General features: G+C 42.4%; 5 protein-coding genes and 2 long non-coding RNA genes across 9 annotated transcripts in view; 3 read left to right on the forward strand and 4 right to left on the reverse strand.

Annotated features, from left to right (window-relative positions):
* Positions 1–1,803: 1,803 nt before the first annotated feature.
* Positions 1,804–7,664, reverse strand: LOC311115441 (transformer-2 protein homolog beta-like). Of its 2 annotated transcripts, none has more exons than XM_084190618.1 (8): positions 7,484–7,664; positions 4,448–4,593; positions 3,793–3,952; positions 3,517–3,705; positions 3,254–3,369; positions 2,960–3,148; positions 2,795–2,868; positions 1,804–2,684 (listed from the first exon to the last, which is right to left on the reverse strand). In XM_084190618.1, the coding sequence occupies exons 1-8, from the start codon at positions 7,514–7,516 to the stop codon at positions 2,674–2,676; spliced, it is 918 nt and encodes a 305-aa protein (XP_084046744.1). In that variant the 5' UTR covers positions 7,517–7,664; the 3' UTR covers positions 1,804–2,673. The 2 variants fall into 2 exon arrangements, with proteins under 2 accessions (XP_084046744.1, XP_084046745.1); XM_084190619.1 differs by having other exon boundaries at positions 4,448–5,516; positions 7,484–7,642.
* A 17,301-nt stretch (positions 7,665–24,965) lies between these two features.
* On the reverse strand, positions 24,966–36,297 carry LOC311115436 (transcription factor Sp3-like). 2 transcript variants are annotated; one of them, XM_084190614.1, is made up of 9 exons: positions 35,865–36,297; positions 35,502–35,666; positions 33,702–33,935; positions 28,934–29,506; positions 28,529–28,690; positions 28,219–28,420; positions 27,902–28,091; positions 27,495–27,691; positions 24,966–27,380 (listed from the first exon to the last, which is right to left on the reverse strand). In XM_084190614.1, the coding sequence occupies exons 2-9, from the start codon at positions 35,604–35,606 to the stop codon at positions 27,124–27,126; spliced, it is 1,920 nt and encodes a 639-aa protein (XP_084046740.1). In that variant the 5' UTR covers positions 35,607–35,666; positions 35,865–36,297; the 3' UTR covers positions 24,966–27,123. The 2 variants fall into 2 exon arrangements, with proteins under 2 accessions (XP_084046740.1, XP_084046739.1); XM_084190613.1 differs by having other exon boundaries at positions 28,529–28,723.
* A 473-nt stretch (positions 36,298–36,770) lies between these two features.
* LOC311115437 (obg-like ATPase 1) lies at positions 36,771–45,315 on the reverse strand. Its single transcript, XM_084190615.1, has 11 exons — positions 45,190–45,315; positions 44,298–44,398; positions 43,908–44,051; positions 43,634–43,761; positions 43,184–43,359; positions 42,860–42,940; positions 42,656–42,753; positions 42,215–42,355; positions 42,022–42,118; positions 41,807–41,929; positions 36,771–38,750 (listed from the first exon to the last, which is right to left on the reverse strand). Exons 2-11 carry the CDS (start codon positions 44,396–44,398, stop codon positions 38,643–38,645), a joined length of 1,197 nt encoding a protein of 398 aa, XP_084046741.1. The 5' UTR covers positions 45,190–45,315; the 3' UTR covers positions 36,771–38,642.
* A 23,451-nt stretch (positions 45,316–68,766) lies between these two features.
* LOC311115430 lies at positions 68,767–74,590 on the forward strand. The gene is made up of 2 exons (XR_014611258.1): positions 68,767–69,036; positions 71,964–74,590. It is a non-coding gene; the product is annotated as an uncharacterized lncRNA (long non-coding RNA).
* On the reverse strand, positions 74,515–85,094 carry LOC311115428 (uncharacterized protein). The gene is made up of 5 exons (XM_084190608.1): positions 84,621–85,094; positions 80,304–80,529; positions 80,036–80,118; positions 79,854–79,941; positions 74,515–76,623 (listed from the first exon to the last, which is right to left on the reverse strand). The coding sequence occupies exons 1-5, from the start codon at positions 84,792–84,794 to the stop codon at positions 74,999–75,001; spliced, it is 2,196 nt and encodes a 731-aa protein (XP_084046734.1). The 5' UTR covers positions 84,795–85,094; the 3' UTR covers positions 74,515–74,998.
* A 16,441-nt stretch (positions 85,095–101,535) lies between these two features.
* LOC311115393 (uncharacterized protein) lies at positions 101,536–108,296 on the forward strand (the record flags this gene model as incomplete). The annotated part of the gene is made up of 3 exons (XM_084190569.1): positions 101,536–101,840; positions 106,454–107,870; positions 108,289–108,296. The coding sequence occupies exons 1-3, from the start codon at positions 101,760–101,762 to the stop codon at positions 108,294–108,296; spliced, it is 1,506 nt and encodes a 501-aa protein (XP_084046695.1). The 5' UTR covers positions 101,536–101,759.
* Positions 108,297–135,429: 27,133 nt separating this feature from the next.
* Positions 135,430–144,179, forward strand: part of LOC311115394 — a 13,069-nt gene continuing 4,319 nt past the window's right edge. The window contains exon 1 of the long non-coding RNA XR_014611255.1: positions 135,430–135,803. This is a non-coding gene — a long non-coding RNA (uncharacterized lncRNA). The remainder of the gene's footprint in view (positions 135,804–144,179) is intronic.

A 144,179-nucleotide genomic window follows, 5' to 3' on the forward strand; every position in this document is an offset into this window, starting at 1 on the left:
GTGAATTGTGAATTTATGTTGCACACATTCAGTAAAAATGTTTGACTGCAGATTTTATTAAGCAGCATTAATGCAATGATGCTGTCGGTCTGATCGAGGCGTCACCTGTTGCTCTAACACCTCGATCACACCAACTGTGTTTTTACGCAAATTCACCTTCTGATACTATTTCTGTCAAGCAGTCTACGCATACAGCATACGTTCGATAAATCCAACGTATGTCGTCCCACACAGAATGCACTGGTGCACCAAAATGCAATGAGGCTGAGCTCCATCCCACTGATAGTTGTGCTAGAAAACAGATCGGCCGGGATTCAATCCAAGGCGTGTTACACAGAAGAGCAGCACACAGGACAGCCAACAATGCACCTTTTACAGGCATTTTTCCTGCTGTTTGCGGAGATTGCATTCAGGGTAAACACTGCCCATGTTGGGTCAAGCGTAAATTACCTAAAAGTCTGTTCTAATGTGCTGCTCTATAATGGCAGGGGTTCAATCCAAATGAGTGCTATAGAGCAACTAGTCGAAGTTGACTTTAAGGTATTTTATGATTGATTAGACGTGTGCTGTGTTTACACTGAATGCAATATATGCAAATATTGGGGGAAATGCCTGTAAAAGCTGCATTGTTGGCTGTCCAGTGTGCTGCACTATGAATTGAATCCAGGCCTTAGAACACCCTCCCCACCAGGATTTGAACCAGGGACCTACCACATGGAAAGGCGTATGTCCTCCATCCACCTTCAACCTACTTCCACTAAGGCGTTTCTTGATTTCACTCATCTGTACACCAGTCACTAAGCTTTGCCCACTGATTGTTAGGAAGAAATCGCCAACGTGATTTGAACCAGTAACCTGCTGCATGGCAACCTGATTCTGGGTGTACACATTTTGCATCTGGGGGCAGCTCGGTTCTTGCCTGAATTTGCACTCAAGTGGCATACCCTAAATGGCCCTGTCAGTACAGATGTAGGATTTAAATGTTAGCCAGTTTGCTACAGCAGGAAAATAATCCAGCAGCAACAGGAAATGTGAATTATATGGATTATAATTAATGGACATTTTGGTAGGGGTTGATAGATTTTTCATAAGGGAAAATCAAGTCTGAAATTTCAAAGTGTAAATTACAAACTTCAGAAGCCTTTTTAAACCTCAAATACACCAAGTTTTAAATTTCCTGCAACAGGGTGATCAAATTAAGAACCCACATCTGTACAGCGATTAGATCTTAAAACTCCACCATTGCTGTTTAAGTAGTTTAGACATCTTGGACCCAGTCACTGTAAGCACCCATTGAGAAAACTTTCATCCAACCAATTACATTGGAACAACGGCAGCTCTTCCTCGAGGAAGGTGATATCTAGTCAGTTGCACATCTGAATGCATTCAACCAAAATGTGTCTTCAGCATTTAACCCAACCCCTCTGAATCAGAGGTGCGGGTGGCTGCCTTAAATCGACGTCCGGGGAGCAGTTGTTGTTGGGGGTTAACTGCCTGTCATACCACTTTTTATAATAATGGGATGCAATGCAAACATGGTCATTCTTGAATAAAAATAATAATATATGATCTCAATAACTCCCTTTTTCCTTTGCTGGGGTCCTGTGGATGTGTGGGCCATAAATATAGTGCCATCATTCTAAACATTTATCTTAGCCTTTTGTTTATGTTTGTAACAAGACCTTTCTCTGTAGTAAGAGGTTTACTAATTCCTATAGCCTTACATATTTTTCACTGAATGTGCAACAGTTTGCCACACACAAAGTACAGGAGACATGAAAAAAGTATTGACGGACAAAAAACTTGAAAATATGCAGTTTTATTATTGCTTGGAATACTGCAGACTTAAAATCAAGGTACACCCATACACACAGCACTGAACTAGGGTAGAGCTTCTAGCTCTTGGCTCTTCTTCCCAACATACAGCAGGAAGAAGTTACCCCTAACCACTGATAAAGGGTGAGTTATTTTTTTTAAATCAACCTAATGGTTAAGGTTAGGTTTGGGGGTAAGGTAATCAGATCCTAGATCTGGATTTACCTAGAGCCCTCTCCCCTAGAGCCTATCATGCACTAAATATCACTGTACTTCAACACATCTACCCATTAAAAAGGAGCCTGGTGATACAAAATAGAGATCAGATGGATTAAACAGGGTTCTCCCCAAAGAATGTAAGAGGAGTGCTGCGCCACCTTGTGGACTCGCTGCCCACTATGTAAAAAAAAGACATATGTTGTTACTTTATTTGTTATAATTTAAGGCCATTTTGCTGTAGATTGCAGGAAATGGCAGTTACAGGTGTTCGCTGTACTCAGCAGCACCACCTTGAAAAATCCCGGGGAGAACCCTGGATTAACAAATCGACAGCTTCTCTAAACACAACGGGCAAGGTTGACAGAAAGAAGCTCATGTACAGAAATCCACCCACTGAACAAATGTTACTAAAAGAAACAAAAAATATGACTTTATCAAGTTCACAATTACATCCTTTACCATTTCCCTAACTTCCCCCTACCCCAGATATGCACCCCACCCCTGGCCCTAACCCAACACCCACCCCACCCTCCATCCACCCCACCCCTGGCCCTAACCCCACATCCACCCCCCCTGGCCCTAACCCTGTCCTACATTCACCCCACAAAAAGTATCATATTGTTCCTCTTCTCCCTCTGCTCAGTAGTGGCCTGTGGAGACAGGAGGGAGACATTTAGACATTCAGGTCCAACCGCTGCGTCACTAGTAGATTAGCCGTGAAGTGAACCATGTTAAGCGGTGCTAAGTCTGGTTGACTTACGTGGGGAGTAAGATCGCGACCGTGAGCGAGACCGGTAGGCCCCTCGGCTGTAGTACGGGGACGGAGACCTGCGTCTGGAGAGAACACACAATAAGCCTCCACCAACCAACCGCCACGGTTCTGCTTAGCAACCACTAACTATAAGATCCAGGCCAGGTGTCTCACCTGTAGGACCTGTAGCACTCTCGGTCTTCATAGCGATCGTAGCCGCGGTCGTAGCCTCTGTCGTAACCACGGTCACCGCCGCGGTCGCAATCCCTCGAGCTACGGCGAGATGAGCTTGAGCTGGGGCCGCCACTTCCTCCTCCACCACCACCACCACCGCCTCCGCTGCTGCTGCCGCCACCACCGCCACTTGAAAACACACACGGTCAGAGGTTAGAGGATTCACTGAATGTAGAACGTGTGTGCATCACGTGGGCCATCCCAGATCTGTGAGTCTAAGAGAGTGTCACTCACTATGTGGGCCGTCCCATGTATATCCCAGGGGTAGGAGTGTGTGGTCGTTTGGTGATGGAGAAATCCACCCTGATCCTCCGTCCATCCAACTCCATTCCATTAGCTCTCTCCTTAGCCTGAAACCAAGAAAGGGAGGGTGGAGGAGAGGGAAATAGACGTTTAGAGAAGAGTATTTCCCCTTCAACACCATGCTCACTCAAAAGTTCTGATTCTTCTCTGTTCTTCCCCTGCAATATAACCATCCTCCTTCCCTGTATTCCTACCTCATTGGCGTCCTCTCGGACTTCGAAGTAGACGAAGGCGAAGCCGCGGGAGCGTCGTGACTGCTGGTCGTAGACGATGCTGACATCAGCCAGGGGGCCGTACTTGGAGAACACATCTCTCAGGTCTCTCTCTGTGGTGTACAGGCTCAGACCAAACACACCCAGGCAGCAGTTAGGGTCCGGGTTGGCCTATAGAGGAGGATTGTGAGAAGGATAGAAGTTATGTGTGGGGTTTGCCGAAGAGAGTCTCGTCTCCAGAGGTGTGTGTGTACGTACCCGGTTGCCAATGTGCCTGCGGCGGTTGGACATGGGGGAGTGGCTGTGGCTCCGACGGCGGCGGTATTCCCCGCTTCGGGAACGGCTACGGGAACGACGGCGGTGGGAACGGGAGCGAGAGCGGGAATAATGCCTGCGGGAGCTTCTGTGGGAACGAGACCTGGGGAAAATAAAATAAAAGACATGTTAAAAACATTTAAAGCAGGGTTACCAACTGGTGGCTGATTTTATTTGCCCCCCCCAAGTAAAAATAAAGTGTTTTTTTATTATTGTAATGTTTTATTGTTGAACATAAGACTGTAAAAACACCAGCACATCAGCTCCAAGTGATTTTTATTTTGGAAATCTGTTCCAAAGTATTCCCACACATAATAGAGGTATACGTGATCGTATAGAAATGTATACAAATTATTTGTAATTATGTTCCGGCCCCCTGACCATCCGCTCAAGAAAGAAAAATCAGCCCACGGCAGAATCTAGCGGATGATCCCTGATTTAAAGAGTTTAGAAACAAAAATAACATGAATAAACCCATTACACACAAAAAATACGAGCTCTTTATGTGGACCTGAACAAAAATACACACTACACTACCCAGCAGCTCCTAAAGGAGTCACCACAAAACTCAAAGCCTCCTTGGAGTAGGGGTTCTTACCTGGACTTGGAGCGGGATCGGGAGTGGGACTTAGACCGGGAGTGTCTGGAGCCATCTTTGGAGCGGGCTGGGGAATGGGCCGGAGAGCGGCTGGCAGACTTCCCAGAACCCCTTGGGCTCACACTCCTGGAAGCGGACCGCGAGTCCTGAACGGGCCAGATACACATAAACACAGGTCAGAATCAAAACACAAACGGTCAGGATAGAGAGAGAGGAGGTACAGAAGGAACCTCGCTCAAACCTGCTACAGGCCCCTCATATTTGAGCCCCAGTAGTTTAAGAAAAAAATAACATTTCATTAAAGACAGGTATTTGTGGTAACTAGATCTGCCTGTTACAGGCGACCAGAGGAAATCATATAGGCTTAAAGTAGAGGTGTTAATCTAGTTTAATCTTAACACAGTTCTATGATGAGCGGATTGTTCTCTTACACTCTAGGCAGCGTAGCAGAGTTTAACCTTGCGTGTTGAGGACTAGGTAATGTGTCTGAGATGGAGGAACAGTTGGCATGCATGCTTAAGAAGTGTTTCTCACTCCATCCCTCAGGGGGACCCCAACTGTTGCACATTTCCGTTTTAGTACACCTGATTCAATTTGAGAAAGAGCTAGAGAATTTGTTGAATCAGGTGTACTAGTGGTGGAATAGAACAACCCGGTGTAATGACTGGGGATCCTTGAGGGATGGCTTGGGAAACACTGCTTTAGAAAACAGAAGGAGAGAGAAATAGGATTGTAGTAATAATAACATAGCAGGCTATAGGGAATTAACCATACCCCCGAACACTTCTCATAACTTCATCACTTCTTTAACTTCATAACTTCAAAACAACCATTTCTTTTCTTCTTTCTTCCGTTTCACACCATTTCTGACTTCATTTTTCTCTCCTCTTCCCCCACTTCCTTCCTCCCATTACATCACTACCAGTGGACAGCGCGGCCGCTCGCTTCTGCCAGCTTCATTTTACATTAGCATGCATCAACACCATCAGCTTCATCAAATATGCCCTTTAACAACTTCAAACTTCATATCTGAAACTTCTTCCGCCTTTTTGCTTCTTCCCAACTCAACCTTAACGAAAAACAGACAAGGATGATAAAAAGTGTTGGTTTTTTATAAGAGCTACAGAGGTCAAAATGTGCAAAAACCAGGCTCGTAACACTCAAATCAGACTAAATAAGTTGTCTCACCTGAAAAGCATTAAATCAAAGCAAGGTTAAGGAAATATATATATATATTGATTTCTCTGAAATGCACAACATCAGAATATGATGAATGAAGACTAGAAAAGTTATAAAATCATGGTGTTCTTTAATCCTAGCCCGAGGGTCACACAAGGAGTGCAGGCTTTTGTTCCAGCCCAGTACTAGCACACCTGGTTCATCAAGCCCTTGGACCAAGATTGAAGAACTGCTATAGTAAATAAGAGTAAGGGTTTAAAGTAAGTTAGTTACTTCTTTCAATGCCCCACTCAGTATAACATTTGTTAATGTGTGATATATAAAAAAAATGCTTTTGCAGAAGGATCATTTCAGTGCAACTACATATAGGACTAACAACTTTAGAAAAGACACAGTACTCTTACATGGGTTGTGCCATGTTGAAGAGCTTGATACATTCTAACTGGCTAATGAATAGCTACAGACTGTACGCCAGATAATGTGATATAACCCAAGATTATTGGTGTCCATTACTGGTCATGAGAGAAAAGCCCCATACAAACCACCACCATAGATTTTTCAACTAACCAGTTCTTGTGATACTTTCTTCGTTCTCGAGTCAGTGGAAAAAGTATCGCCAAGAACAGGTTAATTGACCATGGCCATAATGGCATTCTATTCACTCCAATCATGCTAAATTCTCTGAGTAAATAGTCTAAGTTGTGAACGATATATAGTAGAAACATAGGGTTTGGACTATTGATGCAATTCTCTATTGAATTAATATATTTTTATAAACATTGAATGAAATAATTGTATGTGTGTACACCCTAAATAATGAATAAAAATGTGCTTTATTTAAAGACATTGTCAGCTATGATATGGTCATTATTTGAACTGGCTAGCCAGCTAGCTAACATGCTAGAAACTAACAAAAACCTTGTTTAGACAGTTGCTTATAGTTGCCTGGTTTGCTAGATTGAAATATAATGTATACATTTTTATACAGATGGGTTTACTGGTGTTGAAATACAGCAGTTATGATTTTTTGGACCACCAGGCAGCTGATGTCATGCAGCCTGTCATTTTTGTGTTTATACTTTTTCATAATGACAACAAGTTTGATGTCAGACTACAATAGGATGTTCATGATGTCACTACAACAACTGTCTACAGATATGTCGATAGACACATTTTACACCATAGTTGCGCACGCGTCAGTTTTGTCGCTAAACAACCAACCCGTCTATTGGTGTCTATGGGAGACACCCATTTAAGTAGACCAGAACTGACATTTTTGCCTGTGGTAAACGGCCCGAGTGAACCATCATTTATCCACCACTTTTTGTTATATCACATTATCTGGCGTACAATCTGTAGTTAACTAAGTGAGACTGCGGCAGTAAGTGAGGACGAAGTTAAACGTTCTAGTTATTTATAGATTACATTCACCTGCAATGATGAGATCATTACATTGTTAGTAAATGTACATTGGCATAGGTTTCTCGCCAGCAGTCTCAGTAGACTCGTAAAATCTAAATGTTCTTGACGTGAACTACTAGCTACAACAGCTGCAAACCACTTGGCCTGATTGGGCTAACAAATATGCTAGCTTTAAGTTGCAAAATATACTGAATAAAAAGACGCCAATGTTAACATAAATGGGTAAATGGACATTACATTTGAAAATATAAACGGTACAAATTAATACTGGCTGCCTGAATAAATCCATACAGTCGATGCAAATCAATGTTCTTAGCTACAGCATGGTTGTGCTAACTAACGTTAGCCGCCTAGTCTAGGGAAAATGGCGTCGTTGAGTCTGCTCATTTTAGAGCAAGAATAGATCTTCGGTAGTTCGTAGTTGATTATACGCACCCGCTCGCCAAAATCCTTCCCGTTGTCGCTCATATCTTGTTGATAGAAACTTAAAGGATAGATAATTAACAAATGTATTTAGTTAGCTAGCTAATAATATGTTCTCAAGTGAAGCGAAACACTGCTACTCGCCTCCTTTTCTTTAGCGCCGCATTCACTGACGCATGAGCGCTTCAAAAGCGGATGTGACGCATGTACAACCACAGTGAGTAGAATGAAAAGTCCAAACCAGAGAGGAAGCACCTGTTGGAAGAGAGTGGCCCAATTTTGCGGAAAACCGGTCTCCCTCCAGCATGTGGCGTTTTTTTCGTTGTTTCGCCCACCAAGCAAGGAGTTTTTGTATGGAGGTCAATGAGTGTCGAATGTGGTCAACAAAAAAATGAATGGCTTATTTGTTACCTGAGGTCTATTTGATCGAATATAAGTTTGGTAATGATTAAGTTGTTACGAGTGTACTGATATAAGTAGGACACGTGACATTCCAGCAACTTTGAGAAAAAACACTTTATATCGGAGATGGCTATCCATATTCATGTTATGAGGCTTGTAGCATATATCTGTCCATTGAATACCGGCGGTTGACGTCAACAACCCTCATCAAATTTTCAAAAAATGGATTACACAATAATGAGATGTCTCCACCAATCCAAAGAAAGACGGGAGCTAGACAGACCGCCGTGCCGCTTTGTGGACAACGACTCCCATTGTCATGGCAGAGAGACGTGTATATCCATTATCTTGTATATCCATAATCTTTGGTAGGGACGGCCCAAGGCTCCCGGATAGCACTAAACGTGTTGATCCAGTGATAAACTATACACAATAAATAATTCAACAACAAAAATATTTACAATGTTTTTATACAAAATGTTTAGTTTTTCAGGTTTTCAGTCCCAAGTCCTTGCATTTACCAGGGGGTCAAACTAAGAAAATACGTTTGAATACACTTAAAACTGATACCAACGTACCACAACTGACCATGGTCTTAACCAGTAGAGAACAACCTCTGTTTGAGATACTGTATGTCTACATTTGTTTTCTATTAAAAAGTATCTATGTACAACTCTTGATTCTGAAATCTAACTTTGTTTCATGAAACATTCACCAACATAAGTTTTCAAAAGAAAAACAACAAATAAAGAGAAACCATACTGAGTCCATAATACGTATATAGGTTATAGGTTAAGAACTTTTGTGAAAGAGCACAGTTTGAAAGATATGGCATATAGAAGCAAACCGAATGGACATCATAAAAATGATCGGAGAGGTTGAGGGTAGAGGAAGTTCAGGAGTAAAAACAAACAAAATAGAACTATTGTAAAATTGACTGTGTCCATAAAATGTATATAGTATGTATGAGCTGGAAGTAGAGGCCTAAGCGTTGTTGTTCACTAGTTTGCTCCAATTAGGGGAGGGGTAGTAGTGTTAGAAAGTAATAAAGGTAAATATATTTTTTTAAAGGATATGTATATACAATTGAAGTCAGAAGTTTACATACACTTAGGCTGGAGTCATTAAAACTTGTTTTTCAACCACTCCACAAATTTCTCGTTAACAAACTATAGTTTTGACAAGTCGGTTAGGACATCTACTTTGTGCATGACACAAGTAATTTTTCCAACAATTGTTTACAGACAGATTATTTCACTTATAATTCACTGTATCACAATTACAGTGGGTCAGGGTTTACATACACTAAGTTGACTGTGCATTTAAACAGCTTGGAAAATTCCAGAAAATGATGTCATGGCTTTAGAAGCTTCTGATAGGCTAATTGACATCATTTGAGTCAATTGAAGGTGTACCTGTGGATGTATTTCAAGGCCTACCTTCAAACTCAGTGCCTCTTTGCTTGACATCATGGGAAAATCTAAATAAATCAGCCAAGACCTCAGAAAAAACATTGTAGACCACCACAAGTCTGGTTCATCCTTGGGAGCAATTTCCAAACGCCTGAAGGTACCACGTTCATCTGTACAAACAATAGTACGCAAGTATAAACACCATGGGACCACGCAGCCGTCATACCGCTCAGGAAGGAGACGCGTTCTGTCTCCTAGAGATGAATGTACTTTGGTGCGAAAAGTGCAAATCAATCCCAGAACAACAGCAAAGGACCTTGTGAAGATGCTGGAGGAAACAGGTACAAATGTATCTATATCCACAGTAAAACGAGTCCTATATTGACATAACCTGAAAGGCCGCTCAGCAAAGAAGAAGCCACTGCTCAAAAAACGCCCATAAAAAAGTCAGACTACGGTTTGCAACTGCACATGGGGACATAGATTGTACTTTTTGGAGAAATGTCCTCTGGTCTGATGAAATAATGACCATCGTTATGTTTGAAGGAAAAAAGGGGTTCGCTTGCAAGCTGAAGAACACCATCCCAACCGTGAAGTAAGGGGGTGGCAGCATCATGCTGTGGGGGTGCTTTGCTGCAGGAGGGACTGGTGCACTTCACAAAATAGATGGCATCATGAGGAAGGAAAATGATGTGGATATATTGAAGCAACATCTCAAGACATCAATCAGGAAGTTAAAGCTTGGTCGCAAATGGGTCTTCCAAATAGACAATGACCCCAAGCATACTTCCAAAGTTGTGGCAAAATGGCTTAAGGACAACAAAGTCAAGGTATTGGAGTGGCCATCACAAAGCCCTGACCTCAATCCTATAGAAAATTTGTGGGCAGAACTGAAAAAGCGTGTGCGCGCAAGGAGGCCTACAAACCTGACTCAGTTACACCAGTTCTGTCAGGAGGAATGGGCCAAAATTCACCCAATTTATTGTGGGAAGCTTGTGGAAGGCTACCCAAAACGTATGACCCAAGTTAAACAATTTAAAGGCAATGCTACCAAATACTAATTGAGTGTATGTAAACTTCTGACCCACTGGGAATGTGATGAAAGAAATAAAAGCTTAAATAAATCATTCTCTCTACTATTATTCTGACATGTCACATTTTTAAAATAAAGTGGTGATCCTAACTGACATAAGACAGGGAATTTTTACTAGGATTAAATGTCAGGAATTGTGAAAAACAGAGTTTAATTGTATTAGGCTAAGGTGTATGTAAACTTCCGACTTCAACTGTATATGTATATATATGCATGCATGCATGTATGTATGTATGTATATATGTACAGTACCAGTCAAAAGTTTGGACACACCTACTCATTCCAGGGTTTTTCTTTATTTTTTTAACTATTTTCTACATTGTAGAATAATAGTGAAGACATCAAAACTATGAAATAACACATATGGAATCATGTAGTAACCAAAAGAGTGCTAAACAAATCAAAATATATTTCATATTTTATATTCTTCAAATAGCTTTGCCTTGATGACAGCTTTGCAAACACTTAAATTAGTAGGTGTGTCCAAACTTTTGACTGGTAGTGTAGGTATTTATATGTGTATGTATGTACGTACGTATTTGCAAAAAATATATATGGGGGATTGGAAGTGATGCAGACAATTACATTGATGGAAGTTACAATCTATCTGCAATATTAAAGCTGATTTACCCCCTAATAAAAAAATTGAAAAATAAAAAAATAATATATATATAAATATACAGTTGTGTGAAAAAGTGTTTGCCTCCTTCCTGATTTCTTATTTGTTTGAATGTTTGTCACACTTAAATGTTTCAGATCATCAAACAAATTTAAATATTACTCAAAGATAACTGTCACGCTCTGGTTCCGGGACTTGGTATTTTAGCCAGAGTGTGTTAAGTATTGTTGTGTTTGGGTTGGTTGGGTGGTTATTGGTTGTTTCTGTGTTTGGTTGAGTGACTCCCAATCAGTGGTAACGAGTGTCAGCTGTCGGCTCGTTATCTCTGATTGGGAGCCATATTTAAACTGTCATTGTTCACCTTGGGGTTGTGGGTTTTTGTTCATTGTTCAGTAGTTGTCACTGAGGACTTCACGATCGTGGTTTGTTTTGTATTCTCGTGTTGAATTATTAAAGTCAAGATGTTCACTCCCAACGCTGCGCTTTGGTCATACTTCTTAGGCGATCGTGACAGAAAAACCCACCACAACGAGACCAAGCAGCGTTTCCAGGAGTTGGATGACGAGTGGTGGAGACAGAAGAGCGAAGGTTGGGAGAGGACTATAGAGGCCTGGTCCACGGAGAGGAGAGACCCCCAGAAAATTTTTAGGGGGGGGCTCACGACGTCGGGGCAGCAGGAGTACGGGGTAGAGGAGTGCAGTAGGTTGACAGAAAAGGCCGCCAGGTTAAGGGGGCCACTGGTCACGAAGGGGAAGGAATGTGTGGAGGCACGGCGAGAGGTACTGGGGTGTGTTCCCAGTCCGGTCCGGCCCGTTCCTGATCCCTGCGTGGGGCCAGTGGTGTGTGTCCCCAGTACGGTCCGGCCTGTTCCTGCCATTCCCACCAAGTCAGTGGTGTGCGTCGCCAGCCCAGCCCGGCCTGTTCCTGCGCCCCGCACCAAGTCTGTGGTGCGTTTCGCCAGCCCAGCCCGGCCTGTCCCTGCTATACGCACCAAGCCTACGGGGTGCGTCGCCAGCCCAGCCCGGCCTGTTCCTGCGCCCCGCACCAAGTCTGTGGTGCGTTTCGCCAGCCCAGCCCGGCCTGTCCCTGCTCTACGCACCAAGCCTACGGGGTGCGTCGCCAGCCCAGCCCGGCCTGTCTCTGCTCTACGCACCAAGACTACGGTGTGCGTCGTCGGCCCAACTCGGACTGTTCCTGCCACTCGCACCAGGCTAAGGGGGCGAGTCGTCAACCTGGTTCAGCCTATTCCTGCTACTCGCACCAAGCCAGGGAGGCGAGTCGTCAACCTGAGGAGGTCCGTTCCGGCTCCACGTACCAAGCCGAGGGTGCGTATCGTCGGCCAGGTCCGGTCCGTTCCTGTCTCACGCGCCAAGCTAGGGGTGCGCGTCATCAGTTTGGATCCAGCCAGCTGGGTTGGATTGGACCGGGGCCATTACGGGGGGAGTTATGTAGGGTGGTGGTCAAGCCCGGAGCCGCCTCCGAGGAGCAACACCCACCCAGCCCTCCCCTATTTGGGTTTTTGAGGCGCGGTCGCAGTCCGCGCCTTTAGGGGGGGGTACTGTCACGCTCTGGTTCCGGGACTTGGTATTTTAGCCAGAGTGTGTTAAGTATTGTTGTGTTTGGGTTGGTTGGGTGGTTATTGGTTGTTTCTGTGTTTGGTTGAGTGACTCCCAATCAGTGGTAACGAGTGTCAGCTGTCGGCTCGTTATCTCTGATTGGGAGCCATATTTAAACTGTCATTGTTCACCTTGGGGTTGTGGGTTTTTGTTCATTGTTCAGTAGTTGTCACTGAGGACTTCACGATCGTGGTTTGTTTTGTATTCTCGTGTTGAATTATTAAAGTCAAGATGTTCACTCCCAACGCTGCGCTTTGGTCATACTTCTTAGGCGATCGTGACAATAACACAAGTAAACACAAAATGCAGTTTTGAAATGAAGATTGTTATTATCAAGGGAAAACAAAATCCAAACCCACATGGCCCTGTGTGAAAAAGTGATTGCCCCCTACAACCTAATAACTGGTTGGGCCACACTTAACAGCAACAACTGCAATCAAGTGTTTGCGATAACTTGCAATGAGTCTTTTACAGCGCTGTGGAGGAATTTTGGCCCACTCATCCTTGCATAATTGTTGTAATTCAGCCACATTGGAGGGTTTTCGAGCATGAACTGCCTTTTTAAGGTCATGCCACAGCATCTCAATAGGATTCAGGTCAGGACTTTGACTAGGCCACTCCAAAGTCTTCATTTTGTTTTTCTTCAGCCATTCAGAGGTGGACTTGCTGGTGTGTTTTGGATCATTGTCCTGCTGCAGAACCCAAGTTCGCTTCAGCTTGAGGTCACGAACTGATGGCCGGACATTCTCCTTCAGGATTTTTTGGTAGACAGCAGAATTCATGGTTCCATTTATCACAGCAAGTCTTCCAGGTCCTGAAGCAGCAAAACAGGCCCAGACCATCACACTACCACCACCATATTTTACTGTTGGTATGATGTTATTTTTCTGAAATGCGGTGTTACTTTTACGCCAGATGTAATGGGACACACCTTCCAAAAAGTTCAACTTTTGTCTCGTCAGTCCACAGAGTATTTCCCCAAAGGTCTTGGGGATCATCAAGATGTTTTCTGGCAAAAATGAGACGAGCCTTAATGTTATTTTTGCTCAGCAGTGGTTTTTGTCTTGGAACTCTGCCATGCAGGCCATTTTTGCCCAGTCTCTTTCTTATGGTGGAGTCATGAACACTGACCTTAACTGAGGCAAGTGAGGCCTGCAGCTCTTTGGATGTTGTTATGGGGTCTTTTGTGACCTCTTGGATGAGTCGTCGCTGCGCTCTTGGGGTAATTTTGGTCGGCCGGCCACTCCTGGGAAGGTTCACCACTGTTCCATGTTTTCGCTATTTGTGGATAATGGCTCTCACTGTGGTTCGCTGGAGTCCCAAAGCTTTAGAAATGGCTTTATAACCTTTTCCAGACTGATGGATCTCATTTGTTCCTGAATTTCTTTGGATCTCGGCACAATGTCTAGCTTTTGAGGATCTTTTGGTCTACTTCACTTTGTCAGGCAGGTCCTATTTAAGTGATTCCTTGATTGAGAACAGGTGTGGCAGTAATCAGGCCTGGGTGTGGCTAGAGGAATTGAACTCAGGTGTGATAAACCACAGTTGAGTTGTGTTATAACAGGGGGGGGCAAACACTTTTCACACAGGGCCATGTAGGTTTGGATTTTGTTTTCCCTTAATAATAACAACCTTCATATCAAAACTGCATTTTGTGTTTACTTGTGTTATCTTTGACTAATATTTAAATTTGTTTAAGTGTGACAAACATGCAAACAAATAACAAATCAGGAAGGGGGAAAACACTTTTTCACACCACTGTATATAAATCAATAAAGAGAAACAATTTCTTCAGCAACATTTCTGGTAAAAAAAAAGATTGAAACAGGAGTCTTTGTGTACTGCGCACTGGTGTGTGTGTGTGTAAGTAAGCGAGAGAGAACCCATTGGATGTCATAGAATCTTGTAGGTCAGAATGTCCGCTGCGTCCCATGTTTCAGTAGCCTCCATGTCCACTTCCCTTATTGGGAGAATTTGAGAGACGTCTTCGTTTGTGTCTGGTATTTGAGCAAATTCTTTGTTTGTGTCTGTATTTTGGGGAGTTTTGGCAGCTTTGTTTATCCTCCTCTTCTTGGGCTTGCGACTACAGTGTGGTTTCTTTGCCTGTTGTGTTTTGTGCTTCTGAGATGGTTCGTTGTTTGTTCTTTTTTGGGATGTTTGAGCAGGTTTCTTTTTTGTCTTCCCTTTTGGAGGCTTTGGTTGGTCTTCAGCAGGTGTTTTCCAATGGGCCAGCAAAGTCCTGAGGAGACATGGGGGAACAGTGAGACATGGGCAGACGTTTTTCCTGGTCAAGTCATGTGGTCAAGGAAAGACTCTGGGCACTACTCATGAGCAGGAACAACTCTGGGCCCTGCAAATGAGGAGGAGAGCAAAACATATTTGTTAGCTTATAAGAAGATGTCCAAAGACATCTGGAGGACTAGAGGATTACTAAACACCAAACACTGACTCACGTCTGTCCTCTGCAGTAGCCTCTGTCTTTGCACATCTTGTGGTATGCCCTTGAGGCATTGGTCAGATGCAGAACGTCATATGTCTTGGAGCCGTTTCTGCTGAATGGACACATGAGAGATTAGGGAAGGGATATCTGCTGCTACCTCGCTTACCAACTGAGGTGCATGAGGACAATGGAACTAAATACAATTGTTACATTTATTGTTAAAAGTAGAACCAACGCATTTCGGCTTTTGGCTTTCAGGGTTTTTACAGAATTAAAACTTTTATACATTTCATGAGAGGTTAGGAAAATGTTGGGTCATTCTAAACTCATATAGTTCATTTTTGCATTATACAGGCAAGGTTTTATATTGTTTAAAAGACACTCACGGCTTTGGTTGGTCAGAGGAGGTCCCGGGGTGGGGTCTGTGTCTGGTTGAGGGGGTTGTGGACTGGAGGTCTCAGGGGTTGGGGTTGGGGTCTGGTCTGTGTCTGGTTGAGGGGGTTGGGGTTGGGATCTGGTCTGTGTCTGATGGTTCAGTGGTGGAGGAAACTGCTCGTTTCCTTCCTCTGTCTGATTCCACTCTGCTCTCCACACCCTGGAACACACACACCATCACATCAACTACACTCATAACATTTAGTGTGTTTGTGTGTGCGCGTGTGTGTACACATACCCTGTTGCCGATGTGCCTGTTGCGGTTGGGGGAATGGCTGTGGCTCCGACGCAGACGGTTTGTGGGAACGGCGCCAAGAACGCCAGTGGTGGGAACGGGAGCGAGAGTGGGAGTAGTGCCTGCGGGAGCTTCTGTGGGAAAGAGTTCTGGGGCCTCATTTATCAAAGGTGCGTACGCACAAAAAACACTAAACCTTGTGCGCGCCAGTTTTCCCGCAAAGGTTGGTATTTATCACATTTGAACTTCACGGGAAAGTGTGTGTATCTCCACGCACAGCTCAGACCATGTGTACGCTCAACTTCTAGTGTTTGAAGAATGGTATTGCCAGCAAACATTGTTATTTGGGTTAAATGGAATCATTCATCATAATGTGAATGAAAACATAATGATAAAATTGCTGTGCAACAGGTGCACAACGTCATAGCCTATTTAATCCCAGAGCCTATACCAAGCCAGGAGCTAAAAACATAATCATCTGTCGATAAACAAAATATTGAACAGCAGTTTGTCTTTTGCATAGACTTGTGGGCTGTAGCATTTACTTTTAAATTGCTTGAATAGACAATCAATCTTGCAGAATGTGCAGCCAGTGTTTGGCACTCACATGCATGTTGAGTATGAAAAAGTCATTGCAAAAGATTGAAACATTCTGCCGACACCTACACAGAGTGTGATAACATTTGCCATTGCTCTTTCTTTAAGGAACTGTCATGGCCCAGTTCCAACATTTCCAAATCATTCAGCAAATGAGGTTGTTTTTGTTACCATAAAAGGTGAATGGAGGGCGTTTTCAAGGTGGGGTTTTAATGCTCATTCATGACCGCACAAATATAGTATGGCTCTGATTTATCAATGAAAACATGAGTATATGTTGCATGCAACAGTTTGATAAATCCCAATCATTTGTTATTTACGCACGGTTGATAAATGAGGCCCCTGGAGATGGACAACAAAAATTCAAATGTGTTGCGTTCACTCTGGTGGATTAATAGAAAATATCCAGTTTTTCTACCAATCAATGTTGGAAACATAGCTGACTCAAAACTCCAGAGAGCACTTCTCACCTGGAGTGGGGTCGAGAACGCTGGTGGTGGGAACGGGAATAGTGCCTGCGGGAACCAGACCTGAGGGGAAAGAAAACTATCACACACGCTAATCTGATCTAACATAACACGGAGATCAGTGCACCAGAGAACTGTTCTTACTTGGAGTGGGATCGGGAACGAGAACGGGAACGAGACCAGGACCTGAGGGCATAAAGAGAGAGAGAGAGAAAACGCACACCACACACTGATCTACAGTCATTCATTGTACATGGACTCAATCAGCATTGAGCTTTAGGGTAGCACGTTCAGCAGGGATGAAATAGAAGCAGGTGTTTTCACTACGCAGAATCTCCTGTTACCACAACTCCAGGAAGTGGTTCTCACCTCTTTATGGAGCTGGGGAGTGGGATTGGTCCAGGCCAGAGAGTGGGTCGGGGAAGAACTGTGAGACTCTTCAGAAGCACTCAGACTCTCCTCAGATCCACAAGAGGAGTCCTGCAGGGACAGACCACAGACTTATTAGAACCACAACCAGCAGGAATCTACTGTTGGTGACATGAAAACTTTGGAGTGAATTGTCCCTTTCATTTAGAATGGAAAGGGGCCCTGGTTTGACCTTACCTCATCTTCATCCTCTCCACTCTCCTCCATAATCCTCCCAGACTGGAGTCTCTCTGCTGCAGCTCTGGCAACATTTATGGAACTTGTCACCCCCAGGGCGTAGAGGGTTTTAAACATGCTTTTAGGACAGCCATGTCTCAAACTCCCATCCCAGAAAGGACAAAGTTACATGCAGACGCATTAGTCTTGAGGATAATAGCCAGCAGAAGCCCTATCCTCTGGTAGATGATATCCTTGCCCTCTGATGACATCCTGTTTTGGATAGAACATGACAGAACGTCAAATACAAAAAAATGATGCATACCCGTTCACAACTTTGATAAGCTCCCACTGTGATTTAGTAACCCTTTACACTCATACCTGTATACGGGTTGAATATGGCAGATTTGGGTCTGTCCTTCACAGCTCTGTATGGGTTTTGACTGACAGCCGTTTTGAACTTCAGCACCGCACGCGACAAGAAGTTGCCACCATCCCTCATGCTAATTGGGAACTTTTGCACATTTCTTGTTGTCTGAGTGAGGGAAATGCTGTTAATTAAGAGGACTCTATATTTTGAAAGATGAGATGTTGAGGATTATAATAAATACCGCTTTGATGTCATACAAGCAAACCAAACATCCAAACGTCCAAATGTGCACTTCACATTTCCATATCACAAAACTCATGTCATATACAGTATCAACGTTTATGATCACTATGTTTGATTTACAGTTACAAGAATGACATGGCGTCATACCCCGGGTTGTTCTGAACAGAATGAGCCTGTTTGTCTATTTAGAAGAAAATTATCCTCAGAACACGACCCTGAATGCACTCATGACTCCTTTCCATGCGCACCAACATTTATCTGAATTGCCCTGTGAAAGCCTAACACTGTAAGATCATATTCTATAACTTAGCTAGTCATGTTGGCAATAGAACAAGCTTTCCAGCTGACCTAGATTGCGATTTATAACGGGCCGTTTTTGGGTAAACAACAATACATAATTGTGTGATGGCGGAGATGCAGGGTTGTGTTCCAAACAAAACAACTACAAGTGCGCTTGCTCTAGTTCCTCAACGGCACAGCTAGGAGAGCTCAAAAAGCACCTTATAGTGAGGACATTGAAATGACTTGGGAACTGTGCACACTTTGGAGAGGTGTGTGGCAACTTGGTCCTCTTACTCAAATCCTTGTAATGTTTTTGTCTTATGTTGCACCTACACCACATTTTCCAGGAATATTCTTATCATATTACTGAATGTCTCCAGAATATGTTCAGATGTTGTTATCAACAAATGCAGCGAAAAGTACAGTAAATGTAAAATGCACAAAATCAACAGTGTAATGTTTGGATTCAGTCTTGTGTCAGGTGAATTGTTGTGACATCAATAAGGGATCATAGCTTTCACCTGGAATAACCTGGTCAGTCTATGTCATGGAAAGAGCGGGTGTTATTCATGTTTTGTATACTCAGTAAAACACAAGAAAATCAAATATTTGACTGCACTGGGCCTTTAAATATAAAATATAGGTATATTGTGTATTTAAAATATGTATATTAATTAATAGCTACAGTTTGTAAACAGAAATTAACACAACAAAGCCCTTTCTTTCCAAATGTGACACCAAAATGAATGCAGCGTTGCTGCAACTTTGCATTCACGTTGCATTATGAATTTTATGAGGCACATTGGGTTTCATACACACTTACCGGACCTTCTCAGGTTTGGTCAACAGTGCCCTCAGACAGCTTAGAATGCAAGAACTTCCTCCCAGGAGAACGATCTCACATTCTCAGCTGTCTTTGCTTGTCTCAACGGTCCCTCCCTGTCCTTCTCCAATGCCATTCTCTGTCAAAATAAGAATGATCAGTGCTTGCTAACTAGTTTGCCCCGTCTGGCCATGTGTAGCACTGAACTAAACTATAACCAATTTACGTGTAACTGAGGTGGTGTGGTGAACTAGGCTCACGTGAAGAGTCACCTTGCCAGAGACATGAACACCTTTTTTATCCCCTCATGCTTTTGTTCAAACCCTGCTTGGTCTAACGTGGTCCCAGCCAAAAAACGAATGAATAAAAGACATGAGGGGATAGAAAAAGAGAGGGAGCAGGAGAGTAGATGTAGAGAGAAAGAGAGGGGGAGTCAAAAAGCAGCATAACGTTACCTCCCGTCTGATCTGCTTGATACCTAGTCAGTTGCGCAACTGAATGCATTCAAACGAAATGTGTCTTACGCATTTAACACAAACCCTGTGAATGAGAGAGGTGCGGGGGGCTACCTTAATCGACGTCATCGGCGTCCGGAGAGCAGTTGTCATTCAGGGTTAACTGCTTTGCTCAAATGCAGATATTTGTACCTTGCTGGCTCGGGGATTCGAACCAGCAGCCTTTCGGCTAATGGCCTAACGCACTTAACCACTAGGCTACCTGCAGCCTCAATCTTTGCAGATTGTTTGTAACTAATATATTTTGCCTGACATAGAAGTTGGGCACAGGGGCCAGTCACATGGTTACCTATCCAACCAATCTTTTTTAAATTATAATTATTTGATCCTCCGTTTCATATCTAACAAAGTAATCCTGACTGGGGCTTGAACCTGGGACCTTGCGACTGTCAATTGACGAGGTCAGGTCCCGAGGTGAGGGGAGGACAGCACATAATAATGGCTGGAATGGAGTGGTATCTAATGGAAAGTGGAAACCATGTGTTTAATACCATTCCATTGAAATTGTTCCGGTAATTACTATGAGCACGTCATCCCCAATTAAGTTGCCAACAACTGCCTGTGCCTGATAACCCCTTCCCTCAGAGAACGGATCCTCACGCCTGCACCCTTGGAACAAGCTCTCAATGGTCACAATCGGGGGCCATCCAACATCTAACGTAGCAGATGTAAATTATTTCTGGTCCTGACGAGGGAAAGAAACTGTCGGGGGAAGTTCTCTTCTGCACTACTCATCCAATCCAGTAAATGTGGAGGAGGATTTAAGATGGAGTGTCGCCTTGTTAATATCCGAAAGCAGAAGTCGCGTCACAGGCTCTCTTTCAATTTCCCCTGAAAAATTGATGCATCCGGTTGGTATCAAACCCGCTGAGGGTGTTCCACATCTGACACTAATGTAGCAAAGTCAAGGGGCAGTCCCAAACAGGGCTTGAACCTCTAGACCAGGGGTATTCAAATCTTACCCTATGAGGTCCGGAGCAACCACATGCTGCAGTGTCCCAGGTATAAATCAGAGGGAAGCAGTGGAACTGCCTTTGAGGTCCAGATTGGAATTTGAGGGCCCTACACTTTGTGACTCTCATTGTCAGCCCAACACCCCTAGCTTCTCCATGGGGTCACAACCTCTTAATATGAAATATAATATTTATTCAAAAACACACACGGCATGGTTTGACAGAATGAATACCCTTTTCATGCTACACTCCGAAATGGTAGCCTAGGTAGTGGTTGGGAGTCGACTCCAAAATAATCGATTTCCTCGACTCTTTGCCCGTAGACTCCTTGTGTCGACTCTCATTTCTGGGTGTCAAGCTTTGATTCTGCTAGGAATCGACTCCTCGACTCCTAAGATTCTGTATTTTCAATTGGAGGAAACTAGTTGTCGTAGTCTACTTCGAGAACAGAAACAATCGCATCTTTCACAACAAAGAAAGAGCCAGCTAGCGAGGGAGAGAGAGAGAGAGAGAGAGAGAGAGAGAGAGAGATAGGAGGGGCCCAGCCAGGCACTAGACATGTTGGCCACCAGGCAGACAGTCAGAACCGTGCATCGGTAATCAAAACATGTAGGCAATGTCTCGGCGCAAGTTCACTAAAGTAGGGGCTATCAATGAGTAGGCTGAGCTATTCCACACACCACAGCCCGAGACCAAACACACACTAGCGTTTTTCATAGCGAAAGAGAAAGAGCAGGCGAGCCAGCGAGGGAGAGAGAGGATCGGGACAGGCAGACAGACAGTCGGAACTATGCGCATAGGCTATATCTTGGTTATCTGTTTCTCGCAATGTCTTGTCTAGCAATGCCCCGTAAATTCACCAAAAGTATATATTAGGCTATCAATGAGTATGGCTAAGCTATTCTCCATAATGCCAGTGAATTGAAGTTGAACATTGCCAAATGCATCAGTTTCATTAGGCCTAAATGTGGAGAATGCCCAGCGGAACCAACAGTGAAGTCACCGTCAGTAGGCCGAGTAACTGCTGGCATTCTAACACCGACATTGTTCGTCCGAGCGGGAAATGGTTGAGGTAGGATAGGATTTTGTTACTCTCACCTGAGGGAGACGTGCCCTCATGCAGAGTCGAGTCTATGGACATCCCGAGGTAGATCACCTTCCGTGAGGGGGTCAGGTGAATCTTCTCCTCGTTTAGGGTGAGGCCCAGAACTCAAATGTGGTTCATGAGGGTCCTCGTGTCCGTTGTGGCCTGTTCCCTGGATGGGGCAGACTATCCAATCGTCCAGACAGTTACTCCTCCAGTAGAATGTGCCACCACAGCAAAAGGCTGAAATGCTGCAGTAACAGTGTCCAACATGCAATGTGAGAGTCCAGTCGGATAGGCCCTGGCCCAGAACTCTCACCATAGTAAACAAAAACGGATAAAGCTTTCATATTGCCTGCGTCTGTGAAAAGAGTCCATTGCCCTAGCCGGGCACAACACACTGGGGGAAGCCCCTAGTTCACCCGCAACAGCAAGCGGGGCGTATGTGGACAACTGTAATGGCCGGTCAACGTGTCTGTCAGACAGAACCCTTGGCCAGAATGAGGGGTTAGGATGTAGGTTGATGCTCCTTCATCTGAACTCATTCGGAAACAATCAGTCAACCAGGGCATCAACACTAGACCCTGAGACATTTGAGGTGCCAGAACGATAGCGGTGGCCAGCATCGGAATTGGAGTTCGTAGCCTTCCATCACTGTATTCAGTGCCCATGGGGACTCCACTTGCCTCTCTCAGTTTGGCCTTTGGGCCTTTGAGAAGCTGCCAATGCCAGCGGCAAGCACCTCAGGATGACTGCAGAATGCCATCCTTCTTAGACGCAGTCCGCTGCCTGTGGGCAGGGACGGACACCTTGCATTTCTCAAGGCGAAAAGCCATACTGGAAATGGTAGTTTCTCTCAGTGGGAAGAAGAGATGGGTAGTGTATATCCTGCAGTGTAACAAAAGAATATGGCAACCCCAGCTACACACTGCGTAAGCCCAGCAGTGTAATGTAGCTGTTATTTGAATTTCTAAGGGAAACTAGGATAGTTACTGTCTGTACTGTGAAGTAGTGTAACATAACTATATGAAACCCAGCTATATACTGAACCCCTCAGTGTAATAGAGCTGTTGTGAGTTTCCAAGTGAAACTAGCTAGGATAGTTACTGTATGTACAATAACGTAGTGTAACAGAAACTATCATGCACCAACCCAGCTATGCACTGTGTGAAAAACAGCAGTGTAATATAGCTGTAATGTGAGTTTCCAGGAAAAACTAGGTTACTGTCTTAACTGTAAGTACAACAGAAAACTAGTAACCCCAGCTACACACTGTGCACGACCGCATTGTAATAGCTGAAAAGTGAGTTTCCAAGGGAAACTAGGATAGTCACTGGAAGCTAGCACAGTTACTGTAGTGCAACAGATCTGTCCGTTTATAAAAGATCCCAGAAATGCTCACTAACAGGGACGTAAACAAATGTGTGCACAACATTTGAGAGAAATAAGCTTTTTGTGCATATGGAAAATTCTTAGGATATTTTATTTCAGCACATGAAACATGGGACCAACACGGAACATGATGGATTTTGGCCGACATTCTGCACATTTTCTTATCGATGAAACATTTGATCTCAATACAGTTTTCTGTTCCCAAAACTAGAATATGTCATGAACAGAGTGGACTACACTTTACCCTTTGCAAAGGTTTTTAAAAATCGCGTTGTTCAGGGGTGCAAAGGCGAATTTAATTATTGCTCAATGGCACTTCAGAGTAGGCGTTCCCTAACGGAAATATGCAGATGCTAGAACGCGCCAATAGGATCTCGCTAGCTCGTGCTTGGCTCTGCCCCTCTCGTTGCGTGTTCTGCCCACTATGGCTAATTTGTTCCCATTAGAAACGACAGGCTGTGGTCTATCTTGGTTTAGTTATAAAACATATTTGATGAAACGTGGTGCGCCTCGCAACACCTAGCTCACTCTCAGGGGAGAACTCTGGAACAAAGCACATGCTTGGATAATAATGACAAAACCAACGTTTCTAGTAATACCCGTCCGAATAGGGCTAAAGCATGGCAAATAATAGGCGTATCAGCTGCATCATCCCATTTTATCCGTCAAGTCTTTACACAGCACACATCAAATCAAAGTGTAGGAACTACATATTGTAGTTCCAACACATCACCTTCTATATTCAAATAAAATAGGCCTTTTATAGATTAAGTTGATGAGCAAATGGGCAGCATCATGCTCATGTCAACCTCTAGAACGCAAATGTAGTCTTCCTAGTAGGCCTGTAATAATGAAGTGGTATGTACGTATGTGTTTCAGTGTTTTGAGAGTCGAGTAAGAGTCGACTCCAACCACAAGAGTCGGATTCGAGCGAGAGTCGACTCCAACCACAGGAGACCTGGAGTCGTGCACCAGCCGATAGTGTAGATCTAGAGCCCATGCACTATCGGCTGCCTAGGCTATCAAAATGCGAACCGAGCGATTTTCAGCCGTCTTGAAATCAAGGATTCAATTTTCGCACACGCGGGTACAAAATAGGCTACACTACTACTAACTAGCAACTTTAGTAAAATATAACTAAACCCCTTTCATCTGTTGTTGACTCATAGATATAACATTTTGGCCGACATTCTGCTAATTTTGTAATTGATGAAACATTTGATCTCCATACAGTTTTCTGTTTAAAAAAACTACAATCTCTAACAAACAGAGTGGAGTACGTTTTTGTAGACTTTACCCTTTGCAAAACATTTTTTATTTAAATGGCGTTGTTTTGAAGGAGGGCAAGGGCAAATTTAGTTATTGCACACGCGCACATCACAGAGTAGGCGTTCCCTAACGGAAATATGCAAATAAATGCGACAATATTGGCTCGTGCTTGGCTCGCCCACCTTCTTGCTTGTTCTGCCCACTATGATACATTTGCTACCATTGGAAACCACAGGCTCTGGTCTATCTTCGGTTAGTTATAAAAATATTTGGTTGAGTCGTATATGGCTAGGATACTTACTAGCTCTTGCAATGAAGTGACAGTCAGATAACGTTTAAGTTCGCTACATTTACTGTCTTTGCCTCTTATTTAAATTACCTATTAAGAACATAATGCAACCAACTGCGAAAGTCACCACAGCATATTTATTACAACAAACCTGCAGTTTCTTCTTCGTAAAAACCATTGTTGAAAACAAACCGTTCTTCTTCGTGGATGTCAATGGACGTAATCCTGCCACCCACATGGCTCTGCTGCCACCTACTGTTTTCAGAAGTACTGCAACCAAAGATTGTTGTAACCAGAGAGGAATAATCTTTGCTGTAACTGACTTTACAATAACTAGTATGACACACACAGGCAAGCACGCACACACAGTCTGTCATTGGAAGGATTCAGACTTTAATTATTATCCATTTGAAAAAAGGTTTTACAAAAAGTAACATTCAAATTTTCACTTTTAAAAAAACAATTAAAATAAGCTTTAGATACAACATTATTTACCTAAAGAAAATGGCTTCTATAAACAATGTGAATAGAAGATAATAATATACAGGTAAGTGGATGCTAAGACATGGACATACTGACAGGAAAGATTACAATAACATTTAGAAATAATAATAATAATGGCGTGATTGCTTCCTTTACAATGAGTAGCAACTAGCCAGAGAGCAGTGAAAACACTATAGAATTAGAATGAGTAGAACAGAATATTGCAATTCAGATTCTACCCTTCACCCAGATGTGTGCATTGGATTGGTAGAAAGATGTCTGGAGGAAGTTTCCACCATAATCCAATACATTCCATTTAAATCCATTAGGGTGAGTGAACGAGTACACACTTCAGGAGAAGGGTAGATAATCGGACTGCACTAAATATTTTGCAGTGGGTGCGTGCTCTGGCGGCCATATTTGATGTACCATTTCAAATGTTCAATGTACTGGTCAGTGAACCTCGACTGTTCCAGAAATGCAAAAATGGCAAGTTCAAAATGTTGCCGCCATTTTGGGTGGGCAATAGAAAAATCGACTTGATTTTCAGACCTGTGACCTTTAACTCATTTTAATTCCATGGGTAAAAACCGATCTGAAATGCTTCCTTCTGACAGGACCCAGACTACGCTAGTCATAGAAACAGAATATAAAATGTGACTATACAACAAAAAGGTGAAAAATATAACAAAAATAAACTACAGTTAATAGAAGACACATTTGACTTGAGCAAGCAGTGTAAGTGTGCTCGTGTTGGTTGGCTAGACTGATGAATCAAACATTCTGCTGTGGGTCAAAGTTTCCTTCAGGCACAGATCTAGGATCTATGATCAGCTTACCTTCTCCAAATCCTAACCTCAAACATTAGGGGTGGTTAACGCTAAACTGACCCTAGATCAGCATGTATGGACAACTTTTACCACCTACTCAGTCAAACAGCTAATAACGCTTCACCTGAAACAACAGGGCATGTCACATGACACAAGCTTTAATAGCATGAGGTCACATCACTTTCATGAGGTGCAGGGCTGGAAAAAAATCCACATAGAAATAAAATAGTGTCCACACACAGACATACTTTTATTGGTTAGCAAAGTTTCCATCAATCCAAACATTAATTGATCAGAACATTGTTAACAAATAAAGGTATGCGTTGGAGAATCAATGTGCAGGCCCAACTCTACCACTACATTACAAAGGTCTGACATTATGTAGATATTGGTTGTTACAAACTCTGTCATAGTGTTTTATAATTAAAGTGTTATATCATGCCTATGGCTATGACAGTGTTCAGAAGGTCTTAAAAAGGTGTTATGCTTGTCGCTTCAGGTGAAGAGTTAATGAAGCCACCTGTAGTCTCTCTCAATACACAGACACCTACACAGGCCCTCTAGAGAAAGCGATTGATGATTCAATATAATCAATTATTCAATCGATCGATTGCTCTAGAGCAGGGTTTCCCAAACTTGGTCCTGGTTTTTGCCCTAGCACTACACAGCTCATTCAAATAATCAAAGCTTGACGATGACTTGGTCATTTGAATCAGCTGTGTAGTGCTAGGGCAAAAACCAAAACGTGCACCCAGGGGAGGCTCCAGGACCGAGTTTGGGAAACCCTGCTCTAGAGAGACAGAGGGCTACTACACTTTTCCTATTCCCTGCATCCTAACCATCATCATTATGATTGACAGACACAATTACATGATCTGCAAAAGCTTAAAAAACACATGCATCTCCAGCATTTTATACAACAGAGTATGATACAAAATAAGGCATTTCATTGTGTGAGTATTCATGTTTGCAAGAGTGTGTGTGTATGCGTCTTCGTTTGTGTGTACATAGTGACCACATTGAATGTCATTTGTTTTGCCAGCCTATAAAAAGACTGCAAATAACTAACATAAAGTCATGATAACTCTTACTTAAAATATATATATATTTGTCATATATATTTACGTATATATATTCATATATAAAAAAAAAAGGGGGGGACGGGGAGAAAAAAGCCCACAAGGTCCCTGTTTATTGGCCAGTCTATAAGCCACGCCCTCATTCCATGACCTCACCGGGCGCCACGGTGACCAGCTGCAGAGGGATCTCCTGATTGCCTAGGAGGTCATGAGCGCCAGAAGCTGATTGAAGGATGAGGGTGGTTCCGTCTGCGGTGATGATGGTGTTGCTGGGGGGCGGAGACAATGAGGAGGAAGCCACACCTTTTTTGTTCTGGTGAGTCTTTATATGTTTGGCCAGATGGTCACTACGCATGAACCTCTTTGAACACTCTCCACACACAAACTTCTTCTCTCCTGGAATGAGAAAGAGGGATGAAAGGAAGATAAAGAGAGAGTGATGAAAGAATAAGTGTGGTGAGGGTTAAGGTTGTGTTATGTAGTGAAGATGGTATTCGTGTGTATTCCTACCAGTGTGTGTCCGTCTGTGTCTCTGTAGCTCGTCACTCCTGGTAAACCGCTTGCCACAGAACATCCAGTTGCAGACGAAGGGCCGTTCTCCGCTGTGCCATCTAAGGTGAGCCCTGAGGTGAGAGGTCTTACCGTACACTTTCCCACAGCCCACGATATGACAGATATGCTGCTTCTTCTTACCAAGACTCGACCCTCTGGGGGAAGGGGTGATGAGAGAGAGGGTTGGGGTCACACACACAAAGTCAACATCTTGCAGTCATTTGAATTTCAATTGTCATGGTTGAAACTGACCCTACTGAGTATATAACCAGGTTCGACCACATTAACCCACTGAGCTAAAGCCTAGGATCCACCCCTTTTATATATATTTGTGTTAATATATTGTGCTTGTCTTTCTAACCCACCTCCCTCCAGCCTCTTTACAGTTGGGACAGGTGCAGGCGACTCTCCTCAGCCTCTTGCCCTCCCCGGTGGACATGTCCATGTCTTCGTCATCCATCTGGACACGCAGGTTGTTGAGGTCACTGGGGTTGAGGGTGGAGTCACCACTCAGCTGCCACTCTTCAGAGTCTGGCTCCTCCTTTATCTGGATGTCTATGGGGAGAGAGAGTTAGAATGTGTGTATGTGTGTGTGTGAGAGACGGAGTGTGAGACAGTAAGAAAGAAAGAGAAAGATGGAGAGTTTGTATGTGTGTGTGTGTGTATGTATGCATGTTCCTACCTGCAGGACTGCCGGCCTCCTCTCCCTGTGTGTATTGAATCCCTGGCTGTCCTATAGAGTTGACTGTAACAGTCTGGAGGTTAGGCAGGGTGATGGATCCTCCCTGCCCCATAGAGAGGCCCTGGACTGGGGCTAGAGTCAGCTGCTGGCCCCCTTGGGCCTGGGGGAGCTGGAGGCCCTGCAGAGACTGGACACCTTGGACCTGAGAGAGAGAGTTCGAAAGAGTTACACATGTATGATCCCACACACCTGAGACACACCTACGTACGGTAGTCAAACAGATATACACACACGCCCACACACAACCTACCTGAAAGGTCTGCCACTGTATCTGTCCTGAAGCAGTGACTGTCTGGGCCTGGATGAGGAAGGTTCCCGGGTTGACTAGTTGGACGCTCTGGAGCGTCTGCCCAGACTGGGATAGATCCTGTCCCTGGTCCCCCTGGTTGTCCCCCGACAGCTGGAGGATGGGCTGGGAGAGGGACGAGGCATTAGAGGTGGACACCTGGATAAAAGATAGACTTAGTTCAGGCATGGTCTTTTTTCAGCCATGCTCTTAGAACAGTGTCCATCGTAATATGATATGACCTGCTGAAGACAAGCTAAACAAGACTAGTAACTTTTTTCCTGTATCATGGCTCACTGAAATATGACTGTTATATGTGGTGTACGGCGCTGTTAATAAGCCTATGGAATTCTATGTCATAGGACTGACCTGTATTTGCTGCAGGTGGTTGTGGGAGTTGTAGTTCTCTGAGGATGGGTCTGAAACCCCGGCAGACACGGCAGTAGCTTGGGTCAGAACCCCCGTCCCGTCGATGGTTTCAGGCAGCTGGGATGATGAGGAGGAGGTTGTTGGCACGTAGAGGTCTGGGTTACCGTTAGCCTCACTAACTAGCGTCGCTAGCTGTTTGGAACCACCTTCCTGCCCGTCCAGCGCTTGGCTGCCCATGATCAGCTGACCGTCGGTCGTCGTTGCTATGGGAACCGTCTGAGCGCCGGCAAGCCCTAGCGATTCGAGGTCGATGCTGTTGATAGGGAGGAAAGTTATGTTTCCCCCCGACAGCCCCATGGGAACCGCGCCGCTATAGGCCGTGCCCCCTGCCAATGACAAGCCCTGAATCTGCTGCATATGCCCAGCCTGCGTTAGGAGGTCAGAGGTTGTCGTCGTGGCGACGCTGATTCCGATATTGCCGTGGCTACCGTCCTGGATGAGATGGATTTGGCCCGAGCCATCGTCCAATCCCTGCGCAGAGAAGCCTGCCAGAGTTCCATCGGAGTTGTGGATCTGAGGGATGACATGGAAGAGAGACTTCAGCATTTGTGTGTAGAGAATATTGTGTGTAAGGTTTAACATGATAATCGACCTGGTACCGGACATTCCGCTAACAGAGGTGTGTGTGCAAGTGCATGTGTACGTGCATATATATATATATATACACACATACATACATACATACATATATACAGTTGAAGTCGGAAGTTTACATACACTTAGGTTGGAGTCATTAAAACACATTTCTTGTTAACAAACTATAGTTTTGGCAAGTCGGTTAGGACATCTACAGTGAGGGAAAAAAGTATTTGATCCCCTGCTGATTTTGTACGTTTGCCCACTGACAAAGAAATGATCAGTCTATAATTTTTATGGTAGGTTTATTTGAACAGTGAGAGACAGAATAACAACCAAAAAATCCAGAAAAACGCATGTCAAAAATGTTATAAATTGATTTGCATTTTAATGAGGGAAATAAGTATTTGACCCCCTCTCAATCAGAAAGATTTCTGGCTCCCAGGTGTCTTTTATACAGGTAACGAGCTGAGATTAGGAGCACACTCTTAAAGGGACTGCTCCTAATCTCAGTTTGTTACCTGTATAAAAGACACCTGTCCACAGAAGCAATCAATCAATCAGATTCCAAACTCTCCACCATGGCCAAGACCAAAGAGCTCTCCAAGGATGTCAGGGACAAGATTGTAGACCTACACAAGGCTGGAATGGGCTACAAGACCATCGCCAAGCAGCTTGGTGAGAAGGTGACAACAGTTGGTGTGATTATTCGCAAATGGAAGAAACACAAAAGACCTGTCAATCTCCCTCGGCATGGGACTCCATGCAAGATCTCACCTCGTGGAGTTGCAATGATCATGAGAACGGTGAGGAATCAGCCCAGAACTACACGGGAGGATCTTGTCAATGATCTCAAGGCAGCTGGGACCATAGTCACCAAGAAAACAATTGGTAACACACTACGCCGTGAAGGACGGAAATCCTGCAGCGCCCGCAAGGTCCCCCTGCTCAAGAAAGCACATATACAGGCCAGTCTGAAATTTGCCAATGAACATCTGAATGATTCAGAGGAGAACTGGGTGAAAGTGTTGTGGTCAGACGAGACCAAAATTGAGCTCTTCGGCATCAACTCAACTCGCTGTCTTTTGGCCAACTACAAGAAACGTCTGACCTCTGATTGCCAACAAGGGTTTTGCCACAAAGTACTAAGTCATGTTTTGCAGAGGGGTCAAATACTTATTTCCCTCATTAAAATGCAAATCAATTTATAACATTTTTGACATGCATTTTTCTGGATTTTGTTGTTGTTATTCTGTCTCTCACTGTTCAAATAAACCTACCATTAAAATTATAGACTGATCATGTCTTTGTCAGTGGGCAAACGTACAAAATCAGCAGGGGATCAAATACTTTTTCCCCTCACTGTACTTTGTGCACTGACAACAATTGTTTACAGACAGATTATTTCACTTATAATTCACTGTCTTACAATTCCAGTGGGTCAGAAGTTTACATACACTAAGTTGACCATGCCTTTAAACAGCTTGGAAATTTCCAGAAAATGATGTCATGGCTTTAGAAGCTTCTGATAGGCTAACTGACATCATTTGTGTCAATTGGACGTGTACCTGTGGATGTATTTCAAGGCCTACCTTCAAACTCAGTGCCTCTTTGCTTGACATCATGGGAAAATCTAAAGAAATCAGCCAAGACCTCAGAAATTAAATTGTAGACCTCCACATGTCTGGTTCATCCTTGGGAGCAATTTCCAAATGCCTGAAGGTACCACGTTCAGCTGTACAAACAATAGTATGCAAGTATAAACACCATGGGACCACGCAGCCGTCATACCGCTCAGGAAGGAGATGCGATCTGTCTCCTAGAGATTAACGTACAGACTACGGTTTGCAACTGCACATGGGGACAAAGATTGTACTTTTTGGAGAAATGTCCTCTGGTCTGATGAAACAAAAATATAACTGTTTGGCCATAATGACCATCGATATGTTTGGAGGAAAAAGGGCATGGCTTGCAAGCGGAAGAACACCATCCCAACCGTGAAGCACGGGGGTGGCAGCATCATGCTGTGGGGGTGCTTTGCTGCAGGAGGGTCTGGTGCACTTCACAAAATAGATGGCATCATGAGGAAGGAAAATTATGTGGATATATTGAAGCAACATCTCAAGACATCAGTCAGGAAGTTAAAGCTTGGTTGCAAAAGGGTCTTCCAAATGGACAATGACCCCAAGCATACTTCCAAAGTTGTGGCAAAATGGTTTAAGGACAACAAAGTCAAGGTATTGGAGTGGCCATCACAAAGCCCTGACCTCAATCCTATAGAAAAAGCGTGTGCGAGCAAGGAGGCCTACAAACCTGACTCAGTTACACCAGCTCTGTCAGGAGGAATGGCAAAAAATTCACCCAACTTATTGTGGGAAGCTTGTGGAAGGCTACCCGAAACATTTGACCCAAGTTAAACAATTTAAAGGCAATGCTACCAAATACTAATTGAGTGTATGTAAACTTCTGACACACTGGGAATGTGATGAAAGAATTAAAAGCTGAAATAAATAATTCCCTCTACAATTATTCTGACATTTCACATTCTTAAAATAAAGTGGTGATCCTAACTGACCTAAGACAGGGAATTTTTACTAGGATTAAAATGTCAGGAACTGTGAAAAACTGAGTTTAAATGTATTTGGCCTTCCAGAAGTGTATGTAACCTTCCGACTTCAACTGTACATATACATATATATTACACATACATATACATATATATATATATATATACACATATATATACTATATATATATACATATATATACATACATACATACATATATATATATATATATATATATATATATATATATATATATACATACATATACATATACATACATACATACATACATACATACATACATACATACATATATATATATATATATATATACACACACACACACACACACTACATGGCCAAAAGTATGTGGACACATGCGCGTTGAACATCTCATTCCAAAATCATGGGCATTCATATGGAGTTGGTCCCCCCCCTTTGCTGCTATAACAGCCTCCACTCTTCTGGGAAGGCTTTCCACTAGATGTTAGAACATTAGTGAGGTCAGGCACTGATGTTAGGCAATTAGGCCTGGCTCGCAGTCAGTGTTCCAATTCATCCCAAAGGTGTTCAGTGGGGTTGAGGTCAGGCCTCGGTGCAGGCCAGTCAAGTTCTTCCACACCGATCTCAACAAACCATTTCTGTATGGACCTCGCTTTGTGCACGGGGCATTGTCATGCTGAAACAGGAAAGGGCCTTCCCCAAACTGTTGCCACAAAGTTGGAAGCACAGAATCGTCTAGAATGTCATTGTATGCTGTAGCATTAAGATTTCCCTTCACTGGAACTAAGGGGCCTAGCCCGAACCATGAAAAACAGCCCCAGACCATAATTCCTCCTCCACCAAACTTTAGTTGGCACTATGCATTCGGGCAGGTAGCGTTCTCCTGGCATCCGCCAAACCCAGATTTGTCCGACGGACTGCCAGATGGTTGAAGCTTGATTCATCACTCAAGAGAACGCGTTTCCACTGATCAAGAGTCTAATGGCGGCGAGCTTTACACCACTCCAGCCGACACTTGGAATTGCGCATGGTGATCTTAGGCTGCTTGGCCATGGAAATCCATTTCATGAAGTGCCCGAAGAACAGTTATTGTGCTGACGTTGCTTCCAGAGGCAGTTTAGAACTCGGTAGTGAGTGTTGCGACCGAGGACCGACGATATTTACTAGCTACGTGCTTCAGCACTCGGCGGTCCCGTTATGTGAGCTTGTGTGGCCTACTACTTCGCAGCTGAGACGTTTGTTGCTCCTAGACGTTTCCACATCACAATAACAGCACTTACAGATGACCGGCGCAGTTCTAACAGGGCAGAAATGTGACGAACTGACCTGTTGGAAAGGTGGCATCCTATGAAGGTGCCACATTGAACGTCACTGAGCTCTTCAGTACGGGCCATTCTACTGCCAATGTTTGTTTATGGAGATTGCATGGCTGTGCGCTCGATTTTATACACCTGTCAGCAACCAGTGTGGCTGAAATAGCCAAATCCACTCATTTGAAAGGATGTCCACATACTTTTGGCCATGTAGTATATCTGCGTGTGTGTGTGTGTACAGTACACTACCTGGTATTGTATGCTGGACACTCCGTTGGCTGAGCCGTCGTTGCCAGATGCTGTGACGTAGATGGGCTGACTGTCCATGTTCCCGATAGGGAGAACATACTGGCCGTTAGAGGTCATCATGCCAGAGTTAGGAATGTGGACGACTCCCTGCTGCGCATCCTTCCCTGTAGAGACCGGGGTTAACAACTCCCAACGGTCTGAACCTGTTAGCTGGATGGCTGTCATGTCTGTGGTCTGACAGAGAGAAGACACATATTCATTGATTATTATTCAGATTAGTGTTTGGTCACTGTTGAGTAATGCAAACAGTTGATCTATTTACAGATATGCAGATGGCATTGGTCATAAGTCTTACGCTGTTGCATTGTAGTTCACAAAGAATAAGAAGCCACAGATTGATTTGGAAATGACATCTCTGTCCTATCCGAGAGTGTGACAGTGAGAGGTACTGAGACAGACAGATATCAGGGTGTAGGCTCCACACTGTGAATAGGGCAAAATGACATGCAGTATGGTTTGATATCACAATCCAGTGTCAGTAGACAAGACAATTATTGTGGAGCTGATCTTGTTAAAATAGATATCCAATCCTATATTATAGGTATCTGCAACATTGGACTAGTAATAATACAGTGGTATCAAGACATTTCAATTAATAAGACAAAAATGTCAAAACAACATGATCAATTCTGAATCTGCCATACAGTCTATGGCTTAGCTAGGTGGTTTGATTTCACAAGGTCCAATATGAAAGGATCCAAACTTCCTCAAGCATGTCACCACCTACCCCATTCATAGACGCAAACTGCTTTAGCGCCTATTGACGAAAGTACAGCATATTCTGACCGGAGAGTTTTGTTAAGAGCCCCTATGCTAGTCTAAACATTAACACGCATAGCTTGCGGTACGTTTTTGGAAACATAAAGAACGTGCAGTATCTTTCATATCAGCAAGAATTTGTTTTTGTTTAAAACAAAATCTCAAATTACTACACACTCTCCATGTTACATCGCTTGTTTACAAAGACAGACAGAAAACATAGGCCGCCACCTGTGCTAATTAGCGAGCTCAGAACACTTGTGTATGCGTAACTGGGGAGGAAGAGTAGTTCATCAACTGGAGGCACACAGCTTATCGATCTGTGCAAAACTGCTACAGTTAGTATATTTTTTATTTGAAAGATTATTTCCCGCTGATATGAAAGATAAGGCGTATATCAGCATATGTTTAGAAAACCACTTTGAAAGCAATGATTGGCGTTTCTAAATGTTAAAACACAGCGTCGGAATTGTAGTTCACATGGAGCCAAATGTGGGCGAACGTAACAGCTGAACAGCCTACATAGGTAGAAGGGTTTTCGAGAGCTAGTCACCACCACTAGACAAAAAACATTGAATAGTCCCTTCTATCATCCACCAAATACAGCTAGTATGGCTAGACAAAATACGTAATCGCTACATGGGGGTGGGGGAGACATTTCGTAGTTCGGTGCACAGATTACCACATTATCAGTTCAGTTTCCCCACTCGCCCCTCCTTTCCCCGCTGTACCCCTCTAACCCCAGGTAGACGAGCTAAATATCGGCGAGCTGACCAAGTGACGGGCTGTGTCCTACCCACTATGGGCGGGTTCTAGAGGGGTAAAGTGGGTGGCCGTTATAGCGGGGAACACAGCGGCGGAAGTATACTAGCTTTACACCCCCTGCAACATTTAAAAACGTGTGAACTTCTAGCTAGCTAAAAACATTACACAGTAGTAGCTCGGAGGAGAAGAAATACGAGATAGAAAATGTTGGGGTACCTGGTTTTCCGAGGCTCCGCCGTGCTGTAGGAATTCGCTTTGACCGCCTTCCACGTCCGCGGTAGCCATTTCCTCTTGTTTCAAATGTTGCTCTGGCGCTAGCATGGAGAGATAGGAAAACTGAGCAAAACACAAATTTTCTCACAGCTTTCCGCTCCTAAAAGGCTGCAAAGAGATAACAAACTTCAGTCGATGACGAATAAACGGCAAACCCTAACTTTGCGACAAGGTTTCAAGGCGGATTTCGACACAGATTGAATGTTTACTTTTGTTAACTAGCTAACTACCTAGCATAGGTCTACTGCAAAAGATTAAAAGACGTAGCTAGCTTGCTTTGCTATCGGTTGTTACGTACAAACTCACCGGTTGGTTGTATGCTTCGATTGGTTAAATGTTATGTACCAGTCATATCGTGAATTGTAATAATCGAAAGATTATCTGATTAACTAAACTCCGAACATGATTATCTTTTATCAAAGGCGGGCTTGTGTTGATCGGTGAATTCGGGTAGATTTTTTTCTATTTTGATTGACGGTGAGGGAAACACAAAAAAGGGGAGTGGGGGCTAACAAGCACGTAACAGGAAGTCCCGCCGTTCTTCTCTAAATGGATTGGTTAGTGCTGGGGTTTTGTGAGACCTCTATGGCCAAGCGATATATCCGTCATTTTTATGGGATATCTGTTTCCTGTTTGTTGTTGGACAAGAACCTCAAATCTGGGAATCTATGGTTGAAATTAAAGAGCAGGAAGTGTAGGGAAAACGGCCATTATGTAACTGCAACACCATTTAAATTACGATATTTATTTGTGTATTAATGTATCCGCATATTCACCTCGTTGGTACACTACTAGGTTAGCTGGCTAACATTGCAACTAAGCTAAATTTAAGTGCAGTGATCATTGTGAAAATCTTGGCTACATTGTTCTGTGCGGCTGCCAGCCAGATGTTGCTCCTTGCCCCTGCTTTTTAGAAGGAACTGCTTCAGTTATGCTGAAAGCGTTCACGTGTATGTGCTGGGAAATAGTCATTGCAACAAGGAATATTTTTGCATGGACCAAGATGCAGACTATATTCCTTGTTTTAGACTAGTATGCACAGAACCTATGTCACCATTCATATAATTTATTTTGCAGTATCAACATGTTCCCCCAGCCTGTCACAAGCATCCCCGGTCACTTCAAAACACAACACACACCCCGCCAGCACATCAACCCTGGTGTCAACACACTTTTGTAAACCCATCAATTAAAACCCATTTGAACACAAACTGAATCTGTCTTGTTTTATTGAGTGTATTGTTGACCCATATTGTGGTTGCAGTACATGCGTTTCCATGGAAATTCTTGTGTCAGGCCCAGTTGCATAAAACATCTTATAATTTCCCCTTCCCTAAGGGAATTGGGGCGTTGCATAGAGTCCCTCAAACGTTTTCCTTAGGTAAGGCATACTTAAAGGGGTTTTACGGTAGTTTGAAGGCATGTACTGTACGGCAGAAAGAGTATGGTTAACATGGAGACGACATGATTCACTGACAAAGGCGAAATGGAATTCTATGCATCATTCCAGTCAAAATAGGCTCTGCGAACGTTTGATTCAAATCATTTGATATGGGCTCGTGCTAGTGTTCCAGCTTAGCCAATGTTCTATTACCGTTTTTCAGCCTTGGGTGAATTTTGACTCGTTCTATTGTCCAGCCTACCATGGATTGTGCACCTTCCATTGTTTAGCTAAGTAGCTAGCTAGTTATACACCTAGCTAACTGGTTGATGTTTTCCTTTTACAACCAGGGCAGAGGAAAGCAACATTCAACTCCACAAATGCAGTTTACATTGATATCCATACTGAATGAAGCACTTAAGGGACCTCATGGGCACCCTTAACCTTTTCACTTAATTTAAAAGGCATGTATAGCGAAAAAATAGTATCTGGTTACCATGGATATGGCCTGATTAAAAGTATCTTCAAAGAGATCACTTTCATTTTGTGAGATAGCAAAATATAACTTCTACAATCAAGACAGGATAACGAAATTGCTTCAGAAGATAAACCACGTTTCTTGTAGTTACTTTTTTCTCAACTTGTTTATATTACTTTCTAGTATGTCAAGCTAGCTTACAGAGTAGCTATAGCTAACTAGCCAGGTAGCTTTGTAGCCATGGATTGTGCACCTTCCATTGTTTAGCTAAGTAGCTAGCTAGCTGGTTGATGTTTTCCTTTTCTAACCAGAGCAAATTAAAGCAATATTCACCTCCACAAATGCTGTTTACATTGATATCCATACTGAATGAAGCAATTAAGGGACATCATGGGCACCCTTAACTTTTTCACTTAATTTAAGGGGGAAATTCACCTTAAAATGTTTTGTGCAACTGACTTAAAGTGAAGGCTACTTTAAGGGAAAAATTAACTTAAGGTGTTTTACGCAACCGGGCCCTGGCACTTAGTTTATCATCATGAACAGATATCTTTCTGGCTGCATTCCAATACTGATCTCAAAGAACCGATTCATTTCCATGGTCCATTCACTTGCTTAATTTCAAAGGAAGGAGATGAGGGAAGGAGACATGGAAGTAAAGCTACTGAGTGAGAGTCTATATATGGACAGGGTATCAGAAGACTGATTTATATCTTCCTCTTATTCACAATGTTACAGATATGTCTTGTGTGAGGTGGGCAAAGATATAGATTGAATATAATAGTGTATGGGTAGGTGCAATAGTCAGGGTCCCAAAGCAAAACCAAAAAAGGCACCTGGGCAGATTTTGTATGGTGGGGCAAATAGGGAAGTCACGTCGGTGGTTTCTGGTCAGGCACTGTCAGAGATGCCTACTTTACTTAAAATAATAATGGTCCCTCCTTGTTCCGATCAGTCCTGACTAGGGCCCAGAGTTTTTCCTGACCAAATAACCTGACCAGGAAACACTTCAGGACCTGGTACTGACCTCAAGGGTTGCAGTGTGCACTCGATTTTCATCCTACCATACATAGAATTAGAATGATTGATTGATTCATTCTAATTCTATCCTCCCATTCATTATACTAGGGAGAAGGGAGAAAAATCAGCAACACTGCTGCCCTCAAGGACAAGATGAGACGGGACACAAGAACACTGTGTTATTGTACTGGTCGCGTTGGTCCCATCACTTCTTCGCCGCCTTGGGTGCATTGGGTGTGTTGAATTTGAAAAATATAATGTCTCCGTCCTCCACGATGTAGTTCCTGCCCAGCTGCCTGTACTTCCCAGCAGCCTGCGGGACAAATCAAACCAGAACAAATTTATCGACATTATACAAAGTAATTTAGCAAGTTTCAAGTTAATGTCACCTGCACAAGTACAGTGAAATTCCTTTCTTGTGACCTCTAAACCCAACAATGCAGTGATCAATATCAATGTAGTACTAAAAAAATAACAAGGTAGAACAAAAACACACGAGAAATAAAAATAAGAAGAACACAAGAAAGTAAGAAGCTATATACAGGGTCAGTTCCAATACCATATTTACAATGTGCAGGGATACTGGAGTGATAGAAGTAAGAAGCTATATACAGTTGAAGTCAGAAGTTTACATACACTAAGTTGACTACGCCTTTAAACAGCTTGGGAAATTCCAGAAAATGATGTCATGGCTTTAGAAGCTTCTGATAGGATAATTGACATCACTCGAGTGAATTGGAGGTGTACCCGTGGATGTATTTCAAGGCCTACCTTCAAACTCAGTGAATCTTTGCTTGACATCATGGGAAAATCAAAATAAATCAGCCAAGACATATGAACAAATATTGTAGACCTCCACAAGTCTGGTTCATCCTTGGGAGCAATTTCCAAATGCCTTAAGGTACCACGTTAATCTGTACAAACAATAGTACGCAAGTATAAACACCATGGGACCACGCAGCCGTCATACCTCTCAGGAAGGAGATGCGTACTTTGGTGCGAAAAGTGCAAATCAATCCCAGAACAACAGCAAAGGACCTTGTGAAGATGCTGGAGGAAACAGGTACAAAATTATCTATATCCACAGTAAAACAAGTCCTATATCGACATAACCTGAAAGGCCGCTCAGCAAAGAAGAAGCCACTGCTCCAAAACTGCCATAAAAAAGCCAGACTACGGTTTACAACTGCACATGGGGACAAAGATCGTACTTTTTGGAGAAATGTCCTCTGGTCTGATGAAACAAAAATATAACTGTTTGCCCATAATGACCATCGTTATGTTTGGAGGAAAAAGGGCATGGCTTGCAAGCCGAAGAACACCATCCCAACTGTGAAGCACGGGGGTGGCAGCATCATGCTGTGGGGGTGCTTTGCTGCAGGAGGGTCTGGTGCACTTCACAAAATAGATGGCATCATGAGGAAGGAAAATTATGTGGATATATTGAAGCAACATCTCAAGACATCAGTCAGGAAGTTAAAGCTTGGTCGCAAATGGGTCTTCCAAATGGACAATGATCCCAAGCACACTTCCAAAGTTGTGGCAAAATGGCTTAAGGACAACAACGTCAAGGTATTGGAGTGACCATCACAAAGCCCTGACCTCGATCCTATAGAAAATGTGTGGGCAGAACTGAAAAAGCGTGTGCGAGCAAGGAGGCCTACAAACCTGACTCAGTTACACCAGCTCTGTCAGGAGGAATGGCCCAAAATTCACCCAACTTATTGTGGGAAGCTTGTGGAAGGCTACCCGAAACATTTGACCCAAGTTAAACAATTTAAAGGCAATGCTACCAAATACTAATTGAGTGTATGTAAACTTCTGACCCACTGGGAATGTGATGAAAGAAATAAAAGCTGAAATAAATCACTCTACTATTATTCTAACATTTCACATTCTTAAAATAAAGTGGTGATCCTAACTGACCTAAGACAGGGAATGTTTACTAGGATTAAATGTCAGGAATTGTGAAAAACTGAGTTTAAATGTATTTGGCTAAGGTGTATGTAAACTTCTGACTTCAACTGTACAGGGTCAGTTCCAATACCATATTTACAATGTGCAGGGATACTGGAGTGATAGAGGTAGATATGTATATGGGTAAGGTGACTTGGTAGAGTCAGTATAAATGTGTGAATGTTATGTGTGTGTTGGAGTGTCAGTGTGCGTGAGTGTGTAGAGTCCTGTGAGTGTGAATAGGAATAAATACAAGGGTTAATTCAGACAGTCTGTGTAGCCATTTTGTTAGCTATTTAGCAGTCTTATGGCTTGGGGAAAGTTCAGGAGCCTGTTGGTGTCAGACTTGATGTACCAGTACCGCTTGTCGTGCGGAAGCAGAGAGAACAGTCAATGGCTTGGGTGAGTCTAACGATTTATCAGGCCTTCCTTTCACACCATCTGATATAGAGGTCCTGGGTGGCAGGGAGCACAGCCCCAGTGATGTACTGGGCTGTCCGCACCACCTTCTGTAGCGCCATAGGATCGAGGGCGGTGCTGTTGCCATACCTAGCAGTGATGCAGCCAGTTAAGATGCTCTCAATGGTGCAGCTGTAGAACTTTGAGGATTTGAGGGCCCATGCCAAACTTTTAAAACCTCCTGAGGGGGAAGAAGCGTGTTCTTCACGACTGCGCGTGTGTGTGGACCATTAAGTCCTTAGTGATTTGGACCCTGAGGAACTTGAAGCGCTCGACCCGCTCCACTGCAGCCCTGTGGATGGGGGTGTGCTTGCGCTCGAGTCAGAACACCATTTGTTGTTGATGAAGAGGCACACCCCTCTCCCTCTTAATTTCCCTGACTCTACTGTCCGCTCGGTGAATGGAGTCGAGTTGGATAGCCATGGGGAGTATCTTGTCCAAAAGCCATGTTTCAGAAAAGTTGAGAATATTGCAGTTACAAGCGTCCCGTTGGTAGCAAATCCACAATCAAAAGGCCATAGATTTTGGCCAACAGAATGGAGGGAAGAGGTGGCCGGTTTTCCCTTCGCCTTAATCTCACCAGGAAGCCCCCTCTCTTGCCTCTGTAACAACGGCGTTTCCTCTTGGGTACTCGGAAAATTGGGGGCAACATTGAAGCCGGAATTGGTCTAAGTAACTGCTGATCTGATGTTCAAAAGTTCTTGTCAGTTATAAGAAATGATAACGGATACATTCCGTGAAAATAAAGTACAAATAAACGCCAAAAGAGTCACAAAATAGCAAAGTTGGGTCGGAGCCCGCAAAACGGCAGCCATCCAGAACAGCACCATCTTTATCAGACAGTCTTTATCCAGATAAGATCAGACAAAAAACTATTGACAAGTATTTATGGCATGCCATCGCACACCCATGACACAGTAACTATTTCTCTCAGCCTCACATAAGTACACACACCTTGACAGCATTCTCGGTGCCCTCATCTTTGAAGTCCTGGAACTTCATGACCTCTGCCATGATGAAACCTTTCTCAAAGTCAGTGTGGATCTTCCCTGCCGCCTGGGGCGCCTTGCTGCCTTTCTGTAGGACAGAGAGAAATAATCGATAACGCTTTGATAGTCACACCCACACCTCATTGTGGGAGAGAGAGAACCAAACTGTGTGTCTCTTACCCTGACAGTCCACGCTCTAACCTCGTCTGGTCCCGCTGTGAAGAAATATTCCAACTGCAGAGCTGCATAGCCCGTCTTAATGATCTTAGTCAGTACACTGCAATACACACACACACACACACAGTTATTAATGTAACTGTTTACAATATCATAAAATGTGTTCATTTTGTGTTTGAGCTGTCCGTGTGTGTACCTCTGAGTCTTCGCCTCCTCACAGTATTTGTCCTTCTCCTCGTCGGTCATGTCCTGTAGTTTGGCCTCAAGACCTCCACTCACTGGTATGACCATAGCTCCTGGGTCATGGGCATCGACCCACTCCTTAATCTTAATCAGCCTGGGGGATGTATATACATAGAGAGAAAAAATCCTCTGTTAGAATAACAAAGTTGATTTGATTGAAGTTGCTCTTTAATAAACCAAACATGATCAGGGTTTTTGGCGCATACAAAACTGTCAGTGTTTATTTTGCACAAAATGCCACAATCACAAAATAAACCTCTACTGCAAGCAAAGTTCAGACCATCAACAAGTAGCATTTCAGCTCCTCAGATAATGGCTGCCAGGCATCACAACCCAAATAACGTAAGATTCAGAAAGACAGGAAATAAGGAATGAAGAAAGAGAACCCACTGACCACTTGTTCTTTTTCCTGATGTAGTCTTTCTCTGAGAGGTTGACCAGGTAGATCATGGGCTTGGATGTGAGGAACAGGTATTTGTTCAGCACGTCGATCTGCATACACACACAACACACTGGGTTAGAAGTCTGTGCTGGTATACAGGCCCCTGCAACTAAAGGTACTCTGCTCTCTCTCTTTTGCGAGCACATACAGTCGTACCTCCTTCTCGTTCCAGTCATTGTAGAAGCGGACATGTTTCTTCTCCTCCGAAATCCAGTTCTTTACCTTCAACATGATGTCCTGAGTGAGGGATGAGGGAACAAGAGAAGGGAATGAAAGGAGAGAACATGAGAGTAAACAAATGCTGAATTCTGGTTTATTCCGTGGCCCCTTCTCCCTAGGCACGCCTGTGGGTCTCAAACAATCTATGAGAGGGCATGGAAGTGTTTCAAGCGCTTGAATCACGCACACATACACAGCTTCAGACCTCAGTCTCAAACCCAATGGGACACTCATCACCCACCCCACACACACTCTACTTACATATTCAGGTTTGAGTTTCTTGTCTCCTCCTCTGACAGCGGTCTTCTCCAACTTATCTATGATTGGTCCAAGAGACTCCTCATCCTTCAGCCGTAGCTCCTCATGGATGATCTCAATGTCCCTCACTGGGTCCACATTACCCTCCACATGGATGATGTCCTCATCCTCAAACGCACCTACACACACAGAAACACACAATTATGTCCAGCCTGCGCAATGGTGCTTGACATCACAAAACTGCTAAAATAGGAATTGAATATATTGTTGTTGTTCATGCACATCTGAACTGTGCTAGCACCGAGTAGGTGTGAGTGCCCCATTGATTAGAATGGAAGCTTCACATGCTTGTGGTTTTGGCACTACAAATGTACACCAGGATTACAGTGTGGGTTTGAGTGTGTGTATACAAGTGTATGTGTGTGCATTTCTGCGAGTGTGTGTTAAACTCACGTGTCATGTGGAAGATGCCGTCACAGGCACTAATGTGAGACAGGAAGGCGTTGCCCAGTCCTTGTCCAGCATGAGCTCCTTTCACCAGCCCAGCTATGTCCACCACATTCAGAAACGCTGGGACCTTACTGTACAATGAGAAAGAGAAGTTGCACACACACACAAACTTGAGGTACAGAGTGTTTACTCATACATTTCCAAGGCTTGTGGAAGATGCAGAAGTATTTGTAACGTTCTACAGGAATGTGCACACTGCTCACAAACACAACCCTACCTGAGGGGCTTGTGGAAGGTGCAGAGGTAGTCATAGCGTTCGTCAGGGATGGGCACTCTGCTCTCGTTGGGGTCGATGGTGCAGAAGGGAAAGTTCTCTGCTGCAGCCTGGCTCTTGGTCAGCACATTGAAGAATGTTGACTTCCTGTTGACAAAAATGACAAGACGCAGTTTCAGTCACTATTCTACAGCCCAAGACATCTGCATGGTAAAGCCTTCTGAACAACAAAAGATGATACTCTTAGTTGCTGGAAATAACAATATGAAAAGAAAACACCCAAGCCAGCACAGTAAAGTTTGGGTTGGCCCCATAGTGTGAATCAGGCTAATGATTCTCCAACAACCTACTTTACAACTATGGGAAACTTCTAAATTGTAGCCATGTACAAACCCAACATTCGGCAATCCCACAATCCCAATCTTCAGAGAAGTCCCGAAGCGTCCAATCAGCGGTGGTTGTTTTGGTCCCTCTCCTCCCTTCTTTGGAGGCATCTGCAACAGCAACAAAACATTTAGCAACAGAAATGAAACACTTCACAGCTCTTGAACCAAACAACCTACAAGCTTACTAAATTATGGGACATGCTTAATATCAACATTACATTTTTACATGGCAGACAATTCTATCAGGTTTAGCTCTCACACGCCAGGGGTCCATTTCTGAACCGTGTGCATATTCTTCCCTTTTACTCTGACAACGACCTGTCACTAGTTTTTGTACTGATTACAACATCAATAGCTTACTACACTAGCAGGGAAACATGACATTCAAGGCTGGGTTCGCAATGCCAAACAGTTGCCTTGGATTAGACCCCATCGTGTGTAGTTGCGTCTGGAATGCTGCTGCTGGCAAAGAATACAGACAGCAATCTATACCCTGCGATGACTTGTCACATGGCTACCTAGCTAACAGTAATTTATCTTGGATAACTTCCCGGTTTCATATCGCTGGTTCAACCACTAGCTAGCTACTCAAGTTGACACAAACGTCAACCTAATTTGAACAGGGCACCTCCGCTGTAGACAGACGAGCCAGTTGGCGCAGCTAACCAACTGCATAGCTAGCAGACAGCTAACTAGCAAACAGGCTAAAACACATGTGGAGAAGCTAGTAAGGCAATTGTCCTGAGTCCCATTCATTCTGCTTGTCGGCATGCTAGCTAGCCAACTAGTTAGCTATGTCAAGTAACGTTATTTTTTATTAAAATACAACGACACATTTTCGCAAGGAAGAAGATGTAACCAAACACGCATGTCTTTAACGAGCTATGTGTTCATATCACCTTGATGTCGGTCTCTTTTTGGTCGGCTACCTACGAAAACAAATTAGGTTGGAATTTGTTCACACTGCTCCACAGCTAGCGAAACTAGAAAGAGGTCGTCACTGGTTCTTCTTCTTCTTCTTCAATGAGGTTTAACGGCGGTTGGCATCTAATTTGTTGCATTACCGCCACCTATTACACTGGAGTACAACTCCCTTTTCTTTTCCTTGAAAAATAAAATAAAACAAAGAAATACCCTACCATCTAACACTACACTCACAAATACAAAACTATTACTAATCATTAACCCCACCCTTCTCCACTATTTAAATATACTCACTCCTACCTCATGCCCTCAACCTGAAATAATGGGACATCACCACTTAACACTCCCTGTAACTCTTCTGCTGTCAGGTCTCGCACACCCAAATATCTCTCTGCAGCTGCCACCACATCCTACATTTTCTTCGACTTACGTTCCATCCCTGAAGTACAATTAATAACCATTGCTATAAACACTAAAAATCCAATCTTACTGAAACATATCACTTGCTTGCCTATCCCACTGTACTGGTACATACTGTGTGGTCCTCTGTAGCTCAGCTGGTAGAGCACGGCGCTTGTAACGCCAAGGTAGTGGGTTCGATCCCCGGGACCACCCATACACAAAACTGTATGCACGCATGACTGTAAATCGCTTTGGATAAAGCGTCTGCTAAATGGCATATTATTATTACATATATCCTACTCCCCCCCTTGACCCCTATTCCTCTACTTTCTTCACTGCCTCCGCATGACAATTTATTCTCTACTCTTACCCTGGAAACCTCAACCTGCTTTTCTCGCCCTGGACATGTCTGATCCCTGTTGCAGGGGCTGAGTCACTGGCTTGCTGGTGCTCTTTCATGCCGTCCCTGGGAGGGGTGCGTCACTTGAGTGGGTTGAGTTACTGACGTGATCTTCCTGTCTGGGTTGGCGCCCCCCCTTGGTTTGTGCTGTGGTGGAGACCTCTGTGGGCTATACTCGGCCTTGTCTCAGGATTGTAAGTTGGTGGTTGAGGATATCCCTCTAGTGGTGCGGGGGCTGTGCTTTGGCAGAGTGGGTGGGGTTATATCCTTCCTGTTTGGCCCTGTCCGGGGGTTTCTTCGGATGGGGCCACAGTGTCTCCGGACCGCTCCTGTCTCAGCCTCCAGTATTTATGCTGCAGTAGTTTATGTGTCGGGGGGCTGGGGTTAGTTGGTTATACCTGGAGTACTTCTCCTGTCTTATCCAGTGTCCTGTGTGAATTTAAGTATGCTCTCTCTAATTCTCTCGTTCTCTCTTTCTCTCTGAGAACCTGAGCCCTAGGACCATACGTCAGGACTACCGGGCATGATGACACCTTGCTGTCCCCAGTCCGCCTGGCCTTGCTGCTATTCCAGTTTCAACTGTTCTGCCTGCGGTTACGAAACCCCTACCTGTCCCAGACCTGCTGTTTTCAACTCTTAATGATCGGCTATGAAAAGCCAACTGAGAGACCTGAGCCCTAGGACCATACGTCGGGACTACCGGCCGTGGTGACTCCTTGCTGTCCCCAGTCCGCCTGGCCTTGCTGCTATTCCAGTTTCAACTGTTCTGCCTGCGGTTATGGAACCCCTACCTGTCCCAGACCTGCTGTTTTCAACTCTTAATGATCGGCTATGAAAAGCCAACTGAGATTTATTCCTGATTATTATTTGACCATGCTTGTCACTTATGAACATTTTTGAACATCTTGGCATGGTTCTGTTATAATCTTCACCCGGCACAGCCAGAAGAGGACTGGCCACCCCTCATAGCCTGGTTCCTCTCTAGGTTTCTTCCTAGGTTTTCGCCTTTCTAGGGAGTTTTTCCTAGCCACCGTGCTTCTACACCTGCATTACTAGCTGTTTGGGGTTTTAGGCTGGGTTTCTGTACAGCACTTCGAGATATTAGCTGATGTAAGAAGGGCTATATAAAATAAAATTGATTGATTGATTGATCCCCAGCCCCATGGCCACCCCTACAATTAGCACATACCACCACTTTCCCCACTGCTTCACACTCCTTTGTCTCATGCCCTTCTGTTCACTTCTCACACCTTGGAATCTCCCTCCTACATACTGCTGCCACATGCCCATAAATTTGACAACTGTAACATCGTAATGTACTCGGCACATAAGCTGGCACATGATAATTTATATATCCTAATTTCACTTTATCAGGCAAAGACTCAACTTCAAAACTCAAAAGAACAGACAATGACTCTTCTGTTTCCCCACTCTCGCCACCCTGTTTGCGTCGCACCAAACGACGAGCCTCACACACACCGGGAATCTTCTCCTTCAGTTGGTCCACTTTAACATTTACTGCTACCCCAGTAATCACTCCTTTCAATGGCGCCCTTTTCTTGAGAGCGAAACATTTCACAATTATTTCCCCCATTTGTTTAACTCTGAGCACCTTCTCCCTCTGCCCAACAGAAACACAAACAATTATCACTAGACCACTTCTGGTTACCCTCACCGATTCCACTATAATCGTCACTAGTTACCATAGCCACAAAGTCATAAACCCCGCCCAATTCTTCAATTAATTTTCTTAAAAATTGATTTTCAACCTAACCTTAACCACACTGCTAACTTTATGGCTAAACTTAAATGATGACCAAAAATATATGAATTTTTAGTTTTTCATAAATTTTTAAGATATGGCCAATTTTGACTTTGTTGCTGTGCTATATAGTGGAAACCCTAGAAAAGAGAAGTGTTTTGTGTCTCAAATCAAATCAATTGTATTTGTCACATGCGCCGAATACAACTGGTGTAGACCTTACAGTGAAATGCTTACTTACAAGCCCTTAACCAACAATGCAGTTTCTAAGAAAAATAAGTGTTAAGTAAAAAATAGATAAGTAAAACTCAGCACTAATTGGACGAAACCCTAAGACGTAAAGCGAAAAACGGAGAGAAACGACTGACGTAATTGATTCAACATCGATCAGCCCGCGCGGTGGCGGTAATGCAATATAATATTGGATGCCAACCGCCGTTAAACCCCAACGAAGAAGGAGATCAGCCCGCGCGGTTTCCACCAGTGACAACTAGTGATGGGAAAACGAGGCCAGAGATACCTAATATATTTAGCTTGCTCTGGCAAACATATGTTTCCCATGCCAATAAAGCCCTTTGAATTGATCATTTAGAGGAGATTGGGAAACTCCATTGGAATCGTATTAACGCCCATTGTGTACGTTGCCCATGCTACCTCAATGGCCCGCGTGGTGCATTCTGGGTGATTATGGGACAAGGAGCGACCTCCTTCAAGGAGTGAATGGGAGTCAATTGGGCTTTTTCGAGTTCTCAGTTGTCTTGAACGTACTGAATTCGGAGATTTCCGAGTTCCCAGTTCTGAATTCCCAGTTGTTTTGAACGCGGCATTTGAGAAGGGGATTGCGTGACGATTAGTTTAGCAACTGCATGACGTTATACGTTCCCCCATTAATTGACCAAATGGCATTCCCATCTCTTCCTTTCTCTAATATAAATTTCAATTAAATTCTAATGGCTATATTTGCATGGGAAACATATGTTTACATTGCCAAAGCAAGTGAAATCAAAAATAAACAAAGGTGAAATAAAGAAAAAATCTACAGTAAACATCACACTCACAAAATGTTCAAAGGAATAGAGACATTTCAAATGTCATATTATGGCTATGTACAGTGTTGTAACGATGTGCAAATAGTTAAAGTACAAAATGGAAAATAAATAAACATAAATATCTCTAACAAGGCTTTCTGAAGGTTTCGGCGCCTAAAAACGGTTCATTACTCGGAGCTTCATTATCTATTCAAAATTAACATTAGGGACGTCTGCTGGTCAACAATAAATAGCAGCGTGTGATTATCAGATTGACATTTTCTTTCGCCACTGTTTTTATCAAAACTCCGATGCGCAGCGGTAAATTCTTGGCTTTGGTAGCCTAAAATCAGTTGGAATACAAGGTTCCCATTTCACATCATACTTCCCTTTTTGCCTTCAAGTTTACTATACTGAACAAAAATATAAACGCAACATGCAAGAATTAAATATTTTACTGAGTTACAGTTCATATAAGGAAATCAGTCAATTGAAAGAAATTAATTAGGCCCTAATCTATGGATTTCACGACTGGGAATACAGATATGTATCTGTTGGTCCCGGATACCTTAAAAAAAAAAAAAGAAGGCAAGCATGGGGATCAGAAAACCAGTCAGTGTCTGGTGTGACCTCACGCAGCGCGACACATTTCCTTAGCATAGAGTTGATCAGGCTGTTGATTGTGGCCTGTGGAATGTTGTCCCACTCCTCTTCAATTTCTGTGTGAAGTTGCTGGATAGTGGCGGGAACTGGAACAAGCTGTTGTACACATAGATCAAGAGCATCCCAAACATGCACAATGGGTGACATGTCTGGTGAGTATGCAGGCCATGGAAGAACTGGGACATTTTCAGCTTCCAGGAATTGTGTACAGATAGATCCTTGGGACATGGGGCCGTGCATTATCATGCTGAAACATGAGGTGATGGTGGCAGATGAATGTCACGACAATGGACCTCAGAATCCCGTCATATATCTCTGTGCATTCCAATTGCCATCGAAAAAATGCAATTGTGTTCGTTATCCATAGCTTATGCCTGCTCATACCATAACCCCACTGCCACCATGGGGCACTCTGTTCACAACGTTGACGTCAGCAAACCGCTTGCCCACATGACGCCATACACGCCATACACGTGGTCTGTGGTTGTGAGGCCTGTTGGAGGTTCTGCCAAATTCTCTAAAATGACGTTGGAGGTGGCTTATGGTAGAGAAATTAATGTTCAATTCTCTAGCAACAGCTCTGGTGGACATTCCTGCAGTCAGCAAGCCAATTGCACGCTCCCTCAAAACTTGAGACATCTGTGGCATTGTGTTGTGTGACAAAACTGCACATTTTAGAGTGGCCTTTTATTGTCCCCAGCACATAATCAACTTCTTGATATGCCACACCTGTCAGGTGGATGGATTATCTTGGCAAAGGATAAATGCTCACTAACAGGGATGTAAACAAGTGCATATGGAACATTTCTGGGATCTTTTATTTCAGCTCGTGAAACATGGGACCAACTTTACATGTTGCGTTTATATTTTTGTTCAGTATAATTAAAATGAGTAAAACAGACATTCCCATTCGAAACAGTGTTGGTTTGGGTGAACAGTAAGTATCCTCTTTTCACAACGCCTGTTATCCTTATATGTGCATTTTGAGACCCCCCAAAAATGACCCAATTATTTTCTTCGAACTTAGAGACGAAATTCTATTGAGCCTGAGAAATCCCCCCTCACCCCCAAAGCTGTGCCCCTTTTATAGCCATGGTCTAAGGGCGTATGCCCCTTCTAGTAATTCTAATTCAACGGTCTATACAATCTCTGTACATACCTATCAGGTTGCTTTTCAGCAATGTGTCAATATCAAAAGCACCCAACCGCAGCGCTCTTGCTATCGCAGTGAAACTATTGGCCTGGTTGCATTGCCGCCCTCCAGACGTTCTTTGGGACCATAACATTCGAGCCTGGGTGAATTTCAATCTTCAAAACATGAAAAATACAGTCAGATGCTGTAAAAGACTAGAAAGTCATGTAAATACATCCTCTGTATTTAAAATATTAATACTAGCTAATACAATGCCTTGTATTTAAAAATATATACCTTCAGTATTTTATCTTCACCTCAGATTAGATAAATTAACGTCCATGCACTGTTTAAATAAAAATTTACACAAATATAAGGAAGCTTGTTTTAAACTTTAAATGGCTAAATTAACCAGTACAGCTGAATCAGTATCTGAGATGTAGACTATGAGTATAACCTGTCTCCTAGCTAAGGCCCAGGAAGCTCAGATTCAAACTCCCATTAGGGATGGATCAAAATTTACATAATTGGTACCTGGAGGTAAATGGGAAAGGTCATGCTTTTTCAATTTCAGTCAAGGGTAGGGTTTAGTAAAAAAAAAAAAAAATCTAGTCCAGGGGAGGGTCATGTAATTTGTAATGGATGACATTTTTATATTTCTCAGTGTTTCGGGAATGAGTTGCTTATTAGGTGTATTTATTGATGGTGGAAATAAAACTAGGCTGCATTACACACTGCAATGGATATTCCAACCCTGAGCCTCCAGCCTGCTCAGTTCTTGCTGATCAAAAACGTTTTTGTGTGCTGCCTAGCCAATAGCTGTGCTGTGAAGGCCTACGGTGGCAGTTCAGGAGGAGAGTCAAAGGCTTCTTTCGAAAATAATTGTTGATAAGGCCTAGTCCAAAAAATTAACTCTTTCATGCAGACTAGCCTATAGCCTATGTTCTGTTCAGTTTGAGGAGAGCCCGAAGATGAGGAGGACCGGAGGTCAACTTTGATAGCTTGATACTACTATCATTTATTTGATTAAAAACAATATGTTTCTTGCCCATGATGTATTTATCAGAGTTATTGACCTCACAATAAGCCAGATTCGAGTAACTTGCATTGTGGTGCTGAAACTTGAAGCAGCAGCTGCAGCATAATTAATTGGAAATGGACAGCTCATGGTATGTAAGTAGGCAAATTCGAGTAGGCATAATTCATTTAAACAGTCTTCATTTTAATTAGACTTTACTAATACCAAGAGGGCTTTGTTATTTAAGAAAGAAGAGGTAGGCTTACCTGTTTGACAGATGAAATTAGGCTATAGGCTGCGACAGTTGAAGTCGGAAGTTTACATACACTTAGGAGTCATTAAAACTTGTTTTTCAACCACTCCACACATTTCTTGTTAACAAACTATAGTTTTGGCAAGTCGGTTAGGACAACTACTTTGTGCATGACACAAGTAATTTTTCCAACAATTGTTCACGGACAGATTATTTCACTTATAATTCACTGTATCACAATTCCAGTGGGTCAGAAGTTTACATACACTAAGTGTCATGAGGTGAGGTGTATGTGGTGTGGAAGTCAGGCGCAGGACACCGAAGCTCAGTCCAACAAAGTTTACTGAATCCAAAAAGGGACGAATACAAAAGCACAGCCTCAAACGAACAAAACCGAGGCGCGCAATTACGCAACAAAGCGTAAAACACAAAATAACAAACGGAACACAACACGCATAACGATAGACAGGCGAATAACAACACACAACTAACCAATACAAAACAGGGAACTTATAGGACACGTAATCAGGACAAAACAGACACAGGTGATTAGGACAGACTAAAGTAATCACACACGAAACATCCAACGGTGGCAGCTAGTACTCCGGGGACGGCGAACGCCTTTGCCTGCCCGAACCAGGAGGAGGAGCAGTCTCGGCCGAAACCGTGACAGTACCCCCCCCTTGACGCGCGGCTCCAGCCGTGCGCCGACCCCGGCCTCGGGGACGGCCAGGAGGACGCGGACCCGGGCGCGTGGGATGCCCACGGTGGAACTCTGTCAGGAGGGATGGATCGAGGATGTCCCTCCTGGGCACCCAGCACCGTTCCTCCGGACCGTACCCCTCCCACTCCACGAGATACTGGAGACCACTCCTCCGGCGCCTTGAGTCCAAGATGGTCCGGACCCTGTACGCCGGGGCCCCCTCGATGTCCAAAGGGGGCGGAGGGGTCTCTCTTATCTCATCCTCTTGGAGTGGGCCAGCTACCACCGGCCTGAGAAGAGACACATGGAACGAGGGGTTAATATTTTTATACTCTATAGGTAGTTGTAACCTGTAACACACCTCGTTCAATCTTCTCAGGACTTTGAAGGGCCCCACAAACCGCCGACCCAGCTTCCGGCAGGGCAGGCGGAGGGGTAGGTTTCGAGTCGAGAGCCAGACTCGATCTCCCGGTGCGTACACCGGTCCCTCACTGCGGTGGCGGTCGGCGCTCGCCTTCTGTTGACGGATGGCACGCTGCAGATGGACATGGGCAGCGTCCCACGTCTCCTCCGAGCGCCGAATCCACTCGTCCACCGCAGGGGCCTCGATCTGGCTCTCGTGCCAAGGTGCCAGGACCGGCTGATAACCTAAAACACACTGGAAGGGTGTTAAATTGGTGGAGGAGTGGCGGAGAGAGTTCTGGGCCATCTCTGCCCAGGGGATAAATCTAGACCACTCCTCCGGCCGGTCCCGGCAATAGGACCTCAAAAACCTACCCACATCCTGGTTGACACGTTCCACCTGCCCATTGCTCTCTGGGTGGTACCCCGAGGTAAGGCTTACCGAGACCCCCAACCGTTCCATAAACGCCCCCCAAACTCTGGAGGTGAACTGGGGACCTCGGTCAGACACTATATCCTCGGGGACCCCATAGTGCCGGAAAACATGGGTGAATAGGGCCTCAGCGGTTTGTAGGGCAGTAGGGAGACCCGGCATGGGAAGGAGACGACAGGCCTTGGAAAACCGATCCACAACGACCAAAATGGTGGTATTCCCCTGGGAGGGGGGAAGGTCGGTTACGAAATCCACCGATAGGTGGGACCATGGTCGTTGTGGAACGGGCAGGGGGTGTAGCTTACCCCTGGGCAAATGTCTAGGTGCCTTACACTGGGCACACACCGAGCAGGAGGAGACATAAACCCTCACATCCCTGGCTAACGTTGGCCACCAGTATTTCATGCTAAGACAGTGCAATGTCCGGCCAATACCAGGATGTCCAGAGGAGGGTGATGTATGAGCCCAATAAATAAGTTGATCCCGGATCTCGAGCGGAACGTACGTCCGCCCCACAGGACACTCGGGGGGAGTAGGGTCGGTACGCAGTGCCCGCTCGATTTCCGAATCGACCTCCCATACCACCGGAGCCACCAAACAAGACTCAGGCAGTATGGAAGTAGGCTCGTTGGACCTCTCCTCTGTGTCATACCGCCGGGACAGGGCATCTGCCTTACCATTCTGGGACCCAGGGATGTATGTGATCTTAAAAACGAACCGGGTTAGGAACATGTTCCACCTAGCCTGACGAGGGTTCAATCTCCTAGCTGCCCGGATGTACTCCAGGTTACGGTGATCCGTCAGAATGAGGAAAGGGTGTTGAGCCCCCTCAAGCCAATGCCTCCACACCTTTAGGGCCTGGACTACGGCTAACAGCTCCCTGTCCCCAACATCATAGTTACTCTCCGCCGAGCTGAGCTTCTTGGAGTAGAACGCACAGGGGCGGAGTTTAGGTGGCGTGCCGGACCGTTGTGATAGAACTGCCCCAATACCGGTCTCGGACGCGTCTACCTCTACTTGGAATGGTAAAGAGGGATCCGGATGCGCCAGCACAGGAGCCGAGGTGAACAGGTTCTTTAGTTTGACAAATGCCCGGTTCGCCTCAGCCGACCACTGCAAACGCACCGGACCCCCCTTTAGCAGGGACGTAATGGGAGCTGCAACCTGTCCAAAACCCCGAATAAACCTCCGGTAGTAATTAGCAAAACCCAAGAACTGCTGCACCTCTTTTACAGTGGTTGGAGTTTGCCAATTACGCACAGCCGATACCCGGTCTACCTCCATCTCCACGCCAGACGCGGACAACCGATAACCCAAAAAGGAGACAGACTCCTGGAAGAACAGGCATTTCTCTGCCTTGACATACAAGTCATGCTCCAACAGTCGTCTCAATACTCGGCGCACCTGGGCTACATGCTCGGCTCGTGTAGACGAATACACTAAGATGTCGTCGATGTACACCACTACACCCTGCCCATGCATGTCCCGGAAAATCTCGTCAACAAAGGATTGGAAGACTGAAGGAGCATTCATTAACCCGTATGGCATGACGAGATACTCGTAATGACCCGAGGTGGTGCTAAATGCTGTTTTCCATTCATCCCCCTCCCTAATGCGCACCAGATTGTACGCGCTCCTGAGATCCAACTTTGTGAAGAACCGCGCTCCGCGTAATGACTCCGTCATCGTCGCAATCAGTGGAAGTGGGTAACTGTATTTCACTGTGATCTGATTGAGACTACGGTAATCAATACATGGTCGCAATCCCCCGTCCTTCTTCTTCACAAAGAAGAAACTCGAGGAGACCGGAGAAGTGGAGGACCGTATGTATCCCTGTGCCAAGGACTCGGCTATGTAAGTCTCCATAGCCGCAGTTTCCTCTTGAGACAGGGGATACACATGACTCCGGGGAAGAGCTGCTCCTGTCTGGAGATTTATCGCACAGTCCCCCTGTCTATGAGGAGGTAGCCGTGTTGCCCTCGATTTGCTAAACACGAGTGCTAAATCCTCATACTCGGGGGGAATGCGCAGTGCGGGCACTTGGTTCGGACTCTCTACCGAGGTCGCCCCTATGGAAACACCTAGACATCTCCCTACACACTGGGCAGACCACTCCATAAGAGCCCTCTGTTGCCACGCTATGGTAGGATCATGGGTACTTAACCAGGGAAGGCCCAACACCACTGGGTACGCAGGAGAGTCAATCAGATAGAACTGAATGACCTCCTCATGACCCCCCTGCGTCGTCATAGTCAGTGGTGCTGTGACATCCCTGATTAGACCCGACCCCAACGGCCGGCTGTCTAATGCGTGGACAGGGAATGGAACTTTTACCGGCCGAAGGGGAATTCCTAACCTAGTACAAAAAGCCCGATCAATAAAGTTCCCAGCTGCGCCTGAATCTACTAGCGCCTTATGCTGGGAATGAGGTGCTACCTGTGGAAATCTCACAGGAATACTCATGTAACCACAGAGAGCTCTGGGTAAGTGGGGCGCCTACTCACCTGAAATGACTCCCCAGTGCGTGGCCTGCTGTCACCTCTCCCAGGAGACCCTCCCCAGCACCTGGCCGCGGTGTGTCCTCCACGACCACAGGTGGTGCAGGAGATGGCCTCCCTCGGGTTCCCTCTCCTCCTCTCTCTAGCGCCAGCACCCCCGAGCTCCATAGGAATCGGCTCGGAGCTGCTGGAGGGTGGAATGGACGACCCCCACTCGGGACGTCCGCGGGTAGCCAGCAGGGTGTCTAGACGGATGGAGATGTCCACCAACCGGTCGAATGACAGGTTGGTGTCCCTGCAGGCCATCTCACGACGAACGTCCTCTCGTAGGCTACACTGGTAGTGGTCGATGAGGGCCCTCTCATTCCACCCCGCATCCGCTGCTAGTGTCCGGAACTCCAGTGCGAACTCCTGTGCGCTCCTCTTCCCCTGTCGGAGGTGGAATAGACGCTCTCCCGCCGCTTTACCCTCTGGTGGATGATCGAACAGTCCTGAAGCGGCGGGAAAACTCCGCGTAGGTGATGGTAGCGGCGTCTATTCCCCTCCATTCGGCGTTGGCCCACTCCAACGCCTTGCCGGAGAGACAGGAGATGAGGGCGGAGACGCTCTCGTATCCCGAGGGCGCCGGGTGTATTGTGGCAAGGTAAAGTTCTACCTGCAGGAGGAAGCCCTGACACCCGGCTGCTGAACCGTCATATGCCCTCGGGAGCGAGAGCCGAATGCCACTGGGTTCCGGTGCTGAGAGAGGAGGACTGGCCGTTGGTGATGGGATAGTGTGCGAAGGCGTGGGCACCTCCCTAGTCACCAAACGACGCAGCGTGTTGGACACCTCGGTCAGGGCGGCCTCAAGTTGCTGGATCATGGTGTCTTGGTAGCTGAATCCAAAAAGGGACGAATACAAAAGCACAGCCTCAAACGAACAAAACCGAGGCGCGCAATTACGCAACAAAGCGTAAAACACAAAATAACAAACGGAACACAACACGCATAACGATAGACAGGCGAATAACAACACACAACTAACCAATACAAAACAGGGAACTTATAGGACACGTAATCAGCACAAAACAGACACAGGTGATTAGGACAGACTAAAGTAATCACACACGAAACATCCAACGGTGGCAGCTAGTACTCCGGGGACGGCGAACGCCTTTGCCTGCCCGAACCAGGAGGAGGAGCAGTCTCGGCCGAAACCGTGACACTAAGTTGACTGTGCATTTAAACAGCTTGGAAAATTTCAGAAAATGTTCTCATGGCTTTAGAAGCTTCTGATAGGATAATTGACATAATTTGAGTCAATTGGAGGTGTACCTTCAAAAACTCAGTGCCTCTTTGCTTGACATCATGGGAAAATCTAAAGAAATCAGCCAAGACCTCAGAAGAAATATTGTAGACCTCCACAAGTCTGGTTGATCCTTGGGAGCAATTTCCAAACACCTGAAGGTACCACGTTCATCTGTACAAACAATAGTACGCAAGTATAAACACCATGGGACCACGCAGCCGTCATACTGCTCAGGAAGGAGACACGTTGTCTCCTAGAGATGAACGTACTTTGGTGCGAAAAGTACAAATCAATCCCAGAACAACAGCAAAGGACCTTGTGAAGATGCTGGAGGAAACAGGTACAAAAGTATCTATATCCACAGTAAACGAGTCCTATATCGACATAACCTGAAAGGCCGCTCAGCAAGGAAGAAGCCACTGTTCCAAAACCGCCATAAAAAAGCCAGACTACGGTTTGCAACTGCACATGGGACAAAGATCGTACTTTTTGGAGAAATGTCCTCTGGTCTGATGAAACAAAAATATAACTGTTTGGCCATAATGACCATCATTATGTTTGGATGAAAAAAGGGGTGGCTTGCAAGCCAAAGAATACCATCCCAACCGTGAAGCACGGGGTGGTAGCATCATGCTGTGGGGGTGCTTTGCTGCAGGAGGGACTGGTGCACTTCACAAAATAGATGGCATCATGAGGAAGGAAAATGTGGATATATTGAAGCAACATCTCAAGACATCAGTAAGGAAGTTAAAGCTTGGTCGCAAATGGGTCTTCTAAATGGACAATGACCCCAAGCACACTTCCAAGGTTTTGGCAAAATGGCTTAAGGACAACAAAGTCAAGGTATTGGAGTGGCCATCACAAAGCCCTGACCTCAATCCTATATAACATTTGTGGGCAGAAATGAAAAAGCGTGTGCGAGCAAGGAGTCCTACAAACCTGATTCAGTTACACCAGCTCTGTCAGGAGGAATGGGCCAAAATTCACCCAACTTATTGTGGGAAGCTTGTGGAAGGCTACCCGAAACGTTTGACCTAAGTTAAACAATTTAAATGCAATGCTACCAAATACTAATTGAGTGTATGTAAACTTCTGACCCACTGGGAATGTGATGAAAGAAATAAAAGCTGAAATAAATCACTCTACTATTATTCTGACATTTCAAATTCTTAAAATAAAGTGGTGATCCTAACTGACCTACGACAGGGAATTTTTACTAGGATTAAATGTCAGGAATTGTGGAAAAACTGAGTTTAAATGTATTTGGCCAAGGTTTCGACTTCAACTGTATATCCATAGATTTGTAGGTCAATTCCTGCTCCCTTTAAATAGCCTATCTCTGTGTCAGTGGAGGGCTGTTAAGTTAAAACCAAGACTCGAATTGAGGGGGTATGAGAGGGTATGCCTGCCTTTTATTAATGAAAATGGTTTAAAGCAGGCCTACCCCTTGTTAGTTTAAGATGTTGAAGAAAATAAAACGGATCCGATTATATAAAGTGATCTGTAACAGCGCTTTGGTCCGCAATGCTTTATGCTAGAATCAAGCTATAAAATACACAGGAAAGACGTGACTCAGATGCATATGAGTTACAGCCTTCTATAGCCACAAAAAAATACTTTGCTTGGAAAGTTATCTAATTCTGTCACTATCAATTGATTAAGCTATTAACTTTCTGTACAATATAATATATTTAAACCCAGACAGCTTTAAGGAAACACTTCTGACCTTATCTCGTTGGGTTAAACTACAGAAGAAGAGTCGCCAGCAGTTAACGTTTACATTTTTCTGCGTAGACAAGTGTTGTGTATGAAGATTATGACTAGTCTAGAGGGACAAAGAAAAGATGTTTATCTTAGTTTAAATGTAGCAGTTGTAGGGTGACGCCCCAGGGGGGATAGGTGATTGGACGAAAGAGGGAGCCACCCATATTCTGCTTTGTTTATAAGTATGGGCTAGTCAAAGAGGGGGCAGAAGCATTCCGATTAATTTGGGACGGTGCTTCTCCAGACACCGCGGGTCTGTAACTTATGCTGTAAACGTGTGATATTAATAAAAGCCTCTAATCACGGTGCAGCCTAAGCGGACTCTTTGTTGGCAGCAATAACCACCAACAGCAGACGCGACACGACACAATGGGGGCTCGTCCGGGATATTGATTGCATCGTTCTTGGTTCCCTTCCAGAGTCGCGAGTTGACTACTGCTCAAGCCGGCTTTAAAGGTGAGATTACTCACAAAATTTGGGCATTAGTTATTCCGCTGATTCATGAGAGGGCATTGAAGGTGTACAGTTAAAAGTACTTGGGTCGTTGTTGATGTGGTGCTATTGTGGTCGACTAGGAGTCTGTAATAATATTCTAAAATGTGGTTCCATTGGTAAACGGTAGATAATTGGAATTTTAGAGCACAAAACGGTAGGAATTAAGTATTGGCAGGTGTACAATTAAGGCAGATATGCATACATTAGAGCACTGTACCGCTTAAGACCCCAGGGGGGCCATTTAGAAATGGGCCGACAAATCCGGTTGCACGATAGAATGTGCAAGTCGGTGTGTTTTTAAAGAAAAACTCGGGTTGATGGAATTTATCTGATTTGTGATTATTGCTCGACTTTCGTCCGACAGGGGGTCTGTTGGGTGTAATTTCTCGGTGAATGGTCATTAAATCCACGGTAGCACAAAACGGTAGGATAATAAGTCAAAAAGAAAAAGGGCAGTGCAGGATGCTTATTTGTGTGGGGTAGGCCGCAGTTAGCTAAAGGCTAATGCTAATGCTAATGCTAAATGTTGGTTCAGGCCACATTGTACATAAAGGCTAATGCTAAATGCTAAGGCTAAATGCTAATTGTGTTGCGTGCTACATGCTAACGGGTGTCCTTAGAGGTCCCATTGCGATAGGATAACCCTCTTAAATGTGTTTGTGTGTGTGTGAGCTCTGTTAAGTTATTGTCTGACTATAAGTGTAAAATAGAGAACTGAGGTAGAACGCTGGCGTTCTATTGTGTGGCAATTGTATTGTTAAATGGATTTGCGCATGCGCTTGATTTTACGGCGCTAAAACTACAACACGAGGAGATTGGTTCAACTACAACACGGGATTGCGGGTAAAGTGTCATATTTCTGTGGGGCTGCGTGCTGCAGGAAGAGACAGAGAAATAGCCACAGACAAGAGAGATTTTAACACGAATCTTATAGTTTTAAAGCGGCTGCTGTTTGAAAATGAAACTATTTGTTGGGATGTAGTGAATTTATAAATTAGGTATATGTTGACGAATTATAATGAATTAAATTAAATGATGGATTAAAATAAAATAAAAATGTTTTTGAGCGATCTATTTAGTCCTGAGTTCATTCTTAGAGCGAATGTAAACGAAGGAATATTGAATGCTGGAAGTAACTCAGTTTTGCATTAACTACTAAAATCTTTTTGTGTCTCTGTTCTTTTGTCATATGAGAGGAACAATGGAGAGAGAAAGAGAGGGGGTGCTGACGTACACGTCACGTGACGCGACAGAGGATCAAGTCAAGGGGTTTTGGTACTGGTCTGTTACAAAATCTTCCCCTACAGGATATTTGATGTTATGACAATTTCGCAGAGGCTTGGCAACAGACTGATCATTTGAATAGAATTTGCATTTTAGAGTCTCTGTCATCACTTGGATTTGATTGGAATTGTGTTGGGAATCAAGGACTGACATTATTCTGTAAAATTAAGATAATTAGGTGCTTATAGAGCAAGGTGGTTTATGGGAATTGTAGTGTTGTAAGGTTAGAAGGCTTTGTTTTTGGGATTGCTTTGAAGTTGACTAACTTACATTTACTTTCCTGATGGGTTGTGGTAAGATAACCACCACTAATATTAGAACATATAAATTGGTAAGATAAGATATAGAAATTAAAATTGGTTTTAATTATTCATAATTTTTAATTGATTTAATTGATTTTTTTTTAAATTAGAAATGGTTTTTGAATAAAAAAATTAATTGAATTTTTTCATATTCATATTTTTATAGATATTTTTTTTTGTGGGGTTGTTAGGTTATATTAATAATTAAAGGGGGGAAGCCATAGGCTATATAGTCTAAAATAAAATAATTCACGATAAAGGAATATAAAAGGGTTGTTACAATGGGGAAAAACGACATCAAGGCTATGAAAGTCATTACACCGGTTGATATAGTAAAAAAAAAAATAGTAATCCTTTAACTAAAGTAGTGTTAGGTTATCCGGCAAATGAACCAAAAGTTGCCCTTAATTCTCAAACAAAAACTGATAAAAGATTCCAGCGATAAGATAAAGGTATAGAGGAAAATGCTAAAGGAAGGAAAGGCGACAGAAAAACTAATGGCAGAAGTTAGTACACCTTTCTCACATACGGATTCAGCAAAAAGACACCCACCTTACGAGAAGGAAGTAGAGCTTAGGGATGTTTATCCTCAGCTTCCAGTGATCATCCAGTAGGGTGATTGTTGCATCGGAGAGGAAGATGAACGAATAATAGATAGAGGACAAGCAGAAACGACCAGAAAGATGAATCCAAAACTCCAGAAGGAAGAAAATGAGATGTCTGGAAGAGAAGAGTGAGGTTAAGGAAGATGGAACTTGAAGAAGATGATGAAGATGAAGATCAGAGTGATTGAGAAGAGATCATGGGTGGATATGACTCTGTGATCAGAAGGAAGTTGGCAAGAGAGGAAAGAAGGATACTAGAGATTTGATCTCTGATGGAAGTTGAAGGAAGAAGGATACAAGAGATTCGAGTTCAGATGAAGACAGCGATAAAGAGGAGACTAAAGGTGCTGTGTATTCAAAAGGAGTTTATCCTACAAGGACTGGCACAGAAGAAATAGAAGGAGATATAGACCGATGCTTATCATGCCTGGATAAAGTGAATAGTTTAGAAGAAGTAACACAACTGGATGAACAACTCAAGAAGAGAAGCTACAGAAGGAGAAAACCTGCTGAGAAAATAATCCCAAGAATTGGAGGAAAAGAATTATACATTGAGGTCAAGGAAAGGCCAATAGTAAGAAGATGATGGAAGATATGTCGAGGACAGAACTTAGAATATAAGCTTTTGAAGAATCCTGATATGTCAACAGCAAGAAAGAACAGGATCAAGAAACTCTCAGAAAACTCAATCATACAACTGGTGGAGAAGATAAGCTTTGGTTATGAAGAATCAGAGTGAACCAAATCAACAATCACTGTTACAGCTTCAACTGAACAATATCAAATGCAATTGTACCAGCCACCAAGGGGGGTACCAGGTGTTTCATATCCACAGCCAGTTTCTGGACAGACACAGAATTGGAGAGGAAGAGGACGAGAAGGCTTAGAAGGAGGAGGAAGATTTCAGCTACACTTCCAGAAGACTGTTATAATTATGGACAGGGTGGTCACTTTACCTGTGAGTGCAATGCGCCAGGAGGAAACAACAGAGAACATTTCTAAGGAAGATAAAGGAGCAAGTGAAAATCACCTGTTCTCCAGGTGAACCCCTACAGGGGTCCGGAGCAAGGATTCTAGAGCCTAGAAGATACGAAGGGGGGTGTCAGCTGATAGCATCGATTAGAGAAGAAGAGAAAATATCTAACAATTGAAGTAAAAACAGAGGACTATGAGAAATAATGGTGAATAGGGGAAAAACTTATCTGTGTTCAGCCTAAAGAGGTTAAACATCTCACTATGTAAAATTAACTAATTAGGATAGGGATTTGAGGTAGTAAAACAGCTAATTACTCTTAAGGAACCAATTGAGCTCTGCTATAAAAATCAAAGAGAAATTAAAATAGACATACTAATATTAGAACATATACCTATTGCATTGTTGGAAAGAGATGCATTGTGTAAATTGAACTGTACAATAAGGTGTACACTAGACGGCTGTCTGGTAGAAGATTTTAAAAAGTAGGGTTTTTGGGAATCATATTGGCTTAAAAAGATAATATCATAGGAAGGATGATAATCTATTAGACTGCCTATTAGACAATCTGTCTGAAAAATAAAGTTAAGAGGGGTGACTGTTATTCTGGGTTACATTCTTACACCAAGAGATTTCAGGCTAGGCTAAAAGGTGTTTAGTCGTTTGCCAAGTCTGTGTGTAAAGAAGTCAGAAGCAAGTGGGGACTTCCCAATCACCTATTCTAAAAATTTGGTGGTAAAGGGATTTTGTGAATAAATCAGTGGAAAAGGTTTTTAAAGGTTAGGAGAAAAGATTAGATTAAAATAAGTTAGGAGAACTAGGTTGAAGGGACTCTAAGACAGTAAGCTAAGTTTCAAAGTTAGTAGTAAGAGAGAGAACAGTGGTGAAGGAAATTTTAGAGTTTACTGGGAAGATATGGTAGGAGTTTAGATCTGTTAGGAGCAGATGCATTGAGAAAGTATGTGTTGCTGAATGATAAGAGAAGATTGAGGGTGATTGAGTATCTATATTTACAGTTCCCAGCAGGGAGATCAAGGTAATTATAGGTGTATTTTTTATAATCAAAAGTTTGAAAGTCAGGGATTAGAGGTAGGACTGAGAGTTGGAAAAAGTGACACTAGTGGTGATAGATGGAAGTACAAGCTAAGAGTTCAAAGCTTTGGGGAAAATGGATGAAGTAACTAAGGACATTAACACTTCAGTCTATTAAAAACAACAGTGAGAAGCAATTTAACTCTTTCAACATTGATAGTTATTAAAGCCATAAATATATCGCATTTGATTATAAGGGAACCAATAGCTCCAGCACCAATTTTAGAGGAAAATACTTATTAGGGTTAGGATGGGGACGTTCCTCCCACATGGAGAGATAATTATGGAGAAGAAGTATTGTTATCAGGACCAGATGTAGAAGCGGTGCCCCCTAGTCAAAGGAAGTATATTTTGTACAACAATATGGAGGGGAAGAGGGTTATGAGTGATTGTTCACTTATTTTGCGTAATGTTACAGAGAAAGATCAGGGAGAATATATGTGTACTTATCTAGTGCAAGCATTAAAATTTGTTCCGCTTCCACAGTCACCGAAGGAGTTCAGGAGGAGTAGATTACAGTAGTCACTCCAACAGTAGATAATACATAGAGGATATCGGTAACTTTCCCACTAGAAATAATTAAGGTTAATACATCAACTAAATCAACTACTTTAATGGTATCTTTGGAAAGGAATTAATGATACGACGGCGGTAGCAAATGTAGGAAGTATGACACAGACACAAACAACAACTTAGTAAGGATAGGGTTAAAAAAGGAGAGCAGATAGTGGTAGAGAGAATATAGATTCATCTGAAATAGTGAAGGATACTATCATGAAGGCACAGGATGAGGTCATTTTAATGACAGACAAGGAGAGGTATCTGATCAGTACCGCTCGTTAGGGAAGAGAGAAACTAAATGGATGGGTTTGATTCTTCTGTTGTGAAAATTAGAGATAGATGGGCAGGTAGGAATCTTTGGTTCCAGCAGCTCATTCTGTAAGATCAGTGAGGAATCTTGAGGGTCCATGTCTGTTGAGAATTCCAGCACCAGAGACGTGGGGTTCCATTTTAGAGACGGTCGCTCAACCGCTATCAAGTGTGTGTCAGTCTTATGCGTTGTCATGGCTGTTGTATCAGCAACGAGCATTGACAGATAAAGTAATGTCGTTGTCAAAACATTTGTTTAAGCCTAGGTTTAGGTGTTCTTGGTTAAATGAATTACCCTATGTGAATTTGTTGGATGGTAAGGAAAGTCAGGTAACAGCGAACCCTGAAGCATTTGAGGTGAAACCATTGAGGGCTAAAAGTTGTTTTTGTTCTAATAAAACATATGATGTAAGGGGTATGTTTATGGGAATATCAGATTGTGATGATTATATGATGACTTTGGATAAGCACGAACATAAGGTTAGAGAGGACAAATATAATGTAACTTTTTATGTACCAGGTAGTAAGAAGAGCAGGACTTTGATGGTGAAAGATCAGCTTTTGCCTGTCAATGTAACTATTGGGAATTTTAGAGATATTTGGTGGGTTTGTGGTGATAAAGCATATATATTCTTACCCTATGGATGGACAGGATGTTGTTACATGTCGACGTTGAAGCTTCCATATGAGGTTTTTACCATTAAAAGAGGGGTAGCACCGAACACAGATCAATCTGAAACTAGAGTTGAAAATAGGGTGAAAAGAGATATGGCTACGTTTCATAGTCTTGAAGCCTACCATTGGAGAATAAGTCTGGGAGAGAAGTGGGGACTCGGTCTTTTTCCATGGTATGGTGTAACATTTTTGGCAGATCATATTGATAATATTACATATACGTTGCAGGGGTTTGCGAATGAAACAATAAGAGGGTTTAACCTTCTGTCAAATACTCAAAGAAGTCACAGACTGACGCTGTTGAAACATGACATGGCTCTTGACTATATTTTGGCAAAACAAGGTGGCTTATGTTTGGCTATGAATCTGACGGGGGATGATTGTTATACTTTGATCCCAGATAGTTCCGATAATATCACGAGTGTTATAGATGCGTTGAAGAATATAAGGGATGCATTTGGTAGATCTGAAGGAGCTGGATGGTCAGCGAAGTCTTGGTTGCAAGATCAGTTAGGCCCAATAGGAGCAGTGATGGTTCAGATTTTAGTTGCAGCGCTGATAGCGTTGTGTGTGATGTTTTGCTTTTGTACTTTGTTACTGACCTTTGCGAAAGCTATGATATTAAGATGGGTTGGTGTTGTGATGCCTGGAGACAACACTCAGATGCCGTTGTTGACTGTTCCTGATCTGGATGAAGATGGACAAGGGGGTCTGGATGGAGTACTAATGGATAAATATCCTTTTTGATTATTTGATCATTTTTCAATTTTTTTCAATATTAGTGTGATTTTTAGTATGATTTTATGAATCAAAGGGGGGGAATAGGATAATGTGATTCATACATCATTTATATATCATTTTTATATTCTTAGTTGATATTGTTGTTCAATTTGAAAGTGTTGTTTTGCAAAAGATACTGTTTGTTCTTTTCTTTTCTTCCAGAAGCATTTGGGGGAATATGTGGAGATTGAAATACTCAAACAAGGACAATATGAAAGGACAATGACTGGAGGAGATGAAACGAGGAGGGTGTGGAAAGGTTCCCATTCCATCATCAGCAATCCATTGGAAGTCGAGACTACGGGGAGATGAAGTGTAGTGGACTACATTCCAGTGTCTGCAATGAAATATAGACATATTTGCATGTGTAATACATAATTTGTGTCATATTCTTAGGTATTAATTTTTGTAGAAGGATATTTGATGTTTTTGAATACATGTGAGGATCTTAGATGTTTTTTTTATTTCGTTGATGCTTAGGGACAGGGAGTCTAGGCAGGGAGAGGTCCACTGTAGGGTCCAATGGGTTGACCAGCCTTAGAGTGGACATTTTTGGATAGTATTTTGTTTGCAGGGGCTTACATGTGTATTTAATTGCATCATAGTTTCAAATGCATTTACATGGTTTATGAGTTTATCTGGAGTATCTAGGTGGTTGCCTGGGGCAGAGGGACCGTGAGAGAATTTTACTGTCTTGATTGATGGATGGATATCTGGAAAGATGGCTGCCGGACAGGTTTTTCGCTCTCACACTCCATAAAGATTTGTTCATATTTCATAATAATGTATTCACACTTCATAAACATTTGTTCATATTTCATAGAAAGGTATTTACACTCTAGAGGAGAATGTTTTTGGTTTAATGTTAAAGATACTCAATAAGATAAATTGTTACTGGTCATAATCCTATTCTGTTTGTTTTCGAGACTTTTAGTTAGTCTCGAAGGGGGGATATGTCGTGTATGAAGATTATGACTAGTCTAGAGGGACAAAGAAAATATGTTTATCTTAGTTTAAATGTAGCAGTTGTAGGGTGACGCCCCAGGGGGGATAGGTGATTGGACGAAAGAGGGAGCCACCCATATTCTGCTTTGTTTATAAGTATGGGCTAGTCAAAGAGGGGGCAGAAGTATTCAGATTAATTTGGGACGGTGCTTCTCCAGACACCGCGGGTCTGTAACTTATGCTGTAAACGTGTGATATTAATAAAAGCCTCTAATCACGGTGCAGCCTAAGCGGACTCTTTGTTGGAAGCAATAACCACCAACAGCAGACGCGACACGACACAAGTCTACTCTGTCTGAGGTGGAAGGGTAGACCTAACTTTTGAAAGTACCATGCTCAGATTCCTAATGATAGCTCAGATTTAATTATTTGTAAACAGGGACAGTTTTGTTGCAAACAAGACATACTGATTTGGCATTGGAGAATATATGATAAGATGAATAAATATGCCTATCTCGCTGTCCATTCATAGCCTCTAATTTCTGTAATTTGTATGGTATTAAAAAAATATTCAGCTAATATGTAAAATGAAGTACAATTGCATGAAATGTTTATAAAAGGTTATTTTTTCCTCTGACCTGCAAATACGATGATAGATTCATGCAATGCTTTCCACCCCTACTGTTGTCCACGGTAGTCTGCGAACCCACAACCTTCTGGCCCGCTGCCCTTTGCACTGTCAATATTCCTGCGTTGCCATATAATGCTTACAGGATGAAGAACAGTTTCTAAAACTGCATATCTAAGGCTCTGGTCTGTCCAAGATGTTATGGTAAACGGTGGACATGTTCTCTGCTATCCACTTTGTTTTATTTATTATTTTGGGTATAGGGGGGGTCAGGGAGGGTTTAGGTAAAATATATTTTGCTGAAGGGAGGGCCATCCATTTTCGTTTCAGGTCCGACTTTCTCCATGTAATTTTTATTATAAATAACATTCACTCCCTTAGACAGCTCTGGAAGCGTTATTTCAAAATACGTTTGTTACTGTCCAAATATGGAGTTTCGCTGAGCAACTTTCTTAATTTACTCCCGTTACGGCCACAACTATGAGTTTACACAAATATTAGCGTCATAACTTTTATTGCAGGACTTTGACTGTGGGAAATCACCTTTCCAGTCAGTCTATTGTGTGTATTGAAGTGGGATGGTGCCCCCAATGCAATTACTAATTAAAATATAGCCACAGTGCGGCTGGCAGGGATGTAGCTCAGTTGGTAGAGCATGGCATTTGCAACGCCAGGGTTGTGGGTTCGATTCCAGTATAAAAAATAAAAATGTATGCACTCACTAACTGTAAGTCGCTCTGGATAAGAGCGTCTGCTAAATGACTAAAATGTAAAATGTAAATGTCACTGAGTAGGCTGATACCCCTTTTCATGGGTGCACATTCCATAGCTTAGGCTGTACAGTGCATATAAGTATGCCCCCAAAGCAATTCTGAATTCAAATACATCGAATACAGCAATTTCACCAAATTAAAATTAACCAATTAAATGTATTTTGATGATTTGATATAAAATTTCAACCTTGTTTAGCATTATGTAGTCCAATTGTGGCATGTTTTCAAAAATGTTTTATTAGTTTGCATTGATTTCAATGAGGGACTTATATTTTGAAAGCGAACCGCGGATTCCACCATTGTTGCTCACGCTAATGTTGTTCACGACATACATGGAGAGCGGAATAGCTAACCAGACAGTGGATAGACGTGCAGCAGCAACAATAAGGATCTTGTGAGATGGGCTTTTTATTTTATTTCACTTTTAATACAAATCTAACCAAAAGCTTAAATTACTACCAGCAAAAGCAGACAAAACTGTTGTGTATAGAATAGCATAGCAGACTTCAGTGGTTTGCAGGCTCTGGTTTTACCCGAACGCCTACTGTTGTGATTCAAAACACTTCAGATAAAATGGCGGAACTTGAAAAAGACGCAGGACTGCCCCAAACAATGCAGGAGAACCGAGATGAAGAGGAGCCGGGCAATTCCATGGTAACAGAATGACGCGGAGACTCCTATTTTTCACTTTAAAAATATGCCAAACAATAACCATTGATTGCAAAGTTAAACAAACAATACAGCGCTATGCACAAGGACTCCTTTAATAGTTTCCACAGAAAATTGTACAAAAACACATTTACTCGAAGAACAGTGCAGATGTAAAGTTTGGTAACAGAATGATGGTAAAATCTCCCTGCGTTTTGTATGTGACAAAATTTTCCTAAAACTTAAATATCTACTCCAAAGTAATATTCAATGATGTCTGCAGAAAGAATGCGTTTGAGCTATGATATGACACCTTGAGTTTGAAAAAAACTATTTTGGTTTTTGAACTACAGTAAGTGAATTGGATTAACACCCGGTAACAGAATGATATCATGGGTCCCAGTCCCTGATCTGTACTATACAGAAATGCTGAATAGACACAAAGGTAGACAAATGTAATATCCTCCTTTGCATGTTTGGGTATTATTCAATAGACTGGCTATTTTATTTAATTTTTTTATTTCACCTTTATTTAACCAGGTAAGCCAGTTGAGAACAAGTTCTCATTTACAACTGCGACCTGGCCAAGATAAAGCAAAGCAGTGCGATAAAAACAACAACACAGAGTTACATATGGGGTAAAACAAAACAAAGTCAAAAATACAACATAAATAAATATATATACAGTGTGTGCAAATGTAGCAAGTTATGGAGGTAAGGCAATAAATAGGCTATAGTGCAAAATAATTACAATTAGTATTAACACTGGAATGATAGATGTGCAAGAGATGATGTGCAAATAGAGATACTGGGGTACAAATGAGCAAATTCAATTACAATATAGGGAGGAGGTAGTTGGGCGGGCTAATTTCAGATGGGCTGTGTACAGGTGCAGTGAGCTGTGTACAGGTGCAGTAAGGTGCTCTGACAACTGATGCTTAAAGTTAGTGAGGGAGATAAGAGTCTCCAGCTTCAGAGATTTTTGCAATTCGTTCCAGTCATTGGCAGCAGAGAACTGAAAGGAATGGCGGCCAAAGGAGGTGTTGGCTTTGGGGATGACCAGTGAGATGTACCTGCTGGAGCGCATACTACGGGTGGGTGTTGCTATGGTGACCAATGAGCTAAGATAAGGCGGGGATTTGCCTAGCAGTGATTTATAGATGGCCTGGAGCCAGTGGGTTTGGCGACGAATATGTAGTGAGGACCAGCCAACAAGAGCGTACAGGTCACAGTAGTGGGTAGTATATGGGGCTTTGGAGACAAAACGGATGGCACTGTGATAGACTACATCCAATTTGCTGAGTAGAGTGTTGGAGGCTATTTTGTAAATGACATCGCCGAAGTCCAGGATCGGTAGGATAGTCAGTTTTACGAGGGCATGTTTGGCAGCATGAGTGAAGGAAGCTTTGTTGCGAAATAGGAAACCGATTCTAGATTTAACTTTGGATTGGAGATTCTTAATGTGAGTCTGGAAGGAGAGTTTACAGTCTAACCAGACATTATTCTTATGAGCTCCCAAACAAAATGAAATTTGGTTGGTCCGGACCAAATCAATCAATTGTATTTTATAAAAGGTCTACCAATCATAGACATCTATGTTTCACAAGTTTGGACATCAGAGTACAGCACAGTAGAGTACAATACAGTAAATAATGTACTCTACAGTACTTACCTATTGTAGAGTACCATACTGTACTGACCTATACCCTACTTTTCTTTACTGTACTGTGCTGTCCAAACTTGTGAAACAGAAGTCTATGATTGGTTCAGATTTGGACTGACCAAATTTCAACTACTTTTCAATGTCCATGGACTTCCGGTGTTGGTAGGTGCTCAGTGGGTGAGAGGGCTGGTTACAGTAAATGGAAAGAGGGGGCACATGGGTAGGTGTCAGTAAGAGCCGGGAGAGGTGACATTAACTGGAGAGGGAAGACAGAGAGGGAGGGGTTGTCCAGATTGTCACACTCTTGCTTTGACCACCACGTGACAGAAAGAAAACAGTTATGAGCTGAACATAACAGTATGCCAGCAGAAGGGAGGACAGTTTGTGACTACTATGAACTCCCATTTTAGCCAATTCAGTTGCAGTCGTTCTGTTACTGATTTTTTTGTCATTCTGTTACCGATTTGGCAACAGAATGATGCACTTTAATTACTTCTGTGAATGTTCATTAGCCTCCCTCTTCATGAGGCAAAGAAATTATAAAATATTTTAAAGATGTGGGTTTTTGGTAACAGAATCCAAGACACTAGGCAATATTTCTTAAACTTACAGAAGGCAAATTGTTTCTGCAAGTCTAAATGTTGATATTAGTTGGCAGGGGTCTTTACTTCAACATTATTGTTTTTATGTATTTCTAATACCTTTTAATACTTTTTCGGCTAGATGTTTTCTAAGACCCCATTTCCATCTGTTTGACCAGAAATCAAAGCCTTTGGCTATTCCAAATTATAGGATGGAAAATGGTTGAAAAATTGATATATTGCTTAATAATAAATCAAAAAAAATACTCAGCTTTATTGGGGACCAAATTTGATGTGCTCCTATGAACTTCACATGCTAGTGCTCATGGGGCTTTTTACATGGAAATGTCCACTACTACTACTGTCAATGAACCTTCTCTAGCCTAGATCACTAGCCTATGCAATCAATATGCTATATCATGGTGATCTCTAGACCTAATGATAAATAAATCATCATTATCATGTTGATACTGCTAGGTATTTCAAATGATTAGACCGAGCTACTACTGTAAAGATGTGTAGACCTCAGTTATTTGTTTAGCTATTTATTGTATATGCTATCTATTCTAATTTGGACTTTAACTAATTAAAAGTAGGCTATTTTATCTATTACAAAATGAATGTTGTTTTAGAGAACACAGATGATACTAGGCCTACTAGTAATTATGACATTTTAAATGTATTTCCAGGCAGAGGAGATGGACATCCCAGAAGACCTGCAAGATGACAACCTGATCGAGCAGGAACACTTCCACAGTTCTAATTATGAGAAGCAAGATGGACATTTGGCAGTTAGGAAGAATGTAATATTAGAACGAACTAAATTCAACCAAAGACAACAAGAAGCAGGAGAGACAGCTGATGATTTTATCACTGCACTTCATTGTTTGTCAGAACATTGCAGTTATGGAGCTCTGCTCAGTGAGATGATAAGAGACAGACTAGTTGCAGGCTTACGTGACAGAAGACTGTCCAAGCAATTACAAATGGACCCAGAACTAACACTGGATAAAGCTGTCACATGCATTCGTCAAACTAAACTTGTGAAAAAGCAACATGACCTGCCAGAGCATACCTTCAAAGTTGCCAGCAACACTGCAAATATAAACAGTGTACTGTCACATCGCAAACAGCAATGCCCAGCCAATTCCCAGTGCCAATCAGAGAAGAAGAATCAAAACTCAGAAAGACCACAACAACCCCAAACAACGCAGAAGAATGAAGAGGAGCCCCTAGATACCGGTGACTTCATTGAGGATTTCAGTCCTGGAGGAGAGAAGCCTCACTACTGTGCCTACTGCGGTAGGAGCTTTCAAAAAGTGAGGGATCTTACAAGACACCAGCAAACACATACTGGAGAGAAGCCTCACCACTGCTCTGATTGCAAAAGAAGTTTTGCTCGATTAGATAATCTTAAATCCCACCAAAAAATACACGCGAAAGACAAACATAATTTTCTCTCCTCTAAATGTGTGGAAAGCTTTGTCCTATTGGAGAAGCTTGAAAAACACCAGCTGGAGAATACCTTCAAAGCTACCAGCAGTGCAGCAAATGTAGACAGTGTGGCTGACCTTGGGAAAAATCAGCAGCCAGAAAGACAACTACCCCAAACAACTCAGGAGAAAAGAGAGAAGCCTCATCATGATACTTCCGATGACCTTATTGTGAGTTCTAATGGAGGTGAGAGGCGTCACCACTGCTCCGACTGTGGGAAGAGCTTTACACGAGTTTATCATCTTAAAAGACACCAACGAACACATACAGGAGAGAAGCCTCATCGCTGCTTTGAATGTGGCAAAAGTTATTCTCAGTCGTATGATCTGAAAATACACCACCAGCGAAAGCATATGAAAGGGAAATACTTCCACTGCAATCATTGTGAAGAACGTTTCTCCAAACCAGAAGATCTGAACACACACATGCATGTACATGCTGGAGAAAAGCCATACCTTTGCCCAGACTGTGGGAAGAGATTCCAGTTGTTAAATGCATTTGAAATGCACCAACAAAAACATACTTTGGGGCTTCTTGAGTGCTCTTATTGTGGTAAAAGCTTTTCTAAAGTGGATAAACTTAAACTACACCAGCGAACACATACGGGAGAGAAACATTTTCACTGCCCTGATTGTGGGAAAAGTTTTACCCGCTCAGATCTTCTGAAAAGTCACCAGAGGACACATAAGAAAGAGGGTGATTGTCCTTACTGTGATAAAAGCTTTTATGAACCGGGAGAACTAAAAATACACATGGAAGTACATAGTCAAGAAAGGCCTCACCTTTGCCCCGACTGTGGGAAGAGATTCAAACTGTTATGGTCTTTGAAAAAGCACCAGCTAAAACACACAGAGAAGATCTCACCACGGGAAAAGCGTCACCACTGTTCCGACTGCGGTAAGAGTTTTACTCGCGGATATCATCTTAAAAGACATAAGGAAACACACACAGGAGAAAAGCCTTACCACTGCTCTAATTGTGACAAAAGCTTTGCAAGACAGGAGAGGCTTAAACAACATCAACTAACACACAAAGAAAAGAAACGTTACCGCTGTTCAAGGTGTGATAAAAGATTTCCTGACATGGCAAAACTAAGATTACACCTTCCAGTACATTCCGTAGACCTGGCACTCCCCTGTTCTGACTGTGGAAAGTGTTTCTTAAACAAGGCAAAGTTTGAAAGACACCAAAAAATACACACTGGAAGTGGAAAAATACCATTCCTCTGCACTGACTGCGGGGAGGGTTTTACAAATTTGCGACAGTTGGAAGAGCACCAGCGAACACACACTGGAGAGAAACCGTACTACTGCATTGATTGCGGGAAGAGTTTTGCACTTGAAAAAACATTTAAGTGTCACAAGAAAGCACACAAGTTCAAACTCTCTGGAGAAAGAGCAGCCTATCCCTGCTCGGAATGTGGAAATACTTTTTCTCGTTCATGTGATGTGATGAGTCATGTGAGAAGGGTCCATAATAAAGAGAGACCTTTCCAGTGCTCCTGTTGTGGGAAAAGATTTTTCCAAAAGAACTCACTCACAATACACATGAGAATGCACACTGGAGAGAAACCGTACCACTGCTCAGAATGTGGACAAAGCTTCTCCCAAATGAACGACAGAAAACGCCACCAGAAGAGGCAACACTCTGGAGAGGAGACTTGATTTCTATGCTACAGTGTGGAAGGCACAGTCACAGATATGCTCAATAAGAAAGACTACAACAGAAACACAAAAATACAATATTGTAACAGTATCACTGTCTTTATTTCAGGTTTATTTTTGTCAAAACCTTGAAACAGTAAAGTTAATTTCCTAAATGACTGCTGTGTAAAAAAAATAAAAAATAAAATAAAAAATAAAAAAAACACCCTCGTAGTTTCTACCCTGCAGAAATGGTATTTGTTAATCCTCCCCTGCACCTAAAGATTCTCATAAAGCCAGACAATCAAATAGTAAATTATTTGTCCAATTAAACTACCCAAAAAGGCTATTTCAAAAAACAAAGAGTGTAGTTAATATATGGATTTGTCTATTAGAACGAAAGCGTCACTGAACAATGAATATTAGGGATGTGATCATCACAGTATAGAAATAATTTACATGCCAAGATTATGGAATAATTTGGGAAATCCACTCATTAAAAAAAACATCAAGGTCTTTCAGTATTCAGACTCATACACATTTCACTCAAGTTATTCGATGTCCAAGTTATTCAGGTTGCAACATCATCATTTCCTACTTCTGAAAGTGCGATCAGAAGATTTGCGATAGCTACCGACACAGTTGTGCTTTTTGAAGTGTCTTGAATCAGAAAAGCCTTTCCCACATTTCTCGCAGGAGTATGGCCTGACTCCTGTGTGCACTTGCATGTGGGTTTTGACATGATTGGCTTGTCTGAATCGTGTCCCACAGACCTCACAGCTGAAAGGCTTCTCTCCCGTGTGGACTCGCTCATGCCTTTTAAGATTACCGATAAATCCGAAAGTCTTCCCACAATCATTGCACTTGTGTGGTTTCTCACCTGTATGGATCAGCTCATGTATCTTAAGAGATTGTTTTGTAATAAATCGTTTTCCACAACAACCACAAGCATTGGGCTTCTCTCCAGTGTGTAATTTCTGGTGATAGTCAAAAGTAACTTTATGGAGAAAAGTCTTTCCGCATGTGGAACAAGTGTATATGTTTTCTCCTGTGTGAATTCTTCCATGTGTTTTCAGAGAACCGATGGAGCTGAAGCCCTTCAAACATATCTCACAGCTGAAGGGTTTTGGTTGGTCGGTTTGTTTTTGTTGGTTGGCCTTGTTCTTTCTGGTTCTTGAGTGCCCCTCTCCATTAGCCACGTGTGATAGCTTGTGAATTCTCAGTTGATAATTGTAAAGATACGTCTTTCCACATATGTCACACATAAATGGTTTTAATGCCCCATGAACTAGCATGTGAGCTTTTAAATTGGTGGACTGAATGTAAGTCTTTCCACACACCTCACATTTGTACGGCCTCTTCTTCGTGTGAATTCGATGGTGTCGCGTAAGGTTTTCCTTAAAGCTGAAAGTAGCTTCACATATTTCACATCTAAATGGCTTCTCCCCTGTGTGAACTACCTGGTGCTCCTGCAATTCGGCAGGACGCCAAAAGGTCTTGTCACACTGGGAGCATGGGTGTGGGCGTTCTGTACGTTCCATATGTACAGATCTAATATGCGTTTTCAGGTTTTGAGATATACTGAAATTCTTTCCACACATAGTACAGCTGTATGGTTTTTCACCTGTGTGAACTCTCTGGTGTACGTCAAGCATGGACTTTGATGTGAAACCCCGTCCACAAGTGAGGCAGTTGAACGGTTTCACCTCTGCATGAACAAACTCATGTGATTTCAGATTTGTCTTACTACCGAATTTCTTTCCGCAAACGTTGCAACTGAAAGGTTTCTCTTTTGAGTGAGTTTGCATGTGTTGAGTCAGCATGCAGTTCAGGCGGAAGGTTTTCGCACAAATGTCACACTTAAAGGGCCCCTTCGGTTTATTGTGGACTGCTATATGGCGTTTCAACAGACAGTTCGCGTGGAAGGTTTTCTCACATATGTCACACTTGAAGGGTTTCTTTGGTTTGGAAATGCTCTGCTGTATTCCGTGGCTTTCGTTTTCTGTGGATCCTGTCCCATTAGCAGTACTGCTGATTGTCTCTTTTTCATGGCTGTCTCTCCCGCTGTCGGTTTCCTCTGGAACAACAGTTCTCATAGGTTCATCCTTGGATTCAGTGTCTCTAAATGAGGGCTTTGTATTCAGTCCACTTGAGTCTCCCACAGAGAGAAGAAGAGAAGTCTCTGTCGGTTTACTGTAAGCCTCCGCATCACCTACAGATGAGAGGAATATACAGGCATTATGCTACAGTAAATGACTGGTTTGACAGCCATCTTTCAATACAACACAAAATTGTACCAGTAACAACTGTATGGCTGTGTCCCAAATTGCACCCCTATATAGTGAATAGGGTGCAGGGTTCGACTTACATGGCTGCCCGCTGGTCCGGGGAGGTTTTGGAAACAATCCGGGCTAGTCAATCATCCATGTCAGTGGCCCGCTTGGGCCAGTGAATTTGTTTTTGTACAATGCCATTTTCAATCTAGGCTAATTGATGAAAAAAACGGACAAATTCCTGAAGATTTAGCACACTGTGCCACACACTGCCTACTTTGAGCGGAATATCACCGGGCAGCAAGAACGAGCAGCTTTTAAACAACTGGTTGTCGAGCAGTCTGGAGCAGCTCACAGAAGAGCGGTAGGCATAGGAAAGTGGTAGAAAATAGGTTTCAAGTTATGATATCTAGCCTACCAGTAAATGCCAAGGCAAGAATGGGTGGGTATGCAAACTAGGTATTTAAAAAGTTTGGTCCGAGGTCTTGGTTGAACGGTCCGAAGTGGACAGATTCAAAAAATGTATTTAACTTATTCGAAAATGTGTTTAATTGCACTAGTTTCTCATAATTCATGAATAGAAAATAATGCATCAGTGATTTGTATTTCCTGCAATTTTCTGAAGTAATGCCTGTGTATGTTGTTTAGCCATTTAGCATGCCGAAACAGTCATTTAAAGGCCTTCCCCAAAAAACGTCCCAATTAAATGTTGACTGCAAAGTAGGCCTGCCTGGCAGAATGATACAGTGGGGAAAAAAAGTATTTAGTCAGCCACCAATTGGGCAAGTTCTCCCACTTAAAAAGATGAGAGAGGCCTGTAATTTTCATCATAGGTACACGTCAACTATGATTTTTTTAAATGGGATTTTTTTCTCTCCAGAAAATCACATTGTAGGATTTTTTATGAATTTATTTGCAAATTATGGTGGAAAATAAATATTTGGTCAATAACAAAAGTTTCTCAATACTTTGTTATATACCCTTTGTTGGCAATGACACAGGTCAAACGTTTTCTGTAAGTCATCACAAGGTTTTCAGACACTGTTGCTGGTATTTTGGCCTATTCCTCCATGCAGATCTCCTCTAGAGCAGTGATGTTTTGGGGCTGTCGCTGGGCAACACAGACTTTCAACTCCCTCCAAAGATTTTCTATGGGGTTGAGATCTGGAGACTGGCTAGGCCACTCCAGGACCTTGAAATGCTTCTTACGAAGCCACTCCTTCGTTGCCCGGGCGGTGTGTTTGGGATCATTGTCATGCTGAAAGACCCAGCCACGTTTCATCTTCAATGCCCTTGCTAATGGAAGGAGGTTTTCACTCAAAATCTCACGATACATGGCCCCATTCATTCTTTCCTTTACACGGATCAGTCGTCCTGGTCCCTTTGCAGAAAAACAGCCCCAAAGCATGATGTTTCCACCCCCATGCTTCACAGTAGGTATGGTGTTCTTTGGATGCAACTCAGCATTCTTTGTCCTCCAAACACGACGAGTTGAGTTTTTACCAAAAAGTTATATTTTGGTTTCATCTGACCATATGACATTCTCCCAATCCTCTTCTGGATCATCCAAATGCACTCTAGCAAACTTCAGACGGGCCTGGACATGTACTGGCTTAAGCAGGGGGACACGTCTGGCACTGCAGGATTTGAGTCCCTGGCGGCGTAGTGTGTTACTGATGGTAGGCTTTGTTACTTTGGTCCCAGCTCTCTGCAGGTCATTCACTAGGTCCCCCCGTGTGGTTCTGGGATTTTTGCTCACCGTTCTTGTGATCATTTTGACCCCACGGGGTGAGATCTTGCGTGGAGCCCCAGATCGAGAGAGATTATCAGTGGTCTTGTAGGTCTTCCATTTCCTAATAATTGCTCCCACAGTTGATTTCTTCAAACCAAGCTGCTTACCTATTGCAGATTCAGTCTTCCCAGCCTGGTGCAGGTCTACAATTTTGTTTCTGGTGTCCTTTGACAGCTCTTTGGTCTTGGCCATAGTGGAGTTTGGAGTGTGACTGTTTGAGGTTGTGGACAGGTGTCTTTTATACTGATAACAAGTTCAAACAGGTGCCATTAATACAGGTAACGAGTGGAGGACAGAGGAGCCTCTTAAAGAACAAATTACAGGTCTGTGAGAGCCAGAAATCTTACTTGTTTGTAGGTGACCAAATACTTATTTTCCACCATAATTTGCAAATAAATTCATTAAAAATCCTACAATGTGATTTTCTGGGAAAAAAAATCTCTATTTGTCTGTCATATTGGACGTGTACCTATGATGAAAATTACAGGCCTCTCTCATCTTTTTAAGTGGAAGAACATGCACAATTGGTGTCTGACTAAATATTTGTTTCCCCCCCTGTATATCAATCAGGTGGGCATTTTTTTTAGCAAACTCTGCAATCACATGTACACCAGAGGAGGACGGCTCATAATCATGGCCGGAACGGAGCGAATGAAATGGCATCAAACACATGAAAACCATGTGTTTGATATCATTCCATTCCAGCCATTACTACAAGCCTGTCCTCCCCAATTAAGGTGCCACCAACCTCCTGTGATGTACACTATACATTGTACAATAGGCTACAGAAACACTGCTAGCCAAACACAAAGGCCTCCCCTAATAAAAAATTAATACAAAATAAATCCCAGACCTCAAAAGTGGTCTATTGTTGTGGTTTAAGCATGGTTGTGTACTTGGAACATCCAATTTTGTTGTTTTTCCCTAAAAAAGGCGTGATTTTGAGAGTGAAAACATGAAAAAACTAACTCAGAAACCTGGAAAAACTAAACCTGGAAAACAGAATTCGGCTCAAATGTTATTACATTTACAGGGCCCTACAACTGTAGCCTGCTGGCTGTTAAAAATCGCTAAAAATAACAACCTTTTTTTTTTTTTTAGATTGTGCCAAGGTTTTATTTTTTCCCTCCAAACAATCAATGTAAAAATGACATTGTCAAGTTAAAATGTAATTGTTTGGATATGGAGGGTAGGTTATTATAAGCTCAGTCCGCAAATGAAAAATAAAATCACCTGCTATTAAATTATGCGCGCATCATCCGCTTTCCTGTAAGATCTTGGCCCGGGCCAGTAGCTTTCAGTTGGCACAGCAAATACCTGAATGTCAAGCCCTGGGGTGCCATTTAGGACTGAACACATGTTTCTTTGGGATATTACCTTCAATGACTGATGTTTTAGTGCCTGATTTCATCGCAATCCTCTCCTTCACAGGGTCGGTGCTACAGCCTGTATTTCCCTCAGTAGTCTAGAATGGAGGAGAGGCATTAATATACACAGACATTTTACAGATTTATTAAAATCATACACACAAAATGAACATAACAGTTACAAGAACATACCTCTTCCCGTACGATGACAGTGTTTACTTGACTGACATCTCCAATGCTGAGCAATGCTGAGGCCACTGTGTTTGTCTTCACATCTTAAATAACAAGCAGAAAAAAACTTTACAAGTCGAATTTCCTTTGCGTTGAACAACATTGTGCTGTTGTGCATCACATCCCTTTACAAACAGGTGGAAGACAAAAACTACCAGTACAAGCAAACCATACATCTTTCCTTTGCTATAGTCAATAGACAGTGATTAGTTGCTGGGCCCACACTCACCAACTGGTTTAATTTTAAAGATCTTTCCATTGTGCAGAATATGGGTTGGTCTTTTCGGTTCTTCTCGCCCCTCAACCATCCCCTTCAGATCTTTATCCATCTGCTCCACCTTGATCTTCAGTTTCTCATTTTCATTTTGTAAAGCAGCAGAGACCTCTAGGAATAGTCTGCAGATTTTACGAACAGCCTCCTTTGTCAACAGGTGCATTATGGTGCCAAGCTGTTTCTAGAGAGAGATTGAAGTATGTTAGAATGAAGCTAACTAAGTTGCTCCTTAACTTTATTTGCTAGTTTCCTTTGCCATTTATACTTCACTGGCCCAGATACTAGACTTTAAATTCGAGCAGCACGGCACCTGTATTGCAAGGCTGATTAGCTAGGACAAACAGGTGTGAAACATAGACAGGTGTATGCACAAAGCGAGAACATAACATGTAATACATTTTTTATTTTGATTTGGGGAGGGGGTAGCAACTCACAACTGGATTGAATACTTTATTGTGCAGTGTTCGGTAATGAAAGGGATGCCGATTTAATAAAAACTGTCTAGGGCTATACCTTCTGACGTGGGACACGTCGCTAAACAGGTACAGACTTCTGTCAAACGGATTGATAATGACATGCCAACCTCGTATTTGAAGTCTAGTATATAAAAGTTCTCATATCTGGGCTATTTATACACAGACCCTACTTGAAAACCAAATATACCAGAATATCAACTCTGTGCGCGTCAGTGAAATGGTTTGAAAGTGTACCTCAATCCAGGCATGGAAGGTGTCGACGTAGATTCAGAAAGTAAACAGCATAGGCTGACCAATTATTTTGACCAATCACATCAGATCTTTTTCAGAGCTTATGTGATTGTTCAAAATACCAACTAGTGAAAAAAAATATCAGAATTGGGCTGCCTGTGTAAACGCAGCCATAGTGGGTCAATTTCCGTAACAACTAAGAGCGTTTAAGCGTGAGGCTCAACTTCTCCTGTTTTGGTCCCGTGGCTACCACGCAATAACAGCGTGAAGCGAACTTGTGCACATGCGCAGATTCTGTGTGTGACTGTGACAGCGAAGTGCTGCATCTCAATATCTGCGGTTATGCTTGAGGCAACGTCATTTCGCTGAGTCTACCTTTAATAACTAGCAGTATTTAAAATCTTCTCAATTTGCTGTCATTTCTTGTGGGACAGCGACACCTTCCATGTCTGGATAGAGGAACGTTTTCAAATAGTTTCACTTGAACATCACCAAGGATCACGTGTTGCCAAATATATGTTAATTACGACTAGAAGGAGAGAATTCCTTCTAAATGTAATGTTATGGCTAGGTTGATGACACAGGTAACGCCTGGGATGTATTCATTAGTCGCAGACCGTAGCAACAAACGCTGTGCAACGGAAACAGTTTACTCCAAACCGTTTTGCAACGAAAACAACAGTTTCAATTTATCAAATTCGGGTAGGTCCCTCCCCGTTTGGTTCTGTTTGCTTCGCTTTGGCTCCTAGAGTAAACAGTTTCCGTTTGCAACAGGCCAAACGTTTTCCTATGGTCTGCGACCAATGAATACCCCCTAGGGTGTATTTACTAGAGACCAAACGAACCAAATGGAAGCCAACAGAAGGAAACAGTACAAAACGGGGAGGGACCAATGACGTATAGAAACCCTGTACAGCTGACACTATGTCTTAGCCAATAAGAGCCTTTGAAGTCACCGGGCCGCCATTATCATACTCCTCCTTTCGGAGCTTTGATTAATGGAAGTGAATCAGGGAAAAACTATATCCCCACATTAAAAAACCGTGGCAACAACGCACGGATATGGATGCAGCAAGCACCAATTCAAGGGATGTGGGAAAACATTTCAGTATCTAAATGATTTGTGTAGAAAATTTACTTTTTGGTCTATTTTGACAGCTTGTGGTACTGTGTAACCATAGCAATGCATGTAAGCAAATGTCTGTGTATGATAACTAGCTTACAAAACGATAACCCAATGTTGTTGTTATTAAGCACGGATGAAGTGGTGATGTGTGTACAATTTAACTGCTGTTCTTATGGATTTTCTAACAGTGCTTTCACAACTGTTGAACAAATATTGTGCATTGACAATGAATGTAGTTTACATTTACATTTTACATTTTAGTCATTTAGCAGACGCTCTTATCCAGAGCGACTTACAGGAGCAATTAGGGTTAAGTGCCTTGCTTAAGGGCACATCGACAGATTTTTCACCTAGTCGGCTCGGGGATTAGAACCAGCGACCTTTCGGTTACTGGCACAACGCTCTTACCCACTAAGCTACTAAGCAGCCAGCCTAGTACTACATGACATGATATACACTACCAGTCAAAAGTTTGGACACACCTACTCATTCAAGGGTTTCTATATTTTTACATTGTAGAATAATAGTGAAGATATCAAAACTATGAAATGACACATATGGAATCAAGTAGTAACCAAAAAAAGTGTTAAATCAAAATATATTTTATATTTGAGATTCTTCAAATAGCCACCCTTTGCCTTTATGACAGCTTTGCACACTCTTGGCATTCTCTCAACCAGCTTCATGAGGTAGTCACCTGGAATGCATTTCAATTAACAGGTGTGCCTTCTTAAAAGTTAATTTGTGAAATGTCTTTCCCTCTTAATGCATTTGAGACAATCAGTTGTGTTGTGACAAGGTAGGGCTGGTATACAGAAGATAGCCCTATTTGGCAAAAGACCAAGTCCATATTATGGCAAGAACAGCTCAAATAAGCAAAGAGAAACGACAGTCCATCATTACTTTAAGACATGAAGGTCAGTCAATACTGAAAAATTCAAGAACTAAAGTTTCTTCAAGAGCAGTCGCAAAAACCATCAAGCGTTATGATGAAACTTGCTCTCATTAGGACCGCCACAAGAATGGAAGACCCAGAGTTACCTCTGCTGCAGAGGATAAGTTCATTAGAGAGTTACCAGCCTCAGAAATTGCAGCCCAAATAAATGCTTGACAGAGTTCAAGTCACAGACACATCAACATCAACTGTTCAGAAGGGACTGTGTGAATCAGGCCTTCATGGTCGAATTGCTGCAAAGAAACCACTACTAAAGGACACCAATAAGAAGAAGAGACCTGCTTGGGCCAAGAAACATGGACATTAGACTGGTGGAAATTTGTCCTTGGTCTGGAGTCCAAATTTGAGATTTTTGGTTCCAACCGCCGTGTCTTTGTGAGACGCGGTGTGGGTGAACGGATGATATCCGTATGTGTAGTTCCCACCGTAAAGCTTGGAGGAGGAGGTGTTATGGTGCCTTGCTGGTGACACTGTCTGTGATCTATTTAGAATTCAAGGCACACTTAACCAGCATGGCTACCACAGCATTCTGCAGCGATACGCCATCCCATCTGGTTTGGGCTTAGTGGGACTATCATTTGTTTTTCAACAGGACAATGACCCAACACACCTCCAGGCTGTGTAAGGGCTATTTTACCAAGAAGGAGAGTGATGGAGTGCTGCATCAGATGGCCTGGCCTCCACAATCCCCCGACCTCAACCCAATTGAGATGGTTTGGGATGAGTTGGACTGCAGAGTGAAGGAAAAGCAGCCAACAAGTGCTCAGCATATGTGGGAACTCCTTCAAGACTGTTGGAAAAGCATTCCAGGTGAAGCTGGTTGAGAGAATGCTAAGAGTGTGCAAAGCTGTCATAAAAGGCAAAGGGTGGCTATTTGAAGAATCTCAAATATAAAATATATTTATTTGTTTAACACTTTTTTTGGTTACTACATGATTCCATATGTGTTATTTCATAGTTTTATGTCTTCACTATTATTCTACAATGTAGAAAAACCCTTGAATGAGTGTGTGTGTCCAAACTTTTGACTGGTACTGTATGCAAAAAGGCCATCAGTGAACCCAGAGTGTTTTACAGTCTGAGTGAACCATCTCGTAGGTTTATTGTACTAAGAAACATTTATTGTACTTGACTCTTGCAATTTCTTTGTACTGGCTTCATTGGGGGAGTAACTTTACACCAGATTGATCTTCAAATGGTCAGCATTATGGGATCATGCATTCACTTCTCCAGCTTTACATTATAGTAATCAACACTGTGTTGCTTTGTAGGGTAGAGGAGTGAGCTACATGTTTATTTCAACAGCTACTGGTTTTGGAAGATCCTTAATTTATCTTAATTACAGACACTGTAATACATATATTTTTTTAACAATACACCCCTGGTGTAATTGGGGCAGTCAGACTCACAAGATCCAAACTAACGCTAGTTAATTAGCTAAACAAACAATGACAATCTCTGTAAGATTGAACAACGTTGCTCACCTTTTCCCGCAGGTTACTTGGGTTTGTCGCCACGATTGATTCCTTTTCCAAAAACAGTTGGCTAATTTCTACTACCGCCGTCTCAACGACAAAAGCCATAATCGATGTTGTTTCTGTCTCAAAAATATTGTGAGTGTTAAGGCTAGACATTTTGTCCTTGTTAAGCAACTTCATGCAGTAACTTTATGTAGATATTTGACTTCGTAACCTAGGGCTAACGTTAAGCTAGCTAACGTTAAGCTAGCTACAGTAGCTAGCTAGCTACTAGCTATTTTAGTTTTTAGTACACAATCGTCGCGCGACCTTTTTTCGTCCAGGTTTTAAAGATAAACCAATAACCGTCTTCTGTGTGAATTCAAACGATAAACACGGTATCGTTTGTCCTGTTTAAAGTTGTTTAATCTTTGGCATTTTGTAGGACAACGCTCTCTGACGTAGCCATGATAACAACATGTGTGTGTCGTAAACAACAATAGTGGAATCCGCGGTTCGCCTTCAGAATAAAAGTCCTCAATTGAAACTGATGCAAACCGATGCAAATAGTGAAAACATGCCACAATTGGACTAGATAATGCTAAACAAGTTTGGAATGTTGTAATATAAATTAATCAAAAGACAATTATTGGTTAATTTGAATCAATTTAAATTGCACTGTGGATGTATTTCATTTCAGAATTGCATTGGGGGCATACTTATATGCAGTGGCGATTTTAGCAGCGATTTTAGCATGGAAATCTTGGTGGGGCAAAAAGTAAATAACAATTGGGATGCATGCACAACCACAACACAACACTAAACAATACAGTAATTGCACTATAACAGTGACAAACGGTGCCCACAAACTGTTAGTGCCAACATAAAGCTGTTCCAACAGCAGAGTCCCAACAGTAGTCCACCTTACCACTGCTACACCTCACTATCAGTGGAGCCTTGTCTGGCAGCGAAGCAGTTCATTCAGCCTCATTTACTGCCTTTAAAAAAAAACATAGCTGATATGGCTGACTTGCTAAAACAAATGTAGTTTCTACTGACAATTGAGATGTACAAACAATGGCATAAGGGAACGACAAGCGGATAAGAGGCAATTCATAATTTCGATTAAGACATTAATGAGCGAGCTAGGATGGACGTAATCAATATAACTATTTGTTCAGCACTTTTGAAATGTACAGCGACAGAATTCAGAACATGGGCTGTTCTTACAGTGTTCTACCTGTACACCAAGTCAGAACCGTAGGATAAATAAAGGGGGCATATAAGCAGACAATGAAAGCTCTTACAATATTCGATGATTACATTTCTCTAAAACAGGTTATAGGCTACATGTGCACCACCAAGTTAGAACAGTAGGCGAAATTAAGAGGGGAAAATAGACCAAATTATTAGGGTGAGGCACATGGGCTACTAACAGCTTACTACACAACATACACTTAGTATTACTTTCTTTGCTACAGTATACATATCTCCCTGGCATATTACATAATTTATGCATTTTTGGACTCACCTTGTTGTGCTGTGCTCACTTGAACAGAAAGGTGGCACGGCGGTCCTTCGTGGGAAAATGTTGTCATCAAACTTTGTCATCAAAGTCTGGCATTCTCTGGATTTATGGTGCTTTCAAGACAACTTGAATCATGATGACGTCAGTGATCTTCAGGTCGTAGCTCTAGAAAGAGCCCCAAATTCCCGACTTACAATTCCGAGTTGGATGACCGTTCAAAACGTATTTTCCCAGTCGGAGCTAGTTTTTTCCCCGAGTTCCCAGTTGTCTTGAACTCACTGAAGTCAGATTTCCCAGTTCCGAGTTAACAGTTGTTTTGAGCGCGGCAGTAATCATGCTGGATTGACAGCATGGCCAATGTTGAATGTTTATAATTTTCAGCTTGGAAAAGAGACCCTTAAACACAGACTTGGGACCACACAGCCACTCCACTGAATAGCAGGTTAGTGATTGCTTTGCAATGCTTGCAGTTAGCCACTGATTCCTTCCAAACCACTCATTTTTGAATATGTGATTTCCAACTTGTTGTGTAATGTTTATGTCCAATGGTTGATGAGCACCGATACTTTTTATCTATAATTTCTCTTCATATGACAAGGATTAAAAAGGATTTGCCAGTAGATTGTCGACTTGATTCATGATGATGACTGCTAGCTAAGATTGTGAAAGTATGATGTTGACATGATCAGTCCAATCAAAGCTACGGTAGATATAACGTGATTTAACATCATTTCATCTGTGGCCAATGACCTTGAGCCTTCTTGAATGGGCACTTCTAATGTAACTCTATGGCAGCACCCAAGGAGCTTGAATTTTTAAACTCTACCCTTAGATTTGGCGGCGACGTAGTGTCCCCATGAGTGACAGAACACTGAGCCAATGACGGCGCAACTAGAGAACATTACCAACCCCTACGCTCCGTATTTTCCACTGGCTGCCCCACCACCACAGAAAGCGCTGAGATAGGGCCCCGTGTAGCTCAGTTGGTTGCGGGTTCGTTTCCCACGTGGGGCCAGTATGAAAATGTATGTACTCACTAACTGTAAGTCGCTCTGGATAAGAGCGTCTGCTAAATGACTAAAATGTAAATGTATAGGCTGAAACACCTGCATTTTGGAGCTGCCTTACTCAAGAAAGCAAAAAAGAGACCATGTTTGTATGCGGCTTTATTAACTCAATTGTTATTTATTAATTTTTTTACATTGTTTGCAAACTGATATGTGACACATATTAATGCCAAAAGAACATGCAAAACAGGCAACCCCCCCAAAGAAAATTCTGCCCCACCTGCCCTGAATGACGGGTCACCACTGCTTATATGCACCTTACAGCCTAACCTATGGATTGTGCACCCATGAAATGTATCAGCCTACTCTCAGTGACACCCACAGATAACAACTATGTAGAGTTCACACAAATATTAGCGTCTTATTGCAGGACTTTGACTATGGGAAATCACTTTACCAGTCAGTCTTTTGTGTGTATTGGACATTCATATTGTACTGCCTAACCTATGGATTGTGCACCCATGACATTTACATTTTAGTCATTTAGCAGACGCTCTTATCCAGAGCGACTTACAGGAGCAAGTAGGGTTAAGTGCCTTGCTCAAGGGCACATCGACAGATTTTTCACCTAGTTGGCTCGGGGATTAGAACCAGCGACCTTTCGGTTACTGGCACAACGCTCTTAACCACTAAGCTACCTGCCTCCCCATGACATGGGGTATCAGCCTACTCCATAACACCTACCGAAAACAACTATGTTGAGTTTACACATTATCTGGATAAGCACTTGTGGTTTCTAGCTGATGTTACACCAATCAAAGCAGTGGAGCGTGAAGCAAAACTTTAGTGGTCAAAACCATTCATCTTGATTCAGTGGGGCAAGCAGGTTTGCAAAATGCTATCTTATCACGCAATTATACCATTTATAGAATGTTAATTTATATTTTTTATACATACCAGCTCAAAAATAAGTGAACATTTACAAATTATCCAATGGATTATGAGAATTTTCTGGTAAAAAAAAAGTGGAGATGCAAAAACTTAAATTTGCACCACCTATTTTAATTTGCTTCATGGCTCAGGCGGGCAAGTGGACACAAGGCTGTTTGGCTAATCTCAGTCATGAAGAATAATAACTTTGCAGCTGTTTCTGTCATGTATACTCCCTCTCCGGCGTTCGAGGTCGCCAGTCTGCTCATTATTACGCACACCTGTCACCATCGTTACGCGCACCTGCGCCTCATGAGACTCACTTGGACTCCATCACCCTCCTGATTACCTCCCCTATATCTGTCACTCCCTTTGGTTCTTTCCCCAGGCGTTATTGATTCTGTTCCTGGGGTTTCACTGCTTGTGTTTCTTGTTTTGGACCATGTTTCAGTTATTATTAAATTCACTCCCTGTACTTGCTTCCCGACTCCCAGCGTACACGTTACAGTTTCTAATCCAATGCATTAGCTAGCCTAGCATGATGAAAAAGGCAGTCTAATTAAAAACTAGCAGTATTTCAATCTTCTCGATTTGCTGTAATTTGTTGTGGAATTATTAGGAGTACAGCAACACCTTCCATGCCTTGATTGAGAAACGTTTTCAAACAATTTCACTTGAAGTTCACCGAGGTGTACATGTTGATGGATATACACTGGGGTCCGGAATTTTTGGATCAGTTGATAATGAGCAAAAAAGACTGTATAAAATAAATAATACAAATGCTGAGTTATATTGTATGCTAAATAAATATATTATTTTATACTAATACAATTGCTCAGAGAAAGTGATTTTGTTTAACAAGTACTACAAATTTTAAAAAGATATGGCTCAAAATGATTGGATCCCCTGTTTTCAATACTCCAGCACCCTCCCCTTGCAGGGATAACGACAGTGAGCCATGTTTCATGAGATTGGAGAACACATTGGGAGGGATCTTGGACCATTCCTCCATACTGAATCTTTCCAGATCCTTGATATCCTTTGTCTGCGTTTATGGATTGCCCTCTTCAATTCAAACCACAGGTTTTCAATGGGGTTTAACTCCGGAGACTGAGATGGCCATTGCAACATTTTGATTTTGTGGTCAATTAACAATTTCTTTGTGGATTGTTGATGTGTGCTCAGGGCTTTTATCTTGCTGGAAGATCCACTTGCAGGCAGGTTTCAGCCTCCTGGCAGAGGTAACCAGGTTTTTGGCTAAAATGTCCTGGCACTTGGTAAAGTTCATGATGCCATTGACCTTAACAAGGTCCCCAGGACCAGTGGAAGCAAAATAGCCCCATAACATCAAAGATCCACCACCATATTTACAGTAGGGATGAGGTATTTTCTGCATATAGATTGTTCTTTTGAAGCCAAACCCACCACTGGTGTGCGTGGCCAAAGCTCTATTTTCATTTTATATGACCATAGCACTGGTTCCAGTCCAAGTGCCAATGCATTTAGCAAAATCTAGTCGGTGCTATGGTCAGATGACCTTCTGTTCCAAATAAAAGCTTTGTTGGACCCTAGAACAAACACTGTTCACTCCAGGATGGGTTACTATCATTATGCACTGAGTAATGTCCACACTATGGACCACCACAGGTGAGTGGTCACTGACAGATATGGGGTCAAAAACGCTTTATTCTGTTTTCTGGGGGTGGTCATCACACCACTGCACAAACATCTGTGTCTCTGACCTATACACAGTAGTGTCAGTGTCTTTAAACAGTGCTTTCAGAAAGTATTCATACCCCTTGACTTATTCCACATTTTATTGTGTTACAGCCTGAATTCAAAATGTATTAAATATATTTTTTTCTCACCCATCTACACACAATACCCCTTAACGACAAACTGAAAACATGTTTTCAGAATGTTTTTGCACATTTATTGAAAATGAAATACAGAAATATATCAGTTACATAAGTATTCACCCCCCTGAGTCAATACTTTATAGAAGCATCTTTGGCAGCAATTACAGCTGTAAGTCTTTCTGGGTGAATCTCTAAGAGCTTGCCACACCTGGATTGTGCAACATTTGCCAATTATTATTTTCAAAGTTCTTCAAGCTCTGTCAAATTGGTTGTTGATCATTGCTAGACCACCATTTTCCGGTCTTGCAATATATTTTCAAGTAGATTTAAGTCAAAACTGTACCTCGGCCACTCAGAAACATTCACTGTCTTCTTGGTAAGCAACTCCAGTGTAGATTTGGCATTGTGTTTTAGGTTATTGTCCTGCTGAAAGGTGAATATTCTCCCAGTGTCTGGTGGAAAGCATACTGAACCAGGTGTTCCTCTAGTATTTTGCCTGTTCTTAGCTCCATTCTGTTTCTTTTTATCCCCTTAAAACTCCCCAGTCCTTAATGATGACAAGCATACCCATAACATGATTCAGCCACCACTATGCTTGATAATATGGAGAGTGGAACTCAGTAATGTGATGTATTGGATTTGCCCCAAACATAACGCTTTGTATTCAGAACAAAAAGTTAATTGCTTGCCACATTTTTTGCAGTATTACGTTAGTGCCTTGTTGCAAACAGGATGCATGTTTTGGAATATGCTTTATTCTGTACAGGCTTCCTTCTTTTCACTCTGACAATTAGGTTAGTTTTGTGGCATAACTACTATGTTGTTGATCCATCCTCAGTTTTCTCGTATCACAGCCATTAAACTCTGTAACTGTTTTAAAGTCACCATTGGCCTCATGGTGAAATACCTGAGCGGTTTCCTTCCTCTCCGGCAACTAAGTTAGGAAGGATGCCTGTATCTTTGTAGTGACTGGGTGTATTGATACACCATCCAAAGTGGAATTAATAACTTCACCATGCTCAAAGAGATATTCAGTGTCTGTTTTTATTTTATTTTGACCCATCTACCAATAGGTGCCATTCTTTTTTTTCTTCTTTTTTTAGGGGGCGGATCAGCTTTAATATTGCAGATAGATTGTAACTTCCATCAATGTAATTGTCTGCATCACTTTCAATCCCCCATATGTTTATTTTTTTCTGGCAAATATATATATACATATATATATATATATATATATATATATACACATATATACATACATACCCATACATATATATATATATATATATATATATATATATATACACACACACATACATACACATATACATATCCTTTAAAAAAAAATATTTCCCTTTCTTACTTTCCAACCCCACCACCACTTTCCTAATTGGAGTAAACTAGTGAACAACAATGCTTAGGCCTCTACTTCCAGCTTATACAGTTGAAGTCGGAAGTTTACATACACCTTAGCCAAATACATTTAAACTCAGTTTTTCACAATTCTTGACATTTAATCCTAGTACAAATTCCCTGTTTTAGGTCAGTTAGGATCACCACTTTATTTTAAGATTGTGATATGTCAGAATAATAGTAGAGAGAATGATTTATTTCAGCTTGTAGTTATTTCATCAAATTCCCAGTGGGTCAGAAGTTTACATATACTCAATTAGTATTTGGTAGCATTGCCTTTAAATTGTTTAACTTGGGTCAAACGTTTCGGGTATTCTTCCACAAGCTTCCCACAATAAGTTGGGTGAATTTTGGCCCATTCCTCCTGACAGAGCTGGTTTAACTGAATCAGGTTTGTAGGCCTCCTTGCTCGCACACTCTTTTTCAGTTCTGCCCACAAACTTTCTATAGGATTGAGGTCAGGGCTTTGTGATGGCCACTCCAATACCTTGACTTTGTTGTCCTTAAGCCATTTTGCCACAACTTTGGAAGAATGCTTGGGGTCATTGTCTATTTGGAAGACCCATTTGCGACCAAGCTTTAACTTTCTGACTGATGTCTTGAGATGTTGCTTCAATATATCCACATAATTTTCCTTCCTCATGATGCCATCTATTTTGTGAAGTGCACCAGTCTTTCCTGCATCAAAGCACCCCCACAGCATGATGCTGCCACCCCCGTGCTTCATGGTTGGGATGGTGTTCTTCGGCTTGCAAGCAACCCCCTTTTTCCTCCAAACATAACGATGGTCATTATGGCCAAACAGTTCTATTTTTGCTTCATCAGACCAGAGGACATTTCTCCAAAAAGTATGATCTTTGTCCCCATGTGCAGTTGCAAACCGTAGTCTGTCTTTTTTATGGCGGTTTTGGAGTAGTGGCTTCTTCCTTGCTGAGCGGCCTTTCAGGTTATGTCGATATAGGACTCGATTTACTGTGGATATAGATACTTTTGTACCCGTTTCCTCCAGCATCTTCACAAGGTCCTTTGCTGTTGTTCTGGGATTGATTTGCACTTTTCGCACCAAAGTACGTTCATCTCTAGGAGACAGAACGCGTCTCCTTCCTGAGCGGTATGACGGCTGCGTGGTCCCATGGTGTTTATACTTGCGTACTATTGTTTGTACAGATGAATGTGGTACCTTCAGGCGTTTGGAAATTGCTCCCAAGGATGAACCAGACTTGTGGAGGTCTACAATTTTTATCCTGAGGTCTTGGCTGATTTCTTTTGATTTTCCCATGATGTCAAGCAAAGAGGCTCTGAGTTTGAAGGTAGGCCTTGAAACGTTCTGGAATTTTCCAAGCTGTTTAAAGGCACAGTCAACTTAGTGTATGTAAACTTCTGACCCACTGGAATTGTGATACAGTGAATTATAAGTGGAATAATCTGTCTGTAAACAATTGTTGGAAAAATTATTTGTGTCATTCACAAAGTAGATGTCCTAACCGACTTGCCAAAACGATAGTTTGTTAACAAGAAACTTGTGGAGTGGTTGAAAAACAAGTTTTAATGACTCCAACCTAAGTGTATGTAAACTTCTGACTTCAACTGTACATACTGTATACATTTTATTTCATAATTCCACTTTGATATTATGGGATATTGTGTAAAGACCAGTGACAACAAAATTCAGGCTGTAACACAACAAAATGTGGACAAAGTCAAGGGGTGTGAATACTTTCTGAAGGCACTGGATATAAGCTCCCAGTAATTTATTGGGTACACCACCAACGTTTCGGCATCACTGTGCCTTCTTCAGGGTAATGTCATGAACGCTTGGTGGTGTACCAGGTTATGTAGACAAACTGTGCAATTAGTGCAACCAATGACAATAGTGAGGGGTGTGTCATAGTAATTAGAGTGATGAGGACGAAAAAGGGAAACTGTTCAAATGAAATAGTTTACAGCATGTTGAATATATTAAGCTATTGTTTTCATTATCATATTGCGACATTATTAGATATTATACATAATATTAACATCAACATTTATTATTTCATTTCATATACATATTTAATTGTTTCCATTTAATCTTTGTTGCATGTCATTTCTTAGTTCAAACATAATAAGCATAATCAACAAAGGGAACATCTTGGGTGCACGCTGATAAGCTGTGGAAAGAATATGTTCATTTAGCAGACTTGTTCATAAAAAAGGGGACTTGTTCATAGAAAGGGCCTGAGAACAAAGTCAATATTCAGACCTCTAGGGGTCAGTGTTTTTAGATAGGAAATCCAGGAGGTCTCCCTGTGTAGTAGTAGGGTCTCCTCTCCTTGGTAGAGTAACATGCTCAATATCTGTGTATTTGAGGGAGGAGATAAGATGGTTAGCTTCAACAAATTGAGCTGCTACTGGGCAGTCAGTCTTACACCTGATTGGCTATGCCTTGTTTGAATTGTCTTTTCCTTTGTCCTACGTAGGCTATACCACATGGACAGGTGATGAGATAGACTACTCCCTTTGTCTTGCATGAAATGACACCCCTAAAAGGGATATTTTGACCTGTGTGTGGGTCTGAAGAAGGATGTTTTCGTAGTGCTGTTGCACTGTGCGCATGAGCCACATTTGTAATTCCCATTTTGATGGTGCCAAGAGTGTCTGAGTGGGCTCAGGGGGCAGGTCAGATCTCAGTAGGCTGTCCCCAATATTGCAGCCACACTTGTAGACCACTAGTGGAGGTTCCTTAAAGAGGTGTGCAATTGTTTTGTCTGATTGCAGAATATGCCAGTGTCATGAGAATTTATATCTCTAATACTAAGCTTTGAATAATTCCCAGAGGTTGTAAGACTCTAGTTAATTAAGAATTAAACAAATTCTCCAGTCTGCAAGAAATCAGCCATTTTTATTCATGAGAGCTCTGGCGCCAAAAATACACACAGCCTTTTTATATGCGTCCACACAAAGGACTTTGCTCCGCCCACCTTTACGCGGCCTGTACATTTCCACAGTATAGAATGTTTAAATAGGACAGTTTCTAAGTCTCCTTTCTCCTGGAATGTCTGTCTCAGAAGTTTCTAACCCCCTTCTCTGTTAGCGGGTTTATTGTCTTATAACTCTAACACAGTTTACACAGTCATACAGTATCAGGGTGGAAATCTTTTAGTCATTAATCTACACATACAAATTCCTCTATCAGCCAGCCACAGGAGGTTGGTGCACCTTAATTGGGGAGAACAGGCCTGTGGTAATTGCTGGCGCGGAATTGGTGGAATGGTATCAAATACATCAAACATGGTTTCTATGTATTTGCTGACATTCCATTCTCTTCGTTCCAGCCATTATTATGATCCGTCCTCCCCTCAGCAGCCTCCCCTGATGCCAGTGCTTCTTCAGGATTGCTCTCATTTTCTCTGAACACTTGGTATACTTTGTGCAGAAGACTGTTGCGTTGGTTTTCTTCTTTGGTTTAGTTTGAGCAGTTCCTCTCTTAGTGTTTGGGATACTTTCATCATTGCATCATCTAGTTTTGTCCTCGTAGCCTCTCATTTTGAATTTGTCTGCAATTTTCTTCAGTCAAAATCTGACTGTTGGCCACATATGCATTTAACCCTGCACAACTGGCCATATGGTAAACCATTCTTGAGGGGAAAGGGATGCATACTGTCCGCACGTAGCAGGGTGTTGCGGTCTGTGGGCTTTGTGTATAAGTCTGTGTGTAATACATCATTGTCTTTAATGATCCAGCTCTCTTGGCTAAGAGTTAATGTGTTGAAAATCCCAAATTGCTTGCACAGTCAACTGACACACAGCTCTGACACACCCACTTACCCCACCAGGCATGCCACCAGGGGTCTTTTCACAGTCCCCAAACAAATTCAAGAAAGCGTACAGTATTATATAGAGCCATTATTGCATGTAACTCCATTCCATCTCATTTTGCTCAAATGAACAGCAAACCTGGTTTCACAAAACAGGTAAAGCAACACCTCATGGCACAACATCTTTCCCTTATTTGACCTAGATAGTTTGTGTGTATGTATTGATATGTAGGCTATGTGTGCCTTTTAAAAAATGGATGTAGTTCTGTCCTTGAGCTGTTCTTGTCTATTAATGTTCTGTATTATGTCATGTTTCATGTTTTGTGTGGACCCCAGGAAGAGTAGCTGCTGCTTTCGCAACAGCTAATGGGGATCCTAATATATATTTTAAAGTCCAGATAGATTTCCACCTTCCTCCTGTCGATGTGGATAGGGGGGTGCACCCTCTGCTGTTTCCTGAAGTCCAGGATCATCTCCTTTGTTTTGTTGACGTTGAGTGAGAGGTTATTTTCCTAGGACCACACTCCTACAGCCCTCAACTCCTCCCTTGTCTGCAAACTTGATGATTAAGTTGGAGGCATGCTTGGCCACGCAGTCATGGGTGAATATGGAGTACAGGAGGGGGCTGAGCACACACCGTTGTGGGTGCAGATATAGCTTGGGTAAAACATGAGCCATTCACAATAACTAAAGAAAAATGTCAAGAAAACTTTAGGCCATTACGTCAACTTTTATCATTAATGGTTACCGCATAGCAGAGGCATGAAAAATGAGTGAATGGACTTGAAATGCGATGTGGTTCTACGAACAGTTACATTTTGCAAAGGCAGAGATGAGTGGCCGACACCAACATGCGTCAGTGGACGCATAAATGACATCCTAATGACAATAGCCAAATTTGTCATTACACTTTTTGGTGTTTTGTGTAATTCACCACTGTTCTGATGCTGGAAATATGTTGCAAGTTCATGGCTGTGTGCAGGTAGCCTATGGAGAAGCCCTTTGAAGTGGTTGTTTGACAATCAGATGAAAACATTTTGACTGGTTGTGTTTATGCCACAATAAAAGGTAAAACACTTTAAAAGTTAAATTACAAATCTGTATGACTAGGCCCACAGAGATCCTATTGAATTAATAGGGATTGTATCTGTAATTCTATGATTAGGCCCATAAAAAATGCTGGTGCACCCGCTTGGTCCCGTACCAGGAAGAAATGAATTCTAATTTCACCCCTGGATATAGCCTATGGCAGAAATAGTATGTGGCCTTTTCTGTACATTTTTACATTTTAGTCATTTAGCAGACGCTCTTATCCAGAGCAACTTACAGTTAGTGAGTGCATACATTTTTCATACTGTAGCCTACAGGCTGGAGATAAAATGTATGACAATATAATGAGACCGACACGTTTTACATCATGCTGGTTTCTGATCAAATGGCGTAATTTAAATGGCGCCCAATCCCTTTTTTTAATTTATTTTTTACAAACAACATATCCTAAAATCAGGACAGGTCAAAGTAAAATGGACAAAATGGACACATTGCAAATAGCTGCAGGATAACTCCTGATAAAATTGTGTAGCTGATGTTCAGAGCTTAAATAGCCAAATGGATTAGTCACAGGAATCAGGACTAATAAAGCAAATGCAACAGCTTGTTTTGCAAACGGTGGGCGCACCACATGGATAGGCATTCATAAAATTCTATTGCGGGCCGACACAGTAGGCTACACCTCAGTAAGCACGGACCACCTACTCATTCAAGGGTTTTTCTTTATTTAAAAAAATGTTTACATTGTAGAATAATAGTGAAGACGTCAAAATGATGAAATAACACATATGGAAACAGTCGTGGTCAAAAGTTTTGAGAATGACACAAATACTAATTTTCACAAAGTCTGCTGCCTCAGTGTTGATGATGGCAATTTGCATATACTCCAGAATGTCATGAAGAGTGATTAGATGAATTGCAAATAACTGCAAAGTCCCTCTGTGCAATGAAAATGAACTTAATTTCACTGCATTTCAGCCCTGCCACAAAAAGACCAGCTGCCATCATGTCAGTGATTCTCTCGTTAACACAGGTGAGAGTGTTGACAAGGACAAGGCTGGAGATCACTTTGTCATGCTGATTGAGTTAGAATAACAGACTGGAAGCTTTAAAAGGAGGGTGGTGCTTGAAATCATTGTTCTTCCTCTGTTAACCATGGTTACCTGCAAGGAAACACGTGCCGTCATCATTGCTTTGCACAAAAAGGGCTTTACAGGCAAGGATATTGCTGCTAGTAAGATTGCACCTAAATCAACCATTTATCGGATCATCAAGAACTTCAAGGAGAGATGTTCAATTGTTGTGAAGAAGGCGTCAGGGCGCCCAAGAAAGTCCAGCAAGCGCCAGGACCGTCTCCTAAAGTTGATTCAGCTTCGGGATCGGGGCACCACCAGTGCAGAGCTTGCTCAGGAATGGCAGCAGGTAGGTGTGACTATATCTGCATGCACAGTGAGGCGAAGACTTTTGGAGGATGTCCTGGTGTCAAGAAGGGCAGCAAAGAAGCATCAGGGACAGACTGATATTCTGCAAAAGGTACAGGGATTGGACTGCTGAGGACTGGGGTAAAGTAATTTTCTCTGATGAATCCCCTTTCCGATTGTTTCAGGTATCCGGAAAACACCTTGTCCGAAGAAGACAAGGTGAGCACTACCATCAGTCCTGTGTCATGCCAACAGTAAAGCATCCTGTGACCATTCATGTGTGGGGTTGCTTCTCAGCCAAGAGAGTGGGCTCACTCACAATTTTGCCTAAGAACACAGCCATGAATAAAGAATGGTACCAACACATCCTCCGAGAGCAACTTCTCCCAACCATCCAAGAACAGTTGATGGAGCATGTTGGAGCACCTTGCCACAAGGCAAAAGTGATAACTAAGTGGCTCGGGGAACAAAACATCGACATTTTGGGTCCATGGCCAGGAAACTCCCCAGACCTTAATCCCATTGAGAACTTGTGGTCGATCCTCAAGAGGCGGGTGGACAAACAAAAACCCACAAATTCTGACAAACTCCAAGCATTGATGCATTGATTATGCAATAATGGGCTGCCATCAGTCAGGATGTGGCCCAGAAGTTAATTGACAGCATGCCAGGGCGGATTGCAGAGGTCTTGAAAAAGAAGGGTCAACACTGCAAATATTGACTCTTTGCATAAACTTAATGTAATTGTCAATAAAAGCCTTTGACACTTATGGAATGCTTGTAATTATACTTCAGTATACCATAGTAGCATCTGACAAAAATATATCATAACACTGAAGCAGCTAACTTTGTGAAGACCAATACTTGTGTCATTCTCAAAACTTTTGACCACGACTGTAGTAACCAAAAAAATTGTTAAACAAATCAAAATATATTTCCTTCTTAATGCATTTGAGCCAATCAGTTGTGTTGTGACAAGGTAGTGGGGGTATACAGAAGATAGCCCTATATGGTAAAATACCAAGTCCATATTATGGCAAATAAGCAAAGAGAAACGACAGTCCATCATTACTTTAAGACATGATGGTCAGTCAATACGGAACATTTCAAGAACTAAAGTTTCTTCAAGTGCAGTCGCAAAAACCATCAAGCGCTATGATGAAATTGGCTCTCATGAGGACCACCACAGGAAAGGAAGACCCAGAGTCACCTCTGCTGCAGAGGATAAGTTCATTAGAGTTACCAGCCTCAGAAATTGCAGCCCAAATAAATGCTTCACAGAGTTCAAGTAACAGACACATCTCAACATTAACTGTTCAGAGGAGAATGCGTGAATCAGGCCTTCATGGTCTAATTGCTGCAAGGAAACCACTACTAAAGGACACCAATAATAAGAAGAGACTTGGAAATGTGTCCTTTGGTCTGGAGTCCAAATTTGAGATTTTGGGTTCCAACCGCCGTGTCTTTGTGAGACGCAGAGTAGGTGAACGGATGATCTCCGTATGTGTGGTTCCCACTGTGAAGCATGGAGGAGGAGGTGTGATTGTGTGGGGGTGCTTTGCTGGTGACACTGTCAATTATTTATTTAGAATTCAAGGCACACTTAACCAGCATGGCTACTACAGCATTCTGCAGCAATACTCCATCCCATCTGGTTTGCACTTAGTGGGACTATCATTTGTTTTTCAACAGGACAATGACCCAAAACACACTACCAGGCTGTGTAAGGGCTATTTGACCAAGAAGGAGAGTGATGGAGTGCTGCATCAGATGACCTGGCCTCCACAATCACCGACCTCAACCCAATTGAGATGGTTTGGGATGAGTCAGATGGCAGAGTGAAGGAAAAGCAGTCAACAAGTGCTCAGCATATGTGGGAACTCCTTCAAGACTGTTGGGAAAGCATTCCAGGTGAGGCTGGTTGAGAGAATGCCAAGAGTATGCAAAGCTGTCATCAAGGCAAAGGGTGGCTATTTGAAGAATCTCAAATCTCAAATATAGTTTGATTTGTTTAACACTTTTTTGGTTACTACATGATTCCATATGTGTTATTTCATAGTTTTGATGTCTTCACTATTATTCTACAATGTAAAAATAAAGAAAAACCCTTGAATGAGTAGGTGTGTCCAAACATTTGACTGGTACTGTATATACTGTATTCTATACTATTCTGCCGCTCTGACATTTCTCGTCCATATATTTATTTATATATTCTTAATTCCATTGCTTTACTTAGATTTGTGTGTATTGGGTATATGTTGTGAAATTGTTAGATATTACTTGTTAGATATTACTGCACTGTTGGAGCTAGAAACACAAGCATTTCGCTACACCCGCAATAACATCTGCTAAGTATGTGACCGATACAATTTATTTTATTATTTTATTTGATACATGCTTTATGTTAGATATTTTTTTTTGCAGAACGTTGGTGGAGCGCCACAGCGATGCATCTCTCCAACAGCACCCTGGAGAGGAGCGCTGGGAATGTACAAGTATTTGGCTCCCATGCCTTTGACAAAGTGGGCACTGCTTATCACAGGGCGGCATCAGCGCTCACCTATACTGAACTAAAATATAAACGCAACATGCAACAATTTCTACGATTTTACTGCGTTACAGTTCATATAAGGAAATCAGTCAATTGAAATCAATTCATCTATGGATTTCACATGACTGGAAATACAGATATGCATCTGTTGGTCACAGATACCTTTAAAAACAATGGGCCTCACAGTGGGTTTTAGGATCTCGTCACAGTATCTCTGTGCATTTAAATTGCCATTGATGAAATGAAAATGTGTTCGTTGTCTGTAGCTTATGCCTGAACATACCATAACCCCACCGCCATCATAGGGCAGGCACTCTGTCACAACTTTGACATCAGCAAACCGCTCACCCACATGACGCCTTACACGTGGTCTGCAGTGGTGAGGCCGTTTGGAGTACTGCTAAACTCTCTAAAATGACTTTGGAGGCAGCTTATGCTAGAGAAATTAACATTCAAGTATCTGGCAACAGCTTTGGGGGACATTCCTGCAGTCATCATGCCAATTGCAGGCACTCTCAAAACTTGAGACATCTGTGGCATTGTGTTGTGTGACAACATTTTACATTTTAGAGTGGCCTTTTATTATCCCCAGCACAAGGTGCACCTGTGTAATGATCATGCTGTTTAATCAGCTTCTTGATATGCCACACCTGTCAGGTGGATGGATTATCTCGGCAAAGGAGAAATGCTCACTAACAGGGATGTATACAAATTTGTGCACAACATTTGAGATAAATAAGCTTTTTGTGCATTTCGATAATTTCTGGGATCTTTTATTTCACCTCATGAAACCAACACTTTACATGTTGTGTTTATATTTTTGTTGTGTAAAAAGCCCATATGCCACTGGTTGAAAAAATTGCAATTGTTTTTGGGCAGAATTATGTGAGGTTTTATGTGTTGTTGGAGATGCCCCTTGGTCAGTTTAGCTCAGAAAATGCTGCCCTTGTCAATCTGCCGGCTGCCTAATGAGTGGCGGGCCCTGAGTGTGAGAGCACAAAGGGATAGGTCAACGAGTGATATATGCTTCAGTAAGGTTGGCTTCTTAGCAATGGTTATCATTGATCAACTTGTCAACTGTACCGCAGAAATATAATGTAAATCACAGAAAATAGATGTTGTGGTGGCAGCTGCAGAGAGGTACTTGGGTGTATGAGATTTGACTTCAGAAGAGTTACAGCGTGTGTTGAGTGGTGGTGTCCAGTCCTCCTAGGCCGTTGGGATGGTACAGGAGCCGATAGGGTCAAAGTAGTGGAATGGGGTAGTGTTTTTTTTATGAATGTAGGGTTAGTTGGAAGGGTTTCCTCCACGCCCCATTTTGTATCACAAAGTATAATGGATTTATATTATAGTCCAGTTGGTGGCGATAATGCAACATATTGGAAGCCAACCGCTGTTAAACCCCACCGAAGAAAAATAAGAAACTGCTTAGCAATTTCGACGCATGCCTCGGAGCTCGATATGAAACGCAACATCACTAATGAAATGTAACCAACAGCTTCAAATGCTACCAGCAAAATCAGACAAACCTGTTGGGTATAGAATAGCACAAAACACTTCGATGGTTTTACCCGCACCCCTTCTGGTGGGATACAAAACACACAGAGAAAATGGCGGAACTTCAGAAGGAGGCAGGCCTGCCCCAAACCATCCAGGAGAACCGAAATGAAGACGAGCCGGGCAATTTAAAGGTAACAGAATGGCTCTGAGACCTCCGATTTTCACATTAAAAGAACAGAGATGCTGGATCCGACTTTTTCTGTGGTCTTTAGTCCGGTGATGGCTAGAAGGTATCCAGCTTTTGTAAAATTAACGTCAGATTTGACTTTTCGTAGTAGGTTAGGAAAATTTACGCAGCAGGTTAGGGTTAGCTAAAATGCCTAAAAGTATACTTTTTATGTTAATTAGACTTGTCCCTTTAGTCCGGAAAAGTACAGATCCCGAGCGTCCCGAAGCTTCTGCGCATGTGGTATCACTTTATACGCAGGTGTATATTTTCTATGCACAGAGAGCAGGTGAATGGTGCTCGTTTAATAAAGTTAGATCAAAGCTGAACGTCTGCAAGATTACATAATATTCACAGTATTCTACAGAACCGAATATAATAGGCTAGAACAACGTTACTGGTCTTACATTAACATTACACTATGCTATTATTCGGTTATGTAGAATACCTGATTTATAATGTGATCTTGCAGACATTGATTGAGCTTTGATCAAACTTTATTAAAGGAGTACCATTCGCTTGAGTAGCCTGTTCTCTATGGAAGGATAATAATACACATGGGCTGACTTAGTGATTTGGAGGCCCCAGTCAGAGGGCAGTCTAAAGATATGCATATTGTATCCCCCTAGAGTCCAAGGGCCCAGGGCTGGATTTCTAGTAAGCTAACATGGAATTGTTTTAAGATGGCCATACCAAGGATCATTTAGATATTTGATTTAGAATTTTAGGACACCAGTAGGTATATAAAAAAAAAAAAGATTTAAAAAAAGTATTTGATTAAACATTGAATTTAGCCTTACTGCTACAAGACCAGAGAAATGCATTGAATAACATATTAATACATGGAAAAACAGATGGTAAAACATTTTAATCAAAAGGAAGTATGTTTTGGTGTCTGTCCTATATCTGAGCGATATAAGAAAGCTCAGGGGGGGAAAATATATTTTCCAGTGGAATTGCCTGTATACCTTTTTTTACGTGGCAATGCCCTATTCACTTCCATTCATTTTTCGGGGCGGTACCGGGTTACCTTCAGATGAGTCCTGTGACACCGTTCGGACGCTACAGAAGTTTTCATGAGAAGACCGATTTTCGGGATGTCTCTTGGTCTGACAAACTCAGCTGTAGCTCGGCCACCTTCCACCGCAGGTGCAGAAGGCCGACGTCGGCAGATGTGGTGGATTGAGACGCAGCCCATGTAAAGATATATATCTCTAGCTTATGCCCAGCTCATGAGGCCCCTTAATGACGTGAGGCCTGAGGCAATTGCTTCTTCTGCCTAATGGTAAGTCTGCCAGTGTGCGCAGAACATGATCTGCACATGCGCAGAAGCTTCTGGAAGCTCTGGATCTTTTCTTTTCCAGACTAAAGATCCCGAAAAAGTCGGATCCGCAGCCACAGCCTTAAAAGTATGCCAAACATTGACAAACAAAACCATTGACTTTTAACAATTTTCACAGAAAATTGGACAAAAACATATTTATTCGAAGAACAGTGCAGATGTATAGTTTGGTAACAGAATGACGGTAAAATGTGACGTTTTCCAAAAACTCTTAAATATCTACTCCGAATTAAGATTAAAACATGTCTGCAGAAAGAATGGGTTGTTAGCTATGATATTAAGCCTCGAGTTTGAAAAAATCTCTTGGTTATTGAACTACAGTAAGTGAAGGGGATTCACACCCGGTAACAGAATTACATCACGGGTCCCTCATCTGTACTATACAGAAATACATAATTATGAATGTCATTCTTTTTCATGATGTATCCTGAATAGGTGCACAAAGGTAGAAATGTGTAATATCTTCCTTTGTGTGTTTGGGTATTAAGCCTATTCTACACACTGGCTATTATTCTAATGAGGTCCTCAAACAAGACCATTTACATTTTTTAGTCATTTAGCAGACGCTCTTATCCAGAGCGACTTACAGGAGCAATTAGGGTTAAGTGCCTTGCTTAAGGGCACATCGACAGATTTTTCACCTAGTCGGCTCGGGGATTAGAACCAGCGACCTTTCGGTTACTGGCACAACGCTCTTACCCACTAAGCTACCTGCCGCCCCACATTTGGTTGGTCCGGACCTTACCTAATATGTACCAATCACAGACGTCTGTTTCACAAGTTTGGACATCACAGTAGAGTACACTTCAGTACATACATTACAGTGTTGGTCGTTCTTCAGTGTGTGAGAGGGCTGGTTACAGTAAATGGAAAGAGGGGGCTCATGGGTAGGTGTCAGTAAGAGCCAGGAGAGGTGACATTAACTGGAGAGAGAGACAGGGAGAAAGAAAGGGAGGGTTTGTCCAGACTGTTTTCACACTCTTGCTTTGACCACCACGTGAAAGAGAATGAAAAACAGTTATAGCAGTATTCCAGTGGAAGGGAGGACAGTAGCAGGTGACCCAACTGTGGTTTGTGACTACTATGAATTCCCATTGCAGCCAATTTAGTTGCAGTCATTCTGTTATAATTTGATTGGTAATTCTGTGCCTTAATAATAATAAAAAAGGACTCTTTTAGCTTTCATTTGACACCAAATTCAATGTGCTCCTATGAACTTCACATGCTAGTGCTCATGGGGCCTTTTACATGGAAATGTCCACTACTACTACTGTCAATGAACCTTCTCTAGCCTAGATCACTAGCCTATGCAATCAATATGCTATATCATGGTGATCTCTAGACCTAATGACAAATAAATCATCATTATCATGTTGATACTGCTAGGTATTTCAAATGATTAGACCTAGCTACTACTGTAAAGATGTGTAGACCTCAGTTATTTGTTTAGCTATTTATTGTAAACTCAGCAAAAAAACAAACGTCCCCTTTTCTGGACCCTGTCTTTCAAAGATAATTTGTAAATTTCCAAATAACTTCAAGATCTTCATTGTAAAGAGTTTAAACACTGTTTCCCATGCTTGTTCAATGAACCATAAACAATTAATGAACATGCACTTATGGAACGTTCGTTAAGACACTAACAGCTTACCGACGGTAGGCAATTAAGGTTACAGTTATGAAAACTTAGGACACTAAAGAGGTCTTTCTACTGACTCTGAAAAACACCATCTGCGTGAACGTGCCTTAGGCATGCTGCAAGGAGGCATGAGGACTGCAGATGTGGCCAGGGCAATAAATTGCAATGTCCGTACTGTGAGACGCCTAAGACAGCGCTACAGGGAGACAGGACGGACAGCTGATCGTCCTCGCAGTGGCAGACCACGTGTAACAACACCTGCACAGGATCGGTACATCCAAACATCACACCTGCGGGACAGGTACAGGATGGCAACAACAACTGCCCGAGTTACACCAGGAACACACAATCCCTCCATCAGTGCTCAGACTGTCCGCAATAGGCTGAGAGAGGCTGGACTGAGGGCTTGTAGGCCTGTTGTAAGGCAGGTCCTCATCAGACATCACCGGCAACAATGTCGCCTATGGGCACAAACCCACCGTCGCTGGACCAGACAGGACTGGCAAAAAGTGCTCTTCACTGACGAGTCGCAGTTTTGTCTCACCAGGGGTGATGGTCGGATTCGCGTTTATCGTCGAAGGAATGAGCGTTACACCGAGGCCTGTACTCTGGAGCGGGATCGATTTGGAGGTGGAGGGTCCGTCATGGTCTGGGGTGGAGTGTCACAGCATCATCGGACTGAGCTTGTTGTCATTGCAGGAAATCTCAACGCTGTGTGTTACAGGGAAGACATCCTCCTCCCTCATATATAATATAAAATGCCATTTAGCAGACGCTTTTATCCAAAGCGACTTACAGTCATGCGTGCATATTTTTTATTTTTTTTTGTGTATGGGTGGTCCCGGGGATCGAACCCACTACCTTGGCGTTACAAGCGCCGTGCTCTACCAGCTGAGCTACAGAGGACCTCATGTGGTACCCTTCCTGCAGGCTCATCCTGACATGACCCTCCAGCATGACAATGCCACCAGCCATACTGCTCGTTCTGTGCGTGATTTCCTGCAAGACAGGAATGTCAGTGTTCTGCCATGGCCAGCGACGAGCCCGGATCTCAATCCCATTGAGCACGTCTGGGACCTGTTGGATCGGAGGGTGAGGGCTAGGGCCATTCCCCCCCAGAAATGTCCGGGAACTTGCAGGTGCCTTGGTGGAAGAGTGGGGTAACATCTCACAGCAAGAACGGGCAAATCTGGTGCAGTCCATGAGGAGGAGATGCACTGCAGTACTTAATGCAGCTGGTGGCCATACCAGATACTGACTGTTACTTTTGATTTTGACCCCCCCTTTGTTCAGGGACACATTATTCAATTTCTGTTACTCACATGTCCGTGGAACTTGTTCAGTTTATGTCTCAGTTGTAGAATCTTGTTATGTTCATACAAATATTTACACATGTTAAGTTTGCTGAAAATAAACACAGTTGACAGTGAGAGGACGTTTCTTTTTTTGCTGAGTTTATATGCTATCTATTCTAATTTGGACTTCAACCGTAATGAAAAGTAGGCTATATTATCTATTACAGAATTAATGTTGTTTTAGAGAACAGAGACGTTAGGCCTACTAGTAATTCTGCAATTTTTAAATGTGGTATTTCCAGGCAGAGGAGATGGACATCCCAGAAGACCTGCAAGATGACAACCTGATCAAGCGGGAACACTTCCACAGTTCTAATAATGAGAAGCAAGATGGACATTTGGCAGTTAGGAGGAATGTAATATTAGAACGAACTAAATTCAACCAAAGACAACAAGAAGCAGGAGAGACAGCTGATGATTTTATCACTGCACTTCATTGTTTGTCAGAACATTGCGGTTATGGAGCTCTGCTCAGTGAGATGATAAGAGACCGACTAGTCATGGGCTTACATGACAAAAGACTGTCCAAGCAATTACAAATGGACCCAGAAATAACACTGGGTGAAGCTGTCACACGCATTCGTCAAACTGAACTTGTGAAAAAGCAACAGGACCTGCCAGAGAATACCTTCAAAGCTGCCAGCAGTGCAGCAAATGTAGAGCGTGTGCTTTCACATAGCAAACAGCAATGCCCAGCCAATGCCCAGTGCCAATCAGAGAAGAAGAATCAAAACTCAGAAAGACCACAACAACCCCAAACAACGCAGGAGAATGGAGAGGAGCCCCAAGATACTGATGACTCTGATGAGTGGATCGAGGGCTTCAGTCCTGGAGGAGAGAAGCAACACTTCTTCTCTGACTGCGGTCAGAACTTTCAAAAAGTAAGGGATCTTATAAGACACCATCGAACACATACAGGAGTGAAAGAAATGTTCTGCCCTGATTGTGGGAAAAGTTTTACCCGCTCTGATAATCTGAAAAGGCACCAGATGACACATAAGAAAGGGGGTGATTGTCCTTACTGTGATAAAAGCTTTTCTGAACCGGGAGAACTAAAAATACACATGGAAGTACATAGTCAAGAAAGGCCATACCTTTGCCCCGACTGTGGGAAGAGATTCAAACAGTTATGGGTGTTGAAAAATCACCAGCTAAAACATACAGAGAAGATTTTACCACGGGAAAGGCATCACCGCTGCTCCGACTGTGGGAAGAACTTTACACGAAGTCATAGTCTTAGAAGACATCAGCAAGAAACACATACAGGTGAGAAGCCTTATCACTGCTCTAATTGCGACAAAAGTTTTGCGGGACGTGAGAGACTTAAAAAACATCAACTAACACACAAGGAAAAGAAACATAAACATTACCGCTGTTCAAGGTGTGATAAAAGATTTCCTGACATAGCAAAACTAAGATCACACCTTCCAGTACATTCCGTAGACCTGGCACTCCACTGTTCTGACTGTGGAAAGTGTTTCTTAAACAAGGCAAAGTTCGAAAGACACCAAATAATACACACTGCAAGTGGAAAAAAACCATTCCTCTGCACTGACTGTGGGGATGGTTTTACAAATTTACGACGGTTGGAAGAGCACCAGCGAACGCACACCGGAGAGAAACCGTACCACTGCACTGAATGCGGGAAGAGTTTTGCGCGTGAATGGACATTAAAGAGTCACAAGCAAGTGCATAAGTTAAAACACTCTGGAGAAAGAGCAGCCTATCCTTGCTCTGAATGTGGAAAGACCTTCTCCCGTTCACGTGACGTGATGACTCATGTGAGAAGGGTGCATAATAAAGAGAGACCTTTCCAGTGCTTCTGCTGTGAAAAACGTTTTTTCCAAAAGAACTTCCTTACAGTACACATGAGAATTCACACTGGAGAGAAACCGTACCAGTGCTCAGACTGTGGACAAAGCTTCTCCCAAATTGGCGACCGAAAACGCCACCAGAAGAGGCAACACTCTAAAGAGGAGACTTGACCTCTATACTAGTGTGGAAGGCCACCTAATTTGTGCAAAAGTCAGTCCTCTCCTCTGTGACTCGGAAACTGATGAGTGGTCGCCATATGTAGGAGAGTGACAATTTGTTAGTAGGCGAATGGAGGAGATTGCTCCCCTCAATTCAATTGCCTCCTTTGGCAGAGAAACATCAGGGAAGAATCTCAATTGCATACTCCTCGCATTCTCTCCCCTCGCCGCCACCTCAACCCATTGGAGGAAAAGGTCATAGGGGAGGGACCTCTGGCTTTCTCATCCAATGGGTTTTGAGAAGGAGGCGAGGAGAGATGACGCGGGGAGTATGCAATTGAGATTCTCTTTTATCACCCTCAGAGTTTCCACCCTGCAAATTTGTATTTGTTAATCCTTTTAAACTACCCAAAAGGCTATTTCAAAGAGAAAAAGGGTAGTTAATATATGGACTTGACTATTAGAACCAAGATTTCACTGGACAATTAATATCAAGGATGTGATCATTAAACATTTACACAGTCCACTACAGTGGAGGCTGCTGAGGGGAGGACGACTCATAATAATAGCTGGAGTGGAGTCAATGGAATGGTATCAAAGACGTGGTTTCCATGTGGTTGATACCATTATTGACTCCATTCCAGTCATTATTATGAGCCGTCCTCCCCTCAGCAGCCTCCACTGGTCCACTATAGTAAAAAAAAATAAACATGTCTCTCAGATTCATGAACATTTGACTCAAGTTATTAAATGTCCAGGTTATTCGGATTGCAACATATACATGCCATGTACTCTCTTGTGATTTCCTACTTCTGAAAGTGAGATCAGAAGATTTGTGATAGCCACTGACACAGTAGCAGCAATATGGAACTTTTTTGGGGAAACCAGACAAAATGCACATATAAATGTGAATGTGAATCATTCTCATTGAAAGCAAGTGCGCTATTTCTATGCTTTCCGTGTTTAAGTTTCGTTTTTGCGTCTTACTTTCGGTTTTGTACACCAGCTTCAAACAGCTGAAAATACAATATTTTTGATTATGGAAAATATATTTCACAGCTGTTTAGACAACTAGCTCTCACAGTCTCACTAAAGAATTAGAAGTTCATCCATGTTTCTCAAACGTCAAATTTCGAAGTGTTTAAGGTTAAATGTAGGTAATAACTCTGAATGGTAAGGGCTAAGGTTTGGGATAGGCTTATAAAAAATCTCAACTTTCTAGCGCTGTATTTGAACTTGCAACCTTTTGGAATCAGAGGCAGATGCTTATACCGCCCACCATGCCCTAACAAACCCAAACCTACATGAAGATAACAGCGCTTACTGTTGCCCATAGTGTCCTGTTTTCACGTCATTTCCCGACGTCCACAGACATGGATGGACATCGAATACCGACTTGTATCACGGGTGACCTGGCTGGGTTTAGATGGTACAATGATTCTCTACACTATACTTGCTTGTTCTGTCACAAACTGAAATTAGGTGAACTATTAATATTTTAGCAACCAGGAAATGGTGGAGCGATTTTCTGCATAGTGCATCTTTAAGTGTCTTGAATCAAAAAAGCCTTTCCCACATTTCTTGCAGGAGTATGGCCTGACTCCTGTGTGCACTTGCATGTGGGTTTTGACATGATTGGCTTGTCTGAATCGTGTCCCACAGACGTCACAGCTGAAAGGCTTCTCTCCCGTGTGGACTCGCTCATGTCTTTTAAGATTACAGATAAATCCGAAAGTCTTCCCACAATCACTGCACTTCTGTGGTTTCCTACCTGTATGGATCAGCTGATGTATCTTAAGAGATTGTTTTGTAATAAATCGCTTTCCACAACAACCACAAGCATTGGGCTTCTCTCCAGTGTGTAATTTCTGGTGATGGTCAAAAGTAACTTTAAGGAGAAAATGAAGTATTTCTGCATGTGCACATAGCCGCGGGATGTAGGGGTGCTAACGGTGCTGCAGCACCCCCTTATAAAAAATACATAAAAATAAAGATCCCACCAAATTAGTGCGCTAGGCCTTTATTGCTCCTGTAGGAGCAGAGAACGATACTTCTCAGCAGAGCGGAGAAAAAAACTCCTCCGTACTGGATAGATACTTGTGGTTTCTAGCTAACATTACACCAGTCAAAGCAGTGGAGCGTGTATTAAAGCAAAAACCTTTATTGGTCAACACCATTCATCTTTGGGCGATGGGGAGAGGGGGTTTGCAAAATACTATCATATCACGCAATTATACCGTTTATAAAATGGTCAGATATCTATTTTTAATACAGACTAGCTAAAAAAATACTTAAATTGATAAATTATCCAATGGATTAAGGATTTTATGGGGGGGGGGGCCGTTCAAAAACACAAGTTTGCACCCCCTATTTTAATTTGCTCCATGGCTCAGGCTGCCAAGTGGACAGAAGGTTGTTTTGGCTCATCTCAGTTGCGAAGAGGAATAACTCTGCAGCTGTTTCTGAATAATAAACAATACCATGCTGGTGGCTGGTAACATTCAAATAAAACCCAGCGCTGAAAACGAAACGTAGGCTGAAAAAAATTTCAATGCCATAACATACACTACATTACCAAAAATATGTGGACACCTGCTTGTTGAACATCTCATTCGAAAATCATGAGCATTAATATGGAGTTGGTCCCCCCCCCTTGCTGCTATAACAGCCTCTACTAGATGTTGGAACATTGCTGCGGGGACTTGCTTTCATTCAGTCACGAGCATTAGTGAGTTCAGGCACTGATGTTGGGCGATTAGGCCTGGCTCGCAGTCGGTGTTCCAATTCATCCCAAAGGTGTTCGATGGGGTTGAGGTCAGGGCTCTGTGCAAGCCAGTCAAGTTCTTCCACACCAATCTCGACAAACCATTTCTGTATGGACCTTGCTTTGTGCATGGGGGCATTGGCAAGCTGAAACAGGAAAGTGCCTTCCCCAATCTGTTGCCACAAAGTTGGAAGCACAGAATAATCTAGAATGTCATTGTATGCTGTAGCGTTAAGATTTCCCTTCACTGGAACTAAGGGGCCTAGCCCGAACCATGGATAACAGCCCCAGACCATTATTCCTCCTCCACCGAACTTTACAGTTGGCACTATGCCTTAGGGCAGGTAGTGTTCTCCTGGCATCCGCCAAACCCAGATTTGTCCGTCGGACTGCCAGATGGTGAAGCGTGATTCATCACTCCAGAGAACGCGTTTCCACTGCTCCAGAGTCCAATGGCGGCTAGCTTTACACCACTCCAGCCAACGCTTGGCATTGCGCATGGTGATCTTAGGGTTGTGTGAGGTTGCTCGGCCATGGAGACCCATTTCATGAAGCTCCCGACGAACAGTTAGTGTGCTGACGTTGCTTCCAGCGGCAGTTTGGAACTCTGTAGTGAGTGTTGCAACCGAGGACATACGATTTGTACACGGTACGTGCTTCAGCACTTAGCGGTCCCGTTCTGTGAGCTTGTGTGGCCTACCACTTCGCGGCTGAGCCGTTGTTGCTCCTAGACGTTTCCACTTTACAATAACAGCACTTACAGTTGACCAGGGCAGCTCTAGCAGGGCAGAAATTTGACGAACTGACTTGTTGGAAAGGTGGCATCCTATGACGGTGCCACGTTGAAAATCCCTGAGCTCTTCTGAAAGGCCATTCTACTGCCAATGTTTGTCTATGGAGATTGCATGGCGGTGTGCTCGATTTTATACACCTGTCAGCAACCGGTGTGGCTGAAATAGCCGAATCCACTAATTTTATATATATAGTGTAGGAAAAGACAAAGACAATGCATTCACACGGATTTGCACGAAGTGGGCAGGTCAGATTCACTTCAAGCCCAAATATATCATACTTTGACTAAAATGATGACATATTGACTTAAATCGTTGTGCAACATCATGGGTAAGTGGATTTCTACGGTGTGGGCCTTTGAAAAATACACCAGAATATCAACTCAGTCTGACTGACACACCTCAGGACCAGGGAATTCTCCTTCTCCCTTAATGAAAATATGCCAATTATATGCACATCAGTAAACTTCAAGTGAAATGGTTTGAAAACGTACCTCAAGAATCCAGGCATGGAAGGTGTCGCTGTAGTTCTAATTATCCCACAATAAATTATGGCAAAACGAGAAGATTGAAATACAACTCGTTTTTCATTAAACTGCCTTTTTCGTCCTCATGGTAGCTAGCCAATACCAAAGCAGTCCATTTAATTCCACACTTCAGGCACCTACTCACCCCAATGCTAGGCATTACATATTCATGGAATCCAATGGGCTGCTATAGCATTAGCATGAGGACTAAAAAGGCAGTTTTAATTAAAAGAACTAGCAGTATTTAAATCTTCTTGATTTGCCGTAATTTGTTGTGGGACAATTAGGATTACAGCGACACTGTCCATGCCTGGTTGAGGAATGTTTTCAAACCATTTCACTTGAAGTTCACCGAGGTCCACGTGTTAGCATATATACAGTGGGGTCCGGAATTATTGGATCCCTTAATAAAGATTAGCAAAAAATTATATAAAATGAATAATACAAATACTGAGCTATATTATATGCTAAAAATATACAGTACCAGTCAAAAGTTTGGACACACCTACTCATTCAACGGTTTTTCTTTATTTTTACTATTTTCTGCATTGAAGAATAATATGAAATAACACATTTGGAATCATGTAGTAACCAAAAAAGTGTTAAACAAATCAAAATATATTTTATATTTGAGATTCTTCTAAGTAGCCACCATTTGCCTTTTATGACAGCTTTGCACACTCTTGGCATTCTCTCAACCAGCTTCATGAGGAATGCTTTTCCAACAGTCTTGAAGGAGTTCCCACATATGCTGAGCACTTGTTAGCTGCTTTTCCTTTACTCTGCGGTCCGACTCATCCCAAACCATCTCAATTGGGTTGAGGTCGGGTGATTGTGGAGGCCAGGTCATCTGATGCAGCACTCCATCACTCTCCTTACACATCCTGGTAGTGTGTTTTGGGTCATTGTCCTATTGAAAAACAAATGATAGTCCCACTAAGCACAAACCAGATGGAATGGCGTATCGCTGGAGAATGCTGTGGTAGCCATGCTGGTTAAGAGTGCCTTGAATTCTAAATAAATCACAGACAGTGTCACCAGCAAAGCACCCCCACACCATCACACCTCCTCTTCCATGCTTCACGGTGGGAACCACACATGCAGAGATCATCCGTTCACCTACTCTGCGTCTCACAAATACACGGCGGTTGAAACCAAAAATCTCCAATTTGGACTCATCAGACCATAGGACAGATTTCCACCGGTCTAATGTCCATTGCTCGTGTTTCTTGGCCCAAGCAAGTCCCTTCTTCTTATTGGTGGCCTTTTAGTAGTGTTTTCTTTGCAACAATTTGACGATGAAGGCCTGATTCACGCAGTCTCCTCTGAACAGTTGATGTTGAGATGTGTCTGTTACTTGAACTCTGTGAAGCATTTATTTGAGCTGCAATCTGAGGCTGGTAACTCTAATGAACTTATCCTCTGCAGCAGAGGTAACTCTGGGTCTTCCATTCCTGTGGCAGTCCTCATGAGAGCCAGTTTCATCATAGCGCTTGATGGTTTTTGCGACTGCACTTGAAGAAACTTTCAAAGTTCTTGAAATGTTCCGGATTGACTGACCTTCATGTCTTAAAGTAATGATGGACTGACGTTTCTCTTTGCTTATTTCAGCTGTTCTTGCCATAATATGGACTTGGTATTTTACCAAATAGGGCTATCTTATGTATACCACCCCTACCTTGTCACCACACAACTGATTGGCTCAAACGCATTAATTTGTGGAATTTCTTTCCTTCTTAACTTTTAACAAGGCACACCTGTTAATTGAAATGCATTCCAGGTGACTACCTCATGAAGCTGGTTGAGAGAATGCCAAGAGTGTGCAAAGCTGTCAAAGGCGAAGGGTGGCGACTTTGAAGAATCTCAAATATAAAATATATTTTGATTTATTTAACACTTTTTTAGTTACTACATGATTCCATATGTGTTATTTCATAGTTTTGATGTCTTCACTATTATTCTACAATGTAGAAAATAATAAAAATAAAGAAAAACCCTGGAATGAGTAGGTGTGTCCAAACTTTTGACTGGTACTGCATATACAGTTGAAGTCGGAAGTTTACATACACCTTAGCCAAATACATTTAAACTCAGTTTTTCACAATTCCTGACATTTAAGCCTAGTAAAAATTCCCTGTCTTAGGTCAGTTAGGATCACCACTTTATTTTAAGAATGTGAAATGTCAGAATAATAGTAGAGTGATTTATTTCAGCTTTTATTTCTTTCATCACATTCCCAGTGGGTCAGAAGTTTACACACTCAATTAGTATTTGGTAGCATTGCCATTAAATTGTTTAACTTGGTTCAAACGTTTTGGGTAGCCTTCCACAAGATTCCCACAATAAGTTGGGTGAATTTTGGCCAATTCCTCCTGACAGAGCTGGTGTAACTGAGTCAGGTTTGTAGGCCTCCTTGCTCGCACATGCTTTTTCAGTTCTGCCCACACATTTTCTATAGGATTGAGGTCAGGGCTTTGAGATGGCCACTCCAATACCTTGGCTTTGTTGTCCTTAAGCCATTTTGCCACAACTTTAGAAGTATGCTTGGGGTCATTGGGCCTCATTCACCAATATCTACCTAAGAATTTTCTAAACTTTGTTCTTAATAAACTCCCAAAGAAAAGTCTACGTCGGATTCATGACATGTTCTTAAACAACAGAATTGTTCGCACCTGTGTTCTTAGTATTGATGAATCTTTGTCTTCGTAATTGAAAGCGTGTGCCAGTTGTTCCTAATTAGCATAAGAAAACGCCCCGCAAATTCCCATATAAGGACATGACACTTCAGGGCCGTGTGCAAGAAAAGTTGGCGAATGTCCAAAAGACGCACAGACGGTGGTGGTCCACCGATCACCAAACGAAAAAGGAACTTCAGTAATTCTGAAATAGAAATTCTACTGCAACAGGTAAATTCCAAACGAGGCATAATATTTAGTAGTGTTTCCAGTGGTTTTAAAGCCACCAACAAAACGGAGGCATGGAAGGAGATCACGGATTTCGTCAACTCTGTTTCTGGACAATGTCGCTCAATTGAAGATGTACAAAATATATGGTTTGACTTAATCAGAGACCAAAAATCCCATTGCCAAACATAAGAGACATATGCTGACCACTGGAGGGGGGCATGCAGGCCCTGAGTTATCTGAGATTGACCAGCGCATCGGGGCCTTTATTGGTGAGACGGCACTCTCAGGTGTGCCATCAGCGGAGCAACTGGACACTGACCAGGGCCCTATATCAACAGCTTCATATCCAAGGCCATCTCCCACCAGTGAATCAGACGGTAAGCAAGTCTTTCTGAATTTATACAATTTCATGCCATAATTTAACTCAAAGCAACGGTGAAACAATTGGAAAGGAATTTTACACCAGTTTGTCAAACCAAATGCGGGCCTATATGTGACTGAATGAGTACTCACCTGAATTCCTAGTTTATTCTGTTTGAAATCCTATTGCTTTTGCTGTAGGCCTATATTGAACAAACTGAAACATCTAAAAATTAAATCAGTGCACTGTGACTGTTTTACTTTCAGTATCGTTTTTGTTATTTACAGATCTCCAATCTAGGCAACCCCTCTGAAGAGGAACCTGACACCATTCGGCCTTCCTGCAGTAGGCCTGCCTCTGTACGTGCCCCCAGGTCCCGTCCAACTGCAAGTGTCATCTCCGATGCGGTCTTGGATAACCAGGAGCGGATTGCGCAAAGTCTCTGTGAAATCGCTTCTACTCTGGCCACAATATCAGAAACACTCAAAGACAAACACACATTAAAAAATATAAAGAACGCGCACTGAAACCTGTGTCATTTCATGTGTTTAATTCGTGGTATTTAAAGGACAAAACAAATAAAAAACGATAAATTATTTGTTGTGACTTCCACGCCAAGTCGGTTGTCTGGTCCCAGCAATGGGTCAGGACGCACATCCTGGTGTGGTGGCTGAAGTGGAAGACCACGCTTCATAGCGATGTTGTGTAACACACAACAGGCCATGATTATACTGCAAACCTAAAAACGGTGTAAAGATGATCAAAAGCTAGAAAAACTAAATAAAATTAATCGTTGGAATTAGATAATTCTACAACATGTTCTCTATTTTTCAAACTTGAATAAAACAAGTAGTCCTACTCACCTTCTCTGGCTTGTAAAGCAGCTTACCACCTGCTGTGTCCAAACACATCCAGCGTCCCTTCAGAATACCAATGGTTCGCTCAATGGTGGAGCGGGTGCGTGCCTGCCTCTGGTTATAAAGAGGCCTCTTGGTGCGTCTGAGGGTTTGTTAGTGGCGTCATTAGCCAGGGCGCAAGGGCATACCCCTGATCTCCTAATGAAACAAGTAATTAATGAAGAAACCCACTTTTTGAAACCAACAATTGGAATTTGAAATTACTGAACGATGCTTACCAATGAGCCATGCGTCTCCAGCAGCTCCTTGTTCCAGGCGCATTCCCACAGAACTGTTCTGCAAAATATAAGAGTCATGTGCACCTCCTGGGAAGCGCGAAACCACGTTCAAGAGATGGTTGTCGGAGTCGCAGATGACTTGTACATTGAGTGATATTGCTTGCGGTTGAGGTATGGGAATAGGTCTGCTGAGGGTGCCTTAATGCGCACGTGAGTGCAGTCTATTGCCCCGATTACGTTGTGCAGACCCGCAATAGAGTAGAACCCTCTCTTGACCGGCAGCTGTTGTTGCGCTGTGTAGGGCAATAAAATATATTGTGTGGCCAGTTGATTTATTCCATCCACAACTCGTGGGAGAGCGCGGCTGATGGATGGCTGTGATATGCCCACCGGGTCTGCTAACTCCCGCTGAAATGTCCCAGTGGCTAAAAATCCCAAGGTGGAGAGTACCTGCAGATGAGGTGGTACGGGATTGGACCAGTATGGCTTCGCAGCGCTGGCTCCAAAGTATCACACAGCTCCATAAGAACGTGTCTTGGAAGCCTAAACCGTCCGATCAAGTACTCGTCAGTCTCTGCAAATAAATCAACGTGATCCTCAAAGATGCGTTCCCTTCCCAGAGCACGCTCGGCAATGTCATCAAGCAGCAATAGATGTGCCATTTTGATAGCATGCCTGATGTGCAGAAACAGGCCCATTTTGGCCCTATAAATAGCGCGATCAATCACCACATAATGCAGGATTTAATCAGCTTAATTGCTGATGTAAATTGCAGTGTTACTTTGCATACTATGATTTTTTTTTTTAAACAAATGATCAGAAACACATTACAGTAAAATACTATCATTGTAAAGGACTGTAGAATGAAATGAAATGCAGTAACCAACTATTTGGAGCAAACTGTCAGAATGCTCTTGAGTGTGCATGGATTTTGTTCTTAGCAAAGAACAAATCCAAGATGAGAAAACATTAGTGAATGTCAGAATCTTCGTAATAAGTGCATAAGTGGGGTTTAAGAACACATTACTTCGTAAGAACGGTTGGTGAATGAGGCCCACTGTCCATTTGGAAGACCCATTTGCGACCAAGCTTTAACTTCCTGACTGATGTCTTGAGATGTTGCTTCAAAATATCCACATAACTTTCCTTCCTCATGATGCCATCTATTTTGTGAAGTGCACCAGTCCCTCCTGCAGCAAAGCACCCTCACAGCATGATGCTGCCACCCCCATTCTTTACGGTTGGGATGGTGTTCTTCGGATTGCAAGATCCCCCTTTTTCCTCCAAACATAACGATAGTCATTATGGCCACACAGTTCTATTTTTGTTTCATCAGACCAGAGGACATTTCTCCAAAAAGTACGATATTTGTCCCCATATGCAGTTGCAAACTGTAGTCTGGCTTTTTTAATGGTGGTTTTGGAGCAGTGGCTTCTTCCTTGCTGAGCGGCTTTTCAGGTTATTGTAGTGTATTAAGATTATGACTATTCTAGAGGAACAAAGAGGGGATGTTTATCTTAGTTCAAAAGTAGCCATTTGTAGGGTGACGCCCCAGGGGAGACAGGTGATTGGACAGCAGAGGGAGCAACCCATATTTTTGCATTGTTTATAAGTATATGCTGGACGAAGAAGAGGTTAGAGCAGACATTACAATTCGAGGACACTGCTCTCCGGGTGGTCATGACATCCGTCACTTATGCTGAAATCTTGTGATATGAATAAAACTTATGATCAAAGGTTCAGTATGAGCGGACTCCTTTGTTTATCAGCAATAATTGCCAGCATTTACTCGATACTACAAATGGCGTCACGAACAGGATAGGACTGCATCTCTTTGTTCCATTCATTGCCGCCAAGCTAACTCCTTCTGAAGTCATGGCCAGATAAGGGTGAGTTTTTCCTCACCGCTTTGGGAGTTTGTTAGTTTGGATGCTATTTGGGTGTGACTGGAGAGATGTACCGTTAGAACCGATGTGCTTTATGTTGCTTTATTGCTGAGAACTGGGGGTCTGGCTAATCATTATAAATTTATTTGCACTGGTAGACAGTGCAAAAGGGGGGAGAGTAGGCTTGGAATTTTAGAGCAATCGATGGTAGTGATTAAGGCAGATATTGGCAGATATAATACAAGGCAGATGTACAAGGCAGATATACGTATACAAAATTAGGGCATTGCATCTTGTAAAGACCCCAGGGGGGCGACCTCATGGTGGGCCATAAATCCTCATAACGCGTTAGGTGTTTTTAGGTCAGTCTAAAGACTGGGGTTGATGGGATTTATTTGATTGTGGTTACTGCTCATCTTTTATTCGACGGGATATCTGCATGGGGGAACCTCTCAGTAGATAGCCATTGAACTCACGGCATCATAAACGGTAGAGAATAAGACTAAGAAAAGGTTAATGCAGGTTACATTGTACGTGTTGCAAGCCACAGGTTAGATACATGCTAATGCTAAATGCTAATGCTAAATGCTAATATGTTGCATGCTACATGCTAACGTGTGACCTTAGAGGGCCATTGCGATGGAATAAAGCCTCTTAAATTATGTTTGTGTGTGTAGAATTCAGGTTCTATGCGATTGTGAGCTCTGTTAAGTGTTATTGTTTGACTATAAGGGGTAAAAGAGAGGGGCTGTGGCAGAATGCTAACGTTCTATTGTCTGGAAATCGTATCGTTAAATGTATTTGCGCATGCGTTTAATTTTACGACACTACACTACAAAACGGGGGAGTTTACGGCACTAGATTATGACACGTTTGTTTTACGGTACTAAACTACAACACGTTGTTTACTAAAACTACAACAAGGGGAATTTTGGGTAAATGGGTCATACTTCTGTTGGATTGTGCTGCAGGGGGAGACAGAGAAACAGACGAGAGGGAACAAAGAGAAAAGATTTGAAAATGAATGAAATCTTCTAGTTGTTAAAGCGGCTGTTGGTTAAAGATGAAACTGGTTTTGTGACCTATTGAATTGATAAATGAGAGAGATATATGTTGACTAATTAAAATAAAAAAAATAAAATGACGGATTAAAATAAAATAAAAATGTTATTGAGCTATCTATATTTATTCCTGAGTTGATTCTTAGAGTGAATGTGAACGAAGGAATATTGAATGCTGGAAATAACTCAGTGATTGCATAAACTGCTAAATTATTTTTCTGTTTCTATGTTCTTTTGTCATATGAGAGGAACGATAGGACGAGAGGAGAGAGAGGAGAAAGAGATACAGGAAGTGCTGACGTATACATCACGGGAAAGGTGTGACGCGACAGAGGATCGAGTCATATCAGGCTGGTTCTGTTTACAAAATCTTCCCCTACAGGATATTTGATGTTATGACAATTTCACAGAGGCTTGGCAAATACTGATTCATTAAAAATTGCATTTTGGAGTTTCTGTGCATCACTTGGGTTTGATTACAGTTGTGTTGGAAATCGAGTACTGACATTATTCTGTAAAATTAAGATAATTAGGTGCTTATAGAGCAAGGGGGTTTATGGGTATTGTAGTGATTGTAGGGTTAGAGGGCTTTGTTTTAGGATTGCTGTGAAGTTGACTACTTGCATTTACTTTCCTGATGGGTTGTGGTAAGATTGATAATTGATAAATTGGTAAGATAGGATATAGAAATAAAAAATTGGTTTGAATTATTCATAATTTTTAATTGATTTTTTAATTGATTTTGTATTTTAATTAAAAATATTTTTTGAATAAAAATTTTAATTGAATTTTTTTAATATTCATATTTTTGTTGATGGATTTAAATTTAAAAAAATGTTTTGGTTGTTTGGTTTATATTAATAATTAAAGGGGGGAAGCCATAGGCTATATAGTCTAAAATAAAATAATTCACAATAAAGGAATATAAAAGGGTTGTTACAATGGGGAGAAAGGACAGCAAGGCTATGAAGGTAATTACACCTGTTGATATAGTACAAAATAGTAATCCTTTAACTAAAGTATTGCTAGGTTATCCGGCAAATGAAACAAAAGTTGCCCTTCATTCTCAAACAAAAACTGATAAAAGATTCCAGCGATAAGATAAACAAAGGTATAGAGAAAAGGCTAAAGGAAGAGAAGGCGACAGAAAAACTAATGGCAGAAGTCAGTATACCTTTCTCACATACGGATTCAGCAAAAAGACCCCCACCTTATGAGAAGGAAGTAGAGCTTAGGGATGTTTATCCTCAGCTTCCAGTGATCATCCAGGAGGGTGATTATTGCATCAGAGATGAAGATTAACGAATAATAGATAGAGGACAAGCAGAAACGACCAGAAAGATGAATCCAAAACTCCAGAAGTAAGAAAAACCGAGATGTCTGGAAACTAAGAGAAGAATACAGTGAGGCCAAGGAAAAAGGCCACTAGTAAGGAGATGATGGAAGATGATATTTCGGGGACAGAACTTAGAATATAAGTTGTTGAAGAATCCTGATATGTCAACAACAAGAAAAAACAGGATCAAGAAACTCTCAGAAAACTCAATCAAATACAACTTACAGCTGGTGGAGAAGAAGAAGGAGAAGAGAAGCTTTGGTTATGAAGAATCAGAGTGAACCAAATCAACAATCACTGCTACAGCTTCAACTGAACAAGGTCAAATGCAATTGTACCAGCCACCATTGGGGGTACCAGTTGTTTCATATCCACAGACAGTTTCTGGACAGACACAGAATTGGAGAGGAAGAGGACGAGAAGGCTTAGAAGGAGGAGGAAGATTTCAGCCACACTTCCAGCAACTTTCAGAAGAGTGTTATAATTGTGGACAGGTTGGTCACTACCTGTGATTGCAATGCGTCAGGAGGAAACAACAGAGGAAATTTCTGAGGAAGATAAAGGAGCAAGTGAAGATCACCTGTTCTCCAGGTGAACCCTTCAAGGATTCTAGAGTGCCTAGAAGATACGAAGGGGGGTGTCAGCTGATAGAGCCGATTTAGGGAGAAGAAGAAAAATATCTAACAATTGACGTGAAAACAAAGGACTATGAGAAGTGATAGTGAATAGTGGAAAAGCTTTTATCTGTGTTGAGCCTAAAGAGGTTAAACATATCACTATGTAAAATTAACTAATTGGGATAGGATTTGAGGGAGTAAAACAGCTAATTACTCTTAAGGAACCAATTGAGCTCTGCTATAAAAAATCAAAGAGAAATTAAAATAGACATACTAATATTAGAACATATACCTATTGCATTGTTGGAAAGAGATGCATTGTGTAAATTGAACTGTACAATAAGATGTACACTAGACGGCTGTCTGGTAGAAGATTTTAAAAAGAATAGGGTTTTTGGGAATCATATTTGCTTGAAAAGATAATATCATAGGAAGGATGATAATCTATTAGACTGCCTATTAGGCAATCTGTCTGAAGAATAAAGTTAAAAGGGGTGACTGTTATTCTTGGTTACATTCCTACACCAAGGGATTTCAAACTAGGCTAAAGGATGTTTAGTCGTTTGCCAAGTCTGTGTGTAAAGAAGTCAGAAGCAGGTGGGGACTTCCCAATCACATATTCTAAAAATTGGTGGTAAAGGGATTTTGTGAATAAATCAGTGGAAAAGGTTTTTAAAGGTTAGGAGAAAAGATTAGATTAAAAAAGTTAGGAGAACTAGGGTTGAAGGAACTCTAAGACAGTAAGCTAAGTTTCAATGTTAGTTAGTAGTAAGAGAGAGAGAACAGTGGTGAAGGGCATTTTAGAGTTTAGTGGGAAGATAGATATGGTAGGAGTTTAGATCTGTTAGGAGCAGATGCATTGAGAAAGTATGCGTTGCTGAATGATAAGAGATTGAGGGTGATTGAGTATCTATACTTACAGTTCCCAGCAGGAAGATCAAGGTAATTGTAGGTGTATTTTTTTATAATCAAAAGTTTGAAAGTCAGGGATTAGAGGTAGGACTGAGAGCTAAAAAAAAAAGTGACACTAGTGGTGATAGAGGGAAATACAAGTAAGGAGTTAAAAGTCTTAGGGAAAATAGATGAAGTAACAATAAGGACATCAACACTTCAGTATATTAAAACAACAGTGAGAAGCAATTTAACTCTTTCAACATTGATAGTTATTAAAGCCATAAATATATCGCATTTGATTATAAGGGAACCAATAGCTCCAGCACCAATTTTAGGGAGAAAAAGACTGGTATTAGGGTTAGGATGGGGACGTTCCTCCCACATGGAGAGATAATTATGGAGAAGAAGTATTGTTATCAGGACCAGAAGTAGAAGCTGTTGCACCTAGTCAAAGGAGGTATAGTTTGTACAACGATATGGAGTGGAAGAGGGTTATGAGGGATTGTTCATTTATTTTGCGTAATGTTATAGAGAAAGATCAGGGAGAATATATGTGTACTTATCTAGTGCAAGCATTAACATTTGTTCCGGTTAAGAATTATTGGTTAAAAGGCTATGTAATTCGTAAAGTGACGCTTATAATGGAAGATTTGAAGTCTGTCGAAGCTTCCGCAGTCACCAATGGAGGTCAGGAGAAGTATATTACAGTAGCCACTCCAACAGTAAATAATACACAGAGGATATCGGTAGCTTTCCCACTAGAAGTAGTTAAGGGTGTTAATACATCAACTAAATCAACTACTTTAATGGTAACTTTGGAAGGGATTAATGATGCGACGGCAATAACAAATGTAGGAAGTATGACACCGACACCGACAACAACTTTTCTGAAATTAAAGGGGGTAGTAAGAAGGACTCAGGGGTTTATGGTACGGATAGAGAGTGCTGTCAATGGTAGTAAGGATAGGGTTAAAATAGGAGAACAGATAGTGGTAGAGAAGAATATAGATTCATCTGAAATAGTGAAGGATACTATCATGGAGGTACAGGATGAGGTCTTTGATTTTAATGACAGACAAGGAGAGGTATCTGATCAGTACCGCTCGTTAGGGAAGAGAGAAACTAAATGGGAGGCTTATGGGTTTGATTCTTCTGTTGTGAAAATTAAAGATGGAGGGGCAGGTAGGAATCTTTGGTTCCAGCAGCTAGCTCATTCTGTAAGATCAGTGAGGAATCTTGAGGGTCCATGTCTGTTGAGAATTCCAGCACCAAACATTTTAGAGACGGTCGCTCAACCTCTATCGAGTATGTGTCAATCTTATGCTTTGTCATGACTGTTGTATCAGCAACAATCAGTAACAGATAAAATAATGTCATTGTCAAAACATTTGTTTAAGTGTTATTGGGTTAAGTGAATTAACTTATGTGAATTTGTTAGATGGGAAGGAAAATCAGGTAACAGCGAACCCTGAAGCATTGGAGGTGAAACCAGTGAGGGCTAAAAGTTGTTTTTGTTCTAATAAAACATATGATGTAAGGGGTATGTTTATGGGAATATCAGATTGTGATGATTATATGATAACTTTGGGTATGCATGACCTTAAGGGTAGTAATGAGAAATATAATGTTACTTTTTATGTTCCAGGTAGTAAGAACAGCAAGACTTTGATGGTGAAAGATTAACTTTTGCCTGACAATGTGACTATTGGGAATTTTAGAGATATTTGGAGGGTTTGTGGTGATAAAGCGTATATATTTTTACCCTATGGATGGATAGGATGTTGTTACATGTCAACGTTGAAGCTTCCATATGAGGTTTCTACCATTAAAAGAGGGGTAGCACCGGACACAGATACATCTGAATCTAGGTTTGGAAGTAGGGTGGAAAGGGACATGGCGACATTTCATAGTCTGGGAAGCCTATCATTGGAGGATAAGTCTAAGAGAGAAGGGGGGACTTTTTCCATGGTATGGGGTAACATTTTTGGCAGATCATATTGATAATATTTCCTATACTTTGCAGGGGTTTGCGAATGAAACAATAAGAGGGTTTAACCTTCTGTCAAATACTCAAAGAAGTCACAGACTGACGCTGTTGAAACATGACATGGCTCTTGACTATATTTTAGCAAAACAAGGTGGCTTATGTTTGGCTATGAATCTGACGGGGGATGATTGTTATACTTTGATCCCAGATAGTTCCGATAATATCACGAGTGTTATAGATGCATTGAAGAATATAAGGGATACGTTTGGTAGATCTGAAGGAGCTGGATGGTCAGCGAAGTCTTGGTTGCAAGATCAGTTAGGCCCAGTAGGAGCAGTGATGGATTAGATTTTAATGGCAGCTTTGATAGCACTGTGTGTGATGTTTGTGATTTGTTACTGACCTTTGAGAAAGCTAGGATATTGAGATAGGTTGGAGTAGTGATGCCTGGAGACAACACTCAGATGCCGTTGTTGACTGTTCCTGATCTGGATGAAGATGGACAAGTGGGACTGGATGTATAAATATCCTTTTTGATTATTTGATCATTTTTCATATTTTTTTTCTTCCAATATTAGTGTGATTTTAGTATGATTTTATGAATCAAAGGGGGGAATAGGATAATGTGATTCATACATCATTTATATATAATTTTTATATTCTTAGTTGATATTGATGTTTAATTTGAAAGTGTTCTTTTGCAAAAGATACTGTTTGGTCTTTTCTTTTCTTCCAGAAGCATTTGGGGGAAAATGTAGAGATTGAAATACTCAAACAAGGACAATATGAAGGGATAATATGAAAGGAGAATGACTGGAGGAGATGGAGCAAGGAAGGTGTGGAAAGATTCCGATTCCATCATCAACAATGCATTGGAAGAGGAGACTACGGAGGAGATGAAGTGTAGTGGACTACATTCCAGTGTCTGCAATGAAATATAGACATATTTGCATGGGTAATACATAATGTGTGTCATTTTCTTAGGTATTAATTTTTGTAGAATGATATTTGATGTTATTGGATACATGTGGGGATCTTAGATGTTTTTATTTATTTCGTGAATGCTTAGGGACAGGGAGTCTAGGCAGGGATAGAGGTCCACGGTAGGGTCCGATGGGTTGACCAGCCTTAGAGTGGACATTTTGGATAGTATTTTGTTTGCAGGGGCTTACATGTGTATTTAATTGCATCATAGTTTCAAATGCATTGATAAGGATTTATGAGTTCATCGGGAGTACCTAGGTGGTTGCCTGGGGCAGAGGGACCGTGAGAGAATTTTACTGTCTTGATTGATGGATGGATATTTGGAACGAAGTTGCCAGACAGTTTTTCGCTCTCACACTCCAGAAAGATTTGTTCATATTTCATAGTAATGTATTCACACTTCATAAACATTTATTCATATTTCATAGAAAGGTATTTACACTCTAGAGGAAAATGTTTTTGGTTTAATGTTAAAGATACTCAATAAGATAAATTGTTACTTGTCATAATCCTATTCTGTTTGTTTTCGAGACTTTTAGTTCGTCTCGAAGGGGGGAATGTAGTGTATTAAGATTATGACTATTCTAGAGGAACAAAGAGGGGATGTTTATCTTAGTTCAAAAGTAGCCATTTGTAGGGTGACGCCCCAGGGGAGACAGGTGATTGGACAGCAGAGGGAGCAACCCATATTTTTGCATTGTTTATAAGTATATGCTGGACGAAGAAGAGGTTAGAGCAGACATTACAATTCGAGGACACTGCTCTCCGGGTGGTCATGACATCTGTCACTTATGCTGAAATCTTGTGATATGAATAAAACTTATGATCAAAGGTTCAGTATGAGCGGACTCCTTTGTTTATCAGCAATAATTGCCAGCATTTACTCGATACTACATTATGTTGATATAGGACTTGTTTTACTGTGGATATAGATACTTTTGTACCTGTTTCCTCCAGCATCTTCACAAGGTCCTTTGCTGTTGTTCTGGGATTGATTTGCACTTTTCGCACCAAAGTACGTTCATCTCTAGGAGACAGAACGCATCTCCTTCCTGAGCGGTATGACTGCTGCGTGGTCCCATGGTGTTTATACTTGCGTACTATTGTTTGTACAGATGAATGTGGTACCTTCAGGTGTTTGGAAATTGCTCCCAAGGATGAACCAGACTTGTGGAGGTCTACAATTTCTTTTCTGAGGTCTTCGCTGATTTCTTTTGATTTTCCCATGATGTCAAGCAAAGAGGCACTGAATTTGATGGTAGGCCTTGAAATACATCCACAGGTACACCTCCAATTGACTCAAATTATGTCAATTAGCCTATCAGAAGCTTCTAAAGCCATGACATCATTTTCTGGAATTTTCCAAGCTGTTTAAAGGCACAGTCAACTTAGTGTATGTAAACTTCTGACCCACTGGAATTGTGATACAGTGAATTATAAGTGAAATAATCTGTCTGTAAACAATTGTTGGAAAGATTACTTGTGTCATGCACAAAGTAGATGTCCGAACCGACTTGCCAAAACTATAGTTTGTTGAAAAACGAGTTTGAATGACTCCAACCTAAGAGTATGTAAACTTCCGACTTCAACTGTAATAACCGCAGTCTGCAGATAGACATTATTGAGGTGTTTGGGTAGCCAGACAATCCATATCAAAGATGATCTATTATATTGACAAGATAACTGAGTTGACTGATCTAACAATGGCAAAACATGTCTTCAATGGTTGAAGGCAGGCGAGATCAGTTGTGACCATTCCAATGAGACCGCAGATACACATGTGAACAACAGGCACAACTAAAGCCTTGTTCACACTGCAGGCCTTAATGCTCAAATCAGTTTTGGTTTTCAAATCCGTTTTGGAATACAGCAAGTTACAAGTGACCAAATCGGTTGTGTGTGTGTTCAGACAGCAGTCATTTGCTGACATGGGTACGTTAGTTGTCATAGCAACGACGGGTGTGTACACAGTGGTGTACGCTTATTGGTGGTGGAGCTTGTGCTTCCTATCACTCAGAAGTTATATAGCAAGCTAAGGTGACGATGCCTGCCATGGATGTTTCCCAGTTTAATTTTTTATGTAAGTTTTATTTAGACGGGGGTCACCATTAAGACCAGGGTCTCATTCTCAAGGGAGCCCTGTGAACATGAACACACAATTCAGTACAACATAAAGCAAAATAACAACATCAACACAATACAATGAATACAACAAGATTAATCAAAACAAACACAACTATCACATTATCTCCCTCAAAATTGATCTAAACTGTCCAATGGTGACCAGCGACTCCTGCTTCAAGGTGGCCTGAAGGCTATTCTCGCGGGACCTCCAGAACCAGCCAGTCCAGAGAGCGGATCTGAACATTTCTGGATCTCCAATTAATACGTGGTGCTGAGGTAGTGGGGGAGTCTCTGAAGAACCGCTTTATATACAAAAAGTAGCCAATGCTGGCCCCTTCTGGTAGTCAGAGACTCCCAGCCAACAGAACTATACAAAATGCAGTGATGTGTACGAAATCTGTCCCCAGAGTCTAAAGGTTTTAAAACAGAGGCTGCCGCATGCATGTAGATTATATCACTATAATCAAGTACTGGGAGAAGCGTTGTTTGAACAATCCTCCTTCTACTTTCCAAAGTGAGGCAGGATTTATTTATATAAAAGAAACCAATCTTAATTCTCAGTTTTTTTGTCAGTTTTTCAATGCGTTTTAAAGAGAGCTTATTGTCAATCAAAATACCCAAGTACTTATAATGGGGAACTTCCTCAATTTGGGCTCCCTTTAAAATAAGTCAGATTTGACCGTTCAGACATAAGTCGCATAGCCAGCAATCAGATTTGTATCTGATTTCAAACCAAATAAAATAAAATGGTATTTGTCACATGCACCAAATACAACAGTAGTTTTAACATTTTAAGAAAATAGGAGATATTAAAATAGTTACTAAATAAACTAAAGTAAAAAATAAAAGAGCAACAATAAAATAACAATAACAAGACTAAATTCAGGGGTTACTGGTACCGAGTCAATGTGCGGGGGTACAGGTTAGGGTGCAAGGGGGGGTAAAAGCTGTTAAGGAGCCTTTTGGACCTAGACTTGGCGCTCTGTTCCATGACTTGGGTGGCTGGAGTCTTTGACAATTTTTTGGGCCTTCCTCTGACAGGTCCTGGATGGCAGGAAGCTTGGCCCCAGTGATGTACTGGGCCGTATGCACTACACTCTGTATCGCCTTACGGTCGGATGCCGAGCAGTTGCCATACCAGGCGGTGATGCAACCAGTCAGGATGCTCTCGATGGTGCAGCTGTATAACTTTTTGAGGATCTGGGGACCAGTGCCAAATCTTTTCAGTCTCCTGAGGGGGAATAGGTGTTGTTGTGCCCTCTTTACGACTGTCTTGGTGTGTTTGGACCATGATAGTTTGTTGGTGATGTGGACACCAAGGAACTTGGAAGCTCTGGACCCACTCCACTACAGCCCCGTCGATGTGAATGGGGGCGTGTTCGGCCCTCCTTTTCCTGTAGTCCACGATCAGCTCCTTTGTCTTGTTCACATTGAGGGAGAGGTTGTTGTCCTGGCACCACACTGCCAGGTCTCTGACCTCCTCCCTATAGACTGTCTCATCGTTGTCGGTGATCAGGCCTACCACCGTTGTGCTGTCGGCAAACTTAATGATAATGTTGGAGTCGTGCTTGGCCACACGGTCGTGGGTGTACAGGGAGTACAGGAGGGGACAAAGCATGCACCCCTGAGTGGCCCCCGTGTTGAGGATCAGCATGGGAGATGTGTTGTTACCTACCCTTACCACCTGGAGGCAGCCCGTCAGGAAGTCCAGGATCCAGTTGCAGAGGGAGGTGTTTAGTTTAGTGATGAGCTTTGTGAGCACTATGGTGTTGAACGCTGAGCTGTAGTCAATTAACAGCATTCTCACATAGCTGTTCCTTTTGTCCTGGTGGGAAAGGGCAGTGTGGAGTGCAATTGAGATAGCATCATCTGTGGATCTGTTGGGGCAGTATGCAAATTGGAGTGGGTCTAGGGTTTCCGGGATGATGGCGTTGATGTGAGCCATGACCAGCCTTTCAGAGCACTTAATGGCTACAGACGTGAGTGCTATGGAGCGGTAGTCATTTAGACAGGGTACCTTGGCGTTCTTGGGTGGTCTGCTTGAAATATGTACAGTGGGGAGAACAAGTATTTGATACACTGCCGATTTTGCAGGTTTTCCTACTTACAAAGCATGTAGAGGTCTGTAATTTTTATCATAGGTACACTTCAACTGTGAGAGACGGAATCTAAAACAAAAATCCAGAAAATCACATTGTATGATTTTTAAGTAATTAATTTGCATTTTATTGCATGACATAAGTATTTGATCACCTACCAACCAGTAAGAATTCCGGCCCTCACAGACCTGTTAGTTTTTCTTTAAGAAGCCCTCCTGTTCTCCACTCATTACCTGTATTAACTGCACCTGTTTGAACTCGTTACCTGTATAAAAGACACCTGTCCACACACTCAATCAAACAGACTCCAACCTCTCCACAATGGCCAAGACCAGAGAGCTGTGTAAGGACATCAGGGATAAAATTGTAGACCTGCACAAGGCTGGGATGGGCTACAGGACAATAGGCAAGCAGCTTGGTGAGAAGGCAACAACTGTTGGCGCAATTATTAGAAAATGGAAGAAGTTCAAGATGACGGTCAATCACCCTCGGTCTGGGGCTCCATGCAAGATCTCACCTCGTGGGGCATCAATGATCATGAGGAAGGTAAGGGATCAGCCCAAAACTACACGGCAGGACCTGGTCAATGACCTGAGGAGAACTGGGACCACAGTCTCAAAGAAAACCATTAGTAACACACTACGCCGTCATGGATTAAAATCCTGCAGCGCACGCAAGGTCCCCCTGCTCAAGCCAGCGCATGTCCAGGCCTGTCTGAAGTTTGCCAATGACCATCTGGATGATCCAGAGGAGGAATGGGAGAAGGTCATGTGGTCTGATGAGACAAAAATAGAGCTTTTTGGTCTAAACTCCACTCGCCGTGTTTGGAGGAAGAAGAAGGATGAGTACAACCCCAAGAACACCATCCCAACCGTGAAGCATGGAGGTGGAAACAGCATTCTTTGGGGATGCTTTTCTGCAAAGGGGACAGGATGACTGCACCGTATTGATGGGAGGATGGATGGGGCCATGTATCGCGAGATATTGGCCAACAACCTCCTTCCCTCAGTAAGAGCATTGAAGATGGGTCGTGGCTGGGTCTTCCAGCATGACAACGACCTGAAACACACAGCCAGGGCAACTAAGGAGTGGCTCCGTAAGAAGCATCTCAAGGTCCTGGAGTGGCCTAGCCAGTCTCCAGACCTGAACCCAATAGAAAATCTTTGGAGGGAGCTGAAAGTCCGTATTGCCCAGCGACAGCCCCGAAACCTGAAGGATCTGGAGAAGGTCTGTATGGAGGAGTGGGCCAAAATCCCTGCTGCAGTGTGTGCAAACCTGGTCAAGACCTACAGGAAATGTATGATCTCTGTAATTGCAAACAAAGGTTTCTGTACCAAATATTAAGTTCTGCTTTTCTGATGTATCAAATACTTATGTCATGCAATAAAATGCAAATTAATTACTTAAAAATCATACAATGTGATTTTTTGTTTTTTTGTTATAGATTCCGTCGCTCACAGTCGAAGTGTACCTATGATAAAAATTACAGACCTCTACATGCTTTGTAAGTAGGAAAACCTGCAAAATCGGCAGTGTATCAAATACTTGTTCTCCCCACTGTAGGTATTACAGACTAAAGGTTTTGAAACAGAGGCTGCCGCATGCATGTAGATTATATCACCTACGAAGGTGGTTTGAAATGTGGCTTGAAATATCAGATTCCATGTGCTTTTTGTCTGTTCAGACTGCAGGAAAAAGAACAGATTTGAATCGGATATGTGAAAAAATTGAATTTGAAACTGCATTAACATTTACATTTTAGTCATTTAGCAGACGCTCTTATCCAGAGCGACTTACAGTTAGTGAGTGCATACATTTTACAGTTATTTTGTTGCTTTGACAGTCATTTCTGAAGATTATTATGAATGTGATTTGTGATTCATTTACATCTGTCCCTCATTTTAAAGTCAACCCTGATACATGAACTGAACTCACATTTTAATATGGTGTAAATATTCCTTTAAAAATATGTTGTCAAAAGAAACATTGAACATCTAATAGTCAAATCATACAGTAAAAGCAGGTGAGCTGGTTCTACTCTTTTTGATAATTTGCTGCTGTTTTGTGGTGGAAAACTGAGCAAGTAAACCCTTTTACCCATACATAGACATGCTAGAAAGGTTTTAACAATTACATTTTTTTTGTTTAGATTGCATTCAATTGCCACTCCCTGTTTCACAAAACAACCTTCCATTACTCCTGTCACAAGGGGTTTTATGGCTGATTTAAAGGACTATTTTACCCTTGTAATCTGGTGGTTTTGTTGTTTTCAGTAGTCCCCTGTTACGGTCAACACTGTTACTTTATTTGGCACATAGGCACTTAGTATAGTAATATTTTAATTAAATGTCTTGAGAAGGGAAAAAATGTTTTTTATGAAGATGACCAGAATGTAAAAATTATGTTAAATATTTTTGGGACCAAGTTACATTTTTTAAAAACGGGTGGAATGACCAGATATTTTCATCAATATATAATTAGTCAATAAATGACCAAAGTGCATAAAGATTGCAGAATTCTGAGAACTGCCAATATGAACAAGGCTTAAGTCGTTGAATGCCACCTGCATTCACTTACACTACATTTACATTTACATCATTTAGCAGACGCTCTTATCCAGAGCGACTTATAAATTGGTGCATTCAATTTATGATAGCCAGTGGGACAACCACTTTTTTTTTATGGGGGGTTGGGGGAGGGAGGGGTTGAAGGATTACTTTTATACTATTCCAGGTATTCCTTAAAGAAGTAGGGTTTCAAGTGTCTCCGGAAGGTGTCCTGGCGTCGTGGGGGAGCTTGTTCCACCATTGGGATGCCAGAGCAGCGAATAGCTTTGACTGGGCTGAGCGGGAACTGTGCTTCCGTAGAGGTAGGGGGGCTAGCAGGCTACAGGTGGATGAACGTAGTGCCCTCATTTGGGTGTAGGGTCTGATCAGAGCCTGAAGGTAAAGAGGTGCCGTTCACCTCACAGCTCCGTAGGCAAGCACCATGGTCCTGTAGTAGATGCGAGCCTCAACTGGAAGCCAGTGGAGTGTGCGGAGGAGTGGGGTGACATGAGTGAACTTGGGAAGATTGAACACCAGACGGGCTGCAGCGTTCTGGATAAGTTGTAGGGGTTTAATGGCACAGGCAGGGAGCCCAGCCAACAGCGAGTTGCAGTAATCCAGATGGGAGATGACAAGTGCCTGGATTAGGACCTGTGCTGCTTTCTGTGTGAGGTAGGGTCGTACTCTACGAATATTGTAGAGCATGAACCTGCAGGATCGGGTCACCGCTTTGATGTTAGCGGAGAATGACAGGGTGTTGTCCAGGGTCACGCCAAGGTTCTTTGCACTCTGGGAGGAGGACACAATGGAGTTGTCAACCGTGATGGCGAGATCATGGAGTGGGCAGTCCTTCCCCGGGAGGAAGAGCAGCTCCGTCTTGCCGAGGTTCAGCTTGAGGTGGTGATCCGACATCCACACTGATATGTCTGCCAGACATGCAAAGATGTGATTCGCCACCTGGTTATCAGAAGGGGGAAAGGAGAAAATGTATTGTGTATAGAGAGAATAGGAGAGGGCCTAGAACTGAGCCCTGGGGGACACCAGTGGTGAGAGCACGTGGTGCGGAGACAGATTCTCGCCACGCCACCTGGTAGGAGCGACTTGTCAGGTAGGACGCAATCCAAGAGTGATCAGCGCCGGAGATGCCCAACTCGGAGAGGGTGGAGCGGAGGATCTGATGGTTCACTACCAGTCAAAAGTTTGGACACACTTACTCATTCAAGGGTTTTTCTTTATTTGTACTATTTTTTACATTGTAGAATAATAGTGAAGACATTAAGACTATGAAATAACATATATGGAATCATGTAGTAACCAAAAAAGTGTAAAACAAATCAAAAAATATTTTTTATTTGAGATTCTTCAAATAGCCACCCTTTGCCTTGATGACAGCTTTGCACACACCTGGCATTCTCTCAACCAGCTTCATGAGGTAGTCACCTGGAATGCATTTCAATTAACAGGTGTGCCTTCTTAAAAGTTATTTTATGGAATTTCTTTCCTTCTTAATGCGTTTGAGCCAATCAGTTGTGCTGTGACAAGGGGGGGGGGGAGAAGATACAGAAGATAGCCCTATTTGGTAAAATACCATATTAGGGCAAGAACAGCTCAAATAAGCAAAGAGAAACGACAGTTCATCCTTACTTTAAGACATTTAAGGTCAATACGGAACATTTCAAGAACTTTGAACATTTCTTCAAGTGCAGTCGCAAAACCCATCAAGCGCTATGATGAAACTGGCTCTCATGAGGACCGTCACAGGAATGGAAGACCCAGAGTTACCTCTGCTGCAGAGGACAAGTTCATTCAAGTTACCAGCCTCAGAAATTGCATCCCAAATAAATGCTTCACAGAGTTGAAGTAACAGACACATCTCAACATCAACTGTTCAGTGGAGACTGTGTGAATCAGGCCTTCATGGTGGAATTGCTGCAAAGAAAACACTACTAAAGGACACCAATAAGAAGAAGAGACTTGCTTGGGCCAAGAAACACGAGAAATTGACATTAGACCGGTGGAAATGTGTCCTTTGGTCTGGAGTCCAAATTGGAGATTTTTGGTTCCAACTGCCGTGTCTTTGTGAGATGCGGTGTGGGTGAACGGATGATCTCCGCATGTGTAGTTCCCACCGTAAATCATGGAGGAGTAGGTGTTATGGTGTGGGGGTGCTTTGATGGTGAGACTGTCTGTGATTTATTTAGAATTCAAGGCACACTTAACCAGCATGGCTACCACAGCATTCTGCAGCGATACGCCATCCCATCTGGTTTGGGCTTAGTGGGACTATAATTTGTTTTTCAACAGGACAATGACCCAACATACCTCCAGGCTGTGTAAGGGCTATTTTACAAAGAAGGAGAGTGATGGAGTGCTGCATTAGATGACCTGGCCTCCACAATCCCCTGACCTCAACCCAATTGAGATGGTTTGGGATGAGTCGGACCGCAGAGTGAAGGAAAAGCAGCCAACAAGTGATCAGCATATGTGGGAACTCCTTCAAGACTGTTGGAAAGCATTCCAGGTGAAGCTGGTTGAGAGAATGCCAAGAGTGTGCAAAGCTGTCATCAAGGCAAAGGGTGGCTAATTGAATAATCTCAAATATAAAATATATTTTTATTTGTTTAACACTTTTTTTGGTTACTACAGGATTCCATATGTGTTATTTAATAGTTTTGATATTTTCACTATCATTCTACAATGTAGAAAATAGTAAAAATAAAGAAACGTTTGACTGGTACTGTATATCGGTACATTTGTAAAAGCCTAAACGAATGATAAAATAAGCATCACGTAATTCGACACTCTCCTAGACCTCAATACAAAAAAGGGTATATTTCGCTGACAGATTTTGACCGGAGTAAATCCTCTCGCTTTGCCTCTTCCTCTCTGTCCATACTCTGCATTCAGATGTAGTGAAAAGTATGCAAGCATTTTATGACATTTCGACGCTCTGGGGAGTGTTATGGACTGATGTAAATGGACACGTTTTGGAGGAACTACTTGATGAGAAAAGGCGTGTGAGTCTGAAGACATCTAGGTTGTGCCTTTTAGATTGAGAAAATTAACAACTAAGGAAGAACTTTTCACTTCTCTAACCCCAAACCCCGGCCTGGTCAGCTTCGTCTACTTAGCAAGCGTTCCCGGAAGTCTCGCGATGTTTCGCCTCCGGGTTTAGAGACTCAATACTCTTGCATTCAGACGTAAAGTGAAACGTCTGCAAGTGTTTTACGACATTTCGTTCTCAGTCGGTAGTATAGCTTAGTATAGCTTGCTGAGTTTTTCTTGTTCATTTTAAACCGCAACACGGTCTGGTGTGGAAAGAGGAATACCAGACAGTGGATAGACTTGCAGCAGCACAACAAGGGTCGTGTGAGATGATGGTGTTTTTATATTCACTGTAAATCAAATCTAACCAAAAGCTTCAATTTGCTGCCTGCAAAAGCAGACAAAACTGTTGTGTATAGAATAGAACACCAGACTTTGTTGGTTTGCAGCCTCTGGTTTCACCCACACACCAGAGAAAATGGCGGAACTTGAGGACGCAGGACTGCCCCGAACAATGCAGGAGAACCGAAATGAAGAGGATCCGGGCAATTCAAAGGTAACAGAATTATGCTGAGACCCCGATTTTTCACTTTAAAATTATGCCAAACAAAAAACATTGATTGCAACGTTAAACAAACCATACAACTCTATGCACAAGGACAACTTTTAACAATTTCCACTGAAGATTTTACAAAAACACATACTCGAACAGTGCAGATGTAAAGTTTGGTAACAGAATGACAGTAAAATCTCGCTCAGTGTTTGTGACCACGTTTTCTAAAAACTCTAGGTAAGATTCAAAGATGTCTGCAGAAAGAATGCAGCATCAGCTATGATATGAAACCTCGAGTTTGTAAAAAAAATATTTCGGTTATTGAACTACAGTAAGTGAAGTGGATTAACACCCGGTTACAAAATGATGGTAACAGAATGACATTACGGGTCGCTGATTTGTACTATATAGAAATGCATAATTATGAATGTCATTCTATTCATGGTGATGTATCCTGAATAGAAACACAAAGGTAAGAAACATGTCATATCTTCCTTTGCATGTTTGGGTATTTTACACACTGGCTATTATTCTAATGAGTTCTGCCTCCAAACAAGACCACATTTGGTTGGTCTGGACCAGACCAAATCTGTACCAATCATAAACATCTATGTTTCACAAGTTTGGACATCAAAGTACAGTAGTGTAGAGTACAGTATAGTTCAGTAGAGTACACAGTAAATGATACTGTACTCTACTAGTGTACTAAACTCTATTGTACCGACCTATACTCTGCCCTACTTTTGTTCAACTTTACTGTGCTGTCCAAACTTGTGAAACAGACTTCTATGATTGGTTCAGATTTTGACTGACCAAATTTCAACTACTTTTCAATGTCCATGGATGTCTGGTTTCGGTTGGTGCTCAGTGGGTGAGAGGGCTGGTTACAGTAAATGGAAAGAGGGGGCTCATGGGTAGGTGTCAGTAAGCGCCGGGAGAGGTGACATTAACTGGAGAGAGGGGAGGGGGGGGGGGGGGGGGGGGGGGGGGGGGGGATCCAGATCTTGCTTTGACCACCACGTGACAGAAAGATAAAGGATGTTCAGTTATGAGCTGAACATAACAGTATGCCATTGGAGGGGAGGACAGTAGCAGGTGACCCAACTGTGGTTTGTGACTACTATGAATTCCCATTGTAGCCAATTCAATTGCAGTCATTCTGTTACTGATTATTTTTTTGGTCATTCTGTTACCGATTTTGGTAACAGAATGACATTTTAATCATATAAACCAAATTGTTATCAGTAAAAACACTTAACTAATTGGTAGGTCTACCTTTACTTGTTACTTCTGTGAACTTTCACCATCCTCCCTCTTAAGATATTTTCTTATTTCTCTCCCTCAAAGATATGTGGGTTTTTGGTAATAGAATGGCTTAAATTTACAGAAGGCAAATAATAGGAAAACGCTCAAACCAAGTTTATTCAACCCACTGGGCGCATTAGCAGCAGACACACCATACAAGTCACACAAGCATATATTTATACCTTCCGACTAGGCAGAGTCATCTCCTTGCATATCTAAGATAACCAATCCTTCTCGGTTGTTAGGCAGAAACACAGTAGGTTCCTCTTACTGGTATTGTCATGGCCTGCCTACGTCTAGGATCCTTATGGGCATGGAAGTGTGTGTGAGGTAGGACTGTAATCAGATGGTATTCAGGGTGGGCCCCTGTGGCCCCCCTCCCAGCCGTGTCTTCTCTCTTCAACTGTTGACCTTATCTCAAGTTGAGATCCACATCCCTCATGGTCCTAGTTCCACTGCAACTGGCCTGCCTTATCAGGAATTGAAACTAGACTGTTGGTCTTTGCCTCCTTCCTTCGGAATATTAATATTCAGCAACAACATGTTTGAACAGAATATGAACTTTCTGCACTTCCTCTTGTCTTACTCAGTAACTTTCCATACACAGAGTTCCTATTCACCCTTCATTGACCCCCAACATATACATTTATTATACATGTAATGTAATCAATAAGTTATAGTATGGTAACATGAATAAGTATATTTCAAGCTAGAATCCAACAGCCCCTTTTTTGAATAATAACTCCATACTGTTCAACATTATATAAACTTAGAAATTACTTAGAAATTAACAAAAAAGAAAACATGATTCATATTGCCACATTTGATTTATATAATAATAATATAATATGCCATTTAGCAGACGCTTTTATCCAAAGCGACTTACAGTCATGCGTGCATACATTTTTTTGTGTATGGGTGGTCCCGGGGATCGAACCCACTCCCTTGGCGTTACAAGCGCCGTGCTCTACCAGCTGAACTATATGTTCACACCTCTGAGATTTATGGCCTCTGGCTATATAATCTGCTACCATGGCATAAGGCCCTGGCCTCAATTATAACCACACTCTTACTTCCCCCTCTATCTGCCACCAGCCCTCCTATTGTACAACTGATAATGACATTTCAGCTGGAGCTTTTGACTTTTTCCTCCTTCAGGTTCCTAAGAGAGTGATAGAAAAAGAAAACACAAAATATGACAAGTATTAGTAATGCGTTAGGCTATGCATAATCATATATGGCATAAACCGAAGTTTGATAACATGACGATTCCCACTCTCCCTTAGCCTGGCTCTATACCTTCGGGATACTGTTCTGCTTGGGTCCACAAAAATGAAGGCTCTATACACTTCATGCTTGTACCCAGACTTCCCCCTCAGGCTGCAGGTTTACAGGAGGTGTTCCCATGCCATATCATCCTCACTTCGCCCCCCCGTCTCCTCCTTCTTCCTCCATGGCCATCCGATATACATGTGCGGTGGCCTTAATCAACTGTACCCCATCTTGAGGTAAATTGGCACTGTATACACATTTCAGCATCAACGCCTTCAGGAGATGATATCCCAGCAATGCTAACAAGGTTTCCCCTGCTACCACTAACACTGCCCATGCTGCATACTTCAAGATACTCCTCACTTCAAGATACTCCTCACTTCAAGATACTCCTCAGTCCAGTTCCTTGCTGTTACTATAGTATTCTTTACCACTCCTACCGCTCCTTTGGTTGCTGTCCCTACAGATACCGCCGTGAGAATAGTTATTGCATTGAATCTGTCTCCTGCCCCTGATCTCCCATTGTCATGGTGGCTCAGCGATAGGTCTAAGACTGAATCTTTCAAATGCTCCCTACCGGTTTCCCAAATCCTACCCAGCCTCCTTGCCACCAACATTTCCAACGTCATCCTATGTCCTGCTACAGTCGGTATCAGTGGATAATACTTCCCTGGGCTCAGGTTAGGTATTGGTATGTTATTAGGATCCCCATTAGCTGTTGCAACAGCTACTCTTCCTTGGGTCCACACAAAACATGAAACATGACATAATACAGAAACGCATCTCTCATCCCAAGGCCGATCTACATCCAACCCCTTTGTAAATACCCTCGCTACAGTGTAAACCATGGGTCCCAACGGTTGATAAGCAGCGACATTCTGACACTTTCCTTTTACCATCAGTTGGTCCCAATCTTCTGGGAGGTATGTCAAGTGTTTGCTGGCTGTTAGGAATGGTGGAGAGATTAGTGGCGTTGGGAGTGTCCAACCGTACAAAACTCTGAGTCACATGTTTCTTAATCACACACTGCAGGAGATGCGTGGCTACTAACACAGAACTACCCTTCGGGTGAGGTGGCTTCCTGTAAACAGGGAACTGTGGCTAGTCTTTCAAGAGTTTGCCTTCCTCGATGAACCCCTCACTAAAAATGCATAATAGCGTCTGAAACACTATCTCTGCTACCACCACCGTGTGAACAGACACAAACACAGGCACAGACACACACACACACGATACGAACTATACACACACGTACACATGGATTTTGTGTTATAGATATGTGGTAGTAGAATAGTGGTCTGAGGGCACACTCTTAATGTGTTGTGAAATCTGTTGTGAATGTATTTGTAATGTTTTAAAAATTGTATAACTGCCTTAATTTTTGCTGCCAAGGCAGAAGCTAATGGGGATCCATAATAAATACAAATGATCCTGGTATGCGTGTCGTTCAACTTATCTTCATAGTAGTCTCAATTTTGTGCGCAGTTAGCTGTCTTTCCTCTACTGTGAGCTATCCCCTGTACCAGTACACAAAGAGGAGTGGTATCGTTCCCCAGAGACTTTATTACCCACTTCTATAAGCTATGAGCCATGCAGATCACATTCAATTATTCTCTCCCAATTCCCTGTAACATTAATGCCTTGGTTTTTGGGACTCCATAGAATGCACTGATATCGGTCCTGCCCGAATCTGCCACTAACACTACATAGGACTGACCCCATGACTCCCCCATCATATAATTTACATGGATTCATTTCTGTCTCTGTCACTAGTTCAGCCCCTAAACGAGTTTGTAAGTATGCCTTTATCTGCTCATATACCTCTTCTTCCCCCTGAAGCTTGACCGTGAGAATAGTTTGGTTCCCATGTTCACTCCTAATGGTCTGCTGGTGTCTAAAACCTTCCCTGACTACTTCACTCCTTTAGTTGCAGTACTATAGGGCATCACTGGTGAATAGAAACTCTTACGCGATAGCACTTCCCCCACACCATCCTTTGCTGTACCATCGTCAGCAAGGGTGTCAACGTGTTCAACATATTGGGGCTTTTTAGGTTGTGGTAGCACTAGTCTTAAAGTTATTAACGGACCCTCAGCTGATCAAGAACCCTGGCACATTATGTCCATTTGAGGCAGGAGAGAAAATGTAGTTTAATTTCTTACTCTCAGTGCCATTACTTTCCTTCCATACTCCTTTCTGTATCAATATTACACCTTGTTCTGAACAGCCTATGTCCAATTTACTAGTCCTTTTATCATGTGGCTCCACCCAGATCATTGTGCCTTTGTGATTAGTGACCTCTCTGGTCTCCATGGCGTTAGTCCTGACTTTACCCCAATGTACTCACATGTCTTCGTATTTGGCCACCAATTCTATGCGGTTTGTCAATCTATCCCTCTTACATGGGGCATTGACCGTTACAGTGACTGACACATACTATGGCAGTTAAAGTAGCTCCTAGACCCCACCCAACTGCTTGTTTACAGTGGAATCTACTCTTACTAAGGCTGCCGCTTCGTCTGCTCTGCAGATATTTTAGGTTTGGTAACCCCAATGCTGGCACTTGACACAATTGCTTCTTTAACTCGACGAACGCCTCCTCACACTCTTGACTCCACTCTCTATTCTTTCATGGGGACGCTTCCCCCCTTTCGTCAATTCTGTAAATGGCTCAGCAATTTCAGAAAATGATGGAATAAAATGTCTCACAAAATTGAGTGTGCGAGGAGTGTTTGATCGTGCCAGAGAATGCATTGTCTCTACTTGATCGCGTGTGTGCTTCGTGCCTTTTGAAATCGAAACCCCCAGATATGTTACCTCATGTTTTGCCAATTGGGCTTTCTTATATGATGCTTTGTGACCCTGCTCTGCCAAATAGTTTACTAATGTGGTAAGGTCTCGCATATGAGTTTCTTCGTCTTTTGACGCCAACAACAAATCATCTATGTACTGTACCAATACGGAACCCTCAAATGTACACCATTTTTGCGATTATTTTAAAAGTTTGACTGTTTGTAAATCCCATTGGTGCCCTCGCCCACATATACTGCTCCCCTTGACAACAAAATCCGAACCAGTGTCGTGACTCTTCAGCCACCTGCACTAACGAAAGTCAGTTTTTCATGTCAAGCACGCTGGACCATTCTGAGTCTGAGGGAATAGATACCAAAAGGTCTGCCAAATCCGCTACTACTGGTGTGATTTTCACTGCATGTTTGTTTTATGCCGCGAAAATCCACTATATTACGCCATTTTAGTCCTTTCTTTACTGGAAACACATGGCTGTTGCATCGGGCTTGTCCTTGTACCGCTATGCCTCGCTCTAGTAATATTGGAAGATCCTCCGCCTCCGGTTTAATAGGGTATTGCTTCATCGGTGGCGGTTGATCTCCCTCCACCACAACAGGCTTGCAGCCTTTAATCAGACCACAATCTAATGCGTCTGTTGCCAATAGTGGATGACCCTGAAACAACAATTGCTCTTCTTTCGCCGTCCGTACTGCCAATTTGAATTTGTTAACTTTGAGAATCCACTCCCCTGGCATTTCACAGAGATTATCCAACCCCAAAATTGGTTCCACACCCGTCACCATGTAAAATGAGCCTGGGATTGTTACTGGTACTATGGTCAAGGACATGGATAATAGTTGTATTGTTTTCGATTCCGCCCGTTACCCAGCTGAATGGTGATACTTTTTTTCCTGTCGCGAATTTAGCCAATTTCTCATCGTAAGGAATCTGTGATATTTGAGCACCGGTATCTACTAGGAAGTTGTGAGATGTGGCCTCCTACGTCTCCTCCCACATAGAAACCATCAATCGACCGCACAGAGGCCAGATATACACTACCATTCAAAAGTTTGGGGTCACTTAGAAATGTCCTTGTTTTCGAAAGAAAATCTAAAAAATATGTCCATTTAAAATAACATCAAATTGATCAGAAATACAGTGAAGACATTGTTAATGTTGTAAATGGCTATTGTAGCTGGAAACGGCTGATTTTTAATGGAATATCTACATAGGCGTTCAGAGGCCCATTATCAGCAACCATCAGTCCTGTGTTCCAATGGCATGTTGTGTTTGCTGATCCAAGTTTATCATTTTAAAAGGCTAATTGATCATTAGAAAACCCTTTTGCAATTATGTTAGCACAGCTGAAAACTGTTGTGCTGATTTAAAGAAGCAATAAAACGGGCCTTCTTGAGACTGGTTGAGTATCTGGAGCATCAGCAATTGTGGGTTCGATTACAGGCTCAAAATGGCCAGAAACAAATAACTTCCTTCTGAAACTCGTCAGTCTATTATTGTTCTGAGAAATTAAGGCTATTCCATGCGAGAAATTGCCAAGAAACTGATGATCTCATACAACGCTGTGTACTACTCCCTTCACAGAACAGCGCAAACTGGCTCTAACCAGAATAGAAAGAGGAGTGGGAGGCCCCGGTGCACAACTGAGCAAGAGGACAAATACATTAGTGTCTAGTTTGAGAAACAGGTGCCTCACAGGTCCTCAACTGGCAGCTTCATTAAATAGTACCCGCAAAACACCAGTCTCCACGTCAATAGTGAAGAGGCGACTCCGGGATGCTGACCTTCTAGGCAGAGTTGCAAAGAAAAAGCCATATCTCAGACTGGCCAATAAAAATAAAAGATTAAGATGGGCAGTCTGAGATATGGCTTTTTCTTTGCAACTCTGCCTAGAAGGTCAGCATCCCGGAGTCGCCTCTTCACTATTGACGTGGAGACTGGTGTTTTGCGGGTACTATTTAATGAAGCTGCCAGTTGAGGACCTGTGAGGCGCCTGTTTCTCAAACTAGACACTAATGTATTTGTCCTCTTGCTCAGTTGTGCACCAGGGCCTCCCACTCCTCTTTCTATTCTGGTTAGAGCCAGTTTGCGCTGTTCTCAAAATGGCCAGAAACGAATGTCAAAAATGTTATAAATTCATTTGCATTTTAATGAGGGAAAGAAGTATTTGACCCCTCTGCAAAACATGACAGTACTTGGTGGCAAAACCCTTGTTGGCAATCACAGAGGTCAGACGTTTCTTGTAGTTGGCCACCAGGTTTGCACACATCTCAGGAGGGATTTTGGCATCCATACACTCTTGGCTGCATTTAAACTGTCCATCCACGGGATAATGTGTACCAATTTTGTCTAATTTGGCAACCTTTCCCCATCACTTATTTGATTATTGGTGCTGATCGTACTCCTTTTTCCAGCTCTTTTAAAGCTTTGGTAATACTCTCCCCGCTCTGGGAGTTATTGGCTCTGCGCCACCCCCAACGGTGTTTAGGTTTCTGAACCCACGGTTGTAACAATTGCCCTCTATTAATGACTTTCCCGAGGTAGATACCCACTCCCTCGGAGAGTAGTAACAGTGTAAGCGCTTAATCATTTTGTCACTTGTCCGAACAGTTTTGGTGCTGGATGACACTGTATTGTATGCCAATTCACCACAGATGGACGACTAATGTGTAGCACGGGAAGGGTTTTAGTCCAGTCTCTTGACGTAAATATCTCTGTTCCCGCCAACACTCTGTAGCAAAATTACACAGTTGTCCTCCTATTTCCACATAATCCATCACGGTTCCCCGCCCCAATTGAGCATAAACCAACCTCTCCTCTTATTGCTACTGCTAATACACATTAATCACTTTCAAACAACGTTCTAATGTCCTTTCACTTTTATAATCATGGAGGGGGCTGCCTTCCAGAACTTACAGGCAACCTTCTATCGCCATCCACATTCCCACTTACTGACAATGTTTAATCTTTAAGCACAGATATCCTCAGATCTCT

Source organism: Coregonus lavaretus (assembly GCF_964263955.1).
Source record: "Coregonus lavaretus genome assembly, contig: HAP1_SCAFFOLD_123, whole genome shotgun sequence".
Classification (NCBI taxonomy): Eukaryota; Metazoa; Chordata; class Actinopteri; order Salmoniformes; family Salmonidae; genus Coregonus; species Coregonus lavaretus.

What these genes read in the sequence shown, in the direction of transcription:
- LOC311115441 (XM_084190618.1), bottom strand. Translation starts at nt 7,516, where the DNA reads ATGAGCGACAACGGGAAGGATTTTGGCGAGCGG. An exon ending in TACATGGGACGGCCCACATA is followed by an intron (nt 3,149 to 3,253) that starts GTGAGTGACACT and finishes TGTGTTTTCAAG; the next exon opens with TGGCGGTGGTGGCGGCAGCA. An exon ending in GAGTGCTACAGGTCCTACAG is followed by an intron (nt 2,869 to 2,959) that starts GTGAGACACCTG and finishes TGTTCTCTCCAG; the next exon opens with ACGCAGGTCTCCGTCCCCGT.
- LOC311115436 (XM_084190613.1), bottom strand. Translation starts at nt 35,606, where the DNA reads ATGCTAGCGCCAGAGCAACATTTGAAACAAGAGGAAATGGCTACCGCG. An exon ending in GCGGAGCCTCGGAAAACCAG is followed by an intron (nt 33,936 to 35,501) that starts GTACCCCAACAT and finishes TCTCTCTGTCAG; the next exon opens with ACCACAGACATGACAGCCAT. An exon ending in TACAGTGGCAGACCTTTCAG is followed by an intron (nt 28,421 to 28,528) that starts GTAGGTTGTGTG and finishes TCTCTCTCTCAG; the next exon opens with GTCCAAGGTGTCCAGTCTCT.
- LOC311115437 (XM_084190615.1), bottom strand. Translation starts at nt 44,398, where the DNA reads ATGCCTCCAAAGAAGGGAGGAGAGGGACCAAAACAACCACCGCTGATT. An exon ending in AGAAACTCAAACCTGAATAT is followed by an intron (nt 42,941 to 43,183) that starts GTAAGTAGAGTG and finishes TCCCTCACTCAG; the next exon opens with GACATCATGTTGAAGGTAAA. An exon ending in GAGGAGGCGAAGACTCAGAG is followed by an intron (nt 42,119 to 42,214) that starts GTACACACACGG and finishes TGTGTATTGCAG; the next exon opens with TGTACTGACTAAGATCATTA.
- LOC311115428 (XM_084190608.1), bottom strand. Translation starts at nt 84,794, where the DNA reads ATGAAGTTGCTTAACAAGGACAAAATGTCTAGCCTTAACACTCACAAT. An exon ending in CAAGTAACCTGCGGGAAAAG is followed by an intron (nt 80,530 to 84,620) that starts GTGAGCAACGTT and finishes ATCTCTCTCTAG; the next exon opens with AAACAGCTTGGCACCATAAT. An exon ending in CTTTAAAATTAAACCAGTTG is followed by an intron (nt 80,119 to 80,303) that starts GTGAGTGTGGGC and finishes TTGTTATTTAAG; the next exon opens with ATGTGAAGACAAACACAGTG.